This window comes from Stegodyphus dumicola, chromosome X1, assembly GCF_044657685.1.
Source record: "Stegodyphus dumicola isolate Sdum_Otavi_A_Nest chromosome X1, ASM4465768v1".
Taxonomy (NCBI): Eukaryota; Metazoa; Arthropoda; class Arachnida; order Araneae; family Eresidae; genus Stegodyphus; species Stegodyphus dumicola.
The window spans coordinates 46,229,416-46,363,271 of record NC_140780.1 but is presented as its reverse complement, the minus strand read 5'-3'; the positions used below and the strand labels follow the sequence as shown (position 1 = coordinate 46,363,271).

Genomic DNA, 133,856 nt, shown 5'->3' with positions numbered 1-133,856 from the left:
CATTATTTTTAATTTTACAAATTTAAAATTTCTGGAATTAAAATCACTGATTCTAACTGCACATAAGTTCTGTTTAGTAATTTGACTGTATTGATGTAATTTTTTTAAATATTTTTCATAAAATTTTGCAAGTTCAGGATTATGTAAGCTGTGGCTGAAATTAAATTCTTTAATGAAATGGAAAAAGGATTACATATAGCTATAGAATAGTTAAGTGCCCCCTGAAATTCCAATGGCTTGTTGATAAATATTTTCTTGGTATTTAATATAATTGTGAAATAGTGTGCATTTTAGATATGTTCCATTTTTCAAATTTTGTAAATTCATTAATAATCGGAAAAAATGTATACCTGAATTAAACCACTGAAAATTTCATTAAGACGTAAGATGATATATAAGTTTTTATAATCATAGCCATTAATATTCTTGATTTGAATTTTAGTTATTGGAAATAAATCCAGTTATGAACAGTTATATTGGTGTATTTTTATATGAGACAAATGCTTTTTGAGAATGCTGGTAAAATTAACATCTGTTAGTTTTTGTTGTTATGAACAACGTTTACTATAAATCTGAATTTATTGGATTTTTGTAGAATTTAGGTGAAGCATAAATGTTGAAAAATTTATTGTACTGGATTTGCTGGAAGTTTAAATTTTGTGACCTTTAAACTTTTAAATTTAAAATGTTTTCTTAAGCATTAGAGGTCTGCAAGTTACTTTATTATTTGATTCATTATTAATAATTTCTTGATAGAATTTTTTTCAAATGGTGCTGTTGTTGGCTTTGTTAGTAGTGGCATTAATAAATTGGTCTTTCAGTTTTTTAATTTTTTATTTATTTCAAAATGGTTAGTATTGGTATTGATGAATTAAAGTTATTAAAATTATTTCTAATTCTGTTGTCTATATGGTGTTTTCATTTTTCAAGGGAATTAAGTAGAAAACTGTTTTCAGTGGGTGCTAATAATAAATTAGTTTAGGTTATGATTTATTTTAAAACTGGTTTTTATTGGGATTGAAATTAATTCCTTATTTAGTGCCAAAGTTCATGATTTCCTTAAAGCTGTTTGTTTTCAGTTACATTAAAGTCACCTGCAGTGTTTGTGTTTCTAGTGAATGTATTTTTCATACTATTAGTTGTGATGATGGTATGAATGTATCTGAAGTCTCAGTTATTCTAATCAAGGAGGGTTAATTTCTGGAACACTTACTGTTGGCAATTAGTGTGCTTAATATTTTGTATTTGAAACAAGTTTTATTTCCAGATTGAGAAATATTTTAAAATTTGTATGAAAATTTTCTTAAAATCTGCAAAGCCATAGTTAAGGTGAATAAAGTCAATTTTGTGACAATAATATCTGAAGTTCTTTGTTTTTTAAGGCAAAGATAACTATTAAGATTTCTTTAACAAAGTTCTTGTAGTTGAATTTACTAATGAGGTAATGACATCTGCTGGTGGTAATATAGGTTTTTGACTTTTTCATTGCCTTGTCAATCTCTTCTGGTTTCAATTTTGAGAAACTGTAGGTTTTTATAGATGCTGGAACTGTTTTGGACCTTTTTGTTGCATATGAAAATGGGTATTCAATCCAAAAAGATGAAGTGTTTTAAGTATAATGTTTTTTGATTCAATCTCTCTTTTGTGTTTAATAATAACTGATATTTCAGAATCAATATCATTAAAACAACCTTGTTTAAAATGTTCTGATTATGCTATGTAATAAATATTGACTTTGCATATGTTTAAGAGTTAAATTTTTTATTCAAAGCTGTATGGTTATTAATTCTTAAATGAATACATTTTCTGACATGACAAATGTATCTGAAGTCTCAGTTATGACAAGTAATGGCAGAAATACGTTTCAAGGTTTCATGAAAGAATATGTTCTGATTTAGCAGAAAAATTGGAAGCAGTTGCATTATTAATCTAGGTCAATCAGTTTTTACAATGATATGATTATAGTTTTGATATGTGCCATTTTTAAACATTATTGGGGAGCTGGCCTGAATGATGTAAATAACCTAAAGGTGAAATGTAGTGATACTGCCAAAAGGCAATGAGCATAAAATAAAAGTAAAGATAAAAATAATAAATATTCCAAAAATGAATGGGAATCTAAATTTGTGTAACTTAAAAAAGAACAGAATTTGCAATGGCAGTATAAGCTGCAAGATGTGCAAGGATAATAATTTAAACTAATACTTTAAACAAAGGACAAATTAAGTTCAAAACTAACAAATGCACAAAATACGAAAGTATTCTTAAAGTTTCTAAAGAAGCAAGATCTTATTTTAAATTTTAAAATGAGTTGACTGTTGAACAGAATTTAGTTTTTTTTTAATAATCAAATTGTAGTACCTGTTGCATTAAGAAAGTGTATGTTAACATTATTGCATGAAGCTCACAGTGGGATTGAAAAATCAAAAGCTAGGGTTCGACAAGTACTATTTTGGCCAGAAATCAACAGTAACATTGAGAATATGATTTCTGAATGCCTAATTTGTGATAGGTTCAGGCCTCAAACAGTAAAAAAACCTCTTGTTTCTCATGAAATTCCCAGTTTACCTTATGAAAAGGTTGGTGCTGATATCTGTGAGTATGTGGGGAAAAGTTATCTAGTAATAGGCTGTTACTTAACTAAATGGGTAGACATAATTACTCTAAAAATAAAAGTGCAGCATCAATATTTGCAACACATGGAATACTCTCAACACTTTAATTTGTGATAATGTACCATTTAATAGTTGCAAAATGAAGAGTTTCGCAAGGGATTGGGGATTTGAAATAATCACTAGCAGTCCTCGATATCCTAAATCTAATGGATTTGCAGAAAAGTTGGTAGGTATAGCTAAGAGTTGATTTAGAAAAGCAGGATTAGAGAAATTAAATGAGGCTTTACTGGAATATAGAAATACTCCAATTTCAGGTATAAATTTATCACCTAGTCAAATGCTATTAAGTAGGAATTTAAGAACACAATTACCAATTACACAAACAGAATTGAAACCAACTGTAAAAGATGAATATAGAAATAAGGTGAGGAGTAAGCAGAAACAGGCTAAAATTTATTATGATAAGCATGCAAGGGAGAGACCTGAATTTATTCCTGGGGAAAAGGTAATGTTGAGGTGGGAAAATAAATGGGAGCCTGCTATAGTTTTAAAAAAGCATTCAACTCCTAGATCATATTGGATTAGAACAAAAGATAATAGGGTAATTAGATGGAATAAATTCCATTTAAGAAAAACTAAAAACTAGAATTTAGTGACATTAGACTATTATGATCTATGTAATGAGAATGAGGAAAATATAAGTAGTCAACATCCAAAAATACATAATGATTCTCACCGTCAAAATAAGAGCAATAATATTAACCGTGATTGTGTATATAAAACAAGAAGTGGTCGTAATGTATATCGACCATCCAAATATGATAATTATGTAATGCATTGATTCCTATTAGCTTCTCCAAATGAGGGGAGATGTTACATATATGTGGCAACACACTAGTTGCTGGTCAAACTGAAGTGAAGTAATTGTTAGTTTATGTTGGTCTGGAATAAACAATGTGCTATGTAAGAGTGTTGTAATGAATTTAATTATAGATCAATAAATATTAATATTATTAAAACACAAATAATATGCAATTGACAACATGGATTAGCGGAGGTGAGGTATGCAAATGATTAGAATTTCAGCGTAGATGCACATCACGTGCGCCTGAGCGCCACTTCAAAGCACTATTTAAGGCTTGGAGTTTTCGACGATTTCAAGTTCGGCAATTGTGTTTTTCTTGTGGTTTTTCAAAAAAAGATCAATTATGCCTCGTAATAAACGGCGATCATCGTTTGATCAAGTATCCGAGTTCGACAGAGGAAGGATAGTGGCTTACCGAGAGTGTGGATTATCTTTCAGGAAAATCGGTAGTCATGTTGGACGAAACCAAACAACTGTAAAGCAGATATGTGACCATTGGATGCAGGAGGGTAAGATGGAGCGACGTGTTCCACTGCATCCACCTCAGTGCACCACTTCATGTGATGACAGGAACATTGTGCGCATGGCAGTGACGGATCGCTCAGTCACATCACGAACCATAGCACAGCACATTCAGTCTGTAATGCAGAAGCATTGTCTGTGCATACCATTCGACCCCTTTTACAGCAGAGTGGTCTGTTTGCAAGATGTCCATTGCTTCGTCTACCCTTGATGCAGAACCACAGACTTCTCTGCCGCCAATGGTGCAATGAAAAAAGTATGTGGACGGCAGAATGGAATGAAATCTATTATCTGCAACACCACGATGGTCAGATTCAAGTCTCGAGACATCGTGGAGAGAGGATGCTGAACAGCTGCGTTATGCTCCGCCACACTGGTCCTGCACCGGGTATTATGGTATGGGGCGATATTGGATATCACTCTCGCACTCCTCTAATTCGCATTGCCGGTACTTTAAGCATCTAGCGCTGCATCTCTGAGGTGTTGGAGCCAGTTGTCTTTCCTTATCTTCAGGGCTTGCCCACAGCCATATTTCAACAGGATAATGCACGGCCACATGTGGCACGCATTGTCCAAGGGTTCTTCGTCAATCGCCAGATTGAATTGCTTCCCTGGCCAGCTCGCTGTCCGGATCTTTTGCCGATAGAAAACATGTGGTCCATGGTTGCTGAACGATTGACCCAGATTACATCTGTAGCTGCCACACTGGATCAACTTTGGCAGCGTTTGGAAGCTGCTTGATCTGCTGTACCCAAACAACGCATCCAAAGTCTCTTTGAATCAATGCCGAGACGTGTGGCAGCTGTGATCTCCAACAATGGCGGCTACTCTGGCTACTGATTCTGGAAGGAACCACACTTCACAGAAGTCTATAAATTTAATCATTTGATACTTGGTCAACATCTTATCTACTAAATAAATTTTGTTGTGATATCTCTTGTCTTTCTTGGTGTTGCAATTTGGGTGGCCAGCAGTATATTCCTTGAATTCTTTTGACGAGAATTTGTACTCATTTCAGTATATTTAAATACAGTAATTAGGTAAGTTTTTTATGGTTGCATAATGAATTCACATGTATAGAGCTATCAGCATCAGATATTTCAAATTAGAATGGACATGCAATTATTTCATATCTCTTTAAATCGTTTTCACACCTGCTTATATACTATTCTGTAATTTTTTTAAGCATATGAGTAAATAAATATTTGGTACAGAGAAAGCAATGTAGAGAAATATGAAATATTTATTTTTTTTAATTCATCACAGTTGTTCGAATATAATGGGTACGCCACTCGAAAGGGCCTCCAGAAACTATTGTGTAAAAAGGCCAAATGGAGAAGAAATAAAACAATATTTTGAACACAGTTTACCTGTATATGGAAGAAATGAATGTAGACCAAAAGACATGCTGTAAATAACCTCGCCTCACTTCTAGACGCAGTTCAGTTTGATGTTGCAAGTCTATGAATGTTGCCGTTTGAACCTCAGATGTCACTGCCTGGATTTCGCCATAACTCATCGAGGGTACGTGGTTTGTCCATATAGACATTTCCTTTAAGATTACCCTTCAGAAAAAATTCAGGTGGTATCATATCTGGTGATCTTGAGAGGCATTATTCTTTCGAAATTACTTATCAAAGCACAGTAAAACAATAGGTTATATAATGTACCACTGTGAAAATGCACAGAATGTGCATACCATTTGTGAATGAAGTGGTTCCTTGAACAGTGCATAAACCACTTTAACTACGTGTTTTGGGAGTTTATAAGTAGAATGAGTAGTCCAGATAAATGGAAGTACACCTCATCACTGAACCACATATACTCCGATATTCCTGTCTTGTTATCAATGAATTGCTAAAAGCAATGACAAAAACGTAATGTATTTATCTTAGCCTCTTGAGTTCGTAAACCATTGCGGAAGTTCATGAGCAATCGTAAACCATTGCGGATGCAGGCCGGATTTCATTGCAACTGTTTGGCATGTGCTTCATGACAATCCACTTTCCTGTGATAAACTTGTCTATATGACATACTTCCTCATTGTTTACAAAGTGCAGTCTTGCCATGTCAACTTTCTGATGTAATCAAATACCTTCTATCCAAATCTGTTTGCATTTGGTGAAATATTTGCACAAAGGTGCAACAATTTCTAATGCTCCCTTCAGGTGGGTCATCCATTACTGTGGCTGAGGTGAAGATATTTTATTCGTCTTCTCGTTCCTGTTGTTATTGCTAAATAGATCTTGGATAGTGTTTTCAGTGTTGGGAAACAACACTCCCTGCAGGAATCGTGTTTTCATCGTAGGGTGGATTGGTTGACTAGCATAACAACATAGTTCTTGGCAGTCCTTTTTCCTGTTAAGGTCTGAAGGAACTTACAAGAAATCATCAGATGCCTACCAAATTATGATGGATCCACCTCCATCCGGGTCGTGTATGAGCCAATCTCTGTCGTATCCTTCATCCAGGGTTCGTACGGTTCTTAAGAGTCCTTAAACGTCCTTAATTTTCGCCAAAATCGGCAGAAGATCCTTAATTTTAATCATCTGAAATTTCTGTCTTGTTTTTACGACTGCCATTTTGAGTGTGAATTAGCATTTTGGAAGAATATTTTTGGCGATTCACTGACATATATGGTTATCTTTTGAATGAGTTCAATGGTTACAATTTTTTCCCATTTCTAATAGTATAAATGGTGGGATACTCGAGTCACTAAGCAAGAAGTGAAACATAAGCATTTCGAAATTCATTTTTTCTAATGAATTGTTCTTAAACAACTTCTTGCTTTTGGTGGTGTTAATTCTTTTATTTAACGGTTCTAAATTTAGTGACTCATCAACATTTGAAGATTTTAAGATCAGTTTTTATAGAAAATTTTTTAATTCCGATATCACGAATTTTTCGTCAATTTTTTTAAACATTGTAACATTGATAAATTTCATTAAAATAATGGTAATATATTGAAATCATATTTAAAAATAACATTAAAACACTTTTATTTTTCGCTATCATATTATAAAGTTTCATTTTGGCAACTTATTATACAATATTTTGAATCTGAAAAATAAACAAGGTATAATGCTATAAAGCACAATTTATGAAACAGTTCTTAGCAAAGTCAAAATTACCTATGTAATTAATTTAAAAATTTCTTTGTTTTAATTTTTTCGTAATAAGCAGTTTTCCCATGTAATTGTCTCAGAATATTCAGAATTTTTAACAGTTTTTTCTATAAAATTAATTTTACACTCCCCTCCTTTGTTTTCCAAAATATTTCTGGCTTTTTGCTATTGTGGAATTGGTTGGGATAATTTTTGTTTAGGATTTTACACGCTGCAGCATGGAAAGTTTCGAAGGATTTGAAGGCAAGATTTGTAGACCCACGATTCTAGAAGATTTGAGAAATATGTGACAAAATGAAAAATGTCTCAATGGTGTTAACACATAATGGATGTATTTTACACAAAGTTTGCAATGAATCTCTTACTTTTTGGAGAACGTTTGGAAGAACAGTGAAAACATAATATTTGAATGCTTTTACTTCTGATACGAAGATCTTTTTCTTAACATGTTTATCATCCCTTTATTTTCTCTACTTTTCATTAGACACAAGCATGCAAAATTAAAAAAAAAAAAAAAATGCTTCTAATCTTATCACATGGACAGGCGTTATAGAACAAATTTTTTTATTTATAAAGAAATTGACAAGTGACAATTTAAAAGATTAATCTAATATGCCTTAATGCATCATATACAGAGCTGGTGCTTGGCATTTTCCCACCTGATGCAATCTCTGTAGACCCTAAATTCTGCTGCCTAGTACCTTTCTAAATTCTGCTTCCAATGCCTGCTTTAAATTCTAAAATGAAAAGGAAATGTATTGAGGAAAGAAACTGAATATATAAAGAAAATTATTCTTCAAAGATATGTACAGTTATTATTATTATGTAAATTACCTAGTTTTTATGATTTCAGCCTTTACTATAATTTCCCATTTCTATTTCCTCTTATGATAGAGTTACTGAGCCAGCTTAAATTTAAATAAAATCGTATAGGCTTTGACCACTAGTCTACATTTTTAGTTTGAATTTGGCCGTTCTTGTTTGATTACGTTACCAAGAGCTGTAATTGACTTTGTTAGCATCAGAACATACCTGTATGTTGTAAGTTATTTTTAACCTTTAACTGCGGTGACAATTTTTTCTGCATAATTACTGTGAGCGCTCTCACAGACCGCTTTAAAGAATTGCTTAAAATACATACTTTTATGCCTTTTTAAGGAATGTTATAGATGCTTTATGCATATTTATGAAATTCTAATTTATTTAAATCAATATATTTTAAACATAAATCATTTAATTTTACACAGTTAAAGTCGATTAAAAAATGACTATTTTCTTGGTTTTAAGGAACATAGTTTTTAAAGAACAGATATTTTATTAAAACATGCATGGAAATATGTTACTTTAGTAAGTATCACTGTCAATTAAACGATAATTCTATAACAATGAATTTAATTATTAATAAATAATAGATTAGTATATCTTTGTTTACAAAGATGAATCATAAGATGATACACAGTCAAAACACATTTTTTTTTTTAAAGACACACTGGTTCACACTGCATGCACACTGGTTCCTTTAACATTTGTATGCTGGAATACTTTTCTTACAAGGTGGGCACAGACTACATGTTTTTCTTCTTGATTTGATAAATCCATTCCCTGAATTTCCAAGGATTCTTCTAATTGTTACCTTCAGTTCCTGTGACAAAATAGCGGAAGTTATCCCAACTTTCAGATGCTGTTTAATAAGTTGATTAGTTAATAAAAGCATAAAATGTTTTCTTTTCAGTTTTGTAGCATCAGGATATGACTAGAACAATATGTATAAACATAAATTCCAAGTATCTTCGTGCTCTGCTCTAGATCCTATTTTTGCACAATGTTTCAGACCAGGAAGCTGAATCATTATGTTATGCTTTGATGTTAGTACGGCCCAATTTGGTTGTTTTTTGCTCCATTTGAAGTGCTTTTTCATAAAAATTATCATTTTGTTCACACTCATAAGAAAAACTATGATATTCATTTGCAGAAAGCTCTGATTCACTTTTGTTTTCCCTGTGAATACTGCATGATTCTTCAGAATAAGAGTATTCTACATCAAAAATATTGTTGACAAGGTATTCCATTTCTTTCTGAGTGAGATATACGGGACTTTTTTAAGTCTGAAGCCATATTTATCACTTTTAGGAAAAACAAGCATCTGATAAACAACGTGTATTGTCCACTGAAACTGGTATGCATCTACTGTGTGCGGTCTCCGAGACCACTTAAAAAGTTAAAAACGTGATAACTGAAACCATGATAAAGCTAGAAGTATGAGACTGGATGTGTGACCTTGTGGGACTGGTTTGGGAAGATAGGAAGAAGAACAGGGACCATTCTCCAGTTTTAGGGGTGGAAATGACAATTAGAAAACCCTCAGCGGTCTCTGAGACCTCTCACAGCAGTTAAAGGTTAAATAAGATGCTTATTTAAACCTTTGTTTGACACTGTAGTTACATTCAGACATAGCAATAATTTGCTTCACATCTGTTGGGGAGTTTTGGAGTATATAACTTTTACCAGATCAAGTAAACCCTCATAGCTAAGATATGGAGAGTTTGACAAGTTAGAAGATAAAGCATGCAGAAACTAATGAGAACACTGGTTTTCGGATTGAGACAAATTTCTGAATGTTAGAAAAGATGCTTAAAGAGAAGGAAATGGATATAAATTAGCAAAAATGTCTGAGAAAGCTTGCTTAAAGATGCTTAAAATGATGCATAAATATTTTGTTGAATGTTTCATGCATAATTATCCTAATATAGTGTATGAATCAATTTCATAAATTACATGCATTTTAAACTATGAAATTTTATTAGATTGTGACATTAATAGAGCTTTTTTAACAAATAACTAAAATTTAATAGTGGCCCGTAATCCTTGCCGTGGTCACAAGATAAGAAACAAAAATGTAAAAATTCATGCAAAACTTATTGTTTGCATTTAGTGTGATTTAAAATAATACAAAACAACTTATCACCTGTGGTACTTTTAGTGGCTTATTGGAACTTTAAATTATATTAATAGGTCTTTTGTTATGAATCATGCTGGTTATAATCTAACTTCTCTTGTTCGTATTAATCTATGATGCTTGACATAAAATCTATCTGTTATTTACTAAAGCTCTAGACTGAGCAAATATGTGACCAAATAAAACATTAAAAAAGGGAGGGGGAAGGGAAAAAATCAGACTGAAGCTAACTGTGAGTAAAACATAAATAAAATGTCACTTCTTTCAAATATGTCCAACTATTGTAAGTGTAAAATATTTAATGCTACTTGATACATTTTATGAAGTTGATTTTATTCTCAAACTCATTAACAATTTTGTTAATTAATTAATGTTTAATAATAATTCATCTTACTTGGGAATCTATTTTATTTTTAGGATGGTATTACAAAAGTAAAGTTTCAGGCATAGATAATATTTTTAATTGAATTCGTTCAGTTCCTATTTGCTCATAGGTCCTTAACTTGTTTCATTAATGGTTCTTAGAAGTCCTTAAAAATAGCAACAATTTCCTTGTGCAGAAATGTGTACGAACCATGTCATCAGACATGTTAGTCGAGATTTTTCAGACATGCACTCATTTTTGACATTGTTTCTCAAAAAAGAATGTGTATATCGGATAACATAACATTTTTCACATAACAACCAGGAATTTTGCTCTTGTGCCATGAATATGTTGTTTATAAATTCTGAGTACTTTGGGGGTTGTGGTGCTATATTCAAAGAAGTGGGTACAGAAAGGTGTACCATCTCTGAAATTCTGTAAAATCTGACAACTTGCACTATCTATGAAACAGCATGTTTTCTACAGTTTAACTGCTGCTAGCTGACAATAGAATTATATTGTTTTCAGGAAAAATAATAGTGTCCTTATTGAGTTTCAAAATATAAAGCATATCCATAACAATCTTTAATATATGCTCCTATTATTCTGATAACCTCTTTTCCTTTTGAATCAGAAATTCTGCTTCAATATTTACGAGCAAAGAGCATGATGTAAAAAATAAAATGCAATTTGTGTTCTTAAATAAGGAAAATTCAGCTATGTAAATTTGAAAATATATTTGCATAGACTGTGTGGGCAATTGTATGCTTTTCTTTAAACTACATAGATTACAGTCAAATCAAAATCTGTTTTAAATTCTGGTCTCTTTCTTTTTATAAGATAAATTGCAGTGGCACCCACGTAAAAAGTTTCTCTAAGAACATTAGCTTCTGAAATGGGAGGCGACCTTTTTTTTTAAAATTATTCACAAAACAGCATACTAATTTATAATCTTAAGTCATTTTGAAGTTGAATTAATTTGTTTTTTAAATTGAATTTATAGATAATTTAATTCACCTTGAATATTGTTTTTGGTAATTTATTTTAGAGTTTAATTCATTAATTTTTTTAATATGTAAAATGCGACAAACTTACCACCATTTTTTATGGATTTTTAATATACTACTTTAAATCTTTCATTACTTAAAATCTTTTACTAATCCAGTGAAAATTTTTTCTTTCAACTGCAAATGATAACATTCAGGCTGTCTTAAACTCTTAAAAACCTTCTTTTGTCTTGACTTTCTACATAATATGTAGCAAAGTGTTTTCAAGGCATTTATTGCATCTTCATAAGTGAGGATAGATCTTCTTGGTTCTTCTTGGTCTTTCTTCTCACTTTCAGTCAAGTTTTCATCATCTTTTTGACATACATCTTCTGCAGACATTGCATCATTATCCACACTTACAAAATCATTAAAATTTGAACTGAAATTTATTTTATTTTGCATTTGTTTGTTAGTCAATTTCTTTCACATCAAGGTCATATTCTGCAGTTATAGCACATTAAAAATTATGCTTTTAAAAGCAGTTTGCAATGATGTTTGCTATAACTGATTAACATGCTTCCATCATAAAACGGGTAGCATATAACTTTAATTCTGGTTTTTTCTCACAGGTAGCTATTGTTTGCAAACCAATACACTAGTCAGTTTTAAAAACGTTTTAGCCTTTGCATACTCTGCGCATATTTCATTTTTTTATTCAATTTAGTTCATTATAATATTCTGCTATCATCTATGCATTCTTGTTGCTTTTATAGTTCCAAAATAATGTTTTAACATTTTATTAGCATGGATTTTTTTTTTTTTTTTTTTTTTTTTTTTTTTTTTTTTTTTTTCCCCTGCTATCAATGGGTTCTTCACACAACTTCCTAACAAAACAATCCAGTGTTTCTAGCTAGACTTTCACCATGGCATTTTTCATGTTTGTAGATGTAAAGCTGAAATGGGTCTTCGCGAGGAGTATGTGAGAAAATCTAATTTCATCTATGTCAAAAATGTCTTTTGCTTGATATCCAGAAAAAATATACTGGCAAAACTTGATTTTCTATTTATTTGCATTGCTGGTTTCTACACTTTTGTATTTACCATTTATGGATTAATAGACTAAATCAGAGATTTTTAAGCCTATCTATCTATTCAATAATAGAGTTAATTCAGTTCTGGAGTTCTTTGAAATGTCATTAACAATTTTTCTGTTAGATACTTCCATTAATCTTGCTTGTTTAAGCAGTTTATACCCCTCTCTCTTCACATTTTGATTTTTAACAATTTCTTCGATTTTAACCTTTTTGCACTACAAATAATATCTCAGTTTAGCAATATCCCATTTAGAGTAGTGACTGCTAAATTTAACTTATCTGCAGTTTAAATCTGAAATTATTTTCATCCACCACTTTTAAAATATGCTCAATAGTCATAGCTTTTCTTTTAATGTTTTTCACTGTCATTTTTGAAATGAACGTTTTAAAAGGAACATCTATCATTTCACAAATGGAGGATAATACCTACTTCTGTTTATAGTTCATTCTTGGGAAATAAGTGCATTCAGTAAGAATTTCTTTAAAAAATAATGAAAAAATATACTTTTAGAAAGAAGGGACAATCTCCTAAAAGAGCATTGCAAAGCTGTCAAGTGGGAAAACAAAATAGGAAAATATTTCGATCATCATGAAATAAACATCTTAAACAGAAAAAGTTCTTATATATGTTTTATTTTGGTTGTTTTATATCGTTATCTCAAAAAAGAAAATTAGCTCTGTCTTTATTATTTTGCAAACTTAGTTTATTGAACTAAAAATTTAGAAATTTTCTGTGTTGAACATATTTGTTTGTAATCTTTTTTTCAGAAAGAAAACAGTTATTTTGTGGGATTTGAACCTATATTTGTCATGAAAATAAGAAGTTTTTCAAGCAGTCATTGTATCATCCTTAAACTTGTTTATATTTTTAATATTTTATTGTAAACATTTTATATAAATATTTTTCCATTCCATATGTTAGTGTCATTTATGTGTGTATGAGTTTATTTATATAAATTAAGCTAACTGACCACCATGAATATGGTGGTTGGTGGAGGCTGACTTAGGGTTGCCACGCTACCTGGAAAACCGGAAAATGTCAGGGAATTCGGAAATTGATGAAAAAATTCAGGGAAAAGTCAGGGAATTTAAATGTTTTAGTCAAAATCTGGAAAAGTCAGGGAATTTCATACAACAATCCCGCCAAAAAAGGCGAGTTTTGCGCCGACGTCGGAAGAGATAACTTTTTTGGCGAATTGTGTATCACGTCAGTGTCATTCGGACAGCTGGCATAGAGCCAGTTTTCGCAGCTCCAAATTGATTGTCTTTTAGAAAGGCAAATCAAGTTTCCCGCAACTTTTGGTTTCCAGTAACCTTGAAAATCACATGTGCAGTGCATGAACTAAAGAAAGTACCTGTTCTCATATAAAACAAAATGGGTTTAATCCTAGTATACGGTACCATAAAGGTTAGAATAAAAAAAATATGTATTGTAAAGAAAGAAAACCTCTCTGCAACAAACGTGGCTCCGTTGCATCATAGAGGGAAACAGCTGTGCATGCGCGATATATCTGTCACCAAAGCTCGAAACCGGTGTCAAAGTTTGAAGGTCACATTATCAAGAATTCATAAAATGAATATCGTGTAAAATTTCTTTAAACTCTAAAGGAAAAGAAAATATTTTTTGGCGCAAGTAAATTAATTCATGGATTAGTTATTTTGAGGGGGGGAAACTACGAAAATTCGTTTTTAAAATTATTGCGAAAAATCCAAAAAAAAATGTTCTTTGATAAAACGTTTCTTCTTGGATTTTTCGCAATAATTTAAAAACGGATTTTCTTAGTTTTCTTTTTTGTCAAAGAACGTTTCTTCTTAACACGTGTTTCTCAATTTCCTGTACACATCGCGGAGAGGGAAATTCTGGCCGCCAGGTTCCATCGCCAAATCCCTTCGCAAATTTTCCCTCCGCTTTCTAGCCGCGTAATAGCATTTACGTGTATGGAACCTTTTCTTCTTTACATAGACGTTCTTTGATTAGAATAATCTCCATGTATGGTACAGCGGGATTTGGCGACATGATGATGAGCAGTAAACGAGTCATTTTGTTCTTGGCAACAATTTTCAAAATCGTGCGAAGGCCGTACCGTATACTAGGATTTTACCGCAAAATCTTTTTTTTTTTTTTTTTTTTTTTCTTTTTAATAAATACCTTGTCGTTTTGCAGTAAAATAAAAAAATAATATTCAGTCATCTAGGCTAACCATGTAATATAACTATATTCGCTAAAATATCGTTGATTATTCTAATTCAATTTTTAAGTAATTATTTTTATTTTTATGTTATTCATATCATTTAATGTTGCTTCTTCCCTCTAAATTTATTTATCATTAGTAAATAATATTTCCAAATTTCAGGAAATTTTCTCTGGCATAAACCTGAAATTAATTCTAGCAGTATGATGCTATCACGAAATTTAAAGCACATATTTTTTCCTTATGTATGCTGCGAAATAAATATAAAATACCTCAATTTAGTAAAAAAAATATCATTAAATAGATTTCTTTCTTTCATTTAGCTACAGAATGTCTGCAAAAAAAGCCTTATTTTATTCCAGATTGTTGAGATTCTAATCTCAGTCTTCAGTGGAGAAAACAACTCCTATTATAATTATATTTGTGTTTTCTAGTGTTAAGGTGCCTTTTAAGAAGACACCTCACACAAATTAAATTTACCTAAAATCTAACCTAACTTTTAGCATTGTGTTGTGATTTATAAGAACTGGATTAGCCTCATGTTGAACTGGTGATGATCATGAGTAATAATTAAATAAAACGTATAATTCTTATACAATGTATATATCTTAAATTTTATTAAGTTTCTTAAGTGGAAAAGTAAACAAAATTATCAAAGTGTACCAAGAATAATTAAGAATAAATGTCCTCTGAGATTTATTGAATAATTAAGTGAATTTGCTACACAGTACAAGTAATACCATAATTAATTTACCTCTTAGCACAGCCAACGTACATTACGCGGATAGACTGGAATTTTCTTGAAACATACCTGGAAAAGTCAGGGAATTTCATTCTGTTTGAGTGGCAACCCTGCTGACTGCATCCTCTTTCGGCCCTGGATTCAAATAGCAGGCAAAACGTAAATGTTTGTGACTGTAGTGTCTTTATGTAGTGGGGTTATTTTGTCTTCCAAAAGTCCTATGGAGAGGTTTGTGGTAAGCTGAGAGGAGTATAAGAGAGTTTTGGACAGTGATTTACCTATCACAGTTGTTAAAGGCATAAACAGTCATTAGCTTCACTTGCAGTGTCCAAGCCAATGAGGGACGTTAAATTTGCATGTGTATAAATTTGCAGTTTACGCAGCAAAATTTTCTACTGTGTGTCTGTTTATGTTTGCTTTGTGGTAACTGGTAATTTTTTATATCATTTTGGTGTAAAATTGAAAACATAGAACATTTATACAAAATATTTATTGTGGATTCTGTGACACATGATTTGATTCCCTACCTGTTGAAGTCCTGCTTCTACCAGTTATGATCATAAAGTCCTTGTCCGAATGCTGGGATGTTCTCGATCAAAACAAAAAGGGAACTTTGGCAGAAAGACTGTGACTAGTTTGCAGAAATTTCAGAGGATTGTACAAAATATGCATTTAATTATAAACATTTTCATAAGCAAAATATTACAGAAAAAAAGGATACATTTTGACATTTATTATCTGTCAGTCTTCAGACTATCATCCTAATTGCTAATGTAAACTCATCGCCGGATACAGGCAGTCCATAATGAAGATCCATTTCTAGTATGGCATATTTTATAACAAATAAAATTAATCAGATTATAATATATTTTACTTATTATTATGTATGCAGCACTGCTAGGGTTGACCTTTTAATATGGTATTATTATATATTATATCAGTTTTAACATTTCATATTTTAGTATTTTGTAAGTATTTTAATATGTTTTAGAAAGAAACAAAAATTAACACATCAGTTATAATCCAAATACATGTAATTTCAAAAGATAAATTGCTCAGATTTTTACATGACTATAAAAGGATCTGAAAGTGCAAAGATGCTTCTTAATAGTAGTCAACATGAAGTACTTATGATTATCATAACACTTATATATATATATATATATACACATTGGAAAAAGTGCCAGTTGCAAGAGAAATTCTGAAAATGCTCAACAAAATGCCAAAACATAAAATAGTCAAATTTTTAAACTGCAAAGTTTGAATTTAGTATATACGCACAGATGCTTTAATAGTTTATGTAAATTTAGAAATGCTGAGTGTCATAACAGGTGTTTCAGTATAAAAATTTTAAATTCTAAAATGGGAATTTTGATTTATATGCTGAAAACATAAAATAAGTATACAAAGTGTCATTTTAAAAAGCATCATCACTTGTGCAACTACTAGGAGTATTTTTGTGAAACATAAGTGTAGATATATCTAGAATAAGCATAAATGCAGTTACTACACCTTAATGGGGAAGGTTTTCTTATTTGCAAGTGCACAAAAATGACACAGTGTGCATAACTTATATTCGCTAAGCTATATAGGATATATTCAGATGTAAGAATTTTATGTTTAGATTGTTGCGTGACAGTTCTCTAATTGGATATTAAGTGAAAATCAATTATATGAAATACTTAAAATGTAAGTATAGTTATAAAGGGGAACATCCACAGATGCTTAAGATAATCGTTTAAGAATTTTTGAGTATGTATATGGCTTGAAACAAAAAAAAAACCCTTAAATTAGATGCAATTTGATTATAAAATCCCATTTTATGGTTCCACTATTTGAAGGTATAAATTAAATTTCTTTTCTGCTAGTGTTGTGAGCTAATTTTCTAATGATGTATGGCATGCAACAAGAATAACATAAATTAGTATATTAAATTTAGGGTGCAAAAAATATGTTTTTGTTATGCTGTAATTTTTACAACCCATTTTTTTTAAAGTCAAGCAATTCAAATGTATGCGTTATATCTAATACTGGATGGATTTAGATATATCTGGAACATAAAAGGAGCTCTAGCAGCTGTAATTGGCCAAATAAGGATACCTGTATTTGTCGTGTATCCTTCAGTGGGTAATTATTTCACAAGATACATGCTACTTTTATTATATATACAAAATATATCATCACTCACATACATACTTATATCTACAGTTCTCCATAATTAAAGCTACTTGCATTCCAGTCCTTTTTCTAATTACTGTGTGCACTTCGATGCCTGGTGCTCTGCCAGCTTAAAGTCCGATTATGATATACCACAATATCAGCCTTCTTTATCAAAGAATTTTTAATTAATTCACAGATTGCAGCTGAATTAATTTTTTTGACTAGAAAATATACTATAGGAGATCTGAAACGTTTTGTTGGAAAATATAAAAAACAAAGCTGAAGAATCATCTTTACCATCCATTAAACTGATATAATCAACTTATCCAAAATATTTATTATGAGTTTTATCTCATAATTGTTATTGATCTGATAATGAAACAGTAACATTTAAAAAGATTCCCCTTCGAAAACCAGGTTCATAGTCAACAGAGGATACCAAACTGTGGATTGTGTCAGAATGCATTACATAAGAAGATCTGTATATACAATTATATGAATTTTGAGAGTAGAAACATGAAGTATTTTCCTTCATAATTAGGACTGTATCCTAACATGCAGGAAGTTTCATCTTACATTCTGCAATGCATAAGAGATTTTCAAGGTTTTCAATTTTAGCATCTTGTTTGTTTTGGCTTTTGTTGCAATAATATTATTTTTCAACTCATTTTTTTTTAATAAGAGAAATATTATTTGATTTGCTTGCTACGGAATTTTTAAGTTTTTTGCTCCTCTGGAACTTGAACAACAACAAAGGGTTCCATTTTCAACAAAGGAATTTCCAAATTCCATAGCAGTGGTTCTAGTAACAACAGAAATAAAATTTCCTTGCTACACTGAAACATTTTAAATGTCCAAATATTGCTCCATTTTCCAGAGGAGGAATTTTCAACTTCTGTAACAGTGGAAGTGGTTTTGATCAGCATTTATAGAAACATCTTCCAAGTGCATACTAAAAATAAGTAATGATTAACTACAGTGTTTCTAATCATTTAAATGTAGACCACTAATATTTCAGGAAAATCAAAATTAATTTAACTTTGCTTAATTAATGAGCCATTAATATTCAAATCATTTGATATCAACAAATGTAAGCTTAAACCCATCCTTTAACTTCAGATCTCCATGATGAAAATAATCAGACTTCTTTGACAATCATTCTGCAATCAAATTAAGTCTAAAATTTCAATACGATGATAAGAAACTAAATCCTTTCCATAATTAATCACAGAATATGTTTTGCTTATATATATATATTAAAATTGACAAAATTCAACCTGAGATAGGTGTTAAGTATAAAAAATAGCTCATGCACTTTTAATTATAAATATATCACCACTAAATTTATTACTCACAAAGGACTCAAAATCCTTTCATTGTTACCACTGTGATACTGATGGAACAGATCCCTCCTTTAAACATCTCATATTGGGATTTTGAAAACATCCTCCTTCAAAATGCTAAAATTATCCTCTTTTAAAGCAAGAAGCCATTTTTTCAGTAATCTAGATTTAATAATGAGAATCTTGGAATATTTAGGAAATAATATATATACTGTTACTTGGGAACACTTTAATATATATGAAATTAAGGCAAAAATCAACATACATTTCATATATCATGAAACTGGCACTATGTTACATAAAGTTATTGGTATAAAAATCAGTAACTATCTATTATCACCTTACATAAAATTATATTAAAAAATGGCTGTCTTTTATATATTTAAAACATATTAATTGTAGCCAATATTTGCCAATTATTATTGACAAGTTTGCATATGCCAAAGCTGCTAACAAATCAGAAACTTCTATCTAATAACACTGTGAAAGCACAGGCAAAATTTATTAACTACAGTACAAAATCCGTTAACATAATAGCCGAACCACCTCTTTTTTTTTTCCCCAGTCCAGGAATGGGAAATATATTACTAAAAAAAGGGAGAAGGGCAGATGTGCCGTAAAAGCGATTTTATTCCCCAAGTAACATTCTTGTATGCTACTTTTATTGCGAAAGGTGCCAGACGGGCTCTAATGGTGGCTGTGAATGCTCGAACTTTCCGTCCAGGGAGATTATACCGTTTAAGAACAGAGGTGGCTGTGCTATTTGCTAGATTAAACCACATATAACTATGGTCAGAGATACTAAGGTTCTCGACGACTGTTCAGTCTTGGAGTATGGTTGCCATCTGTTCGGTGGTGATGGTAAAATCTGGCCAGCCGCGCGAGTGTAATCTATTGAATGTTGGCGGTCCATTCGAACGATTGTGAATAAAGAGGTTACTGCTGTGAACAAAGTCCTCGAGGATGCGGCATTTAGGAGCTGTGATTGCATAGGCCCAGGAGTGCTGTGTGCGTTAAAATCTCCAGTAAATAGTATGTTAGCTATTAAGTGCGATAAGCATATGGACAAAGAACTGCGCAACAACTTATGACTCTGTTAGAATTGGACGAACCGTTTGTTAAATTCCCCGTATTAACAACAAGAAAATTTTATGGCGGTGTTGCTGATTGGCGAAGATTTTTGTACCAGTCTGAATTTACGATACACCGAAATGAAGATTTATCTAACGTAGATAAATTTAATTACTTACACTAGTATTTAAAACTGGAGTAGCCATGAATGCAATCAGAAGGATTATTGTGACAAACAAAATTTATATATATTTTTCCCAATGGCAGACTGAACAATTAAAATGTAATCCAGTCCATTAATGAAGGCCAGATGTGGTGGTCTCTTTTTATAGAGGCACCTAATAAGTTGGCCACCATCGCCTTTTCTATGAAAGGAAGGACAGTTACAACCATACCTGCTCCGGGATTCGAACCCAGGCTCTTCGGTATCGCAGTCAGCTTGCCTGACCACCATACCGACTGGGCGGCACAAAAATTATAAATTAGCAATAGAAATCTTAAAAGCTAGATTTGGAAAAAGGACTTTAGTCGCTAATTCTCATTTAAATATGCTGCTGAATGTAACACCTGTTAAGAAATCAACAGACATCTAAATGCTTGGATCTTTATTGGATACATGTCAAACGGAAGTTGACTATTTAAATGCGTGAGGAGTAAATTCAGAAACTTAACGGATCTCTGTTGTGTCCCATACTGCTGATGAAATCAGGCTATTGTTCTAAAGCTCAGTAGAGAATGCGAATCAGGCAAAGATTGAAAGGTCTCTAAAATAATTAACATTCTGAAAACAGAATTGGAAAGTGGGAAGAAAATCCTATTTCTGATACAGAACAAGCATTCAAACTAATATTAAACGAAAATTCAAACACCATCAACAAAATATACTGATCTGAGTTCCTTATTTCGTCTTAGAAAATTCTTAGATCTATTTATTTAATTCATATCTTAGTGTCTCAATATAGAATGTTTCATTCATATATTAATGCGCAATTTGCTTTGTCTTCTAGTTTTCCTGATTCATCTGCGTTAAAGGCCTTCTGTGTTTACTCATGAAAATTAAGCCATATTTTAGACAGCAAAGGTTAAACAATACATATCATCATACACAATGTATGATGCCGTGAATTTGATCGATAAATCTATCGAAACAATAAGATTTAGAAATCACTGCAATTTAAAAATGCATTTCTTGAGAGTACATTTTTCTTTCTTCATTTTCATTTGGTATTTACATCCATCTAGATGCATGAAATATTTATGTTAAAGCATGCATGATGTCAGGTCGCTCTATTGCATACATACATGACTATGAATAGCTCGCTGTACATGAATTAAATGTTTAATGCATTGGGACTCGTATTATTCGTCTTAAATGAATGCAGATTCATTCTACCCAAGTTCAGTTAGAACAAATGCAAAGACTATTACATTTATTTTTATTCTTCTAGCACTTATCAGAATATACCCAAAAATCTTTTATTTAATTTGGTATTAATAACAGATATTCTACTATGATTTGAAATGAAATGGTACGACATGAATCTAAGAATTAACACGAAATCTCAGATTTTGCGTTTATAAATTCTAATTTTAAATTATATGTTAGCTAAATCCTGCAAATATTGAACGGAAATAACCACTCTGTTTAACATGTGTGCCTTCCTATCATAGAGGCTGATAATAATTATATTAGAGCTCATTCTTTTCAATCATGTACACTAAATCCATGATGCCTTCAAAATCCTTGAGTGGTTGAGGTAATCTGAGCTCACGCACATTAAAAAATCGAACGCACATTAAAGAATCACTGTATTTATAGGCGGACTTTATCTACGTAAGAGGCAAGGTGTTCAATAACACATTTTGAAATACTCGGCATAAAATATTTGCGTGTGATAATTGGTTAAAAAAAGAATGAAAAGAGATGAAACAAATCCATATTGCAAGGTATGTAAATGTGAACTGAAGGCACATAAAAAGAGCAAACCACCAACTCAAAAGTATGAGTACTGTTATGTCGCGAATTTTAATTATTAATATGTGTTTTAAGTTATTATTATTCTAATATTTTTATTTGTATTCTTGTATATTTAAATCTGGAAAAAGTATTCTTAAATTGTTAAAGCCTTATTTAACTAGTAGTTCTTGAAAGTGTAGTGTAACAACGACAGGAAACGGTTGCAAGAGCCATCTGGTTTATTGGTTTATGGCCGTTTTACTAACAGTGGAGGCAGTAGGGTGTTGTGTTGTCGCCTTTTACTAATGGCGTGGGAAACGAAAATCGTCTTGCCTTCGCTTTGTTGAAGTTGCTGTTTTGCCTCCATCAAGCCAGTGGGTTGAACTAAGCTTAGGTAATTGGATTCTTGTAAAGCTTAGTTCCGCTTGTCAGTTGGGGGTCCATTTTTTTTTCTCACGTTATGTGTACAGATGTTTTTCGGACTGCATTGTCAGATTTTCTGGTGTTTGATTCGTCATGGGTGTGTCATTTTCTCAGTTTGGATAACGTAAAATTCCGGCATTGGTGTGATTTTAATTTTATGATTTTTGAAAGCCTATGAACTCACAGAGGCGGAGAAACCGAGATTTCGTGGGTGCTTGCACCAGGCTAAAGTTCATTATTCTTATTCTGATTTTCAAGCTAAGAGTAAGAGGAGAAAGAAGTGGGGGCTTGACCCCTTGCAGGTCTTGCTCCCGCGAGCGGCGTCGGATTTGGAGTCTGATTTGAGTCCTGCGATGTGAAGTTAAGCTGGAAAAAAAACGTCGGGACGTTTGCCCTGTTGCGGCCTTGCCTTGCAGCGGGCGGCGTGAACCAACGAGCAGCCGATATGATTTTCTCTCGGCTTTTAGCTTGCGAGAATTTGCGTTGGCATAAGGCGTAGAGCTCAGCATAGAATTTCGATTCTCTTGTTCCAAGAATTGTAATGCAGATTCTCGTGGTGATCCTGATGCGGTATTCCTGTTTTTCCTGACTTCCTAATTAGATTTTGTTTCAAAGGTGTACTACGTTTTTGGTGGGTTTCGAGGCTTCCAGAATGAAAGAGACTCGTGTAAGATCCGTCTAAGGTGTGCGATGCTGTTTATTCTGCATGTGTCAGCTGCGTCTATTTTTTCATCCTTCCGCGCTCTGGAATTTATTAATTGTAAGGACAGCTTCATGTGGTGTTTCAACCAAATCATCTTTAAAATTCGCAAGAACTGTCTGTCTCCATTAACGAGGATTTTGGGAATAAAGGACAGCAGGAAGAATGTGGTGCTCGAGTAAACTTTGGACGCTGGACGATCTGTGGAGCTGTCAAATCGCCTTATTAATCAGTATACAAAGGTATTCCCGAGTAATGGGAGTGTGCGGTATGGACTTCACCCCGTGATTGATTTTTTTTTGTTTACTTTAATAATTATCTTAATACTCAAGCAAGAGTCGTCATTTTAATGTTTGTTGAAATCTGAGTAATTACTTAAATTAATTAATCGGTGTGAAAATTATCAGTGTTCTTAAAGAGAATTACCACGATAAATACTTAAAGTTAGAAGATGAAATGGGAGAAATACTAGTGTTACACTTATGATACAGTAGGATTTGATAATGTTAATCTTAATAATGTAAGCTGTAATTTGGTGTGGTATTATGTGTTATTTTGCATAGAAAAATATGTGGTAGGGGATACTGATCAGTTACCCAAGTATTTTCTAATAATATAATATATTCAAGAAATTAATAAATGTGTTTGATATATATTTTATGTTTCATTTGTTTAATTTAGTGTATAATTTACTGTGTTCTGCAATGTCCCTCCATTTGTTTGAGCCGGGAGGCTTTTAAGAAACATGGAGTTTGATTGAATTTGGGGTTATTGATTTTTCCCTAGTGGGCTTCACAAGGCGCCCTATTGTACTAAACCAATACCACTATACGATTGTTCGATATGATATACGATTGTCCATTCGATTGATCTTTTGATTATTATGAATTAGAATTGTTTTGAATTAATTTTTTTTTTTGAGTTAGTGTGTCCGGCACCATGAGTCAAAGTTTAAAAAAACTATTAAAACACCCAAATTTTAAGATATTCAACAATACGTAATTTTCAGATATTCAACAGTACAGTAGTATTAACAATCCAAACCTGTAAAAGCACGTAACGATAAATATGAACAAATTAAATCAAAGAAGTGCATATATAAACAATGGCAAATTATGACTGTCGGTGTACAATTTTCTCAAAACAAGTGTACTTATTTAATACTACCAAAAATCGAATAACAGTCAATCATGGATACTGCATTTGTGATGAAGTCAGAAGTCATGTGAGATAACAAACATATGACGGCACAAAAAAAGTACGTGATTTCTGACGTCACGTGCTTTTTGCTATTTTTTGCTTCGGCTTTTGCTACCTTAGCTCCTTACCTATTGTGACGCTTTGTACCTTTAAGATATACAATAATGGACACGTGAATATCACAAATTGGAAGCTCTACGAGGAGATGCTCCAGAACAACCACTAACCCTTGGAAGTTTAAAGTCTAGGAAAGCCATTGACACGGCTATTAACAATCTACCTGACTGCATCTGCATCAGCAAGGCGATCAATAGCGTCTCACGCTATATTACTAAAGAAAAATATGCGAACAGTTGCCCAAGAACATTAGAAATCACAGAGCGCAATCGACTATGCAAAATGATGGCACTTAACCTGGAGTCCTAGCGTTAAAACAGAGCTGAATAGACTAAATAAGGATATAAAAAACGGATTGAACAATTCAGAAACGATACCCCGGAAGAAAACGTTTTGAGCTTGAACCCTATGGATGGTTCCCTACGGGCTTTCATAAAGAATTTAAAACGTTAGGCGAGCAGCACGCGGACCATTTTTGCAGATGAAAAAATAGCTGTTACTAGCAAAGATAAAGCTGAAGTACTGGCCGATTATTTAGAACAGCAGTTTATGCCAAGTCGAATCTCACGTGACCTGGATTTCGTCTATTAAGTCTGCCATAAGGTAAAAGACTGGCTAAATGCGCCCACCGTTAGGAAGCAGATTAACTATGCTTCGCGTTTAGAAATCAGGGACTTAACCCTTTGACGCGCGCTATATTATTTTTAAAATTTTTTTAACTAAAAACTCTAGAAATCGAATATTATGATCCTAGAGACAAATAATATACGAATTAAAAAAATCTACTCCCGCCCATTAATATGTGGGTGGTGGTTTCGCTGTGAAACCAGCGCGCGTCTAGGACGTTGAAACTTACTGAGTTAGTAGGAAAAAACAACTTACCTTTTTCCGTACGGCATTTCCAATGAATGACGAAATTTGCGAATAAAAAAAAACTGCATTTAAAAATTGCATCAAGTATAAATTTTTTACTTTATTTTACAAAGTATATCATCAGAAAAAAAGACTATAATTTATGTAATTTTTCTGCAGCAGTGAAAACATAAGAACGTACATAATAAGGAAATTGTGATAAATAGATGGATAAAAGCCATAAATACATCCATGGGTTTTGCATCTTCCATAGAGGTAATTTCGTCAGTTGGGCCATAATCCTCAGAAAATTCAGGAATGGATTTCACTACATTCTGCATTTTACTCCATGTTACATCTGCAATTCTGAAAGGACCTGGTAAATTTATATCATCATTTTCTGACTGATCATCACTTTCATCTTCTATATTTCCATAAGCAGGAGGGAAAGGGGGTAGAACAGTATTTCCTTCCCCTTCACTTTCATCCTCAGAGACCACTGATTCTGGATCTGAAGGTAATTCTTCAAGTAACGCTAATGCATCAGCTATTTCTAACCCTTTGAGAGGCATTTTGAATCTGGAATATGGAAATCAAAGGAATTGTAGTCTATATAAAGTTTATATAGCAATCTTTGTTTACTTGGTTACAAAAGCGATTCATTTAGAAATAGTATTTGACTTAACTTCTCAAGCCTTTATTGCATGTTTAAAACGATTTTTTTCGCGTAGAGGTAAAAGCTCATGTCTGTTTAGTGACAATGCAACTAATTTTGTAGGAGCTCACAAAGAGTTAAAGAAACTTGCTCCTTTAGTTACTGTCCCTGATGAAGTTTTGGGTAACTATTTGGCATCTGAATATATCTCTTGGAAATTTATTCCTCCTCGTGCCAACAATTTTGGTGGAATTTGGGAGGCCGGCATCTAATCTTTCAAATTTCATCTTAAAAGAACTATTTCCGATGCAAAACTAACCTATGAAGAATTTTTAACCGTAATTGATCAAACTGAAGGAATACTAAATTCAAGACCTCTTTCTCCTTTATCGTCTGAACCTTCAGATTACGAACCCTTGACGCCAGGTCACTTTTTAATAGGTAGACCCATAAACTCAATTGTAGAACCTCAAATTTTAGATTTGTCAGAAAGCAGATTGCAAAAATTAACTAAAATGATACAGATTATATGGAAAAGATGGATAACTGACTATCTTAATCACTTGCAACAACAAAAGAAATGGTATTTTTCAATGGACAATATAAAGAAAAATACAATAATAATTATTAAAGATGATCAGTTACCTCCATTTAAATGGTTACTAGGAACAATTGATAAGGCAATTCCTGTTAAAGATGATAAAATACGAGTAGCAGTCATTAACACAAAATTTGGTGTAATTAAAAGGCCAATATCAAAAATTTGTTTATTGCCTATTGAGGATAACTTCAAAGATTAATTTTTATTGTTAATAAAAAAATATACATTGTTCTTTATTATACTTATATTTCGGTAATTTTCATGGAAAAATGTGAATTTTTTTCACTGTTTGAAATGTTGATATACTATTGAAAAAAATTTGCAAATGTTCAAACTTTATCGAATTTTCTGAATTGTTTATTTCATTCTGTAAATGATTTACTAACTTTAAGTCTTTATTATTGCTTAAAAAATGAATAGCTGAATTTTAGCATTTGGTGTTGAATTGTATGCTTAGATTTAGTTTGTATATCATAGATATTGCAACGTGGGGCGGTATGTTGCCTCCTAGTTATGTACAGCGCATTGTTTCTGCGCAACTTCAAAGTTATGTACAGCACATTCTTTCTGCGCAATTTCAGTTAGTTAATTCGAACTCCTAGCGTAGCATACATGTTTTGATCCCGTATGGTCGGGAATTTATCATTTTCGATTTAGATTTTTAGTTATGTTACTGTCCACGAAATAAAATTGGTTGTTGTTGTTGTTGTAAAGTTGTCTATAGTATACAGTCTAACCAGCGACCTCAAAACCAGGCCTATTAGCCTGCTCTCGGGTCTGGGGAAAACTAATGAACGAATCATTCTGAACAGGCTCAGGCCCTTCCTTGACGTGCTACTGCCCGAATAATTCGGATTTCGGAGTAACTTATCCACCATCAAACAACTTATTCGATTTGTGGAGTTTTGTGGAAACGCTCTGCACCGTAGGCAGAATATTGTCCTCCTCATGCTGTAAGTTGCGAAAGCCTTCGACCGCGTTTGGCATGAGGGTGTTATTTACAAGGTGATAAACTTTAATATTGATAGAGAGATTATCGAACTTATTGTCTGTTTCATTAACAATCGAAGTTTCGTGGTCTCCATTGCAAAGGATACTACTAATACACGAAAGGTTAATGCTGGGGTTCCCCCAGGGTCCATTTTAGGACCCATTTTGTATCTTCCATATGTCCTTGATTTTAACCGGACACACCTGGACCGAAATAACTTCTTAGGCTGCTACGCAGACTACATAGGTTTTGCTGTGAGGTCTTCTAACGCCAACCCCGCAATGAAGAAACTACAAGACATTATGCAAGAAATTGAATGTTGGTGTACTAAGTGGAGAATTTCAGTCAATGCCCCAAAATCCCAGTTGCTCATAGTTAGGAGGAAACATACTCAGACCCAGCTCAAGAAAAAACTCTTATTTGTTAAACGAAGTGCTCTCACACGCGTCAAATGCAGAATGTTCAAGGGTTACACTTAATGAGAAACTGACCTGGAAAAACCATATCACCAACGTCAGAAAAAAAAGCTCTCACAGTAATAAATAGCTTAAAGCTCCTGCTGAACAAATATTCTAGATTAGATTCATTCTGATCGTCGGTATGTGAAGCATCGGTTACGCAGTAGACGTGATGAGCGTCAACATCTTTGCCAATTTGCAATGAAGCAATAGCATAATATAATGTATTAGGGTATTTACAAATCATTATACTTTCTGTATTTATTATATGTGGGGTAGTTAGAAATATGACGCCCGAAGTGGTCCCTAAATTTACTGCCTCTTTGATATACAAACAAATAACTGGAAAATAAAATGTCAAAATTACATGTCGGGAAATAAAAATTCACTTTAATTCTGAAAAAAAAAAAAAAAAAAAAAACCGTTAATTTCAACAAATTTAAAATTTCTACTCTTATTCGGTTTGTTTCTCTGTTCGGTGGATCAGTGACATCGTAGAGGTCTATTTGAATGTTCTGTGGCCAGAATTCTTCAATGTAAAATACACATTTATTTGTAGTTCTAAAATTATTTTTTATTTAGAAAACGCTTCACACAGCTACCAACACTGAAAGCAATTAAGAGAAAGGTTCACACAAGTATTGCAATATTTATAGCTTCTTCTGGAGATCATATTTTAGAATAAACTGCAAAAAATTCAAAATTTAGATTTTAATTTCACTAACGGAAATATATCTTTCAAATACTTTCTTTTTTAATGAGGAATTCTTCCTTATTAATGTCAGCGACTGTTATAAATTAGTTGATATTCGAAATTTTCATTCGGAAGTTTCGACGAAATAAAAAAAGGCATAGCAAAACTATGTTGTTGAAATAGCGTGGTAATTTTCTTGAATATATTCTTGAATGTAAAATAATAGTTCACGCATACTATGGCGCCCCTAAAAATGTGTCGCTCGGCGGTGTGGACCGCCCGCTCTTGTTACGAATCATTATGTAAAGAGTAGGACCGCTACCAAGGTCAGGCTTTAATTTCTGTAATTAGAAGTTCAGGAGCCCTATGGGAAGCGGTCAGTAAAATTTAAATAAAATAAATAAAGTAATGAATAAAAAGAAGATGAATTAGAGAATGAATAGGAGGAGGAGATGAATTAGGGAATGAATAAGTGCAGGAGCCCTATGGAAAGCCGTCAGTAAAGTTTAAATAAAATAAATAATGATTAATCAATAATTAATATTAACTATAGTGTAAATAGATGAAAATTTAATAAATAAAATTAAATTAATGATAAATAGGGAAGTAATAAAATAAATATCGGAACTAACCGTTATCTGTGGTTGCGATTTGAATTAGGATTTCTCTCAAAGGTTCAGAAGTATTGGAGCTGGACTCCGATGGACCCTCGCTGCATTTAAGTGCTGATCGTGGTCATAACAATGCGTAAGGGGGGGGGGAAATGTAATTTTAATATAAGCATCATACTCACTTCACAAACATTCAGTTTGAAGATCAAGTGTGGCTTGAACAGTGTCCACACCAAAATATAATTACTTCTGCAGCATTTGCTTTTAACCGGAAGATGAGTTCTACAATTTTATATATTTTTTTGAATTTGTTTGACAGTCACATGACTGTAAAGAATTTAATTCTTTCGTTCAAATATTTACAAACTATAATAGCATTCATCTGTAAAATACATACGAAATTCATAAATATTTAGTTACTGAACATTACTTTAACAACTTAAAATAGAAATTTACTTAGGCCTTTGCACTTCCAAAACGCCCACGATCTTAAATATGTGTATTTGTTACTTATTTCAGATGACTTTTGGGTTTAAAAGCAATTAAAAAGTATCGCAAATATTACAGACAGTGGTGGCCAAAATTGTGGACAGTTTTGGAAATTTTTATGTTTTTGAACTTTGTATGCTTATAGAAAACGTTACGTTTCACAAAATGCAAACTTGTATATATAATTTTAAAGAGAATTTATTACTGAATTCAATACAAAACACAAAATTCAATTATTTGCAATACAAAAAAAGTTAAACGATAGTAGTTATCGATATACATTAGATAGTGACGATTGCAATGAGTTATCAGTACTCAGTAGGGTACCATTTATTTTTTATTACAGCTTCACATCGACGTTTCATTGAGCTGACAAGAGTTTTAAGCTCTTCTTTCGTTATTACATGATGCCAGGAAGCAATTATAGCCTCAATTAGTTCCCTTTTATTTGATGGGCGCCTCATTCGGACAAGAGTTTTCAAACGGTGCCCCAAATTTTCGATAGGATTGAGGTCAGGACTGTTTGCTGGCCATGACAACAATTTAATGCTCTTTGTACGAAACCACTTTTTCGATATTTTGGCCGTGTAAAGAGGAGCAGAATCCTGCTGAAAAATAAACGAAGCATTGTTGGGAAAGTGATATCTGATAGAAGGTAGAAGTTTTGGTTCTAGAATAGTATCAATGTATTTTCTGGCATTCAGTGTCCCATCGATGACATGAAGGCGACCAATACCATCTGCTGACATGCATGACCAAATCATAACACTAACTGGGTTCTTCACAGTTGCTTGAATGGAGTCAAGATGTAGCTCTTCTCCTATTCTACGTCTTACATATTTTCGCCCATCATTACCGAATAATGATATCTTAATTTCATCACTCCATATAACTTGTGACCACTGATCATCTGTCCAATTAATGTGTTCCTTTGCCCACTGTAGTCTTTTTTTTTCGTTGCTGACAATTAAGGCTTTTTTCGTGGAATTCTACCTCTCAGTCCAACATCTGTTAATCTTCTCCTGATTGTTCTTGAACTGGCAGAAACACCAGCATCATTCAGATCACTTGTGATGGCCGCTGATGACATTTTTCTATCTTGAAGACATAGTCTTTTTATTCTTCTGTCATCAATAGATGTGGTGCACCTTTTTCGGCCTTTCCCTTCTTTGTATTTTATTGAATTTGTCTCTTGATATCGTAAACAAAACTTTCGGACTCCAGATGTAGTCACTGAATCACCCACCTGTCTTGCAATTTCAGCATAGGAAAGACCACTTTCTCGTAACACAATAATATTACATCTCTTTATAGGTGTCCAATCTACTCTTTTATTTGATGTCATTGCTTCTTGACTAAATATTAAATATTTTTACAAAAATTCCTACTTGTAATTGCAGTGTATAAGAAACCGGTCCTCCTTCTACAGAACAAAGCAAAATAATGAATTGTTTCAAGTGTAAACATGATGTCAGATTCTACTGGCAGTTACTAACATTTGATTGTTTCTCAGAACTAGAAGAGTGATTGGCCAGGAAAGCTAGACATTACAAACCACTTCATAACTGTGTTTTTATTTATATTAAAGTACATATAACTTTTTTTGTATTGCAAATAATTGAATTTTGTGTTTTGTATTGAATTCAGTAATAAATTCTCTTTAAAATGATATATACAAGTTTGCATTTTGCGAAAAGTAACATTTTCTATAAGCATACAAAATTCAAAAACATAAAAATTTCCAAAAGTGTCCACAATTTTCGCCACCACTGTATACACGCTTACATGTGCAATTAATTTATGTTTATCTCTGCTTAAAGAGGCCCACCAGCGGCTGAGAGGAAAATTTATTAAACACTGATAGTTCAACCTGGGTCCAAATCCCAGAGAATGGGCTAGCTGCATGAGAGTTTTCGTGATTTTCCTCACCTGCATGGTCAATAGGAGCTAATATCCCTTAAAACGGCCTCCACGAAGGCATTCTATGCCAAATAGCCATATCAGATAACCTAATTTCTGCCTGATGGAATCACTGTAGTCGGTATTCATATACTTGTAATTTGGTGATAAATTTCTTTATAACCATCCCTCGTATGACCATTCATTTCATTTTTTCCGATTTGATTGAAGTGCATTCCATGACTTGGCATTTGTCAAGAGATCAAAAAGCGGTTATCCTGTTACTTCAACAAAGAGATATTTTTCACAAAAGAAAGACTGAGTTCGAATAACAGCTTCATGAAATTAAAATGTGACTCAAAGGCGAAGCTTACCTTACTTGTATGCCGAAAGTTTACCCTGTAAAAAGCTCATAAATTCACGGGAACTTCTTTTTGTACGGTAAATGCCATTGTATCTAGTGTTTTGGTATCGGATGTTGTAATTAGTTATCCTCAAAGGATGGGAAATTTATGTTCTTAAATAAACAAAATGTATAAATAACTATTGCTAATTATAAGATTTTCAGGGTACTCACGTATTATCCCGTCGACCGTTGGCAGAAATTTCAGCAACTCTCACTAATCGCGAATCGTTACCGCGGAAGTCTAAAGGAAGTGAGTCATCCATAATTGGCACTAAATCGTGCTACTTGGCCGGTCGACAGAATAATACGTAAGTACCATTTTTCGAAATGTCTCATCAGCATTGAGATGAAATTTTTCGTATTACAAAATATAATTAAATGAATAGCATTCCGACCGAGCATACATTCTAAGCCAAAAAAATATCATGCGCCAATAAATCTTAATATAAATATCTGGGGCCAAGGCGTAAGAATGTGCACTCTCCCACCGTTCGCTGTTCGAAAACTGACGTATTCATACAGGCATTTATTCAAAAAGCTAAAGAAACATAAACGTACCCAACTTCAAATTTTCAAACTTCAAATATTAAACTGCCACGTAAATAAAAATGCGTCATTACCGGATACGGATTATGGAGTTGCTTATGTGGCGCAGAAGGACCTTAATAAGCTAGATAAGAAAACTGAGCTTATGAAGGCGTATGATTTTGGCGAGCCAGCAGGTGTGCCGCTAAATAAATTTTATGGTGTCTAGGAATTAAGACCGAGGTTTAGGGTCTCTTGCTCTCTTGGTGTTGGCATTCTCTTGAATACTTAAGTTCTACAGTATAGGATAAAAATTTAAGAAACTTATATGCATAAATAATTTAAGACGTAATACATGTATATGAAAATGCCAACATCTTTGTAATATAGCATAGAAACACACACACACACACAAAAGGTGAATTAATTTTGATAAGAATGGAGGATCTTTATGGGTTTATTTGTCTAATTGAATGCGCACACAAACGTGAATTCAACGAAAGAATTTTTTTTTAAAATTTGATATGAGGAACATAATTAGAATTTTTAGGTACTTACAGAAACTCCCGTCGACCAGTTTTGCCTATTAAAGAAAGGACGCCAAATTACGCGATTTTTTGCCAAAAATAGAAAAGTCTTCTTCAACTACGCTGGGTTTGGTGAAATCTTGATAACCATGTGGTTAGTTATTATTTTTGAGTAAAGACTCCTTTTTTCCTCCTCTATCACGCATTTTCGGAACAAAAAAAATAATTAAAATTTGGGACCTGCCTACTACAGAAGAGCGTGTTGTTGAATATTCCGAATCTTAACGGGCTCAAAAAAATGTGTTAATGGCCACGAAATGGCTCCTAGCGAAAAACCTAAGTGAAAATAATTGCTTTTACAGTATATCTCCTTAATAAAAAAATAATGGGAATTTTTTATGAAAAATTAAATATAAATAAATGATAATATAATAAATTTGAAAGAAAAATAAGAATTGGGTGTTTTTAAATTGTATTTAGTTTTTTTTGGGGGGGGAGCGATTGGCGCCGTCTCTTGTGGTCGACGGGATTTTCTGCAAGTAGCAGTTTGTAATTTCATAGTGAAAGTTTTTTTTTATTATTATTATAAAAAAAAGTAGCGCTTGAAAATAATTTGTTATTTCTTGATAATTTAAGCTAATTGGGAAGTAATTAATGTTAAGGTTTTTTAAATTAGGAGTAAGCATATATTTCAAATACCTTTCTTTCAATAGAATTAATTTGGTTTCTTCATTCAGTTTTCAGATTTTAGCTTTTATCGATAAAAAACGCTTAATCCTTGTCGAATTGTAACGCATTATTTAGTTAAAGACAGTACAAGATTTTGTGTTCCTTTAAACTGGAGAAAGAAAAATATCAAGAAAAAGAGACGTCGTATATAAATTTCCCATAAAACTGCAGATCTTTTGTATGCATAATTATGAATGAAAACATAACTATATGTATTAATAAAACAGATAAAAATATCATTTATATTAAATAAGAATATTTAGATACCAGCTTCTTTTTGTCTGTTTTTGTTTAAAGTAAATAATATCTAAGTATAAAAAATAAATCTTATTAAACATTCAGTAATTACAAAATGATAACTTTAATTCATGCTTTCCTGTGAAATTCTTAACTGCTGTATTTATGATAATATAATAACCATAAAAGCAAAAATATTAATGGTTTTCATTAGCCATGAATTATTGCGACAAGGAAGAAAGAGTAATGGAATACATGAAGAGAAAGACTGCTAAATAGAAAAGAGGAGAAAAATCCTTCGCTGGTTTTGAAGCGATATGTTGCTGAACACTGGTAGTTTGACCTGAGCTCGATTCCAGGCAAACGGGCTAGCTGTAAGGGCGTTTATGTGGTTTTCCGCATGTGTAACGTGTATACGAGATAGTTGTCCTTTGAATGTCCTGCATGAAGACTTCCCTTCTGTACGGCAGACTGCCTTTGGATTTATTTGATTACAACTTCGCTATAATTAAATAAAGCATAAACCAAAGTAAGCAATACAATAGAAGAAAGAGGGAAACTGATTAGAAGACAGCATTATCTCGGATACTTTACTTGGAAACTACCAATAACTCTGCTAGAAATTTCAACCTCATCATCATTAGCACATTTATTAATTGTTCCAACATTAGACTGTTTAGTACCCTATATTTCTACTGAACCAGATGAACCTTCAAGGGCATCTGTATGAGACATACTTACTATAAGTGAATAGAAGTAAACATTTGGATTAGAACTTTCAGTTACATCTGCCGAACGACCAAAAATAATAATAATTGCAGATGCCGTAAAATTTCCACGATCAACAACAGAGCTTATTTGCATTTTGCAGCTGAAATCTGATGATGATATAAATATTGTTGATTTAAGAATTTGAAAGAATTAACATTCCCCTACCACTTCCTCGCAACAAACATAACTGGATCAAAACCTTGGCTGCTTTTAAACAATGCACTTGGCTTGAAAATTTATTCTGGTAACCTTAAGTTGCTACAGCGATTTCGAAAGGCATCATGGGAAAAAGCACACATTTTCGGTAAACTTCCGGTATCAGGGTCTCAGTTATCTGTAAAATTCTTTAACCAACAGTCCTTACGGTTACTGGAGCCATGAAATTTAGCGGTCGTCCGTTAAGAGAAGATCGTTATTTACGTTCCTTGTCGTGAATAGGACCCTATGATAGTTAAATTAATAAATACTATGTTTAATTTATGTTTTCAGTACATATACTCTGTAATTTACGCACACAAACACACACACACACACATATATATATATATATATGTGTGTGTATAAGGTTTTTTTATTTATTTTAATTATTGCTGTACATCGGAGTTGCATTTACATTTTTTACACCTTAATGTGTCATTTTGTGCGGACGCGTCGGGAAATTGGAACAGAGAATTGAGACTAAAAAATTTTTTAGGACAATTCATCTAATTATGAAAACATTTTCGTAATACAAAAGTTTCAATTGTCTGTTTCGGCGAAACGCGTAATGGAGTTAGCTTGGTTCGACGTTTAACCAGAAATTTCCCTTGAAAAGTCAGGTTGGACATCGCTATATAATTTTTATTTTTAATTTACCATTTTCCGCTATATAATTTTTATACTTTTTTATATTTTTCATATGTTTTTATTTGTTTTATTTGTTTTAACTTGTTCCATCGATCGGTTTTTATATGTTTTTACTTTTCACTTATCACATCGATAGGTATTTTACTGTATTTTTTTGCCATTAACCTGTTTCCAACGATTAGTAATTTACTGTGTTTTTTATTATACATTTTATTTCGCGTGTAGCCTAAATTTTCACCCTTCAATGTCATTGTTTTTTAAAAAATGCTGTGTTGAACATTTTCTTGCAGCCACAGCTCCTGGTAACTTTTTGGCGAGCTAACTACAATTTATCTTCTTCTCATTTCCTTAATTTTGCAGCATATTGCGCAAAAATGTTTTAGACCAAATTGGTCTTTTTATATAGTACTTACTACTTAGCTGTTTAATTATAGATATATATAAACATATTTACTTTTTTTTTTTGTGTGTGTGTACTGTAACGCCTTAAGCTATTTATCAACCCTCACGAAGTTCTCAGAAAAAGAATGACCACCACGAAAGTTCTCACGGACAGAGTATTTCTCAGCGAATTCTCGGAGAGAGGAAGTGACCAGCAGTCACAAAACAATCCCAGCTTTTTGTTCCTCTTATAGTTGTTCAAAAGGAGGCATTGTCCAGTTTCCTTTCATCAGTTATAGGTTCAGTGTCTCAGACCACCCGGTTTGAGACCCCAGTTGGAATCGGAAAGTTCCCACAGACTTTTTCCCAGGGTGTCTTCATCATATCCAATTGTTAATCAAAGTGTGTCAAATTTATATGTTTAAATTGATAGGTCACTCATAACCCTGAATGGTTTTGAGAAACCGAATTTTAATGTCAAATTTTCAAATTTAAGAGGCATGTGTTATCGCTCGCCAATCAAGAGGATCAAGGATCAAGGAAGTTAATTTACGGAGTGCGCTAGGCTAGGCCTTTAACTCCACATCATCAGAGATAGAATAATTACATCAAAAGAGGGGTTCATCTAATAAGGGAAAATTTTGAAGCCTAATTATAAAAATAAAAGCTTTTCAGATAATGCCTTCCGCATGAGAAAAAAGGAAAACTCTTAGAAAGACTTTAAATTCAATTTTGTGTCTAAAAAGGACCAGGAATAAATTTTGAGAGAGGAGGACACGCCCAGGACAATTTGAACAAAATCATGGAACGCAGTTCCAAATATAGAGAAAAAAATGAGAGTTAGTTGCAGTAGGTAGAGAGAGAAACATTCTCTCGGGAATTTTCCAGCTCGGCCACGAGCAAATTTTTGTTTTGCTCTGAGTAGAGCGATACTAATATCTCGGTCATAAGATTTACAGCGAGGTAGTCGGGTTCGCCGCTAACTTACGAAGAGCACCCTACTCGGACACAGCTCAGTCCGGCAACCACCGGCTGAGAGGCTCGATTTATTCAAGACAGCCTCATCTTGAGCCTACTCTCCTCTTGGACTTTCCAAACCAGAACTTTCATCTAAACAGGAACTTGTATACCCTACTGTGAGAACAATATAAGTTTATTTATTTATTTATTTATTGCATATAGCATAGAAAGAGCCCAATAAACCATCTACGCTACCTCTTGTCTTTCGAATTCGTCACAGTGCGTTTGTGGTCTTGTATTGTGTACGGTTCTATGTTCTTTGTCTGCTGCTGTTTTTTGAAAAATGTATGAAAATGTTGGGAACGAAATTAGCATAAGTTAGTTTAGTTAAATTAATATATACTTTTGTCTGATGTTATGGGTCTTATGCTGTTGTGTCTCAGGATGCATGCATACATAATACTTTGTATTCCATGCTAAATACCTTAATACGAAGCATTTTAACACTGTCACCTTTTTTTCCCAGTATCACATCTATTCAGCATTACCAAAAATACTCACTACACACACACACCTGTGAGACACTATGTATTGTAAATGAAGACAGGTTCTTCTCCTTTTAACTACACTCATGGACACAATCGTATTTTAGGATATTTTCTACTTCTTTTCCTTTTCCTTCTATAGCCCCACCTTTTTTTCCCCTATTATTTTTTGAGCCATTTATTTTATATTTTATTTTGTCCCATCTTTTCTTCCTGGCCTTTAGAACTCGTACAAAATGTACGAAGTTCCTTTTTACTCTCCTCTGAAATACAAAATTGCCCCCTTTCTATATACCTTTCCTTCGCACCTAAGCTTGATTTTTCGCCCATCGGTGCAGACAGACTTAGCGGGTGCAGAACAAGACATCTGTCTACTTTGTCTGTCCATATCATTCGGCTACTCAGGTTACCGTAAATGAAACAACTTGGCGATAAATGAAACCGCAACTGGGGGATAATCCAAGGGCACCCTAAAATATAGGCTAACCTTCTTTTTTTCTTTAAACTTTGTTTTCTATTAATCTCTTATATCGTCTCGTAATTTTGTCTAAAATGATATATTCAAGCCCAGCTTCAGCATTCTCGGTGCTTTAGGCAAATATATTAATAATTCTGAATTAATATTTCTTGCTGGTCATGAAAACAGCGATTTAGGCCAAGGAAGTTGGAAAATTTTAAATTTAAACTCCTTGATTTAGGCAACTACCTACGTTGTCAGTGCTAGAAGTCAGCTCTCGTTGTATTTTAATTCCTAAATTTAACGACCGAAGGACTTCGTGGGTGCAAAACCAGACACCGGTGTTCTTCGTTCGTTTGTTACAGAGGAGCGAACTTCGAAAAACTTATCTAATAAACCCTTGATTCTGTTATTAAAGGTAATTTTTTTTCTGATAGTGCTATACCCGAACGAATAATTTCTGCTTTAAATTAAACCAAACTCGGCATGTTTGCTCTTCTTGAAAGAGCAAAAGTTTTAAATGATTATTACTAGTACTGAAATTCTAAGAAGGCGCATTAAAATTATGATGTTAAGTTACATTTATACAAGTTCAAATATTAAAAGTAAATTCGAAAATTGAGTTTATTTTGCTCCCTATAAATATTAATTTTTAGTTATGGTTAAGTTTTTTTTTTTTCAGTGTATGGATTTGAACTACATCAGTTGCATTACGCAAATTTTAGACACGAAAGAAGCAGTTTTGCCCTACAGATATAAAAATTTAGTACCCCAAAACTATAAAGATTTGATAGGAATGGAAATTCCCCCCCCCCTCTCCCAGAAAATTGCCATTTGTTGATTATCAAAACATATTGCGTCTCGTTTAACTGCAGTTAATGTAAGACAGAGTATCATCGGTAATTAGAGTTCAAATTGCCATTCACATCTTTTGTCAGATATAAAAATGTACACAACTTTGTGAAAGGAAGTTTAACAAGAGCCACTTACATTTAACAAATTATGTTTTGTTGTAAAACCTATTATGTGTTAAATGCTAAGTGGATGGAATTTGCATCGTTTATAGTTATTAAAAATTTAAACAAAGGAAAACTGTGTGAGATGTGACTGTTTTTCCTAAAAACAGATAGATGGCATTAAACTAAGATAATAAATAGGAAGTAAGATATGTAATAATTACAGTAAGGCAAATACTCCTCGCTTGTTTTGCTTTAATTCAAATAATTCAGTCTGATTTAAAAAAAAAAAAAAAAAAAAAATGTTTATGATCTACCTCCAGGAGTTTGCATGCAGTGAAAAAATTTTACCCTTCCAGAAAAGTTATGTGTTTTTTGTAGAGATATACTGTACTTGAAAACAGAAGAGAAACATGCCAAGTGAAACATAAAATTAGTAACACCACAACCTTGAGTTTGGTGTATATTTATGTCAAGATCTCAATTAATTTTGAGAGCAAACAGGTACAGGTCCCTCTTCACCAGGAGTGAAGAAATCTGCAAGACTATCTCTCTCGAAATCATTTGAGACCTTGACATAAATTTACGCCAAAGTCAAGGTTGTTGTGCTACTAATTTTATATTCTATAGTTTTCAGAGAATTGTTAAAAAACACTTCAACAGGAAAATTTTGTAAGTAGGAAGAATGTGAGCTTTTTGACATTGTTTCACATGTTAATTTAAATTGAAATATTTCTGAGTTCCTGCTGTGGATTTGATCATGTAAGGATGTCATAGCTTCCAAATCTTGCAGTTTTTTTTATCACATCTTCCAGTCTTCCTGTAGATCACTGAATCTTCAGGCTTTTGATTTGTAGCTTTAAAAAAGGAAAGTATTTTACAATGATAAAAGAATTTAAAATTATTAAATTGTGCAAATTGCATTATCTCACTCTCTAGTAATTTTCCTTGTTAAATTTGTTTTGATATGATTGTCTTAATGCTCTGTAGATATTTATGGAACTTTATAAAGACTCAACCAATGTTTAATCAATTTATAATTTTATTAACTTTGCACTGCATTACTAGGTTTACATTACTGAATTTATCCACACCATAGTACATACGCTAATTAATAATTTTATTTTCATCATGTTTAAAAGTACTTTAATGATAAAAGGTTTCATCCTATACTGAGTATATTCTCTGTATGAAAGTGTTCGAAAGTTACAGAATAAAATTTGCCAAAAATTATAAAATTTAGAATATCTATTAGGCAAAGGTTTCTAAATCACTTTGGTTTTCTAAAAAACTTTGGTTTTTTATTCTATCAACTTAATTACATTGGCAATTTACATTTAATTAATATTTTAACTCCTAGTCAATTTGCTTACTAAATTTCTCAAGGTTAATCTTTGGATTATGGTAACTTGGCAATTTTTTGGTGAAAATTTGGCGACCAACCCTGCTACAGTAACCTGCTAGTTGTTGTTTGGATGCCATTTTGTTTTCACGAAGTAAAGGCATTTTTTTTTTTTTTTTCTTTTTTTGCTCAACATTTTTTTCCAACAATCTGCTAGCCGAATTACGCTTATGCTAGAACTTTTATGAAACAAAAGTGCTTAATCATGACAAAGATTAGGTGCGAAATTGGGAGAAAGTGGAGAATCGCAAACTGCTTGCCGCGTTTTTAAGAATTGCACGTACACGGTATCCATGTACACGTCGACCTATTTTCACTTAAAAAAAAATCCCAGAATTGCACAAAAATGGCATTGCGCACACTCTTGACTTTATCTATGTACACTGCTAAAGTCCTAGCTAGTAACCTTTATCGCCTTACCAAAATGTCGCCAATCTATCTGTTACCATATTCCAAAGATTAGCCTTTCTCAAAATCCTTACTAGTTTAAATTTCTTTTTTGAGAAATTCACTACATTTTGTTTTACTTTTGGTTTTCAATGTTACTGAACCCATGCCTATATGGATGACAAAACAAGAATTGAGTAATTGAAGAGTTAGGTTTAGAGGCAACTTTACCTTGTTAAGATCTGTCTCCTGCCTGCTCAACAATTATTCACTTATGCAAATTAATTTAGCCAAAAAAATTCTTTAAAAAAAATTTTTGGGATTAATTGTTTTGGGAATATTATATATTTTTCATGGTTTTCGATACGTGCACTTAATTACATATGCTCCCAAAATTTAAATTATATTGTAAATTAGTTTGCAGCAATAATTAATCTTTTATATGTATGCAATTAAAATTTCACAATTTAAAATTTGAATTTAAATTTACTTTAAATTACCTTTATACAAATAGAGAATATTTCTTAATTATATATCAATATATTTTATATCAGAATCATAATATAAATAATTCTTTAACCTGGAGCATGTGTTATAAAACAACTGTAAGTCAATTTGAATTTCTTTTGAAATGATGAGTAAAAATATAATTACGGGTGCCCCTTAGCGTTTTTTGGCGGTACATGGGCACCGAGTTTGTGCAATGCTTTGACCTGTTATTTTGGCTTTGTAGCAGCAATTTTTGCTCCAAAATTCGCCACTATACAAATCCAAAATAACAAGTCAAAGAATTGCACAAAGTCGGTATCCATTTATACATTGACATATTTTCACTTGAAAAAAAAAAAAAAAAAAAACGAAGAATTGCACAAACTAGGCGGCATTGCACACTCCCTCGACTTTGTCCATGTACACATCGATCTAAATTCACTTAAAAATTCAAAGGAGCAGCCAACAAAAAAATATGTAACCTCAATAAACTACATTTTAAATCAAACAATGAAATAACATAAAAACATAAATTCATCTTAGCAGTACACATAAGAAATCTCCACTTACCTTATTTACAGATTTCCCTGTCTTCATTCAAACAAAATTCCTTAACAGCATCCAAAAACTTCCTAAAATCATCTGGGTTAATCTTTGGATTATGGTAACTTGGCGAAAATTTTTCGACCAACCCTGCGACAGCTACCTGCTAGTTTTTGTTTGGATGCCCTTTTTTTTTCACAAAGTAAAGGCATTTCTTTTTTAACTCAACATTTTTTTCCAACTATCTGCTAGCCGAATTATGCTTATGCTAGAACTTTTATGGAACAAAAGTGCTTAATCATGATGAAGATTAGGTGTGAAATTGGAAGAAAGTGCAGAATTGCAAATTGCTTGCCGCGTTGTTAAGAATTATACATACATGGTATCCATGTACACGTCGAGCTATTTTCACTTAAAAAAAATCACAGAATTGCACAAAAATGGCATTGCGCACACTCTTGACTTTACCCATGTACACTGCTAAAGTCCTAGCTAGTAACCTTTATCGTCTTACCAAAATGTCGCCAAACTACCTGTTACCATATTCCAAAGATTAGCCATTATCTGAACTGGAATCTGTATATTGGTGTCGTCCCATAAATTCACAAAAATAAGAGTAAAAAATATCCTCCATAGTGCAGGTATCCTCCAACGTTAGATCATGCACATTTCTTTCCGGCAAACAGCACACTTATAATGGCAACTAAGTAAACCTTCATTTACACATCAGTGAGTTAATGCTTTTTCCATTTCATTCCAAATAGCTCAGAAACTTCAAATTAATCTTAGAACATTCAGCCATTTTACTATGTAAACCATAAAATAACAATGTATTTCTTATCTAAAACCAATCCCATCATTCAAATTCACCACAATCACGCAACCAATTATGTCATAACAGGATTTCCATAGCATTCAGGCACTCATCTTACCATAAATGAAACAATAACTTAGCGATAATCCAAGGGGCATCCTTTAATCTACTCTAACGAAATGATCGTTCCACGCAGCATGAAATCTTACTGGAAACTTCCAGTGTTCCATGATTAGTTACAACTGAGTTTTTTTCATATGAAGGCATACGAGCGACTGAGTGGTCTACTCTAATGAAATGATCATTCCACGCAGTATGAAATTGTACTGGAAACTTCCAGTGTTCCATGATTAGTTACAACTGAGTTTTTTTCATATGAAGGTATACGAGCGACCGAGTGGTCTACTCTAATGAAATGATCGTTCCACGCAGCATGAAATCGTACTGGAAACTTCCAGTGTTCCATGATTAGTTACAACTGAGTTTTTTTCATAGGAAGGCATACGAGCGACCGAGTGGTAAAACTGCCTAGCATTCATAGTTTGACCCAAGCTCAAATCTTGGGAAATGTGCTGACTTTTTGAGTTTTCGTGGTTTTCCCTACGTGTAAGTTAATATGAGTTTGACTTTTCCCTCTTGTTACCCTGAGAAAATAAGCTTGGTACTTTTCCGTTTCGCCAGCGCAAATATCGCCAAGCAGACTTTATTGGCGACAACATACAGTATACACATAAAAAATGTTAACAGATGTTAATTCTAAGAATTTTTTATTTTGAAGGCATAAACATTTTAACATTGTTTAAAATTTTGTAAAAAGCCAATAAATAAAGACAATAAATTTGTAAAAAGACATTAATTTAAGAATTTACTATGCTTTCATAATTCAACATACTGATTCACCGGTTTATATCACGTGACCACAAGTGATCTCATCTCATGTAAACTATGCTACAAAAATCTAATTCTCTCCGTAAATATCTACATTAATTTCAAGTTAAATCGTAATTTTGAATACAAGTTTAAATGCAAGAATTATTTCAATTTGTACAAATAGCTTACTCAGAAATTATGTAAATCCGCAGTGCTTTACTTCGGTAGTGCATTCTCCTTAGAACTGATGAATTTAACCCTTGACTTTGCTTTTTCTATATTTTCGGGTGAGTGGTGTGATTGCATTCTAATTGACAAAATTACCTCAAATGTCCTTAGGGCATAAAATTGAACTATCTGGTAAAAATTCTATGTAATTGTATGGCAGTATTGAAAGAAACAATCAATCTGATAAGAAATGGCTGCGATTTGTTTTGAAAAGGAGGAGTAAAAGGTTACAAGCAATGATATTCCTTTTGGCATCAGTTTTACCATTATTAGTGACTTTATCACATGCGCCGGCAAAACGGAAAAGTACCATAAGCTTTAATCAAGTCCATAACTTAAGAAACAAGAAAGAGTTTTAATATTTCTAAATGAGGTGATTTAAGAATTCAGTTCAGAACTTATATATGCCAAATATTCAAAATATTGCATCCACACATCAAGTGCAGTCATTGCATTCATTAAAACTGAAATTTTGGACAAAGAGAACCTGTGATTGTGTGTCTGGAAACTTGTTTATAAAATTAATAATAATAAGAATGAAAAAAAAAAAAAAAAAAAAAGATAAAACAGCAGGCTAATAAAGCATTTTTCTTTCAAAACCTTTATTCTTGTTATTAGTCTAATTGTCATCATTAAGTTATGTATAATTATTTGTATTATGATTGTTTCAATTGCTGTATATTATAGAGAAAAATGTAAAGGGGGTCAATGAAGAAAACAATTCTCTTAAAAATGCTCAATGCAAGAAAAAGGTTGTGGGAATCTCTTGTCTATATATAAATACTGAAAATCTGTGAGGAGCTGATAAAGAAAAATGAAATTGAGTATCAAATTGGAAATGATAATTTATGTGTTGTTGTAACAAAGAAAGGGAGTCAACATTATACAAGGAATGCATATTGTTAAATAATTGAAAATTTGATTGTGTCTTTAATATGTTAGGATTAAATTATTGATGTTTTTAGGTGGGACATTTATTACAGAAGGATTATTTTTAGATCATGCATCTAGGAATGTTGTTTAATATACCAAGAAAGTATATTTTACGAGAGGGAATTTTAAATGTGTGTGGTATCACTGGAGACATATTTGAATTAAAAGAAAATTGTTTATTTTCTTGAAACTGTTAAGAAATTTCCATGCTTGGAAAAAAAAAAAAAAAAAAAACCCAACAGCAAGATCTGTAAATTAAATAAGATAATTTTAGTGTACTTGGGAATGCTAGTATATTGTACATCTTGGATTAAGCAGTTGCATAGGCCCATAATAGCCGAGTGGTAAAGTTGCTGAACACTGGTAGTTCGGTCCAAGTTTCCAATCCTGTGAACGGGCTGGCTGCATGGCATTTTCATATTTTTCCCTATGTGTAGCATGTATATATGCCAGTTTCCTTTAGAAAGTTCGCCATGAATGCATCCCTCCCCTCAGGCAGATAGCCATTTATGGTTTGCCTTAATCACATAAACCAAACAAAAGCAGTTGCATAAAATATGTGGAGTCAAAATGCAGTAATGAAGATGTTATAAATACTGGATAATTTAGTTTGTAAAATTTAATTTGCTTAAATTTTAGTTTGGACTTATTAAGATAAACCAGACCACATTTTAGCAGGCTGATCAAGCTTTAATTAATATAAAACTTCCATATTCTAGAAACTTCTAACATTTTATCTTTCATGATTTACAATTCAAGGTTTGGTTTTAAAAATAGTCATTTAGATTTGTTAAAACTGTTGTATTGAAATATTAATAATATTTTAATTCATATTAAAATTTCAGGCTCGTGTAAAGCTCTTAGTCCAAACTTTAAGCTGCACTTTTTGTTCCTATGATTTCTGAAGCTATGTTTTAGAATTATGTTGGAAAAATTTAGTTTTAACATTATTTTTTTCTTTCCCAGAATGGAGTTGAAAATTAAAACAACGTGGGATGACAGGCCATTAGACCATGACATCACTAAAATTAGTTTCCAAGATGATGGAAATTTTATCGTCATGAATGTTACTGCACCTTATTTTAAAGATCCTCCTCCCTCAAATGGTGTTGCAGGACAGCCTTTTGAAAATCTGTCTGATTATGAAGGTCTGTTTATCTTTTTCTACTTTAGTGTTCTTTTACAGTTTTTTTACTTAAAGAAAAAAATTCATGAAATACTGAAGTGGCTTTAAGGTTACTGGTTAATATACAGTAGACTCCTAAGTAACTGGCCCATTCTAGGAAAAAAGTTAAGTTTGTTTCCTGCAGAAAATGTGGAAAGATTACTGTTGCAAACGATCATAATAAAACAAAATTATTTATGAAAAATACAAAATGGAAAAGAACTCATGAAATAACAGCAGTATCAACAGATGATGTTATAATATTTAAAAATTTAAGTATTCGTAATCTGGACTATGTAAACATTTAAATCATTTATTTAAAGTAAATTGTTCCGTAATGAAAAGGATCAAGTGTAGAATCATGAATTTTGTACTTCACATTGGCATTTACTGAAATACAAGAGTAGTATAAACAGAAACAAATAGCAGGTGCATCGCCTTTGCATTGACTAATTCATGGTGTGCTCCTGTTCATGGAGGTAGGAAGTAAGATGGAGAGGCTCTAACCAATCTCCCCCATACACTGCTTTGAAGCACTGGTGACCAAAATATTAGATGATTTGTGATTAAGATCAATGTGTTTTGACACGATCGAATGTAAATATTTTGTAATTACTTTGTAAATATACATATAAATGTATATATTTTCTTTTTCTACAATATTTCAGAGTTCTGAGTATATGAAAAAAATACAATTTTAAACATTTCATTCTGAATGGAATTAAATGCTGTACTTTTCACAGAACTGTTTGCTCAGTACGGTTTAATTTGAATGAAATATTTTCAAAAGTTTTCATTAATTGTGTTAGAAAAAAATTTTAAAGTTATTCATTTAAGGATTAAGATAAAGGTTAGTTAAAGTTTAAAAATTAAGATCAAAGTTTATTGTATTATTAATATTAAAATTATGCATTATTTCTGTTCTATTTTTAGAGCTTCTTCCTTAAATACTTTCTCAAATATGATATGATTCTTTAGCTTCTTATTACTTCCTTAAGTATGCATGTCATAGAATTTGCTTTACAATTACTTTTAACAGATTGCTCTCCAGTATGAACAATTCTTGCTTAAGTAGTTTCATAATGTATTTGTTAACAGGATTTCAATTTATGTTTGCAATTCAATGTTAAGGTTATTATATAGTTGGATAATATGGCTCTACACTTATATGCGCCCTAAGATCACCAAATGTGGTGATATGCTTTCTGCGTTGGTTTTTGGCATGATTGTGTGTTGTATAGCAACCCTTTTGACGTTGAATGCTCTTTTGCTGTAGCGTTTTAATTGCTCATTGGTTCGTGTCGTGCGTGTTTTGAAATGGCCTAGCATTCAACTACAATGAGAGACGTGGTTGCAAGAGGGTCTGGGAGATTATTTTTAGTAGCTGTGCATGATAGAATTAAGGAAACGCTGATGCAGTGTATTAAAGAGTGGATTGAGCCTCGTACAACTATTTTTTCAGATGGCTGGAAATCTTGCAAGGATTTAGAAAAAGAAGGTTTTGAACATTTATTTGTGAACCATAGTATGAATTTTCTGGATAGTGTGTCTGGCTGTCATATAAATACGATAGTGATTACGTGGCGGCATGAAATTGGTATTTCTGCTGTTCGAAAAAGCATTCATTCATGGTAAGTGCATTTTATTTTATTCTTGTTCTTATTTTGTAGAATGTTATGTTCATAATTTTTTTAGTATGAATTTCTGTTATTTTTTTAGTTGTTTGTAATTTATATTAGTTAGTTTAGTTTATTTTGTTGATTAATGCGTAGTGCCTAGATTGTGCAATTCATAGATGTTTTTTTAAGTTGAAACAGAACGCTGTGTACATGGTATTCTTTGAAATTTATTGTGATGTTAATTTATTAAAGTGAGTTGTGTGTAGTTTGTAGATTCTTTTGCTGCCTAGGTTGTGCAATTCGTAGATGTTTTTTTTAAGTTAAAACATATCGCTGTGTACATGGATTCTTGTCAAATATTTTTGATTAGAAGCTTTACGTTTTGGTATCTAAATTTTTTGTTTTTGTTTTGGATTTTTAGATTAAATTGTGTGTTCAAAACGGGGTTTTAGCATGTGCGAAAACCCTGTTTTTGGAGACATTTTAGCCTTAAAGTTCGAAATGCAGAGAAAAAAATTAGATAGTAATGTGGCAACGTGGAGTTTCTCACCAAAAATGTTTGGTGAGAAATTCGGCGACTTAAGAGTGCATATAAGAGTAGTTCCAGCACTATTTATAATCATTATAAATTTATATATATTTAATAATTAGATTTCTTCACAGTAGCTTTCACAGGAGTTTATGAATGAATAAATCCTTCATTTTAAATACATTTTAAAATAATTTAATACATATTTACATGTTTTGTTAAAGGGAGATAGATGTGTTTTGTAAGCATATGCATAAATACCCATACATATTACATATTTTTCATTATCAGCATGTGCAAATTTTTAATTTCTGTGCATTCACAATCTTTTTTGAATAAAGTAATTTACAATAATTTTGCATATACCCGAAATTTTTACATAAAGATATGTATAAGTATAATTTGAATGAAAATTGCATGCATTATTATTAATACGCACTCAAAGGTCAGTTTTTCTTTGAAATTTCTTGACGATGGCATCTCTCCCTTTAGGCTGATAGCCCTTTCAGGCCTTACTCTATTTAATGAAAACTTAACCTGACCTATGTGCCTAGTTACAAATTTTTTAACATGCATAATTTTATATTTACATTTAGCCATCAAATTTCAAACTTTTGACTTAAAACATGTTTTAGGATACATTCATTATCAAATTTAAATCATCTAGTACATGTATTTTGCCAGGGCACTCAATACCATTGCTGTTACTGGTTCTCAATTTCTCAGAGAAATCTTTAATCCAGGAGAGAGTTAATTGAGAATCGAAAATTTCGCCAGTTTTTAATTACGAGCAATATTGTAATATGCTCCAGTTAGCCATTCTTTGTCTATGAATGAGACCTGCGTATGTTAAGAAGTGAGCGTGAACCTTGAATTTCTGAGGAAAAGAAGACTTGTGTGGGAAAAATTTAACAATCTGTAAACAATAAGAGGACTATTCATGATCGGATCTCCTTTGGTAAGATACACAAATGTTTTCACCTCTGTCAATTGCCTTATTTTGAAATTCTTAATAAGTTGTCTTGATAATGTGGCATGTTCACATGGTCACATCATCTTAACTGCACATGGTGCTTCTGTGGAATTCATGAATGTATCCATCTTCTGTTCCACACATTTGTGTAAAACTGTACATAATTTTTCACAAATGTGTCGTTCTGGGAAGGTTAACTTATTGGCATATTGGTGTGTATATTTTATAAATTTTGATGAGAATTGCAGCATTAGGTGGTAATTTTATTTTTTAATTAACCCAAATAAGTAGTTAAACCAAATTAATAAAAAGTGTAAACCCAAAGTGATTATTTTTCAGTTATATAAAAGTAAAATGATGAGTTTAAAATGAGCAACTATAAAACCTCGCCTCTAAAAATTTTTAAAAAATACATGTTACAATAAAATGTGCATGACAAAAAATTTATTTTATTTAAAATATTTTGGCAGTTGGAACATAAAAGAAGCGAATACTCTATCAAGGGTATCGAAATACATATACAATTTTAAATGTACCATAAAGTATTTTTCATTCTTTAAGCTATAACATTTTAGCTAAAATCTATATTTCTGTAGTTCACCAGCTAAGAATTTTATAAAACAAATTTATAATCAAAATTGCTGTTGTTAGTTATCTAAAAATAACCAACATAATATAATAAAGTTATATTACCATCAATAATAAAAGATGTGATTTTTGCATAAATGTCACTAAACTATACAAATTGCTATTATCCATCAATGAATGTTTCTCTTATGCAGAAGTATCCCGTTTTTCAATTTGTATGGAACTCTTGTGTGTCGAAATACTATCAAAGCGCTGTCAAGGTAGCTTCTGAGTATAAAGAAAAAAACACATCTGGAGACTGAAGCCTCGGAGCAGTGCTTCACTTGTAGGCCAGATTTGGCCTCTCCTTTCTTTCTTACCTCCATGCTCCTGTTGGATGCATCCCTTTCATCTTGGCATGCTAATCCTTCAAATTCTTATAAGAATCATGACATCTATGTACACTCCTCAAAAAAAAAAAAAAAAAAAAAAAGGGGGGGGGACAGTGCTATATCTCCTGTTCTACTGGGCCGATTGACAAAATTCAAACTGCGTTTTTCATGTCTCAAAAGAGCGACTTAAGATATACTATTCTAACATAGGTATTTTGACACAAAATCGGACTTTTTCTGAAATAACATATCAATATTTTTCCATATTTCAATTCTACGACTCAAATTATGCCAGAATACCAAGTTTTGTAAAAATCGTACGAGTAGTTTTTAAAATATTAGCTCTCAAAATTTTAGCTCCTCAATGTTAATTGAATTTGGTAAATATTTATTAAATATCTCTTTTTTTTTTTAATCAAACTTTTATTATTTTTTCTTTCACATTTCGAAATTTAGGTTCATTCCAAATAAAATTTACCCATTTTTTTTTAAATTTCTATTTTTAAATAATTTTATAAATTTTTTGAAAAAAATTTTGAATTATAACGTATAAAATTTTTACCATCACCTTAAAGTTGGTGTATTTTTAAGCATATCTGCAAAAAATTAGACTTTTTTATTAAAATTTTCTAAGATATACACGAATTTACATATTTTCACGTTTTGAAATTTGGCATCTTTTTTGAGCGATAATAACGCCAAATGTGGTTTATGGATTTTTGTTACAGTGAGCTATTTTTAACCTTAAATTTCAAGTAAAATTTTACGGAGAATTAATTATATGAAATTTTTTCTCTCGATGATGCGTAATAAATATTTATTAATACTATATGAAAAGCTATTTTTTTAAAATTACAGATGATATTATTCAAATTTTTAACTATTTTTTTTTAAATTTCTCTCTTTCTTCCTTTAAAAAAAAAAAAAAAAAAAAAAAAAAAAAAAAGAGTAAATTTTTTCTTCGGCGTTTTATTGTCTGCTACTTTATTTTAACTTTGTTTAAATCGAATTCTCTAAAACTGAGAATTTTCGTTTGATGTTTATTTGAATTTTATGAAAATATTTTATGACATTAACTGCATAATTTATTTCTAAACAAATTGTTGCTTATGAAGTGGCTGAAAGAGCGGCTGATACTATCATCCATATTTTTAAAGCACAGTATATTTTTATAGAAACATAAGATTTAGAATAATCATTTTTATAAAAGTCAAATTCTGATATAAACATACAACCTTCTAGAGCAGGGGTCGGCAACCTGTTTGTCCTTAAGGGCGCAATACTAAATTTGAAAACCACCGAGGGTGCATATTTTACAGATAGTCAACAGGTATAAATAGGCATTAAAAAAAAAGTTTTTTTATAACTTTATTTTGTTGGTGTCATACATAATGATACATATAATTCAGTATGAAACTTGGGTGTCCATATTTTCAGCTAATTTCTTATAATTGGGGATATATTTAGGGTTCCCGGTCCTTAAACAATTATCTAAATGTGAGTCATTAAGCTTTGTTCGGTATTTTGATTTCAAATATTTCATATTTGAGAACAGACTCGCAATTGTATGTTGTTGCACAATATGAATAAATTTTAGCGCACATTTCCTTAAAATAGGATACTTATTTTCATCGACTAATTTCCAAAACATTTTATCATTACTATGCACTTTTAAAATAATATCACTTTGCAATTTTATTATTTCTAATTCTAGGTCTTCGATATTATGAAGCTCGAAATACACTGAAACTATTTCAAGGACATCATCTTCAGTAACATTGAATGGATTTATGAAAAATCTTAGAACGGGTTCTAATGCTGCAAAATCTTCAAATCTAGAAGAAAACTCTTCTATTAGCTTATCTATAATTTCTAAATATGATGTAGCAGTAAAATTGTCGTTATTCAAATTTAAACTTTCAACAGTATATTTTATATTTGGGAAATGTGATAATAATTTTTTCAATAGATGGGATTTCAACAATACTAACTTGCATTTGAATGCATTTACTGCACTATTCATGTCAGTGATATGCTGATTTTCCCCTTGTATTTTTAAATTTAATTCATTCAACTTTGTCGTTATATCTGTCAGAAATCCGAGGTCGATCAGCCAATCCTTATTTTCTAATTGCTCGTAAAATTCGCCTCTTGATGCAGTAAATTCCTTTATTTGTTTGCAAAAGCATGATAAACCACTCAAGTATTTTACCTCTGCTCAGCCACCTCACTTCAGTATGTAAAAGAAGATCTGTGAACTGAACGCCCTCATCTTCTAAAAGTAATTTAAACAATCTGTGTTGCATAGCTGCCGATCTTATGAATTAATAATTTTTGTTACTATCGAAAATACTTGTTGAAAACCGATTGTTTTTGCGCATAAAATTTCCTGATGTATGAGGCAATGATAAAAAATAAATTTCGGGAATAAGGAATCCTGTCTACATAAGGCAATAAATCCTTTTTTCTTACCAGTCATCGCTGGTGCCCCGTCTGTTGTAATTGACGATAACTTTTGTTCAGGTAATTTTACATCTGTTATGTACTTTTTAAAAGTAGAAAAGATATCTTCTCCTCTGGTGCTTCCCTTTAATGGCAGAACTTTAAGAAATTCTTCTTTTGTTGTAAAATCAGAAAATACCATCTTCACGCAAATTGCTAATTGTGATATATTTGTCATGTCTGCCGATTCATCCATCTGTAGCGAAAAGAAAATACAATTTTCCATATCATTTGCTAATTCTGCCTCCAAATTCTCCGCAATTACTTCAATTCTTCTAGTAACAGTTCGTGCTGATAATTGCAACGTGTTTATAGCTGAAACTATTTCCTTTTTATTTTTAAATTCTTCAAAAAGTGAATCAGCAGCTTCTAACATGGCTTCTTTCACTAATTCTCCATCTGTAAATGGTTTTTTATTCTTAACTAGCAAATGTGATATTTTATATGACGCAATCGTTGCTGCTTTATGTTGTTGCAGTGGTTTAGTAAAAAAACTTTGCTGGTTAGTTATTGAAGATTTTAAAGAAATAATTTTTTTTCTTCTAATTTTAGAGTTCATTGGATAGTCACTATCAAAATTGGTATGAACGGTCTTAAAATGTCATTCAATATTACTTTTCTTGGGAATCGCAACACTATTATTGCACAACAAACAAATACACTTCCCTTTGTAATCAACAAAACAATATAGATATTCCCATTCATAGTTAAAATAATATATTCTTTTTCTTTTACATTTATCCATGATGGGTTTTGAAAGAAAAGAATTATTTCGGATTACTTGGTAGTTTTAAATGCACGGTCTACTTGTGGTCTATTCGAAATACGATCACACACTAACAAAAAATACGTGCGTGTTATTAGATACGCTCAAGGTTAGCAAACTGCTAATCTATGCACAATCCTAAACTCAACTGACTACTGTCTAACCACGCTAGCGAGAGCAGTTTGGCTGAGGGCCAAGATGTGTCAGTTTAATTGAAGGGGTGTATGGGCAAAAAGCAGGGGTATTTTTCCCTCTCGAAGGTCGAAGGGGTGTGGGTGAAATTGAATTTCATGGGACATTTAGTGTCTACCGGGCTACTGCACTCACCCCTACATAACTGATAGATGTGCCCACTTCTTCCCCAAACCGGATGTTTACATAGATCTGGAATACGTGGTCAGACAGTATTTGCTGTATATCGCCATTTGATAAGAGTAAGTAAATCGCTCTGCCTATCATACATTTACATTAGACCAGCGAGGGTGCATTAAAAATTGATCGAGGGGCGCCGCATTGCCTATCCCTGCTTTAGATACTGAATTAATGGAAGTTCAAGGGTTATGTAGAAATGATCTGCAGCTACTTAATGGCTGGATAAGTCAGCAGGTTCTGTGGACAATAAGAATAATTATATAAACGACAACCAACATTCTGGATTCAATTAACAACGAGGATGCGATGTTTATTAAATGAATTTAAGAAGTTTTTGAAACATAAAAAATCAACTCATTTTTTATCCTAAAATGTATTTTTGTGCGTAGCGTATTTTCATTATATCCTTAAAATTCTAATTTAGAATATAATTGTCAAGAACTGAATCCTAATCATCAGTAATAGAATAAGTAATTATTATGGTTATTAATAAATCCTTCTTATAAAGTAATTGCAAATACTTCAAAAAACTTTCTGTCTGAATGCATATATTTTTCTATGCAAATATTTTTAATTTTATATTAATCAAGATTGCACATGATATTATTTATTTACACTTCAATTCTTACCGTCAGCTCTAGTAGAATTTACAAATCAATTATATTTAATTAAGCATTGGATTGGAATGGATTATTTTTATGGCAAAGCACACAACGACTATCTGCCTATAGGGAGGGATGCCTTCGTGCAGGACTTTCTAAAGGGAACTGGCTTGTATACACGTTACACATGGGGAAAACCATGGAAACGCCCATGCAGCCAGCCTGTCCGCGAGATTCTAACCTGAGACCGAACTACCAGTCTTCAGCGTCTTTACCGCTCTGCCGTTGGTGGGCTATATAATTAAGGAATGACCATCTAAGTTTAGAAACAGCGTACCGTAACAGCAATTCAATTATTGGTGACGTATCTTTCATGTTACTCCCGATTGGCAAGCAACATGATTTTTAATGAGTATTTGGGTTTTACTAGTAACTTCACTTGGAAATCGCGCTTAAACTAGGTTTGTTGGTTATTTGAACATAGAAAGAACATGGGAGCTATTTGATTAAGATCCTTTCATAGAGAACCTTTGTAAAGACAACCTAGAAATCTACGAAAACCAACCATGCAGCCTGGGTGAGACTTCGCAACAAACAATTAGTATTTAACAATCTTCAAATGCTAGGCAACTGGTGAGGCTGAAATTAAATCTCCAGTTAATATTTTATTTGTAAATATTTAAAATATTGTTGTATTCTTAGACATAAAAAGCAGAATTTAAGTTTTGTTATCTCGTTAGTAAACTACCAAGCCGTAGGGCAGATGAAGATTCAATTTCTTTTGCAGTAATTGTATCCACTTAATATTCTTGGAATATGAGCTAAAGACGGAACTTTCTCGGAAGATTAGAGAAGTGTTTAAATCCAGTGATATTAGTTTTGTCTTACAAGCTCAGAATCAAAACGATTCTGCAATTGCCCGAGTAGTTGACTTGTAAATGGCTATGAATTAAGCAGATGACTTTTAATCTTACGTTTTCAGTCAGAAAACGTATTCAAAATGTTTTCTATTGCATGACAGTGCATCTTTTTATTATTCAGTAACCAGTCGGAGAACAGCTTGTGTTCCGAAAATAAGTATGTGTACTCAATCGTCCTACATGTTCTTCAAATTTGCTTTCTTGTGATTTTTTTCTTTCCCAAAAACTGAAATTGCCTCTCAAAGGATTGTTTTTTGACATTGAAGAGACAAAAGGAGAATGACATCTACTTTTAGAGGCATGTCAAAAACAGATCTCTACAAGCCTTCTCTTCTATTACATGTTGTACAGTCAGACAAAAAGTTGCATCAGCGTAAATTCTATAATCTATTTTTATTACACTCTGATTACTTTATTAACATACAGTGAATATATACTAAATCTTTTACTTCAGCTTTAGTAATTCGGAATTTTTGACGAAATTGTTGTCGTAACTAGGACTTAGAAGATAAGTCAAATTAAATATTTTGGTAACCCAATAAATTCAAGGTCAAAGTTTCAATATTTTATTTTCGGGGGGGAGGGGAATTTTTGTCAGTTTTGGTCCATTATCCTAAGCATATTTGCTTCGATTCTTTATTTTTCCATAAAAGCGAAAATTTTACGCATGGTATACATATAATGCTTAGCTTCAAATTAAAATTTAATAATATACAGAGTGGTTATAATTTAAGTTCCACATTGAAATGGTCAGAAAAGGAAAACTACTAGATCAAATGCTATCAAACTTGGTAATCGTGTAAAGGAGGTCATGGTAATTTATTTTCCGCTAAAAAAAGGAAGTTCGAAACCTTACCACCATGGGAAAATGGCGCTGTATGCAATATTGTTAAACGAAATATGGATCGGAATCTAACTTAACCTTTTGTTACACGGGTTTAATATGTTGTATACCATTAAGAAACTTTGAAGTAAGCACATTACCATTTAAAGGCGTTAAATTCGATAAAAGTCGAGTGCACCATCCGTGTAAGTGAGAAATTCGTCTGTGAAAACACGAATTAGCGATTAGAAAATGCGAGATCGCAAATCACTCTCACAAGTGCATACGATCTGGAAATCGTTTTCATACAGATCACTAATTTGTAATTTTTTAAGCCTGAATTTGGCCCTAAAATACTTTCCCTCTTTCCACCAGTCCTCAACCTCTGTGACTTTTGGCTACGGGGTTATCTCAAAAGCACTGTTTATGGTGATAATCTAAACAATTTGGCAGAAATGAAAAGTGTTATACTCTGACATCTCCGTAATATTCCTCCTGATATGCTTAGAGCTGCTGTTGAGAATGCAGTAACAGAATTTAACTTGCTTTCGGAAAATGCTGGACACTACATTGAACATGCTTTGTAACACGTTTCGGAAACTATTAAACACGTTTTAAACAGATGTTTTCATGTCTTATTTCATTTAACAATATTGCATACAGCACCATTTTTCCCCTGGTGATGAGTTTTTGAACTCTTTTTTTTTTTTTTTTTTTCCCCCCGAGGAAAATAAATTCACATAACCTCCTTTACACGATTCCTTTTATGACCATTTCAAAGTGGAACTTTAATTATAACCACCATGTAAATTAAACTTTAAAAGTTTGACTGTTTGCTTCAAGTCCCAGCTTTAAAAATATATATATAAATATAATCTTTTATATTAATCCTCTTAGAAAGAATGTTTTAAGAAGCTAATTTTTCTCTCGCGTTATAGATTGTATAAAAGAACATGATCTTTAATATGATTGAGATTGTTTCAGCCGATATAAGAATCGGGTCACTCGGTGGTACAGAATAAACCCTGCTGGACTGTTTTTTTATTTCTTTGTCATTTAGCAAAATTCTTCTAATTAAAATATGTATTATTTGGACTTCGCTTTAAACTTTATTTATAGTTAAAATGACTAGAAAATGAAAAGCTGTCTTCAGCTGAAACGCAATTCATGTAATTGATATTTTAAAAAATTGACAAGAATGCAAAATTTATGGAAGTCTAGAAATCGAAAACTCTTAATTTTCTTGTGTGAGCACTGAAAATAACTGTAGTAGGAAAGAAGAAAATTAGGGAGAAAAGTAAGGAAAAATTTGCAGGGCATTTGGCTGTCAGACATACCAAGATGTTTAAAAAAGTTGGACGCATTCGAATGTACTTTCAGGATATTTCAAAGAATTTAGGTGTTCAAAGAGAAAACACTTGGACGTGTACACCAGCAAATACCATCAATTGAGCTTGTGTTAACAGAAAAGACAAAAACGATATCATTGCAGATTAAAGTGAAGAGCGACTGGTTTTAAACTGTAGGGTTGTATACATTTAAATTACGTTATAGAACATCATATTGTATCATAAATAAAGAATCCCATGATTTTCTCAGTCGAATTATTTGAAGATTCAGGAGTTTATCCAGTGATGTATGTGGATGTCACCTAAAGATTTTTTTTTTTTTTCCTCCTGATGAAACAGCGGCCGAGAGGTAGTCGCTGAACACTGGTAGTTCGGTCCGAGGTTCGAATCCCGCGAACGGGCTGGCTGCATGGGCGTTTTCGTGTTTTTCCCCATGTGTAACATGTATGCGAGCCAGTTCCCTTAGAAAGTCCTCCACGAAGGCATCCCTCCCCTTACACTCTAAATTCGAAAGAGTCCTATCCGACTCTAAAGGAGTGATATCCCACCTCCCTCTAATGCCAAAATGGCACCAACCTCGAAGGAGCGATATTTCACTCTAGTAAAAAGCGGTCCCTTTTCACACAAAAATAGGAGTGACCCTTACTTCGTTCGCTCTTCTTCGATAGTCAGATATCGCCCGATATTCGGGTGAAACCACACACATTACAAGGAGTTATAATAATAGTCTGCTCACTCCTTGATGGTGCGATTTTTATATAATTATTTTATAGGCAAACTGAAAATTGGTATTTGCTATGTAAACTTTATAGCTGATGTATTGTTTTAGATATCTGGTTAATATTATCTCTTGAAAAAAATATTTTACACTACTTTTTAACATGCTATTGTGATTTTAATTATCTGATATATACATCTGTTTTAGATTTGCTACCTATGTACTTACTTAAACATTTATTAGCGATGAGATTTCTTTCCAGATCTAACGAAATATACATATAAAAAAAAATTACATCCATATTAAAATATTGGAAATTCGGTGTAGTTAACATTCTGAAATACTTAACACTATCACTTTCTCACAGAATATATTTTATTTTACAGAAACACGGCTTTTGCCTTTATGTGTAGTAAGCAATAAAAATAAGAACGTCAAGGCAACTTATATATAAAAACTGGATTATGAATCAAAGTAGACGATCACTGAAATAAAAAAACACAGTTTAAAGACAATCATATCTTCATTGTTTAGACATATAGTTTTTCTTTCCAAATCTAACGAAATATACATATAAAAAAATTACATCCATATTAAAATATTGGAAATTCGGTGTAGTTAACATTCTGAAATACTTAACACTATCACTTCCTCACAGTACTTCTGATGTGAAATTACTTTGAACTCACAGAATATATTTTATTTTACAGAAACATGGCTTTTACCTTTATGTGTAGTAAGCAATAAAAATAAGAACGTCAATGCAACTTATATATAAAAACTGGAATAGCAAGATATTCGCAATGAAAAACTTAACTTTTGAATAAAAAATAAGGTTTTTCAGGTACTTAAAACTTTGAATTAATATTTCAGATATTTTCAAAATTTGATTTGAGAAATCAAAAAATGATTAGTTTCATAAAAGAAATTAAAAAAAAATCATTTTAGATTAATCATATATATATATATATAGTGGTATACATTCTAAATTTTGTATACATATTTTAATTTAAAAAAGCAAATTATGCTTATTCACAAGATTTGGGCACGTAATCATGTAAATTGTAAGCTAAATTTTCCATTAAATAATCATTCTAGTTGGAAAAATAATTTATTAAAAATAGTTCTTGATAAATTTTATAATGAAAATTTGAATGTGTTAGAACAGCTGATCATATATATATATGTGTCAGTAAACCTGTATCATAATCTGATAGATTTAACTTCTTAAAATGCTACTTATAAGTGACTATATTAATACAATTTGTGAATTGATGTTACTAGTAGTTTGTCTACTTGAGCATAATATGCATAAAAAATCGAATAATAAATTTTAATATACATTGAAGTAAGAAACAAATGCGAATTTAATTTCCCTTACATGAAAACTATTCAGCTTTATTTTTAATGTATGAGATTCAGAAAATAAGTAACCATAAAATACTCTCATGCTATTGTTTATAGCTTCATATATTGCACAAAATATTGCAAAAGAAATGTTTCTATTTCTTATTACATAATTATGAAGAGCTTAAAATTAATTATTACCCCAAATTATGAATAAAGTCTAAAATCTTCAGTTAGCTTGTTACGCTTTCTATTTTTGAGAAGTTATATGCATACAAATTCCTATACATTAATCATTACAGGTGAATAAATGCTTATATATACTTTTAGACTATAACTTATTTTTATATATGCTAATTCCAAGTCTCATTTGGGAAAAATAAATTTTAAAATGAAATAATATGGATTATAGCTCACATGTGTAAGCTAAAAATTCATTTTTCATAATTCTGCTGAAAATTATTATGTATTTCATTTATTGATTAAATCCGAATAGGAATCATTACCATAACTGCAGAATTATAATAATTTCAATGAACAAAGTATTTTAAATATAAGTGAAAACAAGCATTGCATGAAAAACTCTTTATTAGGAAATATATGTACATATATATACATATATAAAAATGGAAAATATGACACTAAAATGACATTAAAAATATGAAATGTAATGCATGTACAAAATGCAATAAATTCAGACTCGAACATGTATTTAAAGAGTCCACACAAGCTCTAGGAGTGCTGACATTATACAAAAGGCTTGCCACAAAATTATAAAAATTTGTTGATGTATGTGCATATTGAACACTAAATACAAAATTAGTTTTAAATAGAATGTAAAATGCCTTCATGGCATGATTTGGGCATGCTTTTAAGTGATTTACTGCTTTAATATAGAATGAACTTGTAATGCACACTATAATGGGCTGTTTATTCTGAGCTGGTCCAAGAGATTCCATGTCTTCTATTCCCTGAAAATAAATTTCTTTATTAAGAATACATCCATTACCTATCTATTAGGACAAGTCAAATACCAATGAGCCATACTAGAAAGTTTATCTTTCCAATTAAAAAATATCGCCAGAAAATTTTTTCTTCTTTCAAAAATAAGTAATTCCTAGTAATTTTATTCACATAGAGGTCTTTTGCTTTTAGTTTCTGTAAAAATGCAGTATAAATACATATAGGAATATGTAAATATTATATTGATGCAAATATAAAATAGGATAGTCTATCTGTGCGTTGCTTCTTAATGAAAAATGTAATAAATAATGTATATAAAAATGTAAAAGGAACAAACTATATGGAGAATTAGTCTGTCTTTTCCTTATGAAAACAAGTATCATCCCTTCATAATAAACTATTGTTGTTCATAATAAACTATTATTATTGTAAAGATGTTTGTTCTTGATTTCATGATCGCTATAGTCTGGCTGGAAGTGTATCTTTTGAATTTCACCTTGAAGCAATTTTTCCATCACTTTACAAGTTTAAAAAAAAAAAAAAAAAAAAAAAAAACTATGTTCACTGTATATACATGCATATATATGATTAGTGTCATGCTTTAGATTTAGATCATATAAAGGCATCACACATATTACAAACCATCTTATTCTCTCGAAATATTTGCTAGTATGTAGGTGACATTCAAATCAATGCAATTCCAATTCTACAGAAATTAGCTAAATGACCATGCATCATCTGTGGGTATAATAGTCGAAAGCAGCCTGAGAAGATGAATTTTAGCCACATGAGGCCAAATACATTCACTGCTGTAAAATGGCTCATTTTAATATAATCTGTCAGCAATACTTGGTACCAGAAGATCAGGGCGTTTTGTTTCCACATATTTCAAAATTCTTGGGACATAAAAAGATGAAAACTGTTTTTTAATGTCTATCATTAGAAATTGTTTCAGTTTCTATACAATTTCTTACATGGCTATTAGACAAAACCATTTCAATTGTTTTTATGACTGAAACATACTGAAATGTTTCTTTTACAATTTTGGTTTCAAATTGACCTGTTTTTGTATTCAGAGCTTGATCCAATCTACTGCCAAGCATAATTTCGACAGCTTTTCAAAGCCTTTATTTGTCCTTTAGTTGCTGACATGCCATCAAAAATCTGCCTAATGGGAAGGATGCCTCCGTGGAGGTCTTTCTAAGGCAAACTGGTTCGTATACACGTTACACATGGAGAAAACCACAAAAAAGTCCATGCAGCCAGCTCCTTCATGCGATTCAAACTCTGGACCGAACTACCAGTGCTCAGCGACTTTGCCGCTGGTGGGTAATATTTAGGGTATGTGCATCAATGTTCGGAGAAAAAGCATGATATTAAGCATTTGTAAGTAAACAGCCTGTTAAACTGGTATTTAGGGCATATAAATTAAAATGAACGCAGGGGCGTAGCTAGAGGAGGGCAAGGGGCATCTGTCCCCGGGCGCAGGATCCAAAGGGCGCCAAACTGATGTTACGGCATTTTAGAATTAAATGTTTTCCATCCTTGGGAAGCAGTAGGGGGCGCGAAATCTTCAGTTGTCCCTGGGCGCTGAAAACCCTAGGTACGACTCTGAATGAGCAGCAAGAAATATAATATTAAGCATACGTAAGTAAAATTTACATAAAGTAAATATTAGTTACTGAAATCAATTTGGCCTTCCCCCATTTTCTCAAAATTGTTCCAAAAACTGTTCCATTAAGAAAATTTTCGGCAACATATTATCTTAGAAGGAAACATTCTTTAAACGCAATTTAATAGTTCTTTGACTGTATATCAACCATTATGCTTAATTTCATGCCGAGACAAGTACTCGAGTATGCAGTTTTGTAAATTTTCTTTGCAAACACTTTAAAATCACTTTTAGGAAACATAGCACGGAAATCAGACAAAATAATAATAAATTGAGAAAAAATGACACATGCAAATAAATTTTGAACAGCAGCGAAAGAAAGCGAGGAGGCCGCAAGAGAATTCTACCAGCTTTGTGCTTTTGCAGCGTTTACATTTACTGGATTCTTTGCAGTAGTGTTTTCGAAGGCAGGTGGAAGGATGGTAACTTTGAACTTCTGCAGTTCATAAAATTTCAGAATGCAGTTCCAAATACTGATATACATCTGTAAATTTTTTTCATGACTGTTGCGAGAAGAATTTTGCAAAGTACAAATGGATTAAAAAACACCTAAGACTGAGAAATTGTACCATACTGTCTACAAATCAGCTGATAGAATAGTAAATCAAACTTTTAGAATACTATTAATGATTTTGTGTATAAGGAAAACAAACAAAATAGTACTTTACGGTATTAGAATTAATGTTTTATTTCAAAAATAAACCCAGATATTTTGTTTTTATATATATCATTTTGACATTTTATAGACTTTTTATTGTGCACTGAGTGAGGCAGCAAGAACTCTGGCTACACTTCTAACAGTGTTCACATAACTTAGTTATTGAAAATGTAAACAAGGTGTGTTACCTGAGTCTTTAAATCCTATCTAAACCAGAAAATGAATTCATATGAGTTTATTAAAATCAGGTTACTTACATTTCTTTCCTACTTTAAAGGACTGTGGATAAGAAAAGGTTTATAAGACTTGTTTGATACAACAATAGCTTTTGCTAATGTAAACAATTATATTATTTTGAACATTACTTCATCAGATCCTCACTCATTTTAATATCACTAGGAGAAGATATAATAACTAATTGAAATGAAAAGGCAATAATCTTGAAAAGTAATAAGTAAATGCCATTAGTTTAACTTTCTAACTATTGAGTTGATGTATATGAATTAATCTATGAATCATTTTAGAATTATCGTTTAAATTAGTATATATTTCGACAATTTTGAAAGTATGCCTGACAAGTTTTCTTAGAAGGGGGAAATAAATAAATAAAAACCCGTCGAATTAGGTTTTCTCCCGCAATAGAAGGGAGGGGAAGCTGTTTTTTAATTGTGCATTCGATTATCTGTTAATAAAATAAGTTAATTTTTTAAATATGATAGGCGCTGGCACAAATATAAGGCAATATTGCTTAATTTTCATATTATAAAATAAAAATGCATCAAACATTTAGGTTTTATGGCTTACATATAAAAAGTCGTTTTGTTTCAGTTGAAATAAAAATGTTTAGACATAAACGAATTTTACTATTTAATTAAGTCTGAAAAAAACATGCCTTACATTTTTTAGAAATAAATACTATTTTTTTAAATTTTCTTATTTGCATTAAAAGAAATAAACATTTGGTGTACATATTATATATTGGCATATACGTATATTTGTCAGTAAATACATATTTAGCATAAAATAAATACATGTATATAGCATATAAAGTCAACTGAATATCTGGAATTTTCAAAAATCCGGACTAGGTATAGTTTTTAATTTAAAACAGAGTAGAAAATAAAATTACCTTTTAGGACATTAACAGCATCTTCGGGAACTTCTTGCAGTTATAAAAATCTGTTAATTTTGAACTATCATGTAACGCCTCCTGAAAAAAGTATTTTATTGTGCTACAGTTTAAAAAAAAGACAAAGGGCAGATAAATTTGACAATTTGCTGTGGCACAAGTATTAGGAATATAGAACCTATGTAGAATGGGACAAGGTGCTAAAATTTTATGCTTGGTCTTTGATTGAAAATGAATTCTCATTAAATAGTTATCTGCATGAATTACCTGGAATATTTAATAATACAATAGTTTTCAGTTTGTCATCAGAAAATCAAAACTTATTATTTTTTTTAAATAGCTGGGTTTTCTTTTAGTCCAAAGGGGCAATTCTCCCAGAAGGACTGTTAATTTCGTTTTGGCATTTTGCATATATTTTGCATTTTGCATATTCCTGATATGTTTCATTTCAAATTGCTGCCACCAAACATTATATTTAAAGAAATTAAATAATGAAGAATCTGCATGAATGTATGTATGTTTCTCGCATTATAATAAAACAACGGTACCTAGAGCCAACAAAATTTGAATAAGGTAATCTTCCATAGAATATGGGCATGTGGAAGCCCTAATTTGAATTTGAAATTGGTTTTATTATTTGCTTTATTATTTAATATTTTGTAATACTTCAACGAATTTTTGATTAACAAAGTAAACGATTTCAAAGCGAGCAATAGCAAGACTGTACGAGTAAAAAAAAAATATATATATATATATATCTCCAGCTCGCGAGACTCTGTATTGGAAATTCTAAAGATATGTTCATTATTTTAAAATTATTTTGCGATATTGCTGTTGAATGTTTTTATGGTTTCAGTGCGAAGAACGTGATATTTAATAAATAAAGGTAACACACAAAATGTTAAAAAAATGCCCCTTTGGACATAATTTAAAATCTGAAGCTTTCAGTCTTTTTTAAAGAATGCAAGATTTTTTTTAAATCGTAAACGGAAAGCCGTCTTAGCAGCTTTATTGGCCTCCCGGACTTTTGAATGTTCAAGAGGCCTTAGTTACACCTACACTCTCGAGAATAACAACATATTTGCAAAAATATAAGTTTTAGAATGCTGATATGACCCAGGTAGTGCTAGTATTTATATTTTGGAAAAATTCAGCTTTGCAACAGTAAGTGAATTTTATTGTCACAAACTATAAGCAGAATTTATAAAAAATGAAAGTTAAAAATCTATTAAAAACTACTAGAAGTTGAAAACGATATGAGTTCAATAGGAAATTCAGTAAAGTATACGGTTTTTATTTCTTCCAATACTACCAAATAATTTACACACTTGTGTTATAAAAAAAAATCAAAACTTTAGTATGCATTTTTTTTTTTTCCACCGCTGTTCTTCCTATTTGAAATAGGAATGCATGCAAAACTAAATTTAAATAATTAAATTCGATAGCTTTGTGTAAATTGTTCAAAAATAAAAATAATGTTAAGAATTATTTACAAAAAGTACCATCCATACGTACAGCTTTCATTGTGTTAGCAGTACGTAATAAATAAAACTACGTTACAGCATTACACTCTTAAAGCAAATTTACAGACACCTAAAAAAAAACAGCAAACTAACTATAATTTATAATAATTAAGATATTTATATTAAGAAATAATTGTATATATATTTTAAAAGCGAACTTACTTTTGGCAAAGGAGCTGTATCCATTGTTACGACTGTCCTCGCTTGAAATGGCGCTTAGCCAAAGAACAAACTTGTTTGGTCAGTCTGGGTGGACGATGATAAGACAGGGGGTCGTCCTGCTCCTTCAATTCACTCCCTTCCCCAAGGTTATTATTGCAAGTGGGAAACATGTTCTGCTACCAAGACAGTAAATTTGGGTTGTTTGACACGCAACGGAGCGAAAACTGCTGTCACCCTCCAAATCCCACTCTGCGAGATTTAGAGTGTAGCCAGATAGCTCTAGTATGCTTTGTCATAATTAAATAAACCAAAAGCTCTTGATGAAACTAATCTTTCCTTTCATCTCATACCTTCAAAATGTTTAGCCTCTAAAGACTAATAAAGGCTCTGACCACATACTGATGAAATGGATTGAATTGGATTATTAAGTTACGGCAAAGCAGGGCTATCTGCCTAAAAGGAAGGACTTCGTGAAGAACTTTCTAAGGGAAACCAGCTGGCATACATGGTACACATGAGAAAATCCATGAAAACGCCCATGCAACCAGCCCGTTTATCGGGATTCGAACCCTGGAGTGAACTATCAGTGTTCAGCGACTTTACCGTTTGGCCGTTTGTGGGCCTTTATGAAATGGAAGGCGATAACTTTATTTAAAATGATTGTCAGAAATACCAAGATATTTCGAAAAGTTGGATGCTTTTTAATATACTTGCAGAATGCCTATATAGAAAAAGAGCAAGAATAAAGTAGAATGCCTGAAGAAAAAGAGAAGAAAAAATAAATTTTTGCATAAAATTTAGTATTTGTAATTTTTTTAAATTTAAAACCTTTTAATCTTATGATATTTTATTCATACGATTTCAAAAATAAAATATTTTTCTAAAATATGAATAACATTTTAAGAAACCAAATGTAGGATAAAATTGTGTAAAGCAATGGTCACAATGATAAAACTGTTTAAAGCAGTGTATGCAAGTCATCCTAAGTTAAAATGTTGGTTATACATCTCTCTTACTTATATATATCTTTTCTGAACGGAACATTGAAAGGCGTGTTAACTGTGCTTTACTGTATTTTCTCTTTTAATATATGCAGTTTTCAAGCGCATCATAGTCTGGGTTACAAAGTATTCTTCTGAAAGAAACGCAATTCAAATAAATAAAATCAAATTCTGGAAAATTTATATTAATAAATATATTTAAAATGCTCATTTCGAAGGAATAAATAGAAAATTTTAAAACAATTTTCTGAAGAGACAATGCAACACAAACAATTAAAATAAAGTTATAAAAATTTAAAAATTACCTAAAATAGTAACTATGTCAAAAAATATATATAAAGAAAACTATTTGAAAAAAAATAAACGCGGCACCTTTATTTACGCAGTTCGAATAGATAAATAGAAATTTTTAAAACAGTTATTCGAAAAAAAAACCATGCAACTTAAACAATTAAAATGAAATTCGAAAAAGAAAAAATTACTTAAAATAATAACAGTTATAATAAATATATAATATAAAGAATATTATTTGGAAAAAAGGAATGATGGTGACTTTTTCCCCTCTTATGGGAAAGGAAACTAGGTTGCCATATATTAAGAAGTTCGCCAAGTGAACTATTCTTGGCGCAAACCGAAAAAAAAGTGCCAACATAAATTTGTGAATTTTTCCGTAAATTTTGCTTCAAATTTTACAAAATATCATATTTAGGTGTAATTTCAGCTGTAGAATCGAAATATGTAAAAAAATTGGTATGTTATTTCAGAAAAAGTCCGATTTTGTGTCAAAATACCTATGTTAGAATAGTGCTATATATAAATCTAATATATATCCTAAGTCGCGCTTTCGAGACATGAAGAACGCAATTTGAATTTTGTCAATCGGCCCAGTAGAACGGGAGATATAGAACTGTCTCAATTTTTTTTTTTTAAATTTTTTATTTTGAGCAGTGTACATTAACTTTAGCTTTGATTATTTCACTGTGAAATATATTTTGTGGTGATTAATGCTACTATTTTAAGTCATTTTACTTATTGTTGCTTTCTGAATTATTTAAAAGGGCAAGACAATAGTCTGCTGAGTACCAAAATGCATCTCTCAAAATAAGACCATAGATTTAAAAAAAAAAAAAAAAAAAAAAAAAAAAAAAAAAAGGTCTACCCCCCCCCCCAAAAAAAAAAAAAAAAAGAGAGAGAGAGGTTTGTTCTGACTGTTTTATGGAAGTTTGAAAGTTTGATCTGAATATTATTGAAATTCTGTTGTAAATATAGCTCTTTAATGCCAGTTTAACGTGCTTTCCTCTCCAATAATGTTGTTTTTTCATTATTTATATTGTATTCTTTTTGTTTTAAATATTCATTTAAGTAACTAAGTGAACTTATTCTTCAGGTTAATATAGGTAAATTTCTAATAATGAATTATAGTATGGTTATTCTTCAATCTTATGTTTTTTAACTGCTTTCATATCAGCCGTGAACTGGTATTAACTGTACTTGTCATTCCCGGTATTATCCCAGTTTATGGGGAGTCTACTACATATTGCTTTGAAAATGATGGTTATTTACTTTATTTTACCGATGCTTCCTTTTGATTTACACAATAATACAAGTATAATACATATTTGTCATGAATTTAAACAGAATTCAGGCATAATTTTACTATATTTAGAACATATGTTTTGAAGGTAAATTTAATGCTGAAATAGCCATTTCCGAAACAGCAAAATAGAGTGTATTAATTGCTTTAAAAATGGGTATTGAAAAACTACATATATGTAAATTAAAGCTGTCACTTATTTTGTAAAAGACTTATTTACTTTAGTCTATGTTAAAGGGAATTCATTTAATTGTATTGCTATAAATATTTTGGTTAGAGTTGACTTTAGGGTCCCGCTTGTATTATTGCAAAATTGCCGTTTCATTTATCGCCAAGTTGCTCTCTCATTTATGACAACCTGAGTAGTTGAATGCTATGGAAACCCTATTATGACGTAATTGGTTGCGGAGAATTTGAATCATAGGAAAAAATTTGGAAAGTATGTGTCGGATTTAGGGTAAGGGCTTGTGTGTGATGGTTCAGTATGTTGTTAGTTTGTTGTTTACCTGGTAAATTGGCTGAATGTGGTAAGATTAATTTGAAGTTTCTCTAGGATTTGGAACGAAAGGGAAAAAAGTATTAATTGACCTGGTGTGTAAATGAAGGTTTACTTAGTAGTCATTATTAAGCATCCTGTTTGGAGGAAGGAAATGCATATGGTTGAACATGGGATATTTTCGAATGGAGGATATTTTTTACTCTTATTTTTGTGAATTTATGTGGCAACACCAGTATACGCATTGTATTTCAGATAATTTTAGGAAGTGTTTGGATGCTGTTAAGGAATTTTGTTTAACTGAACACGCATAAATTCGGTAAGTGGATATTTCCTTCGTGTAGTGCTAAGATGAAGTTCCTTTTTTATATAATTTCATTGTTTGATTTAAAATGTAGTTAATTGAGATTATATATTTTTTGTTATTTGCTCCTTTGACTTTAGTGAATATAGATCGATGTGTACATGGACAAAGTCAAGCCAGTGCGCAATGCCTAGTTTGTGCAATTCTCTGATTTTTTTTAAGTGAAAATAGGTCAATGTGTACATGGATACTGAGTTTGTGTAATTCTTTGACTTGTTATTTTGGATTTGTGTAGCAGCAATATTTGGCGCAAAATTTGCTGCTACGCAAAGCCAAAATAACAAGTCAAAGAATTGCACAAACTCAGTATCCATGTACCGCCAAGTTTCGCCAAGGGGTACCCTAAAATATGCTTTTACCGGAACAGCTTCAGTATAGCCCACCTTTAAAGTTTGGCCCTAAAGCGCATGAAATATGTTGTTTTGAAAAATGGTTGCCATCTAGATTTTCGACGAAACTCCGTGTTAAAAAAATCGCGGCCATCTGAAATCGTGGATAATAGAAATAAATTTATGACTATTATACACGATTTTAAAAGAAAGAAATATTAAGGAATGATTAATGAAAATAATTAAGGTTAAGAGAATGTAATTTAAAAAACAATGCCGGAAAATCTCACCTTTGCTTTGCATGGTATCTTACATTTTTCATAACAAGTTTTAGGCCTACCAGCGGCCGAGCGGTAAAGTCGCTGAACACTGGTAGTTCGGTCCAAGGTTCGAATCCAGCGAACGGGCTGGCTGCATGGGTGTTTTCGTGGTTTTCTCCATGTGTAAAGTGTATACGAGCCAGTTTTCCTTAAAAAGTCCTCCACAAAGGCATCCCTCCCCTTAGGCAGATAGCCCTAGTGTGCTTTGCCATAATTAAATACACCAACACCACCACAACAAGTTTTATCCTTCAATAATCCATAATCCATCAAAAATCCTCTAAAAAGTTCATACTCTCTTGTTAATTCATACATGAAATATCTCTTTGGAATGCCTGGCTTTCCCAAACTTTTACGCTTGTTTGAAAATTCCCACCTTAAATTTTCCTTTAAAATCTCTCGATACTTAATTACAGCATCACTAACAACAGGTTTAGAGCAATCCATAACTAAATACAAATATCTGATCTCCAAAACAGTATTCTCCACAATATCTGAGCGTTAAACAATCGCCGAAAATAGTGTTACGAATTTTGTGTAGATAGTTAATTTTAGTACAGTTCTAATTAAAAAATGTTGTATTTTCTCGAGCAATGCAGTGCGAGATACATTTTAAGAGAAGGTATGCCGGAAAAGTAAGAATACATTGGCACACGCATTTAACTATGAGTAAATGGATATCTCGGTAATTTGTATTGAAATTGAATAAATGTAACTGACTACTATATTAGCTGTAACTGTAATTCCATCCTCTTGTTTACATTGTGTTTGGTGAATAGTATGGGTTACCACATCATATCATTTATCGCCGCTCTTGGCGATATTTTTTGGTTAAAATTCTGGGTGGGCTATACTGAAGCTGTGCCCTTTTACCAATATTTTATACTTTCTATCAAGCATGTAAAGTCAAACAGATGACAGGCAAGGCCAGAACTGCAGTGCAAGGTAGGTAATATAAAATGGTGGAAACATGGTTTGAGTGTCTTTGAATGGAGTGTAAGAATAAAATATCATCATTATGGCAGACCTTTTTCATGAGATTTCCGAGTTGTGACACGAGACTTACTTTACTCTCATAATTGACACTATGAAAGTGTAGGTTTATGAATGTATTATCATAACCAGGTGGATCAAGCTCTTTGATAAACAGGAGACTACAGAGTGTTAAACTTCATGAAATTGTTAAAAAAATAGCAAATTCCAGACTCCTTCCAGATACATTTACCATTCGTTGGGAGATCCAAAGGTTAAAATTTCATGGTCAGGCAGTTTAAACTGGAGATTAATGCAATCACTTGCAAATCTCTCTTCCAGTTCATCATTTTGGAGCTTGAAATAGTGGTGTCTGGAGTGACAGTTCATGCTTCGTGATATGGCAGTGGACTTGCTTAGAGTTCTGAATGTTAGAATTTCATAAGCTGCCATATTTAAACTAAAAACTAATGTAAACTATGCCATGTACCACCTTTAGCGATGGGAAGCTCACCACTGTTAGAGTTTGGAGCAGAGGTGATGTATCACATGGGGCAACGAATCACATTACATTACCTGACTATCTGATGGGTGCTTATGAATACAGTGTCTGATTACCAGTATTAACTGGAATGTGTTATGCCATAGTAAAGTTTTCCAATGAAAGCTCACTAAGTTTTCCACTGATGGTCATTCCTTCTAATAGGGACTTGCTTCCCCTTCTGCCAGTTCCTGTACATGGAACAGTGAACATGGGAAACTTTTTTGATATTTAAAGCAAATTTTAAGCATATTCTGTGCTTCCTATACCATTGCAACAGTTTGGCGAGGTCCCATTTCTGTTTTAGCATGATCGGGCTCCGGCGCTTTAGATCTCATGGCATGTATACCTATTTTGTTGACATAGTATTAAAGAACTGATAAACACATTGAAGCATGCCCTATGCAGCTGGTTTACTGACATAAATATTGAAGAATCCACATTAAGCATGTGGGTTCTTAGATCCTGAAGCTCAATCTTATTGAACAATTAAGGGTAGAACTAAAATGTTTGCTATGAACCAGAGCCCCAAGATCCACATCAGTGGCAGTTCTGTTTTACAAGAAGGGCATGCTGTTTCATCTGAAAAACTCTAAAAACTGCTGTAATGTCTTTCTGATTAAGTGGTGACTGTGATCATAGCACATAGCAGATCCTGTCAATATTGATAACTAATGTTTGAGCTGGAGAGCCATAAAATTTAAATGATACTGTTAGTCATATATGGTACACAAGCAGTAGAGTATCGTAAGAACTGAGATCTCTGTCTGGTCATTCACAGCTGTGTGTATTCACTCATTAAATGCTAATATTCATAAGTATCAAGTTGATATCTTTTCACTCTAAGTCCAATTACATGCTGTTGCTGCAGCCAATTTCTTTTTTTTTTTTTTTTTTTTTTCGTTTAACAGACATTAATGTACAGTCTGACTGAGAGGCGCTATTTATCAGTTTTTGGAAGTTAAAGGTATTTATGATGTGAATTGCCATGTTCCATAACTACCCCTCCTTACTCCTGAGCACTTTTGAGATAATTTAAGAAAGTGTCTGCTATATGTCCTTTCTGAAAATTGTATATGAGATGAGTTGAGTAATTAGTGGCTTTTGCTTCCTGGCAAGGCCTCTTACAGCCTAATTAACAGAAGTAAAGTTGTCGATTTTCTCTTAACTTAGGAAAATATGAAGTCCATAGTAAAATCAGTTTCTGTAATTATTCTTATAAAATGTTGATGATTTAAAAAGTCATTGTTCTGCCAGAAGAAATTAAAGTGAAGTATACTTAACTGTCGTCTAGAGCTGTGAAACATTTTAAGTTTTACACCCTCTTTTTTTTTCCCCTTATCTTTTTTTATTTTTCCCCCTTTTTTCTTTTAAGCAGTAAAGCGTTTTGATTATTAATTACTAAAGAATTCTAAGAAAAGTTTCCAAGAAGAGACAGGACTGGTGCTAGGCATTTTATTTCCTGTTGCAACGTCTCCTAGTCCTAGATTTTCCCATCCGGTGCCTCCGCAAACTATCTAAATTTTGCCACCCCTAATTTCTGCAGCCCAGTGTCACTGCACTGGTTGTACTGGCTGTGGTGCCAGCTCTGGAAAAAGAACTAGATTTCATTCTTTAAAGTGCAATTCCATAGAGCTCTGTGGAATACTTTAGCATAGAAGAAAATAAAGAACTTTTGGCATTCTTGATTATTTTGTCCAAGCCTGTTGGGCTCATAAGTTTTGGAATTGGAATGATTTTGCTTGGTTTGCAAATAAAAGTATAAATTTAAGTGGCATAATAAGCTGAGTTCTTTAAATAAGTGACACAGAAAATGAAATGTTTGTATAGAGAATAGCAAAGGTACCATGGAGCTTTGAAAGAGCAATGCTTTAACGTAAGTGACAACTTAAAAAGCTTTGTTATTACTGTAGAGATATTTGTAATCGCATTCTTATTGGTTAAAAAGAAGTATAGCTTTCTGTCACATCCGATGCATTAGCTTTCTGCGAGGTCCGATGTATTCTGAAATAATCCCATTCTATTTGTTAAAGCATGATCTGTTGTAAAGTTATATATATGACCTCTGTAAACTTTTTCACTCTCTGCGTATTTCTCTGAGAAGAGCTATGGGCGAGGAAATGAAATCTACGAAAGATAACGACGTCTGGGATCTACAAAGTTTACCTCCCGATAAAAGAGCCATTTCCTGCAAATGGTTTCTACAAAAACAACGAGATGGAACATATAAAGCCAGGCTGGTTGCTCGTGGCTTCATGCAAAAGGATATACAGACACGTTTTCTCCAGTAATTAGTATGTGCTCTTTACATTAAATCCTGGTAATTATCAATAATAAAGGTTTACAAACTTATTTTAGATGTCAAGACAGCTTTCTTGAATGGTAAGTTAGATGAAACCATCTACATGGACTAGCCAAAAGGATATGATGATAGGAGTGGTAAGAAATGTAAACTTAAAAAGAGTTTATATGGTCTTAAACAATCTCCTTGACAATGGTGTCAGAAATTTCTTAATTTTGTTATTAAATTAGATTTTAAGCATTTGGACTCTGAACCATGTATTTTCATCAGAAATCTAAATAAAACTGATCAAAGTGTCAAAACCTTTTTAGAAATTATTTCTTCTCAGTGAGATTTGGGAGATTATTTTCTGTCCAAACTCACTGGATCTTCAAATTATCTGATTTTGAATTTATGAGAATTCATTATACAAGTTTGTATGTCAGATCTCATAGAAAATTAAGTAACTAGTGAGTATATCTACTCGCTAGTTGCTGAATTTTCTATGAAAATCTGTGCTTCACTGAGAAAATATTCTGAATTTCTTTGACACACATACATGCACATATACAATATGTTTAAAAAAACTTATGAAGATTTCTTTATTATAGCAATGCATTTAAGTAGTATTATTATTTTATTATAGCAGTGCATTTAAGTAATTATGGCTCTTTATGTGGATGACTTATTAATTGCAGGTTCAGATGTAAAAGAAACAAGTATTATAATATCATTGTTATCTAAAGAATTTCAAATGTCAAAATCTAAAATTGTCTCAGAATTTTTAGGCATTAGACTGAAGTTCGAGTCCATTTGTTTATATTTAGATCAGAAACCATATCTTGAAAAATTACTTGATAAATTTAAAATGTCTGATTGTAAAACTGCCTAAACTCCCATTGAACCAAAATCTACAGCAACTGATTTTCAGACAGAAAATGCATTTCATGGCCCATAGAAAGAATTAATTGGATCTTTACTTTACTGAGCATATACGAGGGCTGTTCAGAAAGTATCGAAACTGAATTTATTATATTTATTCCAGAAAACCTCTAGCAGTGGGACTGTGCACTTCATGCACGCACATGTTTCACAAAAATCAGCAGCTCTGTACAGCACGCCGTTTAGTCACACTGACTTTCTTCATGTGGATGCCCTGTTGTAAGAGGGCTATCTGTATTTTACAATGTTTTTACCTCAAACATTCTGTACAGTGAACTTTTTGATAAATGTTCCTGGTTAATTTTGTTAACTTTACTGCTCATTGTTGTGCTGCTATTTTGAAGAATAAAACAATAAAATAATTTTTCTACTTTCATTTACTACCTCTATTTAATATTATTTAATTTAATCTTCATTTAACCTTATTACCAAATCTCAAATGTATTTACAAATAAAGTTTGGTTTATTCTCTACTTTTTGATTTTCCCTTTCTCATATCTATGCAAATCATACCGTAGCATACAGTTTCATGCATTTATTTATTCGATTCATTAGAGAATCGGGATTTTACTAGTTTGATATATTGCCTAAACACATTATTTAGATAATCTGCAGAGTATCAGTTTTGATTTAAAATAAATGTGCTAATATTTCTCATAATTGCATGTTAGTTGTTACATTTTGTGCTCTGATCTAGAAGTCTATGTTACTTAATATGTATATATAGTCTTAGATGTTTATTTACAGTTGTGGAAGCTTTCTTTCTTGGACAAGACGAAAAGTATTTAGAAGTTGATGTATCTCCGTAAGTGAAATATTTGTAATTACTTTTAAAGTTTTCAGTTTATTTGTAAATTGTAATGTGGTGCTTCTGATCTCACAGTTAATATAATTTAGAATGTACTGAAATTTCACTTCAAGATTCACGGGTTAAGGTTCCTTTATTTATAAATCTAACCTAGACTTATTATGAATTCAAGCAGTAGAGACTAGCTAAAACTGATCAAAGTGTCAAAACTTTTTTAGAAATTATTTCTTCTCATTGAGATTTGGGAGTTTATTTTCTGTCCAAACTCACTGGATCTTCAAATTATCTGATTTTAAATTTATGAGAATTCATTATACAAGTTAGTATGTCAGATCTCATAGAAAATTAAGTAACTAGTGAGTATATCTACTCGCTAGTTGCTGAATTTTTTATGAAAATCTGTGCTTCACTGAGAAAATATTCTGAATTTCTTTGACACACATACACGCACACATACATATATATATACAATATGTTTAAAAAAACTTATGAAGATTTCTTTATTATAGCAATGCATTTAAGTACTATATGGGGTAAAGCAATTCTTGCATAATGATATATTGCATATTTTCAAACTATAGTTCATGTTTCATCCATTTATCCATCTAGCACATTTGTTTCTGCTTTCAGCATCTAATCTATATTCAGAAGAAATCTTTTTTTATTTATTTATTTTTTTGACTTCCTTTGAATTGGCCTATTGTTATGGAAGTATGTATTCTTTCTGGTTTTGAGACATCTTTCAACAATAAGATGAAACTCAACAAATTGTGTATTGTGGCAACTGATTTCATCAAAATGAGGGCATTATGACTGATATCGTTAGCAGTTTATTGAAAACCTTTTCCCACCGTTTCATAGATTTTCTTTCTCATACATGTTTGCCATTTCGTCTATACAATCAACTGTACCCATAAGCAAAGTACAAAGTCTGAGATCCAGATTTATTTTGACATCAGCGGCTCCAAATTTTGGAGTTTTCTGGATTTTTATCATTAGTTTAAATCTTCTAAGGTGACATGTAGAAATTATAAAATTAAAGATATGAAATAATAGTTTATGCAGCAGTGAAGTATTTATAATCTTAAAGGATTTAAAATTTTCCAAAAAAATATCAGTGTTTTTTTTTTCTTTATTAAACATTTCTTTCAGTATAAAGTGTTGCGTCACAAAATTTCTTATTCAGTTACAAAGTTCCTTTGCTCCATTGTTCAAATCCGGCAATTGCCAAGTCGAGAATTACCAGTAAATTGCCAGTTGACATTTTTTCACTCTCAGCAAGCTCTTTAACACTTTCTTCATCATCCATAGCATTTAGAACCATACTACAGCATTTAAAACCATCCTACAGATTTCAAGTAGTGTCTCATTTTAGCTCATTACCTCAATGCTTAGCCACTCAGGGGCTCACTTTCGTGAGTACGGGTGTGGCAATCTCGAGGTACCCTAGCACTTCAGGGAATCATCTTCTTGGTGAGACGGGTGTCACGATTCTGGAGCCCCAGTGATCTATCCTCTCTTCTGTCCTGATACCTTTTTTCCTTCCATTCTCCCTTGTGGTTTTCCTCTTTGGAGGTTGGGGCTTGTCACGAGAAGCTAAAACAGCTCTTGTTTCTAGTTTTCGAGTGGCAAGAAAACTGCTCACGTGTTTGCTGTGCGTGGAGACCCGTGTTGCTGGAAAGGAGGGTACTGGTAGTTGAGGCTCGAGGTACTGTTTCCAACACACTGCTTTGGCCTCTGCTTCAGCTAAACGAGAGGCACCTTAGTCGTCCTCACAGGTGTCAATTGTCTGGTCGCTAGTCCTTGTGTCAGTGGCTTGGGGATAAGCTCTCTGGAGTACCTGCTTTCGGGAAAGCAGACTGTGGGGCTTCAGTTTGCGTATAAGTCTGGCTAGCCCTAACACAGGAATCTGTGTTCCCTTGTTGGGCTCCGTGGTGGGCGGGGCTGTCGGACTCAAATATTTTCTTTCTTAAATATGGCTTCTATATTTCTTATCAAAACAAACGAAAAGACCAAAGTATACAGGTAATTGATAAATCTCTTACTAAGAAAATACGTACCGATGCAAATGCCAAAGTAGTTACTGATAGTCCACGCTTCCTTGTAGTCTTGAGTCCCTCTGGCGAACTGCAAAAGATGTCCTCTTTTGTAGTAAGCAAATATATCCATTCTTGCATAGGTGAACCAAAGAACTTAAAGCGTCTCCGTTCCAGAGACCTGCTTATAGATACTGTTTCGGCAACCCAGTCTGCTTCCCTTTCGTCACAAACCAAACTTGGACATGTTGCTATAACTGTGTCAGCGCATAAAATTGAATTTTTTTAGAGGTGTGATCTCGGAAATCGACCTTCTGTGTGTTTCAGAAGAAGAGTTCGTTTCCAAGTTACCTGACCAAAACGTTTGTGGTGCTAGGCGGATCAAGATGCGTAAGGAAGGTCAGTTGACTGACACGAAACACGTGATCCTGACCTTCAAATCGCCTGATCTGCCAAAGAATATTAAGGCAGGATATTTAAGCTGCCCTGTAAAACCATATATTCCTAACCCCATGCGATGTTTCCAATGCCAGCGTTTTGGTCACTCTAAGACATCCTGTCGTGGCAACCTTACGTGCGCTCAGTGCTTGACGGTTGGTCACGATAGTGATAAGTGTATCACTGTGCCATTGTGTATGAACTGCAAGGTTGAGCACCCAGCTTTTTCTCATTCATGTCCAAAATGGAAACTGGAGAAGGAAGTTCAGACAACTAAAGTGAATAGAAACATTTTGTATGCTGAAGCTAGGAGAATAGTGGAAAGTTCCCAACTGAGCCCAAATACAACTTTTGCTAGTGCAGTAAAATCAACAAGATCTATTGCAACCCAGACATCTATCAGTGCACCCAACATTCCGTCATTAAAAACCCAAAGCAGTGCAAGTAAAATTAAACCAACTCATTCGATACAGAGGAAGGAAACGGTAGTTCAAACCAAACAGAAAAATATCCCTCAAAAAAGCACTAATAAGGTTGATAATCAGAATAGTAGTTTTGTAGAAGATATGATGTCAGAATCTTTTGACTCAGATAATATGGAAACTGAAGAGGCCTAGAAATTCAAAAAAATCTCCTCCTGCGGAAAACTAAGAAACAGCACTGCAAAAACAAACATCAGACATAATGACTAGTTTTATATCTTGGAACTGTCGCGGTTTCCACCAAAATCTTAGTAACATCAAGGAGATGATCGATGTTCATCAGCCTGTGGGCTTTGCACTACAGGAAACAATGCTAAAACAAGAAGAACATGCAAAGTTTCAGAGATGTGCTCTGGCAAGGAAAGATAATCCGAATGGTGAATGTGTCAGTGGAATTGTTGGTGTTTTCACTTCACTTGACTACCCATCAAGTACTGTTCTTTTAATCACACGCCTCCAAGCTGTCGCTATACAAATTAATTTTAGTATTTTAATTTCATTTCTGTTCCATTTACTTGCTTCCGAATGAACACATTGATAAACAAGATTTGGATGATCTCATAGAGCAGCTACTTGAACCTTTTGTACTTCTAGGAGACTTCAATGCTCACAGCCCTTATTGGGGAAGTAAAGATCTTAATGCACAAGGTAGACAGATTCAGAAGCTAATTGAAGATCATTCAGTATGTTTGCTTAATAATGGTCAATCAACTTATTTCCATCAGCCAACTAGGACCTTTCATGCTATTGATCTTGCCATCTGTTCACTTTCACTCCTGCCGCTGTGTTCTTTTAGTGTTGGAAACGATCCCTTAGATAGCGACCACTTTCCTGTATTCGGGCCGTTTACAGGTTTTGGGGACTCATCCAGTCCGAGACCTGTTCACTTCATTTTAGATAGAGCCGACTGGGAACTTTTCTTGTCACTTTCCGAAATCAGTGAGCAAATGGTGAACAATGGGCTCATCGATGAAGCAGTGGAAATTATTACACATACAAGCATTCAGACAGCTACGATTTCTATACCTCTCACATCTACAAGTCTCCAGAAATAATCAAAACCATGGAGAAACCGCGATTGCCAGGAATCACTGAGACAACAGAGAAAAGCTTGGGAAGTCTTTCGTATATACCTCACTTTGTTAAATCTTATTGCCTTCAAGAAAGCTAAAGCAAATGCAAGACGAGTAAGATGGCAGAGCCAGAGGGATTCTTGGATCGTCTATGTATCATCAATAATATCCTGTATGCCAAGCAAAAGAATTTGGGAAAGAGTTAGAAAGGGATGTGGGATATATAAAGACCATGCACTCTCTCTTCTGCAAAATGATGGCCGGATGTTTAGCAACACTGCTGAAATAGCAAATGCCATCGGTGAGACCTTTGCTGCCATTTGCAGTGGCAGTAATTACCCACCAGCGTTTCTTTCTTTTAAGCGTCAGTCCGAGAAGTTACCCATCCGTTTCTATTCTTCTAACTTGGAACCCTATAATGGTGATTTCAGCATGTTTGAGCTAAAGAGAGCTTTCTCCCATACTCATAAATCTAGTCCGGGTCCAGATGGTATAAGCTATGAAATGCTGAAGCATCTTTCCTTTAAGTCACTAACTACCCTTTTTGCTCTTCATAATCGAGTGTGGAAGGAGCACACCTTTCCTAGTGCCTGGAAGAAAGCTATAGTTATACCCATAGCAAAGCCAGGAAAAGATCCGAAAAATCCTTCCAACTACCAGCCAATAGCCCTTACCAGTTGTCTTTGCAAACTGTTTTAAAAAATTCTTAACCACCATCTAGTATATTACCTTGAAAAAAACAGCATTATCTCCCCATATCAGAGTGGTTTCCGTAGAGGCAGAACTACCATCGACAATATGCTCCTTCTGGAAACCTCTATTCGTAAAGCCTTTGTCAGAAGAAACCACCTGGTTTCTGTTTTCTTCGACATAGAAAAAGCTTATGATAAGATACGGTATTTTGCGTGACATGCACACTAGTTGCTTGCGAGGCAATCTGCCTATCTTTATCCAAAATTTCTTGAAGGCGAGGACCTGTCAAATAAAAGTTGGCTCAGTACTTTCAGATGTCTTTGTACAAGAAGAGGGTGTGCCTCTAGGCTGTGTTCTGAGTGTGACACTTTTCAGTTTAAAAATAAACTCTGTTCTAAAGGAACTTCCTGCAAGTGTCTCAGGCTCTTTATATGTTGACGATCTCCAGATAAGTTGCCAAGGGGCAGATATGAGGCATGTGCAGAGACAATTGCAGATCGCTCTCAACAGGATACAGGCATGGTCCTCAAATCGTGGATTCGCATTTTCAGAACAGAAGACTGCTTGTGTACATTTCTGTAGAAAACGACGTGTTCATCCTGAGCCGGAGTTTTATATCAAAAGCTCACAAATTCCAGTCGTACATGAAATAAAATTTTTAGGGTTGATATTTGACCGAAGGCTGACTTTCCTTCCATACGTTCAATATTTATATCACCTGGGGTGCAGAACGTGGCTCAATGCTTCACATTTACAGAGCATTTGTACACTCTAGATTGGACTACGATTCAGATGTGTTTGGATCAGCACAGCTTTCTGTTCTATTAAGACTAGATCCAGTTCACCATCAGGCATTGCAGATTTTTTCTGGAGCTTTCAGAACTTCTCCAGTTCAAAGCCTATATGTAGATTTCTATGAACCTTCACTAAATTTAAAGCGCGAGCAGTTGTCTCTGTGCTACTATTTTAAGATATTCTACTTGACCATCCTTGTAAGGCAGATCCGTTGGATGATATGTGTGAGCGTCTGCATAATGCTCGACCTTCTTGTGTACCTCACTTTCTGCTGAGGGTTCGCTCACTACTTGAAGAATATCAAATGACACAGTTGAGCCACCCAGGCAGTAAAATATTTTGAAATGCCACCTTGGGAAAATATTCAGTTTCAGGTCCTAGATATTTTTCGTCATCTTGGCAAAAGAGAAACGAATGAGTTGGTGTACAGGCAGCTTTTTCTTGAGCACAGGCAAAATTACAGTAGTTATATTCCAGTATTTACTGACGGATCAAAAGCAGCTTGACATGTTGGCATATCTTTTATTATTAGAGACCACATTGTAGGCAGACGATTGCCTGACACTTGCTCAGTTCTTATATCAGAATTAATTGCTATTTATTGTGCGCTCTCATGCATATCCACTTTAAGGGAGAAAAAAATTTGTAATATACACCGACTTGCGTAGTTCCTTTTAAAAGCATTAGCATAATGCCCAGAACCCTGCTGTAGTAGATATCATCATTCTCGATCTAAATTTAAGGCAGTGTGGATATGAGATCTTGTACTGCTGGATAACCGGGCATGTACGCATAAGAGGTAATGAGCTACCAGACACAAAAGCAAAGTCGGCTATCGATATGTACAATTGCGCTGCCCCTCCTAACGATATCAAGAAAGTCGTCAACAAGAAAATATTAGATAAACGGCGGAAAGACTGGGATGGTCAAGTAGATAAGTTAAGAAGTGTGAAAACTAGAATTGAATACTGGGATACTAATAGGAACCGGAAAGAGGAAGTTCGACTTACTTGACTTAGAATTGGTCACACACGAACTCCCCACACACCCATGACTATTTACTAAAAGCAGAGTGTGAACCAATTTGCTCCCATTGTGATACAGTCATCTCAGTTCATCATCTTTTAGTTAAGTGTCCATATTTCTAGTTAGTTATCCCTCTAGTTAGTTAGTCCATCTAGTTATTATAATTATATCTGAGCCTGAATAAATAAATTCTCTCATATACATAAGGCTTATCTCAATAACAGATCTTTTTTTTTTTTTTCCAGCTCAGATAGCATTAAATGTAATCTTTAAGCCTACAATATCATTTATATAGTCTATTTTTTTGCATAGGGAAATAAATCTTGTTTAAATTTGTCTATGAACTCAAGGCTTCACAGTGCATTTGGCTGAAGTCTGTAATCATCATCAAGCAATCAACATAAAAGGTTACCATGGTGTTTGGTATTCAGTTGCTAATATTAAAAAAAGAATGCTTTAGACATCTCTGTATGGGCAATTTATCAAGCTGCTGTGAGTTGACAATGACATGGTGATGAAAGCACAAATAATACAAAATTATTGTCAGGTTGGTGTCAGAGATATGTTATTCAGTAGGTGTAAAATCAGCAATGAACTTTTGTAGAATGTTAATTTAGTGCCAGACTGAAATTAAGAAGCACTGTCCGTCACATACTTTATTATTGTTGCATTCTACATGTTTGTGGATTTGCAGTGATTGATGACAACAATTAATGAATAACCAAAATACAATTTTTTCATGAGTATTACACTAGATAGCTCCATAGTTCCAAAGACCCATTACACTCATAAAAAAAAAAATAAATAACATACGATAACCACACTGAAACAATCAGCAGCACAGCCTTCAGACTATCAAGCTATAATGGTGAAGACAGTTTCACAGCAAAGCACTAAAGTATAGCTCCTGACTCAGTTGATTGCTCTCTAGGTAATCTCTGTACTCAAGTCACTACTACTGAACTCAGCATGCTCCTGATACTAGTCTACTCTTTGGACAGGCAGGGTATATATAGCTTTTGATTTGCCTTCGAGAACATTCTCAGTAAAAGTCTAAGTCTGGTATTCTGAGCATAAGTCTGGTAAGAAATCGTTCTAGAATATTCTTGCTTCGTCTATAGAATGTCGCCAAATGGGCGATTTCATACCAAATCTGGCAACCCAAACCCCGCTTTACAGGAAACCTATCCTACTGTAGTTGGGCATTTCGTAACATTATGAAAAAAATGTGTACTGTGCGTATGAATGAAGTATAAACATATAAAGCGAGGCACTACTTTCAGAATCTAATTCTTTTTCCCTTTTGCAATAAATTTCTGTCAAGATAACTGATAGTTTGATATACGGATATCGGACTTTGTACTGTATTAGTTCTTTGCATAAGACAGCAATCTTATTGCCAACCTTTTGTTTATACAAGGCAGTAAACATCTTAACAATATAGCAATTACCCCACCATATACATCTTCATCAACTTTCTCTATTGCTGAAATAGCTTCTCATTATTTATAAAACTGCATGACCTTGATTTAGATACCACCAGTGGGTGAGGTAAAGTCACTCAACACTGGTAGCTCAACTTGGGCTCATATTCCAATGAATGGGCTTGTTGCATGGGAGTTTTCATGGTTTTTCCCATGTGTAACATGGGTATGAGGCAGCTTGCCTTAAAAAGTCCTTGTCAAAGGCATCCCTCCGATTGGTTATATACCCATTGCTCTGAAGTTGCTTGGCCTTTATCAATTAACATAATCTCACCTTGATTCAATTTCTGTTCAGTTTCAGAGATTTTTTTTACTGTATTATAGTTTTTAGCTGCTGCAAATGATATTTTCTAGATAAGCTTGAAAGAAGTAAAAACTCTGTCAAATCAGACGCTGCTTTATTATGTCTACTGCTTTTAGCAAGTTTTAGAGCAAAACATTGCTCACGATCAAACTTTATTTTTTGCTGCAATAAGCATTCATACGATATTATAACAAAAGTCAGCATCACATATTCTGATCAAAATATCAAATCCATATTTGGTTAAAGAAGACCTTCCCTTGAATTATATAATTGATACATCGATGCCAAGGCTTTTCAAAATGTGCATCTCTGTCTGCCTCCTTCAAAAAACAAGAGCTCTGATCAGTGGCGTAACTGGAACTCTTGGGTCCCTGTGCAAAAAATGTTCCGGAGTCCCTCCAATAAATTTAATGTGCTTAAAAATAAAAATTAAAAAAAAAAAAGTAAAACGTTAAAAAAAATCAAGTCTTCCACGAGCCAGTGTTTTCATAATGATTTTTTTATCACATCTGGGCTATTTGATATGTTTTGAATTTTTATATAAAGTCTACACCAATCTAAGTTTTTTTTCGCTTAATTTAGCAAACTTAAACAGCTGGTTGTATTATAAAATGACAGACAAGATAATAGATAAACATACAGAAAAGATATTACAGTAATATATAATACTCTGTGATTTACTCAACTCACGAACAAGACTTATGCAATAATATACAAGTAATAAATAAGAACTTTTATAATGTAAATGATACATTTTTTAAATATAAAACATATTTACAACTTCATAAAAAAAAACTATTTGAACATACAATTTTTGGAGAAAATATGTACAGTAAAGTTTTTTCCCCCTGTCCTCTTAAAAAAATTTTTAGTACACTAGACTACTTGAATACATGATTTTTATAAAAAATATGAATGCTAAAGTTTTTTTCCTGTTTCCTTTTAATTTTCCTCAGTCCGCACTGCTCTTCTCTAATGTTTTTCCCTCTCAATAATTGTAATTATAACACTGGTCGCCAAAATTCATCATAAAGACAAAAATCTTTAATAAAATTTGCACCTCCTAGAGAAAGAATAGATTAGAGGAACGTCGTTAGAATAAGAGCAAGTTCAGTTTACTATTCTGAGTCACCAGCCAATTACAAGTATATTGAAGATAGCATTTCACACTTCAATGCAGCTGTTTAGCAAAGAAAGGGACCTCGCCTCCACCATAAATTTCCAGTGTCTTCCGAAGTTGACTCACAGTAAGACTTTCATCTAAGATTTTACTGTAAAGATGTCCACTTTCCTTTTTAAAATGCTGGATATTCAAATAATTTTAGGAAAATTCTTCCACAAGTTTAGGATGAAATAATAAACAGGTAGAAACAAATTTTATTGACCTGTATCCAAAGATCTTTGAAGATGACTGTGTAATATGAAATGGAAATTTTAAAATTAAACACAAAATACTTATGGTATGAGGATTTATCTAAATTTAAATCCCCACTGTAACAGAATATGACGATTCCTTTTCAAGTCTCAAGTTCCCAGAAATGTTTAATAATTTGTAGTTAAGCTTATTGACACTAAGGTATATTTGAAGATGAGTATTTACACTCTTTCGCGCAGATTCTAAAATTAATATACATAAATACTTGTTTACGAAACAAGTGTAATGTTTCTTCGTAATTAATAAAAATAAAATTGTATGAAACAAGTTTTGTGCACTTAGAGAAATGCGCAAAACATCATTTAATGAAAATAGGTTTTTTTTACCCCAGGTGGATCAAAAAGCAAAAATCGCGATATATTTTAGGAGCATTGATATTTTTGATTATTGTTATCTTTTTTATTTACATCTTAAAACAACTATTTCTGTTTCAGAAATTAATGATCTCAGATTTCCAGTTTTTAAATTGCTTATAAATTAAGCCGTATAATTTTTTAACTTAAACATTAATTTATTAATGACAAAAATATGAAACATAGATATAATGTATGGGAACATAAATAAACGGAACCTACTTATCTATTAGAAGAAAATGAAAGAGAATAATGCTAAAAGAATTTTTATGAGTGAAAATCGCATCATTTACTACTAAAACATTTTTAACTAAATTTTTTTATTGTGAAAATTATTGAAATATTGTAATAAAGGGGGAGAATTCTTTTCTGAAATATTCCATTCGTCTGTGTAGTGAAAATTGCAATGTAATTCATGTTCTTTCAGATGTTGAAATGCAATTTAAAACTATTAGGTCCACGCTGCCATTGATATGCTTAATATTTTCAGTAATTAATTTATCGAAATTTGGGAAGTAGTATATACTTTTAGTTGTATGATGTCATTTTCATTATCATTATTATATTATTATTGATGATTTCACATACTGAATGCTGTGGAAAGTGAAAGTAGAATAAAAATTAAAATAAAATAAAAGCAAAAGTGTAAATGTTAAAGTTTCATTTCAAATAACGATTAGAAAGTACTCCACGAAGGTGTTCTTCCCCTTAGGCAAATATTCCTTGACTGCTTTACTTTTATATAATAATTCAATTCAGTTCCGCTTAAATAACATACAAATTATTGCGCATTGCTGAATTCTACGATTAAATGTTTCACGTTGTTAAAATGAATTGTAATTTATTGTATTTTTTCAAACGAAGGGAAATTAAAATATTTCTTTTGAAACAAATTTAATATCTTCAGAATTATCTTTTACAGATTAGTGTGAATTTTTGTTAGATGGGTAATTTACAGGCTAAGAAACACAGCTGTTCTCTTTTCTAAAGCAAATCATATAAATCCTCAAGCATTAAAATATGCTTAGTAAATAAGATATATTTTAGGAGTTCTATTCCTTCAGATTTGATTCTCGTTTAGGAATTTTAAAGAATTCTTAACCTGCACTTAATCTGCAATGTGAGAATATTTCAAAAATTTTGATATGAAAAATTGGATAAATATTGATTCACTCATTATTTAAAGTAAAAATATTCATCCATTCCATTTCCTCTTCCCATGAGTGAAGAAGTCATGAATTTTGATAAATTAAAAAAAAAAAAAAAAAAAAAAAAAAAAATAACTGGAATATTTGCCGCTTAATGTTTAAGCCACCAGAATGAAACTTTGTGTTCTTTGCCTGTTGCATAAAACTTGCCTCTTTTTTCTCTGGCCTTGAATTCATTCAAAAATCCCTAAGAAAAGGGAAATCTCTCTTTTTCTAAATGTGGTGTCATAAATTCTTTGTGTTTCCTGGACGAGGACACCATTTCGACATGTGCGTGGGGCAAAGTCCTTTCATGCCACGACTGCTCAACTTACGTCAATGATTTTGTGTCCTTAAGAAAGGAAAGCATAAATTCTGGAGTTAGCAGTTGATACTTACGAATGATTTACCCCTCCAGAGTATTAGTCTAAAAAAGATTTAAAAAAATTGATGCGCCATTTTAGAATGTTCCATACTTCTAAATCCAAAAATTTTCCGTCCCTATACCCTGCGTCTTGGAGCAACTGCTTCGTCATTTTTTGGATTGTGAGAACCATACATTCAAACATTCTAGGTAACGTTTCGTCACAGTGTGAGAAAATTCATACATTTATGCAGATTCTTCCTTATTTAATTTCTTTAAAAATAATACTGGGTGAAATTATTTGGTGACAACAATTTGAAAAGTGATATGCTGTTTATAGTGAACCAATGCAATACATGTTATATTAATTGTAAAAATCATTCACATTAATAAATACAATTTGAAGCTTAATATTAGTCCTGATTTTTGGATTTGGGTTTAATGGAAGTGCTAGTAACAGATTCAATGTATGAACAAAATTAAACGCTTCAGAATGACATATTATGAAAATTTCGAACTGCAAATAGTATACCACATTTCCCTTAACTTGCAAAGGTCATTCGAAATTAAGTACTAGAATCCTGCCTAGTTACTTTTTTATTTATACATATAAAATTTGTCTATTAATTATTCATTCATAATAATGAATTAATATATAAAATAATTACATTATAATAAATAGTTACATTTAATTTCCAATTCCACTCCCTTTTAGAGTTGGGATTGCAAAGGGAGAAACCTTTCCTTCAGGGGATTGCCTTTAATAATTTTCAGGTAAGAGACTAAGAAATACAAAGGAACTTTTCCTATTTTCTGCTGACTCCTATGCCTGAACTGGGGTAGTTACCATTTCATATTCGAATGATGGAATATTAACTTTTGCAAACACTGAATTTAACTGTTTCATGTGCTTCCAAGGGCCCCTTTTCTGCATCATATATGGAACTGCGTCACTGCACCATATAGAAAGATGGCCCTTAAAAATTTAAAACAAGATGAATTCTATAATATATATACACTATATATATATATATATATATATATATACCGTCGAGCAAGATGCCATCTTGAACAATTTCTTCATTCTTCAGCAAATTGCCACCTCCCATCACACTGAGTCAGGTTTATGCCAACGGTCAGTCACTTTTTTTTGGCTCTTTCATCATGATGTTTCTTTATTTTTACATCATCCTGTCCAGTTGGTTGGCTACTTCCCTTCTCGAGGCTTTCATTCCTTTTGATTTAGCATGGGTCCAGCAAGAAGATATCGCCGTTCCAGGTCTGTTTTTCAAAAAAAATTTCTTTCCCTTGTATTGATTTTTGGTCATAGCAAGACCCTTTCAATATTTTTATAGTCTTCTTCGCTTTTTATTTTAATTTTAATTTTTTAATTTAATTTTTTAGCTACGTTCACAAAGTTTAAACTCTATAAGCTAGTAGGTTCTCCATAAAAATCTTGTAATTTTGACAAATAGCAGATTGCTATTTATTTTTTTTTTTTTTTTTTGTACATTGGCATAGTTTTTTCTTACACCTTAATGTGTTTTTTCAAGCGGACACGTCGAGAAATGAAACAGAGAATTGAGACTAAAGTTTTTGACTCGGTTTTTTTGAGTTGATATTCAAAAAGAGCTTCGTATGCAGTTTCAATTGTCTGTTTCGATGAAACGCGATATGGAATTAGCTGGATTCAAAAATCATTATAAAATTTTCCCTGAAGAGTCAGTAATGAGATTCAAATTGGGCTAATCTACCATTTACCGCTTTTTTGTTTTTGTATTTTTGCTTAAGTCTTATGTCACACATTTATTCTATTGTTTAAAGTTTGCCTTTCCTTGATCAATGTAGTACTTACAATTAGATTTGAATTTTATTTGTAAATATTCTAGTGATAATATAGTTTATATAATGTTTACACTTTTCATTGCAGTTTATTTTACTTATGTTAAAATTTGTCACCAGAACCACAGTATCTAAGCTACTTTTTAGCATAAGCACTAAGAATTTTCTTTTAATTTTTCTAAATTTTGCAGCTCAGTGTGCAAAGTTCTTGACCACAAAGGTCTTTTTTAGTTTGTTCTCCATTCTTTAATTATATATATATATATATATATATATATATATATATATATATTTAAAGATTCTAAAGTTAAAAGTAAATTGGCCTCAAAGCAAGGTTATTTCTCAGCAAGGTCATGCAATTGGATTTCAGGGTTAGCAAAATTTTTAGCAAAACTGAAAAATTTCTGAATCTACAAAAATCAAATATTAATTTAAAACCAGCTCACCAACACTACATATGTAGTAAACTCAAGAACACTGAAACTAGTGCACCAAGAAGAGAGCATCAGATTCAAATGAAATTTAATACCCTTAATAATACAGATGAGAGATTAACTTGATCCCCAGATCAAGACAATTAAACAAATGCAGTGTGTACAATTGGATAAATACAGTGCAGCTTCAATAGCATGTAAGACTGCCTCTTGCTGCAATATATGCCATAACATGGTCCGGGATTGAGTTGATTGGATGTCTGATGTTGTCATGAGACAGATGGGCCCACAAGTCTTGAACAGCCACCTTCAAATCATGTACACAGTGACACTGTGGTATATGACATTTCGATTGACCCGGCAAGCAAAACGGCACATCTACCAGCCTGTGGTTTTTATGCCAATGATCAGGCTTCTCTAAAACTCACTTAACTGTGAGAAGTGCCTTCTCGCACATCTACCCGGCATTTTTCACTTACTGACGTCCTCCTAGGGTTGGAATATGATCATCTCACTTATGAATTTTCATCTATGTGCTGGTTTATGTAGGACTCACTTCATGATTGCAGCACCACTGCAGGGTGTGTGGTCATGTTCATTGGCACCAAACTTGGACAATTTGCATATCGGATCACTGTATTTATTAGAAAGTTTTTGCGATTATACCTTTCTTCCTTCTTGATGTATTATTTCAATGTTGTTGATTGTGTATTATTTCAATGTTGCTGATTGTATATCTGGGAGTTCACAGTACTAAAAGTGCACTTGTGGCAACTTGGCAACCATGACTAGTCACTCAGACAATGGTCTCAAAACAGGGATGGCTTTTGAGTGAACTGTGAATGCTTTGTTTTTATCAGCAACATGTGATGTCTTCTGCCTTTTGACATATCTACTGTCTGTGTTTTATGGTCTCAGGTCTTTTCACTGTAGTATTTGCTTGTACGAGATAAAAAAAATTATTTTCAGAGTCGTTGCCATATTTAATGTCTTATTTATATGGGGGAAAATATTTTCTCTCATTCTCTTATCCATGTTATTTACAACATCACTATACTCGTCTCGTAATGGAATTTTTACAAGTATTCTTGTTCAAGGAAACAGTACGTCTCACTGCCTATTCGTTTCTGAATTTCTAAATTGTAAAATTAATTTATAGAAAACTGCAATCAAGTTGTACATCTTGCTTTAAATCAATTATGGCTTCAAAACTAAAATTCTTTGTATTCGTTTGCAAGCTCGCAGGACCTGGTTACTGCCTAGTTTTAGGATCCCGAAACTCATCATAACCCTATTTTCCTCTTGATCAAAGGGAAACTTTAACTTGGGAGAACTTGTAACAGCTATTGCATGTATTTAAATACTTGATGATGTAGGATAAATTTCACTATAACTTAATAAGACATAAATATAATGAATACATTAGGGTCATGTTTGAGTTCAATTAAAAATCAAATTTAAACAAAATGTCTCTTGTTTTGTAGTAGGTTTCTAAATTTAGAAAAATGTTGTTTGGAATCTCATTAAGCATTAAATTACTGTTTGGAAAGTAATAAAATATTTCTAACAGAAATTGAAAAAATAACATAGTTATTGTTAAAAAAAAGTCTTTAATCTGCAGATTTTGCTGATATTTGCAAAGTATTAGAAATTTTTTTTAATTTATGCCACTAATAAAATTACTACTTTGATAATCATTTTTGATGTTATTTCAGAGCAATGTAGTTATCTGATGGGTTGCATTTAAATTCAGTCTAATCACTTGCTTGTGCTGTTAGAATAAGATGTTTTTTATTCATCAGTCAGAACATCAAAACAAATGTAACATTTTAGATAAGGAACATAGTTTTCAGAACATTTTTAGTTCTTGCTCATAATGAATATATGATATAGGAATTTTTATTAAAATTATTTTATTTTCAAATTAGACTAAAAATGTTTAGCTTTTAAGTTTATCATACGAATTTCCAAAATTCCAATTATAACACTTTTCATGCATTCTACTATAATCTTTTCTCTTACAGTTATGAAGTTTGAGCTCAGTTACTTATTCTGTTCTTTATTCCAGTGATAAATTAAGAGACCTTTTTTCCCTGTCATATCTCATTCTTTAAACAGAATACATTCAAAGTAGCAGGCCTTCCATTTTCAGTATTTAAAATAGTTGTATAGCTCTAAGTGAAAAAAGTTATATATAAAGTGAAAAAAAAAAAAGAAAAAGAAAGAAAGAAAATTGATTCTTTAGTATTTCTAGTTTTTTTTTTTTTTTTTTTTTTTTTTTTCCGGGGGGGGCTGTGCAAAGTTGCACATAATGGCCAAATGTAGTAGCAGGATATTTGTAATTTGTTGGTAAGGTATTTTATTAGTATCCATGAATTTGGTGTATAATGTTTCTACTATTAAAAGTCAGGTATAATTATCTCTATTTTGCAGGAAAATGATAGTTTATTCATATTTTGGGAACATGCATATAATGTTTTTTCTATAAGAAGCCAGCTACAATCACCTCTGTTGTGAAATGCTAATCTCAAACTTTTTTATTTATGTATTCTGTTATCCTTGTACAGATGCAGCTTCTGAATTAGTGCTTTTTTGTAAAATCGTTTGTTAGTCATTGACAAGTAAATCATAACTTAACAGGCTTTTCAAATTTTCACCTGCATTGTAAAGAGAAACAATAATCAGGAACAGTTAAAAATTGGCTCATTAAATAAAATAAATTCATAAATTGAAGGCATTATTTATGCCAAGAAGAGTAAATAGTACATTTCTTTTTATGGTAGGCCATTTTTAAGCTTATTTTTAAAATGTAAAAATGGGGATTTCTAATGATGTGTTCTTTCTTTTCTTTCTTTCTTTCTTTTTTTTTTTTTTTTTTCCCTTTTATAATTTTATTTATGCTAAGTTTCCAACTGAATATCAGGCAAATTTTTCCAAGTGTAATGCACTCTTGAATTATGAAATTTCTGTTTTCGAAATTAAGTTCCTTATATTTTTGAAAAGTGTCCTTAAGCCAACCTGACCTGAAATTTTCTTTTAAAGAACTTAATTTTTATATGTAAAAAAAAAAAAAAAAAAAAATTCAGATTCTAGAAATTTTCTAAGGTAAGGATTTAAATGAAATTAAATTTCAGTAAAGCCTAATAATTATGATGCATTTTGTGTGTGTGTATATATATATATATATTTGATTAGGATGTTAATATTTTCGGGAAATTTTTCCTCCTTTAAACATTTGCGCTAAAAAGACGTGCTATGCACGTCGAGATGCTTTTGTCTCAAACCGCGAGCGACGTGACCACCACGTCGGTAGGCATTTATCGCAAAAATGAAAATAACGTGCTGCACACGTCGCCTAAAAACGAGTTACAGCTCTCGATTGCACTAGCAGGCGCAGCGTAAATGAGACATTTTACCACTTGTTATATAGTAGTGCATGGCACCGGAACCGTGAAGCTTAGTCGTAGTGCAAGTGGTTAATGGCTGAATATTAGCAGAAAAGGTCAAAATTGAGAAGATACTGCAGAAAATCCCTTGTTAGAAGGTTGTAGTACACAGAAAGTGGGGTTTAATTTAACAAAAAAGGAAAAAAAAAAAAAAAAAAAAAAAAATTAGGTTCTGTCATTTGGATTTTTTTTAATTAATTATAATGGTGTGGAATATGTAATGTGTGAAACAATGGTTTTAAATTCGCTGAACACTGGTAGTTTGGTCCGGGGCTCTAATTCTGATGAGCAGCCTGGTTGCATGGCTGTTTTCATGGTTTTCCCATGTGTTATGTGTATACAAGCCAGTTTCCATTAAAAGCCCTGTTTTGAGAAATTTATTGCTGTCAATGAAGAAAATTTACTGAAAACATATGAAACTTCTTTTTTAATTGTAAAAATAAAAAGCCAACACAATAGGAGAAAATCTTGTGTTACCATTTGCAATAAAACTGTTAGAAATTGTTTGTAAAAACATATTGTGACTAAATTCATAAAATTTCTTTATCAAATGATGCTATACTAATTTCGAAGTCAAACAACAAAAATCAGCGTTATATTTACAAAATTTTCACAGGACTAGTTTCGATGGTTTTACCGAACCATCATCTTCAGCTGCAAAACCGCAAATGAACAAGATAGGAAATAATGATTAGATAAGATAAGAAAGCCTGGACAAGAATAAGCAAGTGGCACCATCTGTTGGCGAAACCAGAACTAAATCATAATTTCTCTAAAAGCCAAAGGCAAATTTGGATTGGAATTAGGATCGTTAACTAGAACAGAAAGATTTTTATGAATGTTAAATGCCTCTAGAAAATCCAGTTCTCCAATGGAAGATGTTTTTTGAATAATTTTGGCAGCAGAAAAATTGAAAGTGTGATTTTCGGACCAACAGTGTTGAGCAACAGAAGACTTCTGTGTTTCCTTTTTTCTAACATATGCCTCATGTTCTTTGACGCGAAGTTTTAAGGCTCTCCTAGTTTGGCCAATGTAAATCAAACCACACTGGCAAGGAATCCTATAAATACCCCAAGAATTCATATCCGGAATGGGGTCCTTGAGTATGGAACTCGGAATTTTATTGATTTGAGAATAAACAACCCGAAAGTTAAATTTCTGCAAAATATGTGCAACTTTATAGCTAATTGATGGAAAGAAGGGAATGACAACAGAATTTTTATAATCTCCTAAAACAAGAGTGTGCCTTTTAGTGTGTTGAGATGAGAATTTTTTAACTGCTTGATTAATAATGTGTGGTGAAAAGCCCCTGTCAATAGCTATTGCTTTTAAATAATTTAGTTCTTCATCAAGGGCTGGTTTGGAAGAGCAAACATGAAGAGCATGGGAAACTTAGGAATAAAATGAAGCTAACTTTTGTTTAGTCGGATGACATGATTTAAAGTGTGGTGGAAGGCAAACCGATGAAGGTTTACGGTAAACCGTAGTACTGAAGTTGGATGTGTTGCGTGCGACTAGACTGTCGAGAAACGGAAGAGAATTGCAAGTCTCAAGTTCAAAAGTGAAATGAATAACAGGATCAATAGAATTCATTGTTGAAAGAACTTTATTTAAATCATCTTTATTACTTTCAAACAGGGTAAAATGATCGTCTACGTAGCAGAACCATGCGGGGAAGTTTAAACTTCAAACAATTTTGATTCATAATAATGCATGTAGATATCAGCCAGGATGAGACTGAGGGGCTTCCCATGGCTAATCCCTCAGTTTGCTTGTAATATTTATTTTGGAAAACAAAATGTGTTTGTTTCAAACAGAATTGAGTGAGAGAAATTAGCTCATCAATTTCGATGCAAGAGAAATGAAATTCGCAAAGTCTGCTTTTTAGTCAGCTTAATGCACCCTCCACTGGAACATTGGTGAATAATGATTTTACATCAAAAGAAACCATGAGTAAATTTCTAGGAGAAATGTTTTTAACCTTTTTTACAAACTTTATTGAATTTTTTATGGTGTAAATGTTATTGTCTAATAGAGTTGAAAATCTGGAAACTAAATATTTAGCTAAGGGATATGAGGCAGTACCTAAATTTGATACAATAGGGCGGAAAGGAATACCACTTTTATGAATTTTGGGAAGAGCATATAATCTGGCACAATTCGCAATAGATGGTACAAGCGAATGTTTTAAGTTGTTTGAAATGATTTGTGAAGATTTGATCGCAGTTTTTATTTTTGACAATTCCGAAGGTGAAGGATCTTTAGGGATCGGATTATATGGTCCTTCGTTTAAGAGTTTAGTGACACCATCGATGTAAGTGTTCTTATCCATGACGACTATCTGTCGGCCTTTGAAATGATAATATCCGGGTTAGAATGAATTTCATGCATCGAAAAAGCTTTCAAGTTCAGTAAGGTTTCAGATTCACAGAAAGAAATGTTTAGGCATCTTATAGGTCATAATGTGAAATTCAATAATAAACCTTTGAAACCAAATCTAACCGCGAGAGATACAGCTACAATGTGAGAAATTCATTTTAACCCTGATATTATCATTTCAAAGGCATTTTATTCTATGAATATAATTTAAAGTTTCTGGAGACATAATTTTTAAAACATTTTCCTACAAATTTTGATGTTGAAAGAGAAAATTCTATTCATAAACCATACTCAGGTGCGAAGAATAATGTTAAACATCTACCATTAAATGCTTGAAAAGAATTTGCTGAGTTATTGAGTGACATACATTTAACAGCTTGGCTAACAGGTTGAAAGTTTGAGTTTTCAAAAAAAAATGTTAAATAAATTGTAGCTGGTGATTAGGACAATTTCTGGTACTTTCTGAAATGATCATAAACACGTTTTTAATATTGTATACTACATGTGTATGTGAAGCAGCATTTTCAGCATTAGTGCTTATAAAATCCAAAATGTTTAATTAAAAATCATTAATGTTTATAAAATCGCTCAATGCTGCAAAAGTTGAAAATCTGTGTCCTGCAGTATCAGATATTGATCCAAGATTTAAGTCTTCATGTGAAAGTAAACAAGTACAGCCAACTCATTTGTATAAATATTTGACTTGACTGTTATACAAGGTAAATACATATATGCATACAAGACTTGCTTTTGAATAAATTTTCTTCGTTATTTGTTTTCAGCAAACGTCTTAATTTATGTTTCTAGTTTATATACATCTCTACCTACAGTCAAGAAAATATTTTCTTGAATAAAGAGAGTGGTAAAGTTTCGAAAGTCCTAGTTTATACTTTGTCTCACTTCATCAGTTTTATATTTCTAAATGCTGTTTTCAAGCAAGAAATTAGATCTTCAGTGTGGTGGTAGTTTACAATAATTTAAGTTTTTCAAATTTCAAATTTGTGGAAATACAACTTAGATATCAAAAATTTGAGTCTCTATCAAAATACTGCTTTATTTCCTGATGCCGAATTTTTTTCAGTTAAAATTTTTATATGGAACTCTGTTACAGCAGTTTCTCACCAAGGCACCAACACAATCATTATTTCCCCTATATCTGTCTCATCAGTGTTCAGATTTTCACACATAATAATTACTTTATTCACGGTAAAGATAACTGATTTGACATTAATACATAGTGTTCTAAATATTTTGTATTTGGTGGATTTGAGCATCTGCAATCTATATAGCACTCTGTGTTTATTTGGAATTGTTTTTTTTTTTTTTTTTTTGCATCTCAAATATCCGGTCTATTGTTATTATATCACCCCTTCATAGGTATTTTAATCCGATAAATGCTTGTCTTTTCTGAAGGCATTACTTCTATTATTTTCAGAACCATCTTCAACATTACTATGACAATTACTTTCAATTTCATTTTTCTGTAGTACTAGATGCATATTCTTGTGGCATTTCTTGTTATTTATAATAAATGTACATGCTGCTGGAAAAGCATCAGTAAGATTAGACTCTAAATTAAATTCAGACATGTCTTCCCCCCCCTTTTTTGGTGTCATGAAAAGTGAAAAGTCTCTTTTGTTAGTAGTCTCTTTTTTCAACCATCTTAAAATCATAAATTATTTATAATTATTCTTCAGAAAATTATTTATAAATATATTGATTTGCCATTCTAAAAGAAAATAAAAAAATTATCCATCTTGGAAACTATGCCAGTTTCTGCCTAATGCAGAGGTGCCCAACCTTGTGCTCGCCGATCGTTTTGTATGTGCTCAGTAGCCCGATTAGGTACTATAATCCTGCAATGATAGTTATTTCACTAGCTGTAGAAGGCACTGCTCAATGGGATCGCAATTAATGTTATTGAATTACTCAAGTCATACACATTTCTATTCAAAAACGTGAAAAATACATCGCTTATTGTGATCAACTGGTCAGTTAATGTTATCAAAATATTATAGAATGAATATTTTAATCTGAAGATAAGTCACAGAATAAAAGATCAGATTGCCAGATTTGAATAAAAGATAAAATTGCCACAAAATAGATTATAAAAATTTCCAAATGACAGACTTGTAAGGGATTAAGTTGCCAAACAGTTTGATTTTGATTTAAGGCAACCGTCTACAGAAATGGCAAGACTGATTAGACGAAAGTGTTTAATGGAGTGGAATTCTAGGTGACTGCTTTTTCATGCCAAAATATCTCTGCTTGTTTTGAATTATACACTTTTTTGAATATTCTGTTTGGAAAACTCTCATTTTTTTTTTATCATTTGTCTGTTTGGTTATTTTTATCATGAAGTATAGCACAAGGTGTCAACTTTTTAAACCACTATGAGCAAATACCAAAAATGAGTTAGTGGGTTGTTGCTCTTAACTTGAATATTTCTCAACCAAACAAGCAAAATTCAGATGAAAACATGAAACCGATGTATAGTGAAAAAGATCATATTGTTGAGGAAGCGTTGGAAATCTTTGTGACCAAGGTGAGGCAGTCATTTTCCATTGATGCTGCAGAAATTTGAAGTGTTAGTTATAAAAATTGGCAAAGAGAATTTTGTAGCAGCAGATGGCTGGTTTCATGATGAGAGAAAAGTAAAAGTGTTATTTATAGATACATTCATGGTGAAGAAAAAGATGCTGATTTACCTGTTTCAGAAGCATGGTTGTCAAATGAATGGCCTAAATTGCCTGTGAAGTACTGCCCAGGAAACATTTATAATGACAAAACAGGACTGTATTATCCTACATTGCCACAACATACGAGGGCAATCCCAAAAAAAAGGTCTCCTATATTTTTAGATATACAAAGAACCGTTTATTTTCTATAATTGCTACATCACTTTAAAGATTGAAGAATGCTTTATTTTTCAACATAATCGCCATTTCGGTCGATGCATTTTGGTAGACGCTGTGGCAGTTTTACCATGCCCGTGTCATACCAGCTTGCCACTATGCCCTTCAGGAAGCGTTGAGGAGCTTCAGGAGCATCTAGATGATCCTCCGATCTTTACGCATTTAATGAACTCAACAATCGCAAAATTCAACGATTACGAACTCAACAAACCTCAACTTCCGCGATTGTCTCGTCGGCAGTTGACTACCTCCCGCTCCTTTCTTCGTCATGAATTTCAGTACGACTGGCTGTAAACTGTCTACACCACTTGCGAACGTTTTTGACATCCATGCACGACTGTCCATACACTTCTGTCAATAGGCGGTGAATTTCAACCGGTTTAACGGCTTTTGCGTTCAAAAATCGAATAACTGCGCGCACTTCGCGGTAACGTTTATCGGGAGCTCCATTTTGAATGGCTGCCAAGCCAAGACTGAGCATCCGAGCGAAGGGCCTGCGTGCTTATGTGGTAGCGGAGAAGGCACCACTCACAACAGTGTTGCCAACAACCATATTAAAACTTTCTCTACGTCCCCAAAAAATAGGAGACCTTTTTTTTTTTTGGGATTGCCCTCGTACATGTTTATTTTAAACTGAAAGTTTGAAAGGATATAAATTATCAAAAGATCACGACTCTCATGCTGCATCAGTATTTGAGGTTAAAAAAATTAGTAATCAGAAAAAGAACAAAAGCTCTCTTTAAAGAAGTAAAGCGTTTACTAGTGCACTATAAGTATAATTCAAAGGTGTGAATGACATTAGTAATTTTTAATGAATGTCTTTTGGAATGGGATAATGAACTTAAGAATGATGTCTTAAACTGATAACTGTGCAGTACATACTCTAAATTTCACTCTGAAACATATTGTAGTTATATATTTTCCAGGAAACACTGCAGCCATACTTGAGCCATGTGATCAAGGCATAATTAGAACAATGAAATAACTTTATCACCATGAAGTGAGTGCCCTTTATAACAAAAATGATATGGATACAGTGCAAGTGAATTAATAAAAAGAAAACTAGCTTTCTTGATGCACTGCATTTTCTGAACATGTATTGGAACTACATCTGAGAAAAGACCTTAAAGAACGGTTTTAAGCATGCCAACATTTTAATAAATGATAAAATAGAGGAAGGTAAAGATATAAAACGTCTCCAACTAACAGGAATTTAATGCTTGTTTGGATATTGATGAAAAAATTAAAATGCTGCATCAGTGGCAGAAGAAGGTATATGCCAGTCCTTTTCTGAAACAAATTCAAGCTTATCATATAATAAACTTTCTGAAGAAGATGAGGAAATTAGTGAATTTCTTACAAATACTCAGATAAGATTGCCCTACAAGTGTTAAAATCAGGGGTACAGTGTTGATAAAATAATTTCCAGGAACATTAATTCACATTATGTATATGAACGACTCATAAATGAACTTTTGCTTAACAAATGCCGGCAAACACTATTAATGACATCCCCCTTATTAAAAATGCTGTGAATGTATTGATATATTTCTATTCATGTTTATACTATAGTAAATTAATTCTATTTACATTTTGCTCATTACTTAATGTTATGAAAATAGTCATGGACAAACATTATCACATTAAGTGGTATATACTATGGTATATTATTATGTTTCCTGAATAATTCTAACAAGTATTTAAAATGCATGCTAAATGTCATTGTTCTCGATTTTTAACTGCATTTTGTGAAGTTTAGTATTCTTCATTTTCATCATCATCATTATTATTATTATTTTGCTTGCTTTTTTTTTTTTTTTTTTTTTTCAAACTATGCTTTATTCCCTGCACTATCTTAATGCCACTATGACTTTCAATTCATTTTTTTATATTCTATACCTAACAATCAGTCTTCGGCTTCCTAATTTAGAACTTAATTCATTCTTTTGTGTTTCACTGTGTGTTGAATTGCACCACTTCTTCATTTGTTGTTGATGGTTTAAAGCAGATTAAGTACTAATGGTAACTGTAAGAATCATGCTGCAAAAAAAAAAAAAAAAAAAAAAATAAATAAATAAATAAATAAATAAAATAAAATAAAATAAACTCTTTGAAAGAAAAAGAGGGTAGATTAGATTTTATGATAGCCCTCTTCCCCCCCCCCTAAAAAATGAAAGATAAACTAATGGTGAATCTACTAATGATGTTAATTTCATCACAAAATCATAACAGTTTGGTATTCTTTACTACATAGCATAAAAACAGATAGTTTTCATGTCCCTCAACCCCCAACAGTTTCATAACAAAGCCTTGTCATAAAGATGCTTGCACTTTAAGGAAATCTGAGATTATTCACGAAAATAAGACTTTCATACAAGCATTAAGGTTATATTCTTCATGGTACTGATTCTGAACTTCATATGAGTGCCATGAACCTTTGGTTTTATGTTGGGGTACCCCTGTACTTTCATAAACAATGATCAATGAGGGAAAAGGTACTACCATCACCTTTTTTCACATTGGCCGTGCCAGTGAGACTACGCCAATTTTCCTCTGACTGTGGCTTTTAGTGCTATAATCAGAAGTAAAGTATCAATACTTATTTTGATTTTTTTGTCTGTAAAAATTCATTTCTGAAGATTTGAAAAGAAAAAAAAAAATTGTTTCCTAGAGGAATAGTAGAGAATTACTAAAGGATTAAAATGTAGGGCAAATTTATTTATTTCTTTTGTTTTAGTTCTAAATTTGTTTCACCGTGTTCATTTTTATAGACTTTTAAAGAGCTGTTTTAAAAGTATTGGCTTTTCCAAATCTGTGCTTAATCATTTTATTTACATAACCTTAACTTTTATCCATTTTTAATTTTATTTCAGGCATGGACAGCACCTAGTATCACTTCTTTCTGGCAAAAGAAATGTTATTAAGGTTGTATACTTTTATAATTTTATATCATAATCTAAGGCAGCATTTCATTTCTTAAACTATGGGTCACAAACCCAAATGGGATCACAAAGGAAAATATAAGTATGGTGAAAATTTAACTTAGCTACATGAATTTAAAGAAACATTGTTTGCAATCCCTTTGTTATCTTTAATTTAATATATTACATTTTCTGTATAGGGCAATTATAAAATTGCCAAATGCCGAACTATATTACAGTACACAGTCCGAAATCCACACATCCATTATCCGGAATGGTCTAAAATCCGGACCTCAAAACTACCAACAACTGTCTTTTTCTTTGGCTTTTATGCATGTGCATTTAATTTCCCCCTCCGCACATAATAAAACATCTGGAGAGTCCAGATTCTTAATTTCACTTCGATACTAAATAAAATACCTTGTTACTGAAGACACAATCATTTTAGCATAAAATTGCACAATCAGTAATTTGTTTCCGTTGCTGTGTATCTCAACCTAAAACATTCCAAATAGATACATCATTCATCTGATGCCAACCCAGCAAATCATTATTTATTATACTTTCTGTTATCCCCCCATGTTTATCGAAACATGACAACTTGCATAATGACTTGTGTAGCAATGCCTAAAAAATTTTTTTATGTTAGTAACTGAATAAGAAATTTACGGTTTTGCAGCTGAGGATGGTGGTTCGGTAAAACCATCGAAACTAGTCCTGTGAAAATTTTGAAAATATAACGCAGATTTTTGTTGTTTGACTTCTGAATTAGTATTTATTTGGCGTGTTATTGTGTCTTAGCTACAAAGTCTGTTCAAGCAGGAACTAGTAATCAGAAAAAGGCATTTAAATTATAATTTAATTATAATTGAATGTATAATTTGGCTACTGAATATGAATAGCTTCAAGAAATTCCAATTCATCAATGGAAGAAATTTTCTGGATTATTTTTGCACTCTCGAAAACAAAATTGTGATTAAATTCCAAACTATGATTAGCTGTCGAAAGCTCGTTAATTTCGCCTTTTCAAACATAAGATCTGTGTTCCTTGTTGTGAAACTTTAATGTGTTTTAGTTTGGCATTTATATCGCACACCACACTTTGTGTTTTATAGCTGAAAAATATGATTGTAAAACTGTAATTGCAAAAATAATTATGGATCACTTAGAAGCCTTCATGAAGTATTGCAAATTTTTTACATCCGTTCTTGAATAAAAGAAGTTAACTTGGATTCAAAATATTGATGAGATTAAGCTCTCGCCATATAAAGCCCAAGAGGAATTTGTTCAGGTATCGAAGAATTCAAAATTTGAATTTCCTCAAAACTCCTTGTGCAAATTGTAGATCGGACCTAGAAATGAATTTCCTTCAGTTTCTGAAATGGCAGATACTCTTCTACCATTCAGTAAACACGTGTAAAATTGCATTTTCGGTTTTAATGGTTAGTAAATCCAAATATCATTAAATAAGGGAAAACATTGAAGCTGCTTTATATCAAGGAGCAATAAGTGTTACCAACGTATAATTTGTTATGTAGAAAAACACAAGCGCATTTGTCTCATTAAAACATGATTTTCTTTCACTAATTTGTGCATACTTGAAACAAATCCGAAAACTACTTCTTTTCATATGTATGTTTGTTATAAGTATTTCAAAAAATATTTATTTTTATAGCTTTATTTTATATAATGTTTGGGGTCACAAAAAGTATTGATGTTAAAATGGGTCATGAAGGAAAAGAAGTTTAAGCAGTGCTGATATGGTATCACCTTGTAGAACTTGAACGTCTTCCATTTTAAATCAACACTCAGATTTAACATTCTGTTTGAAAAGTAACCTTTCAGCTTCAATATTGGTTTTTTTTAAATACAAAATGTATTTTTATTATATAACTGCGCTAGGTTGACTAGACTGAAATGTATTTATGGTCATTATGATAGTTGTGGGATTTTTATTAGAACTAAGATTTTATGTATGTTCACTGCTTGTTTAAATTTTTATGGAATTGCATCTGTTTGTAATACATCTTAAAACTATATAATCCTGTTTTACAGTAACATGCAAATGAACTTTTAAATGGTTGAAAATGTTGCATCATTATGTAAAAATCTATCTTTCTGAAGATAACTAAAAAACCAATTTCTGAAGATATTCTTACGATTTTATAGCTACTTTTTAAATTTTGGAAAGACTTAAAACAACTACATTAGCTTCCAAAAGTTAAGCATACGATGGTAAAATCAGAAACTAAAAAACTTATTTCCGAACATGTTCTTCACTAATATAATTGCTAATAATGTTAATAATTAGCTTAGCTACTCTTAACTGTTAGAAAGACCTAAGGCAACTACATTAGCTTCTAAAAGTTAAACATGCTATAGTAAAATCAACAAAATTTGAAAAAATAAAGCTTTTGATCAACACTAAATTTCAGATGTAGTCTGAAAATGTGCTTATGCATGAAAGAAACCAAGCAGTATGAGTGATGATAAAGAATTAAATATTTTTATGTTAAATTAATGTATAAGCAGAGTTTCCCTGCAGGTTCGATATACACTTCTGGGTTTTGATGAAATTTTAAAGGAGGTCTGGATTATTAAGGCATGGATAGCCAAATATGTATTGGCAATTCATCACCATAATCAGGATTTAATTTTTAACATGTGATTAGATGATACATATTAATAAAATTAATAATTAACTGTTTTTAATATAAAGCTTAATTCTACAAATAAGTGAAGTCTGATTCAAAAAACATGGGTATGCTAAATTTTGGAATTTTTAAACCCAAACCAAAAATTGTTACTGCACGAAAATTATTGGCTTTTCCCTCTTCTTACCAATTGGAAACAGGTTTTAGTCAAACCAATAAATTATCATAAAAACCAAGAAACAGGTTGAATATTTCTGGACAAGGTAGTTTAAGAATTACATTAAGGAATTTTGTGCCAAATATTCAAAAACTTGTATCAATACGTCAAGCACAGCCATCACATTAATGAAAATCAAACATTTGTGCAATTAGAATCTGTAATTTTGTATTTGACAACTTGTTTATATTTGTAAAATTAAAAATAATAAGAATAAAGAATAATAAAACATAAACCTAATTAACCATTTTTTTTTCAAAAGTGTTTTTCATATTCTTAGTTTGTAATCATTAAGTTACGTATGTGCAGTTCTTCATATAGTTACATTGTAAGATATATATTATAGAGAAAAATGTAAAGGTGTTATTTGATTGCAAGAAAAACATTAGGAATTCCTGGTTTAAAGCTAAAAACAAGTAAATATAAATGTGAAGGGTTTGGTTTGGTAGCAAGAAAAAGGTTAGTAAGCTCTGGTTTAAACTAAAAGCAAGTAAATAAAACTTGCATTAATAAGGTATGTGACTACCCCAAATCTTCATGCAAAATTTACGGTGATTGCCGATGCTTTCAATGAGGTGTTAAAGTTTCAGAGGTACTTGTAATGGCATTCCTCTATTATGGCAGTAGTTTCCAGTTGTTTGAGATTGGCTGGAGGAGGTAGAATTGAAGACACAGCATGCCTGAGAGTATCCCAAAGATTTTAATAAATTTAAGGTCAGGAGAATACTGTAGCCACTCCATACAAGAAATGCCTTTGCTGTTCAGATGCTCATTAATGATGTGTCAATGCAGGGAGATATTATCTACTGTAAGGAGGAAATTAGGACCAACTGGTGCAGCACTGTCTCACAATGGGAAGAATGATTTTGTAGCAACATATGGTTGGATTTCAAAAACAAATGTAGCAACAGACTTCATCCAGATACCATGCAGCTGTCGTAGAACTCTCTAAAGATGTGCAGCTGGGTGTGATATCCCTCTGATCCTCTGAGCTCACATCCCGATGCTGTCATCTCTGAATGTGTGATGTTCTGGGTCTGATTTCATGTGTCTCATTCTGTCCAGGCCCTTACCTTCTTATCATCTGATTCCAGGGTGAATCTTGATTTGTCCATGAACAGGATGTTTCATCAGTCTGAGACAGTCCAATTGAAATAGTGATGACACAACTTTAATCTTGCTCTTCTGGTTTGGATGGTTAATGGAACCTAAAAATGTGGTAGTCAGGCTTAAAATCTCTTCACGTGAAGCCTTCGGTGGAGAGTACTGGCAGATATTGTGTAAGTAATGCTGCAACATAGATGTAAGAGATGTGGTAGTTATATGATAGTTCTGCTTGGCTACAGGTGCAACACACCAATCTTCAGAAAGGGTGGCAACCCTTGGTTGACCGGGCACAATTATACAGACAAGCATTTAGAATTGTTTCCACATTCGAGAAGTCACCAATAATCAACTCTAAAGAAAAGAGCAACATCTTTGACTGATCTGCTTCATTTTATCTTATAGCACGTCTGCATACTACCCTGCCCATATAGCTTTTTTGAACCTTAGAGACATGCAATAGCATAGAACATCATAAAGCTAATAATGCCATTAGTTGTAAACACTCTTTATCGGCATTTATAAATGAACCTCCTTAAATTCCTCAGAATGCCTTCAGTTACTTCCTAATGAGTATATGGCTGTAATGTACAATATTTGCACACTGCAAACTATGTCTGCAGCGATTAATAGCCACTTAAATTTAGCTACGTTTTCGGAACTTGGAGATTTGCATTGTATGCTTAATATTTGGAAGCCACTGTACTTTATTATTATCATTTCTGCTTTTGTTTTAATTTTCTAGTTTAAATTTATCTATGTAAAGAAAAATTCTTATCTCTCTGAAATGCTGAATTTTAAATAGAAGTGTCTGCCTATGACTTATGATGTATCAATCTCCGGTGACCACTGGTATGGTATTGCCAGAATTCCTAAAGCTTACTTCCCTCCTCGTATACGTCGTTTTAATGCGTACGCTATTCATGGAACAGGCGAAGGTCGTCATTATGAAGCTTTATATCCGGTGCCAAGAAATCAGTTTGGGCAACCAGATGCGTAAGCTTCTTTGTTCGGATTTTCTGGTTACTTATTTAACAGCTTGGATAAAGCCTGTATTAATGTTGTTATTTTGCATTTCAGTCATCGGTTAGAAAAATTTGGGTACCTTTCATTCTCAGGCGTATTCGATGTAGGCCATTCCCTTACCCTGTCTGATGTATGGCTTGAAGCTGTAGAAAATCATGGTAAGTTGCACAGAAAGTAGTTAAAATCTCCCTGTTGGATTTTTATTTTGAAAATGCATATACATTTTGGGGGTTTATAAAACTGTTTTTCTAAAACAGTAGTTTTCTCAGAATGGATTTAGAAATTTATATGGATTTATGAAAGTTGTCTTAGTTAATTATGGCACAGCACACTAAGGTGAAGGGTGCTTTATGAAGAAACTTTCTGAGGGAATCTTGCTCATGCCGAGGTGATTGTGATCTGTGTATAGCCAGAATTTGGGATTTTTTTCCTATTTCAAATCTCAAATCTGGAATCAAGATCTCAAATCTGGAATTTACAGATTTGTTAAACGTTCAATCATCATCCTTCTCAAATTTCGTTTTCAATGAAATTTATCATTCAGAGATTACCTAAATTGAAAACTCTTGGATTATGTAAAAATATAACACCAGATTAGACAATTAGAATGAAATTTAGACAGTTAAATTGTAGAGAAATACAAACCACTCATATTTTGGGCTGTGAGAAGAATGAAAATAGAAATACCCAGTATTGGCAAAATTGATTACATCTGTTTCAACTTGCTTCCATGGACCCATTTAATTATATCACTGATGAGAATGCTGAACATCCTTCAACTGTCATAGCCTAGTTATGCAGGCCATAAAATAGTTATTTTCATATAAAAAAATACACGTGAAGCTTTTAGGGCATAGAATCCCTTTGATTTTATACAAGAGCTTATAGAATAACTGCATAGCTGACCAGAACTCTTCATACTCCATGTATCGTTCTGTTTTTTCCTAGCAGTTCCTTATCTCCAACACCTGCTGATATGCATACTTCAAGTTCTGATCTATTCCTAAAGGTTAAAGTGAAAAGCCATTGTCTACATTAAAATGTCTTGCTGACCATACTGAACTTTAAATTGTTGAGAAAGGAAAATATAAATGGCGTAGTCACCCATTCCAAGAAAGGAAGCTAAATTTCACTTAAATGCATAAATGTTGAAAAACTAAAAATGTTGCCCACCAGCAGCCAAGTAATTAAATCGATGAATAGTTATTAATTTAGTCTGGATTTTTAATCCCAGGGAAGACACTGACCTGCATGTTTGTTTTCGTGGTTTTCTCCATGTGTAATGTTTATACGAGCCAGTTTCCCTTAAAAAGTCCTTCACAGGGCATCCCTTCTTTTGGCAGATACCAAAATGTGCATTGCCATAATCAAATAAAAAAAGCCAAAAATGCTAGTTACTTTGGGAAATGATGCAGTAAAAACATAATTTGTAATACGTTAAGAAAATTATATTTTTGCTTGTGAAATTATTTGAAAATATTTTTGTATAATTGTATGTATACACTGAAGTGACAAAAGTCATGGGATAGCAATATGCAAATATACAGATGGCAGTAGTATCGCATAGAAAATGTATAAATGCGAAGTTCTTTGACAGGGCTTTCATTTGTGTTCAAGTTATTCATGTGAAGATGCTTTGACGTGATTAAGAGACTTTGGCACGACGAGGCCGCACGACGAGAATTAAGAGACTTTGAAGGCAGAATGGTAGTTGGAGCTAGACGCATGGGTCATTCCATTTCGGATATCGTTAGGGAATTCAACATTCCGAGATCAACAGTGTCAAGAGTGTGCCGAGAATATCTGATTTCAGTCATAACATCCCACCATGGACAGCGCAGTGGCCGACCACCTGCACTTAACGACCGAGACCAGCGACGTCTGCGTAGAGTTGTCAATGTTCACACACAAGGAACACTGTGTCAAATAACCGCAGAAATCAATGTGGGATGTACGAGGAACGTGTCCGATAGGACAGTGCGGCGAAATTTGTCTTCCTTCGGCTGTGCCAGCAGAAGATCGACTGGAGTGCCTTTACTGACAGCACGACATCGCGTGCAGCGACTCTCGTGGACTCATGAGCATATCGGTTGGTCCCTAAACGAATAGGAAACCGTGCCTTGGTCAGATGAGTCACGATTTCAGTTGGTAAAAGCTGATGGTAGAGTTTGAGTGTGGCGCAGACCCCCACGAAGCCATGGACCCAAGTTGTCAACAAGGCACTGTTCAAGCTCGTGGTGGTTCCATAATGGTCTATGCTGTTTTTACATAACATGGACTCGTTCCTCTGGTGCAACTGAACCGATCATTGACTGGAAATGGGTACCTTGAGCTACTTGGAGATCACTTACAGCCATTCATGGACTTCACGTACTAAACAATGATGGGAGTTTTATGGATGACAATGCGCCATGTCACCAGGCCACAATTGTTCGCGATTGGTCGGAAGAACATTCTGGACAATTTCAGCGAATGATCTGGCCACCTAGATCGCCTGACATAAATCCCATCGAACATTTTTATGGGACATTATCGAGAGGTCAGTTCGTGCCCAAAACCCTGCACCGTCAACACTTTCACAATTATGGATGTCTATAGAGGCCGCGTGGCTCAATATTCCTGCAGGGGACTTCCAACGACTCGACGTCCATGCCACGTCGAGTTGCTGCACTTCGCCGGGCAAAAGGAGGACCGACAAAATATTAGGAGGTATCCCATGACTTTTGTCACTTCCGTGTATGTATCACATTTATAGAATTATTAAAAATCGATCTGGATCTTTTACAATTATTTTCAGGATTTCTAAAATGGGGTTACAATTAACTCCGTTTATATTCCCATTGCACATAAATTGGTCAAATTTATCTATGATCAGTATATTTCTGACCAATTTCTTAAAAAAATTTAGTGCTCAAAAAATTTGCCAACTCTTATTTGGATCTCATTCTAGCAAATACCTTTTCTTTTTAATTTTATAAAATGATATTTCTAATAGTCTTAACCATGATGTAGAAATATTTGTAGTAATTATTTAAAGGTCTGTGATGAGTAGAGTATTCCTGTACCTGTTTTCTATAGAATATTTTAATGCATGCATGCATTTGCAGCATTTGTAGAGAACTTGATTTCAAATTATGTTCCTGATTTTCTAGTAAAGTTCCATGGACAAAAAATATGACTTTTCTGCATCCTTGACTTCTGCTTTTAAAACGTTTATCACCTCATCAATGTTATTCATGCATAAATTTAATATTTTATTTCTGACATAAATGACTTTGGCTTATTGAAAATGACAAAATGCCAGTTTCTTAAATGTTGATTCATAAATTTATGTAAGAACTGCAGAATCGTATATAACTAAAAGAAATCAGAAACAAGCAGTTTTACTGCAGATGGTACTCAACATTCAGTTTCAAAATAATCTCCATCAGCATCCAGCACCCACTGCCAGCATTCCTGCAGCTAATTTATGCCCTGGCAGAAAGTATTAGCAGTTTTGGACACACGGAAGTCACAGTGGAACAGGTGGTAATTAATAGGTACTAGCTCCAGCGAGTACAGTGTTCTCCAGCCAAGCCTTTGAATGGTACTCTTGGTCATCCTTACCACGTGTAGACTTACTATGTCACGAAGACAAAACATATCCTTGCAATTAACCAATGCTGACTCTCTTTTGCAATGTATGTTGTACTTGTTACATTTAAACACACATCATGCACTAAAAGTCCGAAAAAGGAAATCTTCCTTGTATACACCAAACAAACAAGGTTTTCATTGCTACTGCATAACTGCTTATCCTTTTTAATTCTTCACTTGCTATTTTACATAAATTATCTGTGTCGATTTAAACAGAAATCTCACAACTTATTGTCTCCACTGCTGGGGGTTTGTTAAAGTAATGCCAAATGTTTGGAGTTTGGACTTAATTTCTCAATCTGGTATCCATTTGTCCACATTCGTTATGACTGCTGCACTAACATAATTTCCAGGATCATTAATATTCCATAGAGTAGGTTCAGCTTGCTTTCAACATTGGTGTTTGCCATTCTTTTCACAAGCAGATTTAAATGCATTTTTATATGCAGATTTAAAATAGTTTCTCTTTTCACTGAATTTTTCAATTTTCTTGGTAAATCTTCTTGAATAGTAGAAATTTGGCTACTATTATCAAGAAGACACCTCACAATGCAATTACTATTTTTACCTCAGCCATAGCATCAGAATTTTGAGCAGTTTTTGCCAATCTTTGTTTCCTTATTTTTTTTTTATGCTAGTGATAGCCGATACAGGATTTACGCAAATATTTTCATGATGTTTACCACAACAATTTCTGCAGGAAAATTCTCTGTTATTGTTAAATGGTTACATCCAGAACACAACAAGTTACATTTCTCTTTGGAGTTCAATTCTGTACATGTGTACTTCATACGATCTTCATCACAAAATATACATTTGTAGCCAGTTGTTAGCAAAGCTGAAGCAGTCAGAACTTTCAATTTATAACTCAGATAAGATATTGTGTGTTGTTAATGTTTACAAATTTATTGTTTCTGGAATTTTTTTTTCCCCACAGTTCATCAAACTTACAGCTTCTTGGCAATTAACTTTTTTAAGAATTCAATTATTTTTTTATATCAAATCCTGCTTCCATTTTTCAACTTCAATTAAATTCTAAATTCAGAACTTCCAGAAGTAAAGTTCAATCAGTCTCAACTTTGGATGACTTCACATTCATCATACAGTTTATGCAGTAGTTTAACATTTGAAAAGTTTCCTTTTAGTTCAAGAGATAGTAGTTTATTCATATGCGAAGTGATGATTACACCTTGTCTTCCAGAATGTTCTTTCAGTATTTCTGTTGCTGAAGTATAATTCTGATCATGTAAGGCATAACTGGAACTGCATTAACACTAAATTAGGATTTTAGGTATGAACATTTTTCAGTTTTCATCAGTCCACTAGTATTGTGAATCAGGTTTTTATACTGGCTCCAAAACTCCAACCATTTACATATGTCTTCATAATGAGTTTCAATTTGCAGACATGGTAACTTCACTTCTTTTGTGTCTTCTGTTGATGTAACATTTGCCATTTCATTCTAATGTATTACTACAATTCTAGACTATTCTGAAGTCCTTTTTCAAAAATCATTGTATTCTTCCTTGCGTTGATACAGTTTTATCTCAATATTCTTAATGTTGTGTAACTTCATTTTCAGTCTCCTCCAAAGTCAATTTCATATTTTGATTTCTGAATCTAAACTTTTCTGTTTGTTGATTTCTTTCAATTAGCTGTTTGTATAAATTCTCAGTCTCTTTTCTTTTGCAGAGTATGATTTTCTAAACTCATTTCGACTTTGGTTAACTGTTTTATTGTTAACTGCCGTACAACAGATTGTTTCCTTTTCTAATATTCAAGCATACCCTTGTTTTCAAAATATTCAGTGTGTCGATTATTTTGATTCGTTGTATTCCTGGGAAGTAGACACCATAAAGAAAATATATAAGTCTATATTAAATCAGACTGTATCAAGGGAATAACAGTAAAAAGATGGCATTTTTCTATCCAATGTATATTCGTGAACACCAAAGGTGAATAACAAACATATGCACAAAAATGATGTCACAGTTTCTTTGCAGATAATATCTAGTGTCATCTATTGCCAAGCTGAAAATTCATAATCACAAATTTATAAGTGACTCATTGTACACTGGTTTGTAGAACAAATTACTTAAGCCAGTTGGTACAGAAAACTAACTTAATAAATCTGTATAAGGTCATTTGTAAAAAAATAGAAAGTGTATAATAATTTATTGCTTTCAGACTTTTAATGCTGTTGCTATATACTATAGTATTGTGTCATTTTTATTGCTACAAAAGTAGTACTTATCTGAAATTCACTACTTTAACTTACATTTTTGTTTGTTGAAACACTGCCTGCTTACTTTTCTGAAGGTGAAATTAGCCTCTTCAGTGTTATGTGACAATAAGCAGTAATTATTTGTTTGAAGTTGTTGATATATGTACAACCTACTAGTAAATTCTTGTAGCATGAATATTTATAAAAATCTTTTAAAACATTCCATCATTTAAGCAACAGTTATCTCCAGTAGCATTTATTATTATATTTTCATGCTAGACAATATTATGATTTGTTGGTAAAGTGGTTAATCTTAGTTTCCCATGTAATGTTAATTTTTATTAAAATTGATATATTGACTTATTTCGGTAATTGTGAAATTTATATACAATTTTGTTAAAACTGTACAACTATGTTGCTTAAAATGTCCGAACTTTGCTGTAGTTAGGCAATGCAATTTATGAACCAAGTTACTTTAGTTGAATTGTCGTAGAGTTTGTGCATGAAAATTATTTGCCCCCCCCTCTCAAATCAGTCAGTTGCAGAGAGCTAATGTATTGTGCACTCTATTAACCCGTTATTTCCCCAAATGATTCTAAATTAATTAACTGGTTCCTTGAGGCAAGTTGAAAATGAAATCAAAAATTGCAAATTTTGATTTAAATACCCCCTCTTTGTTTTTTCATATGGGAGTCAAAATTTCATTATTTCTCAAAAATTATGTTTTTGTTTTTTTTTTAATTTGACGTTGCCGAAAAATTTTTTGTCTGCAATGCGAAGATATGACTACAACCAACGACGGCGAAAATTAATTCTGGGTAAAGGGTTATATATACATACACACACAAACATTAAAAAAAATCCCCTTTGAATCCATTTTAAATCCACTTTACTATCTCTTTTTGGAAATAAAAGGTGTCCTTTAGTCTGTTCATATGTATAGACGGGGCGAAACAAAAATCATCTAACTGGATTTGTGAACAGTCAAAATGGATATTTCCTTTGAAGTATGGTACCTGCAATTTTAAGCTACTTAAACAATCAATTCTTTCATTTTGTGCTGCAGAATTCAAATATTTATCCGCGCCTGAGGGCGTTTTGAGAAGGATTAGAGAAGAGAAAATTGAATAAATTTAATACATGATTTATATTATTATTTCTATTTAGATAAATTCTAGAATTACTTTATGTTAATTTATTAGTTATTGTATGATTTAGGCATTTCCTGTCACTTTTTCCTTCCGTTTCCAAGCCAGAATGCAAATTAGGTCGCATGTATTTAAATGTGATCTTTAGATTATAACACAGAATGTGTTCTGCCTCTAAAAGCCACTTACCAGGTTGCTAGTTTAGAAAAATTTGTTATCTTCGGCCTTGTGTAGTATCGCTGATATTGAATCTCCATGCTGTTTCATTTTTCAGTTCTTACATTTTAATGCTAAGGAAATCATGAGTAGGGAATGAAAGCTTTAATACATCAAAATGCTTTTAAAATAATGGGAGAAAATTAATAATTAATGTGTATGGTATTTGTGCAGATAAACTTACATGTGATAAACTTGTAAATTGAAGTAAAACAAAATTAAATACAAATATTAACTGCTTAAATATTCAAGATTTTAATATCATAAGATTATATACACAAATAATAGTATTGAAAATAATGCACATCAGAGTTATGAACTATTTAAACCTGACAACTGAAAAAAAAATGTGAAAACTGTGAAAGAAGTAAGAAACATGAACAGAAAAGAAAAGAAGAAGAGAGATAATTTGAGCCTTTTTTGTAACTTTTATTCGAGATTACATCATTATCATGAGATTTACATAAATAAATTAATTGTATAACCAAGCTTTCAACAAGAATTTGTGTAAGGTCTACAGTGCCCAGAAAAAGTAGTAATCCTTACCCCCAGCCAAATTACTCTTTTTGTGTTTACGAGAAAATGGCGTGGCTGCAATACAAAATCGTTTCCTAAAAGCTGAGTTCAGATAATTCTAGTGAACTTTAGGAGTCTTGCAATTTTGCCATCTTTATCATGTGCTCGCTTCAAGAAATTCAGAACTTGTTCTCACAACAAGCCCAAGCAACAATCTGTACTTATTTATCACTAATGACTTGAAAGCACTCTTCTGGAGGCTAATGAAAACAAAAGCATACATCTTTTCTGCTTTGTATTTGTCAGTTGAAGATTTAGAGTATGTAATATTCAATTCAGCTTTTTTGTCTGCTTCCAAGGGCCACCTAACTGCATCACATGATGCAGATGCCCCATGGAAACTTGAAAGAAGATGGATTTTATTCGTGTATGTAGTATTTATAAAAAATCTGTCTTTTAAGTTTAAACATGTAAATGTAGTTCGGCAGGACTTTCAAGGGCATCCTAAGCCTTCTGGTCCCTATGCGACAGCATTCTTTGCATACCCTTATTTACGCCACCGGCGCTGACATAGTATAGTAGTTTACCTGAACAGCTATTAGAAAAGAAATGCACAGACATTTGAATCGGCCAGCATCCAGTATGTAAACCTTTTATTTCGTTGCATAATACCTCACTGCAGAGCCATTTCGGTTCTGGGGTAAAGTATAGTTACATTTTATGCTTTTTTAAGTCTTTCTGTATGGATAATACCTTGGTCTTAGAATAATTTAATCATAATTCTTCGTGATTTGGAACTTATCAAATTGCATAATCTATACTGATTCTTTGTCCCTTTTTCCCCTTCTAAATGAGCATGCAATGAGAAATTAATTGGAAATGTTTAAAGCAAAACCTATCAACCAGGGGAAATTTTCATAGTTTTGAGGGGGATGCGCTTATGTTTTTATTTAGCTGTTAAATATTTATTTTTAGTTTATGATTGTAAAAACTACCTTTATTCATTATTTGGTATTTATCGATATTTTCTCTACTTTCTGTTTAATTTATAAAAACACATTAAAGCCCATGTAAATAAATAATGTATATGTATTTTTCTAGTTTTGGAAAGAAGGGGGGATGAGGGGATGATCTAGCAATGGTGAAAGGGGGTGCATGGAGTGAACCACTGGTCTAAGGAAAAGTTACTAAGTTGATGTTCATTCTTCTTGCTTATGTGTAATGAAATCATTGTATAGCTACTCATGAGGTGAAGTAAAGAGATCAGTACATAAATGACTGATGTGCAGCTAACCAAAGAGTACTAGTACTTGTCATTCAGAAAAAGAAACTTTAATCCGAATAGCATTTCCATGGTTCTGTAATTATTATATCTACAATTTACTGTTCAATCTGATTTACCATCAGATTTAAATATAGTAATTTATGCTTTTTAAATTCTTGAAAAATATTTGAACAGTATTTCAATGATAAAACTTTTTTTAAATCCTGCTTTATTAAATAAAAACCAAACTTCTACATGATCTCAAATAGTTTGTTTATTTGTATTTTAATTTTAGGCTTTTGTAAATATAAGCTGATGTTGTGAACTTATTAATAAAGTTGTAAAGAGAATTTTGTTCAAAATTTTTCAAGATATTTAATTTTTTCCCTTTTCATAGTGTAAATCATGTGCATTTATTTTTGCTGAAATTTCTAATTAATACATAATGTATCATTTTATTGCAGAAAAAGTATTAACCTGCAAGGCTAGTGATACCAAATGAAGTAATTTTGTTCATTGAAGTGCAGTAAGGTAAGTTCCTTTTAATTCACTATAGCTATTCCAGTTATGTTATTTAAATTTGTTATTTAAATTTTTTTTTTTTTTTTTTTTTTTGATATTTATATCTTGGTTTAATATGTATCTGTAAGGCAAAGACCTTGCTGAAAAAGAAGCATATGATGCAAACTGATAATTTTCATGGGGGAAAAGTCTGTAATATAAAGTGAAAATAATATGAATGAAGGTGGGTATATGATCATTAGGCATAAAACATAATTACATTTGTAACAGAATTTTATGAATCCAGTGCTAAAAATAAGTTTGCTAGACTGCAATTGATCTGTATTTCAAAAGTGACCTGAATATGGAAAATACATTTCAGCTATATATAGTGAACAGTACATATATAAGGAGTATGCAAAAGATAAACAGGCTTTAAAATAGATTTGTCATTGTATCAAATTCATAAGTTAATGAAATTGTGCTCAACATTCTATTTTTTTATGCATGAGGGGGTCAACTATATGAATAACACATTTATTAACTTTCAAAAAGTAACTCTTTTAAAAAAATAATATTAAATTGTTAAGTAATAAGCAATCGTCTGCTAATTACAATGTGTCATCAAAAATGAGTTTTCTTTTAATGTCGCACTTTTATCAGTTTCATAAAGTTCATTTTAGTATTCTAGGTATCTTATTTATATTACGCTTCATACTTTGCATTCAGCAGTTTAGGTTGAAACAAAATAATTTTTTTTTGAAAAGATGTCATTGTCAACGCCGAAGTCCCGACGAGTCCGGATTATAGATCATCAGTTTAAATCTCGTAAGATGGCATGCAGAAATTCTAAAATTAAAAATATGAAACCGTAATTTATGAAATAAAAAACAATTATGATCTAAAGTGTATCAAAATTTACAAAAAAAAAAAAGCTTAATATTTATTTGTTTACTTTATTAAACATTTCTTTCAATGTAATTTGTTTAAGTTGCTCCGTTTTATGTGATAATGCTTTCTCTTTAATTCTATAAACAGACATAATTTCTTGTTCAGTTACAAAGTTCCGCTGTTCAAGTCCCGTTAATTGCTGTGCCGAGAATACCGACTAACTTGTCAATCGAAATTTTTTCATTTTCACTAACCTCTCTATCACATTCTTCATGCCTTTTTCCATTTTTTGCAGCAATTCCACTTTTTGTTTGTTGGACATCGAAACATACTTTCGTTTTGTAGATCCTTTGGAAGTTCCAGCATCGGAAATTCTTATTTGACATAATCGAAAGTTCAAGTTTACTTTTATAAAATTGCTCTTACAGTCTGCAAAAAATAATAAGCGGGATCCAATTCGAAGATTAAGGAACAACGCAATCATTAACATTACCTGAAATAGATAATTAGATAATTTTAGCTTACACCGTCCGTTATACATTAAACGCGCGGACAAAAACGTATTCTGCACTTGCGCACATGCATATGTGCAGTAGTCAAGGTCTTACGCGCAAGCGTAAAATGCCTGTGCGCAAGTGCCAACGCGGCGCTTGCGCAGAAACGTTTTAGCTTTGAGTTCCGGATTATGGGTGTCCGAATTAACGACTTTTGACTGTATAATAAAAATTATTATAATAGAAAAATATAATAAAAGGATTTTATGCCTTGTGATATATCTTCCATCATGGGGTTATGAAACGAGAGAAGTAAACGAACAAAATGCCTGATTCTGAACTGAAAAGTGTGAAATTGCTCTCAAATCAAAATTTAAATTTTCAACAACATAATTTAAATATGTGTGTCTGTCAGTCATATCCCTAATAGATGAAATGGCAAAGACACATTGACTAAATTAAAACATTTATTACTAATCAAAAATTGAAAAACAGTACAAAGAACTGTTAAAAACCATTTAATTATTTATGAAATGGGCAATGCACAAAAAACAAAGCAAAAATGTGTGATAATCTGTAGAAAGGCAAGTAATTTTGTCAGAAATATAAGTAACTAACACACCATAATGTGTTATTTTGTATTGAGAACAGTAAACTTAAAAACTGTTATAAAAATTTTAATTCATTAAAAATTTTTAAGTTACATATCTAAGAACACAAATTATGTAAATAAATTCAGAACAAATTTGAAAAATAAATAAATAAAAGCATTCAAAGTATAGGGTGAATATTTTATAACAAAATTTAATTCTGTCATGTGTAAACTGTGTTGTGATATTTGTAATAATTAATTGAGTAATAAATTTAAGAATTTATCTCTAGCACAAAATAATAGGAAATGAAACTATTGAAGTAAGAAAGTAATGGTGAAAATTTTTTTTTGTCCTTGAAGCTAACAGAATTTAACTTTGATACTTGTAGAATGCAAGCCAAACGATATGCAAATAGTTGTAATTTCCATTTAGAGATGTAGTAGCAGTTTTTATTCAAAGTAAAAGAGGTATGATGATGGAATAAGTTGATTTCTTTGTTATAGACCACAGAATTCAAGTGGGATACTGTGAGACTGAAAATGAAACAGTCTTGTTCAGTTAGTAAAGAGAAGACTTTGTTAAACATCCTATTCAGAAATATTGCAGACTGTACTACTGTTGAATGTAATGTCTAATTCAACAGATTAATAATCCAGTCTATACTTCCTGATGGATCTGTACTACCTTTCATGAAAATCAGAATAAAAAATGTGCATCGTGTAAGACGTGTAATTTGGCTAGCTGCTTTTCAAAAAAATTCTGTGGAATTTTATATTATAAAATATTTTACTTAGTAATTGAAAGACTGTAGAAAGAAGGGCCCAGCTCCACACTTTTAAATTTTCAGAAATTTTTTTTTTTAATTTCAAAAATTCATTTTTTGACTTATTTTCTAATTTTTTCCCCCTTTAAATGTGCTGTTCAAAATGATTTTTTATGGCTATTACTGTAGCATAATGGGAGTTCTGTTAGGTTACAGTATTATTTAAATTTAGGAGCTAGGATTTTATTGTCCCAGTGGTCATAAAATTGCCCATTTTGGGGTGATAAAAATTTAAGAGACAATGCCTATTAACAAATGAAAGAGAATGTTTATAACACATGAAAAAATAAAACAGCATAATATAAAAAAAGGATATCACAAATATATAGTTCTAAAAATTTCATTTCAGTGCATATTCTTATCAACATTACATACAGTTATTAACTCAATGAAGATTACATAGATACTCTTCATCATTATCATAGAATTCACTTTCAGTTTCTTCAGCATCACTGCTTGTTGAAATTGTATTTCCTATGAACCACTATTTCTAGGAGAAATGACTTTTCCTCGAGTTGAAATATACCTTCATTGCGGCTCATTTTTCATTTTTTCGCAACAGATCACGATCCAGTACCTTTCTTTTCTTCCTTGATTTTTTTGTTAATGTCCTCAGCATTTGTGAAATGAGCCTGAACTGATAGGTTTAGAATCATCTGGACTTCTGTCATACATGTCAGAAAATAGGAAAGCACAACAATGTTAATAAAAATACAGTTTTTGTACATTTAAAAAAATCCAGAACAACACGGAATGAAGTATAATTCTAAGTAAGCAAAACCTTACCCTGTAGCAGTTCAGCTCAACTGTACAACAATCTCCATATTTAATGCTACTTGATACATTTTATGAAGTTGATTTTATTCTCAAACTCATTAACAATTTTGTTAATTAATGTTTAATAATAATTCATCTTACTTATGGATCTATTTTATTTTTAGGATGGTATTACAAAAGTAAAGTTCAGGCATAGATAATATTTTTAATTGAATTCATTCAGTTCCTATTTGTTCATAGGTCCTTGTTCATTAATGGTTCGTAGAAGTCCTTAAAAATAGCAACAATTTCCGTGTGCAGAAATGTGTACAAACCATGTCATCAGACATGTTAGTCGAGATTTATCAGACATGCACTCGTTTTTGGCATTGTTTCTCAAAAAAGAATGCATATATCGGATAACATAACATTTTTCACATAACAACCAGGAATTTTGCTCTTGTGCCATGAATATGTTGTTTATAAATTCTGAGTACTTTGGAGGTTGTGGTGCTATATTCAAAGAAGTGGGTACAGAAAGGTGTACCATCTCTGAAATTCTGTAAAATCTGACAACTTGCACTATCTATGAAACAGCATGTTTTTTGCAGTTTAAGTGCTGCTAGCTGACAATAGAATTATATTGTTTTCAGGAAAAATAATAGTGTCCTTATTGAGTTTCAAAATATAAAGCATATCCATAACAATCTTTAATATATGCTCTTATTATTCTGATAACCTCTTTTCGTTTTGAATCAGAAATTCTGCTTCAATATTTGTGAGCAAAGAGCATGTAAAAAATAAAATGCAATTTGTGTTCATAAATAAGGAAAATTCAGCTATGTAAATTTGAAAATATATTTGCATAGACTGTGTGGGCAATTGTATGCTTTTCTTTAAACTACATAGATTACAGTCAAATCAAAATCTGTTTTAAATTCTGGTCTCTTTCTTTTTATAAGATAAATTGCAGTGGCACCCACGTAAAAAGTTTCTCTAAGAACATTAGCTTCTGAAATGGGAGGCGACCTTTTTTTTTAAAATTATTCACAAAACAGCATACTAATTTATAATCTTAAGTCATTTTGAAGTTGAATTAATTTGTTTTTTAAATTGAATTTAGATAATTTAATTCACCTTGAATATTGTTTTTGGTAATTTATTTTAGAGTTTAATTCATTAATTTTTTTAATATGTAAAATGCAACAAACTTACCACCATTTTTTATGGATTTTTAATATACTACTTTAAATCTTTCATTACTTAAAATCTTTTACTAATCCTGTGAAAATTTTTTCTTTCAACTGCAAATGATAACAATCAGGCTGTCTTAAACTCTTAAAAACCTTCTTTTTTCTTGACTTTCTACATAATATGTAGCAAAGTGTTTTCAAGGCATTTATTGCATCTTCATAAGTGAGGACAGATCTTCTTGGTTCTTCTTGGTCTTTCCTCTCACTTTCAATCAAGTTTTCATCATCTTTTTGACATACATCTTCTGCAGACATTGCATCATTATCCACACTTACAAAATCATTAAAATTTGAACTGAAATTTATTTTATTTTGCATTTGTTTGTTAGTCAATTTCTTTCACATCAAGGTCATATTCTGCAGTTATAGCACATTAAAAATTATGCTTTTAAAAGCAGTTTGCAATGATGTTTGCTATAACTGATTAACATGCTGCCATCATAAAACGGGTAGCATATAACTTTAATTCTTTTTTTTTCTCACAGGTAGCTATTGTTTGCAAACCAATACACTAGTCAGTTTTAAAAACGTTTTAGCCTTTGCATACTCTGCGCATATTTCATTTTTTTTATTCAATTTAGTTCATTATAATATTCTGCTATCATCTATGCATTCTTGTTGCTTTTATAGTTCCAAAATAATGTTTTAACATTTTTTAGCATGGATTTTTTTTTTCTTTTCCTGCTATCAATGGGTTCTTCACACAACTTCCTAACAAAACAATCCAGTGTTTCTAGCTAGACTTTCACCATGGCATTTTTCATGTTTGTGGATGTAAAGCTGAAATGGGTCTTAGCGAGGAGCATGTGAGAAAATCTAATTTCATCTATGTCAAAAATGTCTTTTGCTTGATATCCAAAAAAATATCCTGACAAAACTTGATTTTCTATTTATTTGAGTTGCTGGTTTCTACACTTTTGTATTTACCATTTATGGATTAATAGACTAAATCAGAGATTTTTAAGCCTATCTATCTATTCAATAATAGAGTTAATTCAGTTCTGGAGTTCTTTGAAATGTCATTAACAATTTTTCTGTTAGATACTTTCATTAATCTTGCTTGTTTAAGCAGTTTATACCCCTCTCTCTTCACATTTTGATTTTTAACAATTTCTTCGATTTTATCCTTTTTGTATTACAAATAATATCTCAGTTTAGCAATATCCCATTTAGAGTAGTGACTGCTAAATTTAACTTATCTGCAGTTTAAATCTGAATAAATTTTCATCCACCACTTTTAAAATATGCTCAATAGTCATAGATTTTCTTTTAATGTTTTTCACTGTCGTTTTTGAAACAAACGTTTTAAAAGGAAAATCTATCACTTCACAAATGGAGGAAAATACCTAAAAGAAAGGCAACTTTTGTAGGAGTGTATCTGAAATTTCTCAAAAGCATTTTGAGGGAAATAGAAAAAAAAAAAAAAAAAAAAAAATGGAGTAATGTGTTTTCATCATTATTCTAAGACTTCTTTACCATCTTACTAATTTAGAGAAAAAAAAGGGGTGAGATTGGACCTAGGCTTTCTTAGCTGCTTTAAATGGCTTAGTCAGCTAGGGAACTTTCTAATTTGTGCAATTACTGCAATTAGCATGTAGTCATTCGTGAAGCATTGACAACAATAAATCAAAGCTATCATTGCTCTGAAAATTCATGACTTCTGTTTATAGTTCATTCTTGGGAAATAAGTGCATTCAGTAAGAATTTCTTTAAAAAATAATGAAAAAATATATTTTCTAGAAAGAAGGGAGAATCTCCTAATGGAGCATTGCAAAGCTGTCAAGTGGGAATACAAAAAAAGGAAATATTTCGATCTTCATGAAATAAACATCTTAAACAGAAAAAGTTCTTATATGTGTTTTATTTTGGTTGTTTTATATCATTATTGCAAAAAAGAAAATTAGTTCTGTCTTTATTATTTTGTAAACTTAGTTTATTGAACTAAAAATTTAGAAATTTTCTGTGTTGAACATATTTGTTTGTAATCTTTTTTTCAGAAAGAAAACAGTTATTTTGTGGGATTTGAACCTATATTTGTCATGAAAATAAGTTTTTCAAGCAGTCATTGTATCATCCTTGAACTTGTTTATATTTTTAATATTTTATTGTAAACATTTTATATAAATATTTTTCCATTCCATATGTTAGTGTCATTTATGTGTGTATGAGTTTATATAAATTAAGCTAACTGACCCCCATGAATATGGTGGTCGGTGGAGGCTAACTGCATCCTCTTTCGGCCCTGGATTCAAATAGCAGGCTAAAATGGGAATTTTGATTTATATGCTGAAAACATAAAATAAACATAAAAGTGTCATTTTAAAAAGCATCATCACTTGTGCAAATACTAGGAGTATTTTTGTGAAACATAAAAATGGCATTATATATATTAAGTGTAGATATATCTGGAATAAGCATGAATGCAGATACTACACCTTAATGGTGAAGGTTTTCTTATTTGCAAGTACACAAAAATGACACAGTATGCATAACTTATATTCGCTAAGCTATATAGGATATATTCAGATGTAAGAATTTTATGTTTAGATTGTTGCGTGACAGTTCTGTAATTGGATATTAAGTGAAAATCAATGATATGAAATACTTAAAATGTAAGATAACTAAAAATACTAAAAATACTTAATGTAATGAATTAATGTAAAATGTAAATGTAATTGTAAAATGTAAAATTCCAACTTCTATACTCAAGGACCCCATTCCGGATATGAATTCCTGGGGTATTTATAGGATTCCTTGCCAGTGTGGTTTAATTTACATTGGCCAAACTAAGAGAGCCTTAAAATTTCGCGTCAAAAAACATGAGGCATATGTTAGAAAAAAGGAAACACAGAAGTCTTCTGTTGCTCAACACTGTTGGTCCGAAAATCACACTTTCAATTTTTCTGCTGCCAAAATTATTCAAAAAACATCTTCCATTGGAGAAATGGATTTTCTAGAGGCATTTCACATTCATAAAAATCTTTCTGTTGTAGTTAACGATCCTAATTCCAATCCAAATTTGCCTTCGGCTTTTAGAGAAATTATGTTTTAGTTCTGGTTTCGCCAACAGATGGCGCCACTTGCTTATTCTTGTCCAGGCTTTCTTATCTAATCATTATTTCCTATCTTGTTCATTTGCGGTTTTGCAGCTGAAGATGATGGTTCGGTGAAACCATCGAAACTAGTCCTGTGAAAATTTTGTAAATATAACGCTGATTTTTGTTGTTTGTCTTCTGAATTAGTATTTATTCGGCGTGTTATTGTGTCTTAATACATTCCATATAATATAAAACTGGCACTATGTTACATAAAGTTATTGGTATAAAAATAGTAACTATCTATTATCACCTTGCATAAAATTATATTAAAAAATGGCTGTCTTTTAAATATTTAAAACATATTAATTGTAGCCAATATTTGCCAATTTTTATTGACAAGTTAGTATATGCCAATGCTGCTAACGAATCAGAAACTGCTATCTAATAACACTGTGAAAGCACAGGCAAAATTTATTAACTATAGTACAAAATCCCTTAATATAATAGCCGAACCAACTCTTTTTTTTTTTTTCCCCAACTAATATCCTTGTATGCTACTTTTATGACTTTTTCCCTAGCCAAATACTTGCTTAGGGAATCATACCGTGGCCAATAACATTGATTGATATGAGCCACGATCACGTTTTTGGCCCTTGAGTGATTGTAGGGGCAATTAACATTTTCCTACCTGGTCTAAACATTAAGTTGTTGAGAAATCCCACAAAAGTTAATTTGGAGGGCGATCTTCTGTATCCTGAAAAATCTTATCAGCTGGCGCTGAAATGATATGACACAGGAGCCACCGTGCATAGATTAAATGATTTTGTTAAGTTTAAATTCTGCCTTTTTTATACTTTTGTATCTAGGCCTGAAATGGTTAAGATTTGAATTATAGTTCTGGATCTCTGGGACAAGGTAAACTTAAAAAAAATACAAACGACAAAGTAAAGGACAATAAAAGCCTTTATTACTATTGTTTAACTACTCTTTTTTTTTTTCTAATGCACTTAAAATCGGAAGAGAAACGTGCTAAACGAAGACATCAAGTTAAAGAATGTGAAATGGATATAACCAAGGCGAAGAGAATGACGCTTAGATCTCTTGCAGTCAGATTAGTGTCTAAAATCGAAACAAAAATTTTAGAAAAGGATATAGAGAAAGGAAAATTGGAAGAATTATTAGAACAAATAATTTTGAAATTTAAGCAGTAATAGAAATAAAACTTTAACTTCAGAATCAAATCACTGATGTTGAAAAGAAATTGAAACAGAAATTATCAAATGTGAAGAGTTTTATGAAAAGTTTTATCACTTGTACATACAGATGGAGGACTAAATAATGCGAACACCTGTGAAAAAGTATGGCGTATTTCATACCTGCAGTTACTTTATATATTGTGATACATGGTTTACACATTACATTCTATTCTACACATCAGATTAACAAGACGAAATAACGCCTTACCTTAACATTGCATTAACATTGCAACTGCTTATTACATTAATTTTCTCTCCTAATATGCCGTATACTGGTAAGAGATACATTATCATCAGATTGTAATAATGTTCTGCACTGGATGCGCATTAAATTATACATAAGAAAATTAGTGATACATAAGAAAAACATAATGCACAGAAGAGGGTATATACATGATGCGTTTTCATTTATACGTAGGAGAATTTGTTATGCACAGGTGAAACATTATGCAGGATAAATTATACTGAATAATGTATACGAATATGCATATTGCATTACTCCTTATACTTAAACCGGTAAGCTTTACAATACCATTGTGTACCAAAGTTCTTTACACTTATAATATATTGCTTAATCATTACATTAACATATTTACCGGGTATAAAAAACATATAATGTATTACATTGGCATTCCTAATATACATAGATTATTTTTGCATTTACAATTAGCATATTACTGCGAGATTTTACATCTGTGCATTTTTCCATTATTTACATTTCGCACCTTAGAATATGTCGCGCTATATGCATGTGATTGTAATAGTACGCGTAGTACATGAACTGTCCTGCATTGCGTAATTTGCGAGTATTGACACATTGCTGTTCTGTTGAAGGCAGTTTTAAGCGCTGCAAAGTGCATAGTTAAATGCACGATTACTGATCTCGGTACGTAATGTTCATTGCTGACTCAGTTCATTGGCAATATTAACAGTTTCAGTTCATGAGCTGCTCGTAGTACATCATACTGACAGTTATATACATATAGAGTTTGTCTGACTTGGTTTTTAATTTACATGATACATGGTAAATGGCGTTGCACACTCCACCTTGCATTTGCATATCATATCTTAGCACGTTTGCTTTAAATTAGACATACGTCTGTGCCCAATGAGTTTATCGACTATCTTGTTCATTTTTCGGGCAGTACGTTTGTCTTTAACCATAAATCTGCAGAACGCCTGCGTGTTTGTAGTTGAAATTGGCAGGTGCAGATATGCTATAAGCGGGTATTGGGCAACATAATGATCTTGGGTGTCCATCTCACCACAGATACATTGTGCGTTTTGTGCAATTTCGTGTTTTTCATAGTACACAGGGAAAGAACCGTGTCCCTTAATGTGTCTGACCATTTGCAAATCCACTATCTGAGACGGTTTGACTCTACCGTAGGAACGTGATAGTGAGCACGGCACCCTGTCTCACCAGTATCCCATTCCTCCTGCCAAAGGGATTTTGCCTTGTGTTTCAGATTTTTCTGTAGAAATGAAACTGGCCATGAGATGATGATATGTTCCGCATTGATGTTTCGTGCGGCCTCCTTTGCAAGTTGATCTGCTTGCTCGTTCTCCCTGTTGCCGACGTGGGCCTTGGTCCATTCTATCCTGGTGTTCAGATGGTCGTGCAGATGTGTCTGAATCTCTGCAATCAGTGGGGAGCTGTGTACAGGGTTCAGAATTGCATACAGCGAGGACAGGCTGTCTGTTATAATGAAGCTTTCTCTTTACCGCTGTTGGATTATCTTAAGTAGAGCTTGTTCGATGGCCATTACTTTACTCTGGAACACGCTGTTGTTTATGTCCAAGTGACCTTTCCATTGTGCTTTGCTGTCGGAGGGCAACATAGGCACAACCTGTATTTTCATCTAGTTTTGACCCGTCGGTGTAATAGACTAGATCACCTTCCTTTACATTGGTATTTTGCTTGATGCTAATCTTTACTCCCTGTTCCTGCTTTGAGGGGTGATCGGGAAGGCGTATCATCTTTTGTTCAAAGTCTGCTGGTGAGTACAGCTCTTCTCTGAAGGTGGTTTAGATTTCCAAGTTAAGTAATCTCCTGATAGGCTGCTTCCTTTTCTACGCTCAGATCAAGCGGTAGCAATCCCGCTAGTACGCATAACGCATATGTAGGGGATGTTCGGAAGGTCTTGGTGACATTCAGGAGGAAGGGCCTTTGTATGCTAAGTAGATGCTTGACTTTGCGGCCCTGCATAGGAGCTGACCCAAACAGCCACTCCATAAGTTATGACTTTCTCGGCTACTGTTGTGTACAGCCTTTTCTGGATGTAAGGATTGAGACTCCTTTTGTAGCCCTGCATATATCTTAGTTGTTGGGCTAATCTTGCAGTTTTCTTTTTCAGCTCCAGCACATGGGGGATCCAGTTTAATTTGGTGTCGAAGAGGATTTCTAGATATTTCAGCACTGGAGTGGTGCGGAAGCGATGTCCGTTTAAAGTTATCCTTGGCTGTCTTGCCAGCTTTCCGCCTTTTTTCGGAACAAGGAAAATTTGAGATTTGGCCTCTGGTATTTGAAGTTTTAGGGCTGTGCATCTCTCTTGAAAAAGGGAGCAGGATTCGATTGCATTTGCCTGGAGCTGTTTCCTGGTTCTTCCTTTGACGATTAGGGCTGTATCGTCTGCGTAAAGAATGATACTTGTGTGGTCAGGCCATGTTTGTTGAGGACTCCGTTGAAGGTTATATTCTGTAGGAATGGTTCGGCGCATGAGCCTTGCAGGCATCCCTGTGTCTAATCTTGTTCTATATTTCCGTTGTTATGTGGAAGAAGCAGCCGGCGGTCCGCTAAATAATTTATGATGGTGTTGTAAATATTGCTTGGGTAGTTAGCGGTTCGTAGAGCTTGTAATATTGCTGGCCACCACAGCATATCAAAAGCGCACTTAAGATCTATTGAAATGAACGCTGTGTGGTAGCCAGAGGATGTGTTAGCCAGTATTTGGTTTTTGATTTCTATTAGGGCATTTAGAGTTGATTTTCCTGGACTAAAGTCAAATTAAATTGGACTCAGGAACCGGGTTATATGCAGATGGTGTCTTAACCATATCATGAGTATCTATCCGTAAACCTTTCCCACGGTAGAGTGTAAGCAGATTGGCTTGAATGACTCTGGTCTCGTAGGATCTATTTCAAGAGGCTGATTTCGGACGCTGGTATGAAGGGCTATGTCTTCTGTCAGGTTGTCCATGGTGAAGACTGTCCTTAGGATCTCTGATAACATAGCCTCCGTGAGATGGTCATTAATGTTTGGCGTTGGCTGGAGGTAGGGACTAGCCGGTTTGAAGAGTTTGCCAGCAGCGATTTTGTGGTGGATACCAAAGTTGGTCGTGGTTTCTGTGCAGAATTTTCTCCAGCTACTTATCTTAGCTTCCAGAATCATTCGCTTATAGAGTGCTCGCTGCCGTTGGTAAATGAGCAGGGTGGAAGTTTCTAGGGTATGTCTGCGCTTTTGCTTAGGCATCGCCGTAGAGCATGACACTTTTGTTGTTGACTTCGAAGCGGGCCATTCCACCAAATCAGCATTGTAATTCTTTTGGCCGCGTGCAGGGGGAGATTTTCATCACATGCCTTCTGGACTGTGGTTAAGATGTCTTGGGTGAGGTCCTGGAGGGCCTCTTTACTGTTGGCCTGTTTTATTGCGGTTGCAAAAGGTGCCAGACGGGCTCTAATGGTGGCTGTGAATGCTCGAACTTTCAGTCCAGGGAGATTATACCGTTTAAGAACAGAGGTGGCTGTGCTATTTGCTAGATTAAACCGTATATAACTATGGTTGGAGATACTAAGATTCTCGACGACTGTCCAGTCTTGCAGTATGGGTGCCATCTGTTGGGTGGTGACGGTAAAATCTGGCCTGCCACGCGAGTGTAGTCTATTGAATGTTGGCGGTCCATTCGAACGATTGTGAATAAAGAGGTTACTGCTGGGAAGTCCTCGAGGATGCGGCCTTTAGGAGCTGTCATTGCATAGCCCCAGGTGGTGCTGTGTGCGTTAAAATCTCCAGCTATTCGGTGCGATAAGCATATGGAGAAAGAACACCGCAACAACTTATGACTCTGTTAGAATTGGAAGAACCGTTTGTTAAATTCCCCGTGTTAACAACAAGAAAATTTTATGGCGGTGTTGCTGATTGGCAAAGATTTTGGTACCAGTCTGAATTTACGATACACCGAAATGAAGATTTATCTAACGTAGATAAATTTAATTACACTAGTATTTAAAACTGGAGTAGCCATGAATGCAATCAGAAGGATTATTGTGACAAACAAAAATTATATATATTTTTCCCAATGGCAGACTGTGAACAATTAAAATGTAACCCAGTCCATTAATCTATAGAAGGCTAGATGTGGTGGTCTCTTTATAGAGGCACCTAATAAGTTGGCCACCATCGCCTTTCCTATGAAAGGAAGGACAGTTACAACCATACCTGCTCCGGGATTCGAACCCAGGCTCTTCGGTATCGCAGTCAGCTTGCCTGACCACCATACCGACTGGGCGGCACAAAAATTATAAATTAGCAATAGAAATCTTAAAAGCTAGATTTGGAAAAAGGACTTTAGTCGCTAATTCTCATTTAAATATGCTGCTGAATGTAACACCTGTTAAGAAATCAACAGACATCTAAATGCTTGGATCTTTATTGGATACATGTCAAACGGGAATTGCCTATTTGAATGCGCTAGGAGTAAATTCAGAAACTTAATGGATCTCTGTTGTGTCCCATACTGCTGATGAAATCAGGCTATTGTTCTAAAGCTCAGTAGAGAATGCGAATCAGGCAAAGATTGAAAGATATCTAAAATAATTAACATTCTGAAAACTTGAGTGGAAAGTGGAGAGAAAATCCTATTTCTGATACAGAACAAGCATTCAAACTAATATTAAACGAAAATTCAAACACCATCAACAAAATATACTGATCTGAGTTCCTTATTTCGTCTTAGAAAATTCTTAGATCTATTTATTTAATTCATATCTTAGTATCTCAATATAGAATGTTTCATTCATATATTAATGCGCGATTTGCTTTGTCTTCTAGTTTTCCTGATTCATCTGCGTTAAAGGCCTTTTGTGTTTACTCATGAAATTTAAGCCATATTTTAGACAGCAAAGGTTAAATAATACATATCATCATACACAATGTATGATGCCGTGAATTTGATCGATAAATCTATCGAAACAATAAGATTTAGAAATCACTGCAATTTAAAAATGCATTTCTTGAGATTACATTTTTCTTTCTTCATTTTCATTTGGTATTTACATCCATCTAGATGCTTGAAATATTTATGTTAACGCATGCGTGATGTCAGTTCGCTCTATTGCATACATACATAACTATGAATAGCTCGCTGTACATGAATTAAATGTTTAATGCATTGGGACTTGTATTATTCGTCTTAAATGAATGCAGATTCATTCTACCCAAGTTTAGTTAGAACAACTGCAAAGACTATTACATTTATTTTTATTCTTCTAGCACTTATCAGAATATACCCAAGAATCTTTTATTTAATTTGGTATTAATAACAGATATTCTACTATGATTTGAAATGAAATGGTACGACATGAATCTAAGAATTAACACGAAATCTCAGATTTTGCGTTTATAAATTCTAATGTTTATTTATATGTTAGATAAATCCTGCAAATATTGAACGGAAATAACCACTCTGTTTAACATGTGTGCCTTCCTATCATAGAGGCTGATAATAATTATATTCGAGCTCATTCTTTTCAATCATGTACACTAAATCCATGATGCCTTCAAAATCCTTGAGTGGTTGAGGTAATCTGAGCTCACGCACATTAAAAAATCGAACGCACATTAAAGAATCGCTGTATTTATAGGCGGACTTTATCTACGTAAGAGGCAAGGTGTTCAATAACACATTTTGAAATACTCGGCATAAAATATTTGCGTGTGATAATTGGTTAAAAAAAGAATGAAAAGAGATGAAACAAATCCATATTGCAAGGTATGTAAATGTGAACTGAAGGCACATAAAAAGAGCAAACCACCAACTCAAAAGTATTAGTACTGTTATGTCGCGAATTTTAATTATTAATATGTGTTTTAAGTTATTATTATTCTAATATTTTTATTTGTATTTTTGTATATTTAAATCTGGAAAAAGTATTCTTAAATTGTTAAAGCCTTATTTAACTGGTAGTTCTTGAAAGTGTAGTGTAACAACGACAGGAAACGGTTGCAAGAGCCATCTGGTTTATTGGTTTATGGCCGTTTTACTAACAGTGGAGGCAGTAGGGTGTTGTGTTGTCGCCTTTTACCAATGGCGTGTGAAACGAAAATCGTCTTGCCTTCGCTTTGTTGAAGTGCAGTTTTGCTTACTTCAAGCCAGTGGGTTGAACTAAACTTAGGTAATTGGATTCTCGTAAAGCTTAGTTCCGCTTTTAGTTGGGGGTATGTTTTTTTTTCTCACGTTATGTGTACAGATGTTTTCCGGACTGCATTGTCAGATTTTCTGGTGTTTGATTCGTCATGGGTGTGTCATTTTCTCAGTTTGGATAACGTAAAATTCCGGCATTGGTGTGATTTTAATTTTATAATTTTTGAAAGCCTATGAACTCACAGAGGCGGAGAAACTGAGATTTCCTGGGTGCTTGCACTAGGCTAGAGTTCATTGTTCATATTCTGATTTTCAAGCTATGAGTAAGAGGAGAAAGGAGTGGGTGCTTGACCCCTTGCGGGTCTTGCTCTCGCGAGCGCTGGCTATTGCATCGGATTTTGAGTCTGATTTGAGTCCTGCAATGTAAAGTTAAGCTGAGAAAAAAAGTCGGGACCTTTGCCTTGTTGCGGCCTTGCCTAGCAGCGGGCGGCATGAACCAGCGAGCAGCGGATATGATTTTCTCTCGGCTTTTAGCTGGCGAGAATTTGCGTTGGCATAAGGCGTAGAGCTCAGCATAGAATTTCGATTTTCTTGTTCCAAGAATTGTAATGCAGATTCTCGTGGTGATCCTGATGCGGTATTCCTGTTTTTTTCCAGACTTCCTAATTAGATTTTGTTCCAAAGGTGTTTTATGTTTTTGGTGGGTTTCGAGGCTTCTAGAATGAAAGAGACTCGTGTAAGATCCGTCTAAGGTGTGTGATGCTGTTTATTCTGCATGTGTCAGCTGCGTCGATTTTTAATTTTCCGCGTTCTGGAATTTATTAATTGTAAGGACAGCTTCAGTGGTGTTTCAACCAAATCATCTTTAAAATTCGCAAGAACTGTCTGTCTCCATTAACGAGGATTTTGGGAATAAAGGACAGCAGGAAGAATGTGGTGCTCGAGTAAACTTTGGACGCTGGACGATCTGTGGAGCTGCCAAATCGCCTTATTAATCAGTATACAAAGGTGTTCCCGAGTAATGGGAGTGTGCGGTATGAACTTCACCCCGTGATTGATTTTTTTTTTTTTTTGTTTACTTTAATAATCATTTTAATACTCAAGCAAGATTCATCATTTTAATGTTTGTTGAAATCTGAGTAATTACTTAAATTAATTAATCGGTGTGAAAATTATCAGTGTTCTCAAAGAGAATTACCATGATAAATACTTAAAGTTAGAAGATGAAATGGTAGAAATACTAGTGTTACACTTATGATACAGTAGGATTTGATAATGTTAATCTTAATTAATGTAAGCTGTAATTTGGTGTGGTATTATGTGTTATTTTGCATAGAAAATATGTGGTAAGGGATACTGATCAGTTACCCAAGTATTTTCTAATAATATAATATATTCAAGAAATTAATAAATGTGTTTCATATATATTTTATGTTTCATTTGTTTAATTTAGTGTATAATTTACTGTGGTCTGTCATGTCCCTCCATTTGTTTGAGCCGGGAGGCTTTTAAGAAACATGGAGTTTTATTGTGAGTGAGTGAGTGATTATGGCGCAAAAACCAAAAATGATTATACCGCGCCAAAAACAAGATGGGATGATTACAGTTGATAACATTAAAATTTAATAAATAAAAACAAGTAGACAAATGTATCAAATCCAGAGGATGAAGTCATATAAACACAAGTTAAAAGCACACATTAAAATTCAAGACACTGTCTTCAAAACAAATTACATTTGGTAATAAAAAAAATTATAAAAAAATAATAAAAGTCTCTTTTAAATAATAAAATAAATTACAATTGACCTCTCTTCCGATTAAACAGTCGAGAGGTAAGTCATAGCCATTAAAACATTTCTGACGAAGATTATTAAAATATGGACACTCAATTCAAATATGACGGACAGATAGACAAACATTACAATTTGAACAAACAGGCTCATTCTCAGCTTTTAAAAGGTAGCTATGTGTCACTCTAGTGTGACCAATTCTGAGGCGAGTCAAAAGAACTTCCTCCTTACGATTTTTGGTAAATTCCCAATGCTCAATTCTAGGTTTTACTTGTCTTAACTTGTTTTGAAGCTGAACATCCCAAATTTGCTGCCATTTTTTTCGGACCTTTCCCTTGATGACACAGCAGATATCTCTAAAAGGGATAAGGCGACTAGACAGTTCAACAGTAGATTTGGCTGCGATATCTGCAAGCTCATTTCCCTTTATTCCAGCATGTCCAGGAACCCAGCAGTACAGGACTTCATATCCTCGAATCGTTAAGTTTATATGAATTTTGAGAACATCCACTACCACAGGAATCTGAGTGTTGGGAAAAGCTTCCAAAGATTTCAGAGCACTATACGAGTCTGTATAAACTATGAACTTTTTGTGGCAGAGCTTCGAGATGTACAAAAGACCATAATATATTGCAGTTAATTCAGATGTTATGACTGAGCAAGCATGGTGCAGGCATCTGCCCTCAATGTAATCTTCAAATACAAAAGCCATCCCGACATGATCATTTGACTTTGATCCATCTGTGTATATCGGATAATAACTGCTATATTTCTGCCTGTGCTCAGCAAAGAGTTGTCTGTAAACGATCTCGTTAGTGCTCGCCTTCACGTGATGTTTGAAAACATCAAGAATCTGAATCCGTGAATTTTCCCAAGGTGGAATTTCGAAATTCTGTACTGCTTGGGGGCGCATATCAGAGAGGGAATGTTCCTCAATGACAGGGCGAACCTTTAAAGGAAAGGTAGGAACGCAGGATGGACGCGTTTCAAATAAAACGTTACACGCATCATCGAGTATGCACAGATTATTGGGATGTTCAGGTTGGGACAGAATATTAAAATATTGCAAGAGGGACAATTGCTCACGCCTCAGATAAAGTGACGGTTCGTTACAGTCAACGTACAGGCTCTGGACGGGAGAGGTCCTGAAAGCTCCTGAATAAATGCGCAGAGCTTGATGGTGAACAGGATCCAGTTTTAACAGTACTGATGGCCGAGCGGATCCATAAACAACTAAGCCATAGTCCAGTTTAGAGCGGACGAGCGCTCTGTAAATGCGAAGCATGGAGCAACGCTCTGCACCCCAGGAGGTGTTCGCCAACACTTTTAAAATATTTAGTGTTTTTAGACACTTCTTTCTCAGGTTTAAAACATGAGAAAGGAAGGTCAGTTTTCGG

General features: G+C 32.7%; 1 protein-coding gene across 1 annotated transcript; it reads left to right on the top strand.

Moving 5' to 3' along the window:
• Nucleotides 1–38,363: 38,363 nt before the first annotated feature.
• Nucleotides 38,364–115,233, top strand: LOC146993135 (UPF0462 protein C4orf33 homolog). The gene is made up of 7 exons (XM_085807089.1): nt 38,364–38,487; nt 45,658–45,839; nt 75,030–75,087; nt 100,650–100,701; nt 105,478–105,668; nt 105,753–105,856; nt 115,167–115,233. Exons 2-7 carry the CDS (start codon nt 45,659–45,661, stop codon nt 115,202–115,204), a joined length of 624 nt encoding a protein of 207 aa, XP_085663215.1. The 5' UTR covers nt 38,364–38,487; nt 45,658; the 3' UTR covers nt 115,205–115,233.
• Nucleotides 115,234–133,856: the final 18,623 nt, after the last annotated feature.

What these genes read in the sequence shown, in the direction of transcription:
- LOC146993135 (XM_085807089.1), top strand. Translation starts at nt 45,659, where the DNA reads ATGGAGTTGAAAATTAAAACAACGTGGGATGACAGGCCATTAGACCAT. An exon ending in AAATCTGTCTGATTATGAAG is followed by an intron (nt 45,840 to 75,029) that starts GTCTGTTTATCT and finishes GTTTATTTACAG; the next exon opens with TTGTGGAAGCTTTCTTTCTT. An exon ending in GCAAAAGAAATGTTATTAAG is followed by an intron (nt 100,702 to 105,477) that starts GTTGTATACTTT and finishes AATTTTAAATAG; the next exon opens with AAGTGTCTGCCTATGACTTA.